The sequence below is a fragment of the Pteronotus mesoamericanus genome, unplaced genomic scaffold, assembly GCF_021234165.1.
Source record: "Pteronotus mesoamericanus isolate MK-2021 breed Mesoamerican mustached bat unplaced genomic scaffold, CSHL_Meso_final scaffold_167, whole genome shotgun sequence".
Classification (NCBI taxonomy): Eukaryota; Metazoa; Chordata; class Mammalia; order Chiroptera; family Mormoopidae; genus Pteronotus; species Pteronotus mesoamericanus.
Window position 1 is genome coordinate 1,024,234 of NW_026555308.1, and position 110,419 is coordinate 1,134,652.

Below are 110,419 nucleotides of genomic sequence, written 5' to 3' on the forward strand. Positions count from 1 at the left end.
GAAATCAGAACCCTCATACACTGTTGGTAGGGACGTAAAATGGTGCAGCCTCTATAACCAAAAGTCTGGCAGTTCCTCAAACAATTAAATATAGAGTTACTGTATGACCCAGTACTTCCACTCCTAGGTATCTCTCCAAGAGAATTGAAAATATATGTTGGGGCGTCCAGTCAAGTTGGTGGTATAGACAGATATGACTCACATCATCGCCAAACCACATCAAAATTACAACTAAAAATAGAGAACAACCATCACTCAGGAACATCAGATACTGAGTTGAATAGAAGTCTGACAACTATGGAATTAAAGGGACCACATCCATCCAGAATGGTAGGAGGAGCTCAGAGGCAGAATGGGCTGGTCCCACACCCACGTGGATAAAAATTCAGGAGGGCTATTAGGAAAAAGGAGTCCCAGACCCACACCAGATCCCCCAGCCCAGGATTCCAGTGCCAGGAAGGTAAGTCCCCACAACTTCTGGCTGCAAAAACCAGAGGAGACTGACTCAGGGGCAGAAAATTCTGGAGCTCCAAGCAGTTCCTCTTAAAGAACCCACACACAGACTCACCTTCTCAGACTCACTCCCTCTGAACTCCAGCACCAGGGTAGCAGCTTGAAAGGCACCAGTGGTATAGAGGGAGAAACTGAATTGTCTGGCATTAAGGTGAGCAGAGGCTACTGTCCCTTTGCTAAACCCTCCCCCCACAGAGCCGGTAAGTTGGTGCCATATCCGAGGCTCCAACAACACTGCTAACACTGTCTGACCCACCTTGGAGATCCCCAGAGGCTCTGTCCCACTCAACTTATGGGCCCACCCAAGCTGCTTTTCCATAAGAATGGCTGATCTGGGCTCCTACATCCTATCAAAGAAACAACAGCTGGCTTCAATGAGCCCTAGTGGCAGCCAGATTAGACTCACAGCTTGGCTTCACTTGGGAATCTCCAAGCCCAGCATCAGTAGCAGCCAGCCATCTCAGATTGCTTTATAGCTCAGGCAGGGGGCCCCGGGCAAAACACAGGTTGGGGCTAACCTCGGCCTACACCACCTGGGAAACCCTAGGGCCAGTGCACCCAGTGGACGGCTACAGACCACATCAGAGCACCACCACCCTGCCCCTGCACAGCTGATCCTCCACAGGATCCTCCACAGGCAGTGGAGGTTGGTGGTAGTGGTCACAGCCAGTCCATGCAGCTGACTGACCTGGGTAAATCCTTCCCATTGACCTGCCAACAGCAACCAAGGCTCAACTATAAGAGGAGGGTGTAGTCAGCCCACGTGAAGGGCGCACCTCGAGTACCCAGCTCGGGAGACTGTGCCGTTGGACCCTACAGGACACCGACTACACTAGGCAATGCTACCAAGACATGGAATCAAAGCAGCTCTACCTAATAGATAGAAATAAACACAGGGAAGCTGCCAAAACAAGGAGACAAAGAAAAATGGCCCAAATGAAAAAACAGATCAAAACTGTGGAAAAAGAGCTAAATGAAATGGAGATAAGCAATCAATCAGATGCAGAGTTCAAAACACCAGTTAAAAGGATGCTCAAGGAACTTAGTGAGGACCTCAGCAGCATAAAAAAGACCCAGTCAGAAACAAAGGATACACTAATTGAAAATAAAGAACAGCTTACAGAGAAACAACAGTAGTGGATGAAGCTGAGAATCAAATCAACGATTTGGACCATAAAGAAGCAAAAAAACAACCATGCAGAACAAGAAGAAGAAAAAAAGAATCCAAAAAAATGAGGATAGTAGAAACAGTCCCTGGGACAACTTCAAGAGGTCCAACATTCACATCATAGAGGTGCCAGAAGAAGAGAAAGAGCAAGAAATTGGAGGTCTATCTGGAAAAAATAGTGAAAGAAAACTTCCCTAATTTGGTGAAGGAAATAGATATGCAAGTCCAGGACGCACAGAGAGTCCCAGTTATGATGGATGCAAAGAGGCCCTCTCCAAGACACAGCATAATTAAAAGGCCAAAGGTTAAGGATAAAGAGAGACTCTTAAAAAGCACAAAAGAAAAGTAGTTAGTTACCAGATGGTTGCCAGATGGGCGGAGGGAGGTGGAGAATGGCGAGGGGATTAAGAAGTAGAAATAGGCTCTGGCTGGTGTTGCTCAGTAGATTGAGTACCAGCTTGCAAACCAAAAGGTTGCAGGTTTAATTCCTGGTCAGGGTACATGCCTGGGTTGTGGGCCAGATCCCCATTAAGGGTGTGGGAGAGGCTACCAATCAATGTATCTCTCACACATCAATGTTTCTTTCTCTCTCTTTCTCCCTGTCTTCCCTTCTCTCTAGAAATAAAAGTAAATAATATCTTTTAAAAACAAAGCACAAATAGGTAGTTACAGAATAGCCATGGGGATGTAAAGTACAGTATAGAAAATGGAGCAGCCAAAGAACTTACACATATGACCCATGGACATGAACATAGTGGGGAATTACCTGAGGGATAGGGGGTGCTGGGCAGTGGGGGACAAAGGGGAAAAATCAGGACAACTGTAATAGCATAATCAGTAAAATATAACTTTTTTAAAAAGGCACAGAAAAGGCAGACAAAATGATTGTTGAATTAACTATGGTTTATCTCCATAATGCAGTAGGCTGCAGCTGCAAAAAAGACAAAGAAGCTCTCTAGGAACAGATATGGAGTCATTTCCAAGATATATGATTAAACGATGAAAGCAAAGTGCAGAAGAGTACATAGAGTTTGCTACCATTTGCCTAAGGAAGAAGCGAAATGAAAAAGTGTGTATGTGTGTGTGCGCGCGCGCGGGCGTGCTCACGGGAGCTTATATTTACAAACAGATAAATCAGACATTATGAGGCTGGTTACAGATAAGCAATGGAGGGCAACGGGAGGAAAGGGTTGTGGGAAGCGGTGATATTCCTCAAAGTATACTTGTTTGTATGGTTTCGAATTTTTGAAGCATCTTCTACATATTTAAAATAAAAGCAAATTAAACAGGATGGGAAGATTAAAAACCCTAAAACTAAAGAAAACTGAAACAAATGGACCCAAGTGTAGTACAAATGGATATCATTACCCCCACCGAAGAGATGGAGAAGTACCCTCAGGCATTTAGAAACACAGAATTTCACTATGTGCTCTTGGTTTTGGTGGGAAGGAGCGGTGAAGTCAGCAGAGCAGGGAAGCTGCAAACAGATCCTGACCTCTTTACTATATGTGTTGTTCATAGTAAAACAATTCTGAAGCTGTTTTAGATCTATTATAGAATTCAACAAATGAGCAAAAGTGTTAGTGATATGATACAGGAGAAGGAAAATACAAGTACGGACTAGGGGATTGGTTGGAAAAGGAGCCATCGGTATGGACACATGATCTCTAAAACAGGCACATGCACGAATATAAGCATGTGTATGTGTACATATGTATATCTGCATGGATATGATATGTATATGTTTTATGTACAGATATGTGTCTTTATTTTCTGGCTCTATCTACTGGAAGAGTCTCAAAACAAGACACCCCAGTAAAAATGAGCACAGCGAGCCCCCGGATCTTGTTCTCCGACACCATTCCTCACTAACAGGAACCAGGACCCCATGGAAAAATGGCTGATTCCAGGACTAGGGCAGGAAAAACAAAGATGAGCCTGAAATACCATATATACAGAAAGTAAGGAAGGATTAAAAAAAATAATCAGGACATGTCTAAAGGACCCAGGAGCCAGCCTGATGGGGTTCCCACTGACCACAACTGGGACAGTGTGAGCACCAAGATAATTAAGCAATTGTAACAAATTTGCTTTTAAAAATCATGAGTCTGCACCAAAAATAAGCACATAAATAAGTAAATGGGCGAGAAAGCAGAGCCTTTGCTTGCAGTAAAATGCCAACTACGAACCGGAAGGTGTGGAGGGATGCTCAACTCGAAAATTGTCATTTTACAATCATCCCATAAAGTTTGGTATAGGCAAGAACATTAATGGATGTCAAATCTACAGGGGCAATTTCCTTGTGAAACGTGATATTTGCATGGCATCTTCTCACAGGTTGCTCATTGGTTGCCAGGGAAAAATAGTAACTAGAGAGCTTCTCTCTCAGACAACATCTTGACATGAGTGATCAAAACTCACATCCCCAGCAAGGGGCAGCTAAAACTGTGGTCCAACACATGTGATCCCCTTGAAGTCCACAGCATCACTTATGTGGAATTCCAACTGTAGATTCCCTAGGAATCTAATCATGAGGAAATATCAGGAACCTCCAAATGAAAAACATTCTATTTCTTTTTCATGGGGGTGGGGTTGTAGTCTAAGAGAAGGTCAACATCACTAAAAGACAAGAAAAGCAGTTGAACTGCTTTAGATTAAACAACATTAAAGAGCTCAGGCTGGTGTGGCTCAGTGGATGGAGAGCCGGCCTGTGAACCAAAGGGTTGCTGGTTCGATTCCCAGCCTGGGCACATGCCTGGGTTGTGGGCCAGATCCCCAGTAAGGGGTATGCAAGAGACAACCACACATTAATGTTTCTCCCCTCTCTTTCTCCCTTCCTTCCCCTCTGTCAAAAAATAAATAAATTAAATCATTTTTAAAAATTCTATTTCCACTTGGATTAAATAGGTAACCAAGGATTAAATTGGAAACCACTCTTGATCCCATTTTAATCAAGTGTCTGAATCTCCACTGAGAACTTTTTGATTTTTACTTTCCCAAATTGGCTGCCAAATGCAGAAAAAAACAAAACAAAATTAAACTCTCAGAATATTTCAAAATGTCTTTTTCACCTTTTAAAAACGTATTTATTATTTCCCAGTGGGCTCCCTGTAAAGTCACAAAGGCTGGTTCTTTCATCTCATAAAAATAGGTGCTAGAAATAGTTAAGGTTTTTTCTTGTGTTGCTAGTGCAAGAGTTGCATGGGAAGAGACACTCAGCTCACCTGAGTTAAGTTTGCAGAGGCAATACCTAACATAAGTATTTCAGAAATGGGGTGCTGTGGGGAAGTCTCCCCTGGATCCTTGTTAATGCCTTTGCTTTCTATAACACTTGCTTACAGCAGTGAAAATACTGATCAGAAGTCTTAGGAAATAATTCTGCCATGTTGCCTGTATTTATCAAGGTCCTGGGCGTACTTTGCTTGTGTTCAAGGGAATCAGGCTATCAATCGCAGTTTCATTTACTATTTAGAATGTTTACTTGTTCTCAACCTAACTTCTTTCATTTGAATGTAGCATCTTCGAAGCCAGAGATTTCAATGGGAGATGCATATTGGCAGTCCCATAAAGTTTGGTAAGAAGATAGATGTCTACTCCAGACTTACTTGATGTTGTTGGTTAAAAATATTATGTCTCAGGATAATGATATTTTCTATACTGAGATTTTTTCCTTTATAAAAATTACACCCATTTACTTTTATAAATCAGATCTACTATTCAGTGACTTCTTTGGAAATAAGCTTAATCATTAGCCTTAGAGACATTTTGTCTAAATCTTTTTTGGACTGGTTTTCGCATCCTGTTTTACATGCTCTTGAAACAACCAGATTTCCTCAGCAATTACATTACTCTTATTGTGAACTCTCGTCAAAACTTTCAGAGTTGAAGATCATCAATAATAAATTAACCAGAGCCTCTAAGTCTCAGTGTCTACAGATAGTTTTTTGTTTGTTTTTGTTTTTTACTCTGATGTATGTGAGGCTGCCTTGCTATAAGCTACAGGTCAGAGCTTATATATTCAACATGACTCAGCCTCCTGGAAAAGAACTATAGAGATTCTTCTAAATTGTTGGCAAATCACAGAATAAACTCTTAAGAACAGGCTTCGGAGCTGAGACCACTCCAACAGCTTTCAGATGATGATGGTAGTCCTCTGAGTCAGAATTTCCAGAACTCTCTTAGTTGAGAAGCAGAAGGCTTCATGAGACCTTCAGTCCAGTGGAACAAGAACTAATCACATAGGTTGAACAGCACTTATAGGGAAATGTTATTGTAGTTATTTGTTTGGAATATGGTAGATATTTTTCCTAATGGTCTATTTTCTGGATATATAAGGAAGCCCTTTTTTTTTGTAAGGAACCTGTAATCCACAGCAATCTAGTAAAACTCTGTTTTTGTAAGCTAGAGTAAAATATTTTAAATGACACATAATTTTCACTGATCCCCCAGAATTTAGGAACTCTTAGGTTTTTTGGCAAAATATTTAATTGCACAGGTTCAATAAGAATCTGTCTTACTTTTTTGCCAGGATATAATTGACACATTAACTGTGCATCCAATGCTGTGCTAGAGGCTCATATTGGAGACACTGTTTGTTTTACTTATAAATCATGTCCACAAAGCCCTCCCAGGAAAATGGCCCTGGTACCAGGCCTATAGAGGCGCTGAAACAGGCCAGGGAATCGGGAAATTTGGGGGACGTTGGGAAGAGAGGAGGTCACCCAAATTTAAAGGTTCTACAGATGAAAATTGGTGGAGAGATCTTCTTCAGCTTGGTTTTTCACAGCTCAGGAAATAGAGGCTTTTGAAAAACCAACCTGAGATTCCTTATGGAGACTTTCAGCCAAGCAAATTCAAGAAGGTCTATAAGTTAAATTAACACTCTGGCAACTCCTGTGCAAATACCCAGGCTAAATCCAACAATACCACCCTAGTTTGTGGTAAAGAATAATCTTTCTTTGAGATTATTAGGATCCAAAAGAAAGGAGGAGACTGTGGATAAAAACTGTGAGAGACCAAAATACACAAAATGGTCACTAAAAGTGCTGGCTGAGGCCTCGCTGGGATATCTCAGTTTTTCTTTGTCCTTGAGCTACAGTATTTTAAAACTCTTTAAGTTGTAGAAACTGATAATAATACAAATTAGTTATGTCTGATGGGCAATTGGTTACTGCCTAGTAGACAGACACATCTGCATCTATTTGTAAATCCCTTCCAACATTAATTTTCCCAGGACTTGGGAGATTTGGGCACTTCTGCCAGGAGTTCTTCCCTTTGTGAAGAGCCTGAGATATTTGGGAGTCTGAGCGACATAGTCTCTGTTGACTCCCCAGCGCACAGAACTCTCCAAATTTTCCTGTGTTGTTCAGACACCAAGACCTGTAGAGAAGTGTCTGCCTTGTTTTCCATGCATCATATAGCCTCACAGAGGTAACCCCAAATCCAGAACAATTTCTGATTCACTTTCATTTATCTCACAGAAAACCAGAGATACGTTTGCATCATTATACGACATTAGAATTTTATTTTCCATAATGTGTCCCTTTCAATCCCTTAATGAGCATCTATGTTACAGAAAGCACTAAATAAGAAAGAATGACAAAGAACGGGATCTCTCCTCTTATTAACTTGAGAAAAGCTAAACAACCCTTCCAGGACTAAATCACTCTGAATTGTAAGAACCCCGTGAACCAGCAGGTATGTACGAAAACCCTGAAGTCCAGCATTCTTGTGCCATCTGACTGGTCTAGAGCATCAGATTGTCAAGGCCAAAGACATCATGGCCACGTGCCAGGATGTTCTGTTCATCCTTGCAACCTGCTGACCAACCTGGAAAGTCTTTCCTATGATCCAATTGCTCCTGGAGAGCAGGCCAGGCCTCCTGGACACACAGGGACTCAACAAGGAATTAAACTACTTTACTTCAGTGTGACAGCTGAGGAGAACCAGCAGTGCCCCAGTGACAGGACAGATGTCTGAGCAGGCATTTTGTCCAGCTTTTAGGCACAGAGTCCCAGAGAGAAGGAGATGTTACAATGGAAGTAGCCCACTGTTTGCACGACCTTGAACTTGGCCCATGAGCTCCAGCCAGCACTGTGGTTTGGGGTGGGCCCCTGACAAAACAAACAGGATTCAGACACTGTGTAGACTCTAGCTTGGAGCCCACCTGGCCGCCTGTCTCCTGCTCACCAAACTTGTTTGGATGGATCACAAAACTCACCCTTCATTAAGCTCTGCCAGCCCATGGAAACAAGGGGTACAAGCTGCTCCCCATCCCCATCCCAGCAAGGACAGCTAATTCAAAACACATTCCAGCCCCTCACCTGGAAGCCCTCTAGAAGAGGGTTTGCAATTTTCTCTAATGACATACAAGTATTCTCATCCCTAAACTAACTGTAGGGCTCTCCTTTGAAGTTTGCAGGGGAGACTCATCCTGCTACCTGCTGCTTCCCCCGCCCCTGGGCCTTGCCTTTTGGCCGCCCTGACCACTAGCATGTCACTTCTCCCCGACCCTCCCAGGGCCAGTGCTGAGCCAAAAACCTAATCAACACAGGACACAATTAAGCAGTGCTGAACCCCCCACACGCAATATCAGGTGCTGAGCACATACGATGTTCTGCTGGAGAACCTTCCGGAGGTTCCAGAGGTCATTATGGTCTTGGTTCTTGAGCCTGTTCTCTGCCAAAAACTGTCCCCAAAGCCTCTGTCATGACTGAACCTCATAAGGCTTTACTGAGCAGAGACTCCTAGTCAGGCCCTACCAGGTTCTGGGGATGAAAGAAGTGCTACCCCTGCCCTCAGGTCACTGCTTTGGAAACTTGTTCTCTCACAACTCAAGGAGATGGAACCCTGGCAGCCGGGAAGGAGGGATTTCAGGAAACGGGCTCTCAGTCCAGCAGGTAACGGGCCGTCTTGGAAAGCTCTGGTGTGAGGGCCCCATCACGGAAGGTGTGCTGGCAGCCAGCAGGCCTTTGCCCACTCAGCCAGGGAGGCAGCAAACACATCCCCATCAGAAGACCAGCAGCTGAGACAGGGGGAGCCTTTTCTCCTGTGAGTGCAAACCGGCCTCCAAACCCCTGAGTTCCATCTCCCCAGCCCCATGGAGCACAGGTGATTGGCGAATGCCATTACTTAATCTCCTGGTTCTGTCTTTTGGGTTTTACTCCTTTATATGCTTTTCTTTTAAGCCTTACATTACGTCAGAAAAGAGTCAGAAGGAAGCAATATTAGCAGCAAGAAATACCCTCACTCTGATGGGATTGCTCGATTGTTTGGAGCATCATCCTGTACACCAAAAAGGCTGCAGTTTCAATATCCTTGCAGGGCTCATACCTAGGTTGCGGGTTCAATCCCCAGTTGGGGCACACATAGGAGGCAACCAATCAATGTTTCTCTCTCACATCGATGTTTCTCTCTCTCCTCCTCCCCTCTAAAATCAATAAACATAACCTTGGGCGAGGATTTAAAAAGAGAGAGAGAGAAAGAAAAAAAGAGGAAAAAAAAGAAATACCCTCGTAGTTTTCTGCATACATAACCCAGGTATTTCGCAAAACAGGCACCAAAGAACATGTTCAGAAAGGTCTGAAAACTGACATTTTATGACAGTCCCAAAAGGTATGAAAAACAGGGGCTGAGGGCCATTGGTGCCAAAGATGATTGGCGTCAATCAATGGGAAGCTGTGCTTGTGTTGGGCTATTGATACCTGATGTGTTTGTTATAATTGGATTTCCAGCTGGCTCTGCTGCCTTTATTAATTGCAAACATTCCTCTTGACAAGAGTGACACACTGGTGGCAGCGATGTGGGTTTGAGCTAATCCTAAAGTCACATTCCTGCCAGAAGCCAAGACAGGGGCAGAGCCCATGGGTCATTTCTCTCACAGGACTATGGACAGCGTGACTTGCAAGAATCACGCATAATTGTGTCGCCTCAATGTGCCCAGTTAGTGACAGTTTTCCTGGATCTACTAACTCATGACGTTCTTTAGAAAGACTTTGTCTGAAGATCCTCATCTACTTGATTTTGATTCTGCAGAGCAGGGAAAAAAGCTGCTCAGAAAACTTCAGGAATTCAAACTAAATGCTCAGTGCACCAAAGAATGCTAAAATTAGTGGGTGAAAATTTAAGGATATATAGAATACATGCAAAATACCAATGTATTGGCCTCCAAATATTTATTAATAATAAAGGGAAAAATAGATCTTGGGTGCTCTGGGTTGCAGAGGTCAGGCCAAAAGGAGGTTGGTATGCCACTGTTGACTCCCCGAGTCACAGACCTCGAACTAAAGCAGCCTAGATGAACTCTTGAGAAGAAAACACATTCTGAAATAAATAAGCCCAGACCCTTTTATCATACGGATGGCATTGCCCAGAAGCCGTACCCAAGTTTCTGATACCAGAATTCTGCCTATAGTCCACTCTCTGTTCCTGGGGCAGAATTCAGAAACCGAAATCTGTATTCCCCATGTTCAGTGGTGCCCAATGAGAATCGGGGCTTCCTCGTACCCCAATCCCCTTTGCCCACGACACCGAGCTGAAGACCTAAATTCCCCGTGTGTTGTAATCCAGCACAATTCCAGCACTACGGTGGCTATGGGGAAAAGATGAAAAACAAGAAACTCAGACTGAACTTCAGCAGGTGCAGCACAATGGGATTTCACGGAGTTCCTGAGAAAGTACAGATGTGCTCGATAACCCTCATGAAGCTGAAAGTCCCTCCTTGGATAAAACATATAAAGAGGAAGTGGGAGAATGGGACAGCTATCCGCAGGGGGCTGTTCCCTCTGCTGCCTGGTTGGCCCAGTTTAATAAAGTCCATGAAGCCATCCAGTGTGATGTGAGTTGTTGGATGACACAGAGCTGGAGACGTCCCCTGAGCAAATGCCCTTGATAAATGAAGAGTTATCACCAGGCTGCACAACAAAGGGATAGAAGAAAAAATCCAGGGATAGGAAATTAAATCAGGCCAGGAGCATATTTTTAAATCCAAAGACAATGTATTTGAACAAAAATGCTACCTTGAACATTGTGCTTCCTGATGATTCAGATGACTGTGAGTTGGGAGACAAAGCATGTAAGATAGAATGGCTCTTTGAAGAAATTAGTAGACCACGTTCTAAAGAAAGTTTTACCATGAGGCATGCAGGGCAACTAGGTTGTCAGAGAGCTCTTTCTCTCCGCAAGTTGTCTGGCCCAGCAGCAATAAGATAAACAACAATAATAGGTATGCTGGATATGAGAACATCCCTCTGATTAACATGTTGACAAGAAAGCAGGACTTTGAAATTATTTATAGCAAGTTTCTAACAGAGCACATGACTACCCAGGAAGGATTGCTGTCCATGACATGGCCTCAGGAATCACTGGAGTGGAATGAAACAAATTGCTGAATTCCAGCTACAAAGAGGAGCTAAATGTTTCATCATCATGATGGGCTAGAACATGAGATGTCTTGATTTGAACTAATAAAGCTGTTATGCCAACAAACAAAGAAGAAGAAGGAGAAAACAAAGGGAAAAATAAGTAACTTTAGGTAGCAGACACCCCCTTAACCAGGTAATAAAGATTAACATCACCAGGGACGAAACACCTCTGTGGGATTCTTCCCCAAAATCTATAACCTCGATCTACTCATAAAGTTGTGCACCTTAAATCTATACACTGTTATTAACCAATGTCAGTTACTCCAATAAATATAATTTTTAAAAAGTGCATCAGACAAATCCAATTTGAGGAGTAGTCTACAAAACCCATAAACATGCTATTCTTCAAAAGGTTCAAATTCATGAAAGAAAAGGAAAGACTGAAAAACTGTCACAGACCGGAGACTAAGGAGACATGATAACTAATTGCAATGTGAGGTCTTAGGACAGGAAAAGGACATTAGAGGAAAAGCTAATGACATCCAAATGAGGTCTGCAGTGAGTTATTAGTATGGTGCCAGTGATGATTTGTTTGGTTTTGGTCATTGCATTGCGGCCACTAGGAGGAAAAAGCTGGGTAAAATATTGCATGGGAACTCTCTCTAAACTCTCTCTGCAACTTTTCTGTAAATCTACAATTGTTTCAGAATACAAAGTTTTTCATGGAAAAACAAAAGTTGAGCTCTCCACCCACCTAAGCTGCCACACTTCAGGGGGGCTACCTCTGGAGAAAGCAGGCTACCCCCAGCGGACATTCGTCTTCCTGCATTTCATTCCTGTTATTGTTAGATCAGTAGCTATATCTTCAAAGTAAATAATTGTGTTGTGGTATTTTAATGGTCTCTTGCATTCAAGTTGTCAGGAACATTTTTGTCAGCAGAACAAAACGGTTGATTTTCCGCCCATCCATCCAAGGCACAAATGGATGAGTCACATGCAGCATAGAATGAAAGGTACAGGGACAAAACCCAAGTCCCAGACTTGGCACCTACAAGCGGTGGATGAAATGTTTTCTCTCTGCTGAATCATTTTTTATTACAGGTTAACTTCTAGGGGAGAAAGGGTTAAGTACCTCAGGTCCTAAGAGGAACGTGGGGAATCCCAGAAAGCTATGCTTTGCCATTTCTCTTCGGTCTGAGCCCTGGAAGCAGGTGAGCATCATCACAGAGAGAGCACAGAGTCAGCCAGCAGGTGACAGAGCTGCTGGGCGGATGGCCCAGCCAGCACTGCATCCTGGACGTTTATCCACAAACTCTTGCCTGACGAATGCACACATTTTCATGACTGACTATGAATTATAGCTTCCAATCATGATATTGCCATGATTGCACAGTGATAGTATTCTTAATCACTTTTAAAGTAGGATCTGTGTGTGCAGTCTTGTGTGAGTGAAAATAAATGGTGCACATCCCTAGGGAGAGGAAAAGAATTAACAAGCAGTGTTTGTGAGACATTGACTTTCCTCTGAGATGCAGCTTGATACCAGCAGCAACCACAGGCAGTTAGGAGGGACCAGGAAGCAGGCTGAGCTGACCACAAATATTTTTACAATTTAGGAAAGGAAGTCAATTGAAGCATTTAGGGGAGAGGGGAGTAAAGAAGTGGTCCACGGAACTCCACATCCCAGGCAGCTGAAAGGAAGCAACTGCAGCCGGTGTTCATGCATCAGTCCAGCAGTGACGCCGGTCCTGCCCCCATAAACCCTCTTATCAAATGGCACACAGCTCTGCAGATCCCTCTGAGCAGTGGGCTTCAGCTGCCTGCCAGTCCATGGATTATTCAAACAAGCATATCACATCCTCCCGAAGAAAGCTGCGGGCACCCTGCCCTCTTATTGCTACAAAGTCTGTGCCCAACAGCCCCTGCTGGTTCGCTGTACAACCCTTCCCAAGTACAACCCTTCTGTGGCCCTGCATGGCCTGCTAGCATCCTCCTCCTTCCTGGCTTGTGAGTATATGGGGCTAACGAACTGCTGTTGATCTCATCTCTCCAGTGTCAGGTGTTCTGCCACCCCAGTAAGCCCAGGGCAGGCTTCTCTCTCTCGCCAACAGGTGTTTAAGATAGGCCTCCATGTTCCTAAATCCATCTGACTCTGGGGTTCTCAACTAAAGTGATATGCACCCCCAACCTCCTGGAGGCTTTGCAAAGTCTGGAGGCATTTTTGGTTGTCACAGTTTGGGAATGTTATTGGCATCTAGTGAGTAGAGGCCAGGGATGCTGCTCGACATCCTACAATACACAGGACAACCCCCCACAACAAAGGTCCAGCCCCAAATGTCAGCAGTACTGAACTTGATACAACTGCCCTGACACCCTGTTGCTGGCTGATCAGCAACACTTGGGACAACTGATTACTCCTTAAAAGACTTTCTTCGCTTAGATTCCAGCACAGCACACTCCCCAGCTCCTCCTGTGTCAGTAGCTGCTGCTTTTTCATCCTATGGCTGAATCCCCCTTATCCCAGGCTCTAAATGTTGGGGCGTGGAGCCCAGGGCTCAGTCCTCTTCTCTTTTCCACCCTCTACTTCCATTACTGCCTGGGTCAGTGAAAATAGTCTCATGGCTTAACCTACCATCCACACACTGGCACTCCCAAATGAACATCTTCAGCTGGAAGTTCAGTTGGACACTTCCACTTGGATGTCTAAGCAGGATCTCAAACTTAACATATCAAAAATTTAATTGATCCCTCCCCCCAGAAAGTCCCCAAATCCACTTCCTCCAGTCCCTCTATGTTAGCAAATGGCACCCCACCCTCCCAGGTGCTCAGGCCTAAACCATAGAGTCCTCCCTGACATCTCTTTCACACAACTAAATGCAGTATATTGACCAACCTCATATGTCCTGCCTTCCCCCACTTTTCCCCACCTCTACCTCCTCCTCCTTGCCAGTCTTGCCATGATTATTGCAGCAGCCTCCTGCCAAGTCTCCCTCTTCCACACCTGCCACCTTCTGGTCTCTTCTTCACACAACAGTCAGGTGCATCAAACCCTCCAGCACCTCCTCATCTCACTGGAAGTGAAAGTCTAAGTCACACTTCCCTCTTCCCCATGTGACCTCCTCTTCCTGTCTCCGTCTTGATGACCCCATCTTCACAGCATGCTCCTCCTGCCTTAGGACATTTGCACTTGATACTCTCCCTATCTGGAATGCTCTTTCCCCAGATACCAACATGGCTTGATTCCTTTAAGTTTTTGTTCAATGAAAACTTACTTGATCACACCTTCTAAAAACGCAGCTCTTACTCTGGCCAGTGTGACTTGGTTGGTTGGGGCATCACCCCAGAACCGAAAAGTAGCGGGTTCAGTTTCTGGTCAGAGCACATACCTAGGCTGCAGGTTCAATCCTGGTCTGGGTGACTATGAGAGGCAACCAATCAATGCTTCTCTCTTGCATCGATGTTTTTCTCTCACCCTTCCTCTCTCCCTCTCTCTCTAAAAACAATGAAAAAAATGTCCTCAGGCAAAAACATTTTTTATCATTAAGAAATAAATTAATTAAATTAAATAAAAATGCTGCTCCTTTCAATTCATTCTGTAAGGCCAGTATTACCCTGATATCAAAACCAAACAAAGACATCACAAAAAAGTAAAAAACAAAACCTTACAATTCAGTATCTCTTATGAATATAGAACAAAAGTTCTCAACAAATTACTAACAAACATAATTCTGCAATATATTAAAAGAACTATACAACATGACCAAGTGTAACTTATTCCAGCAACGTAAGGCTGGTTTATCATTCAAAAATCAATTCATGTGTCCTGGCTGGGTGGCTCAGTTGGTTGGAGCATCATCGTATGCACCAAGAGGTTGAAGGTTCAATTTCCAGTCAGGACACATATGCATGTTGTAGGTTCAATCTCCGGTCAAGGTGTGCCTGGGAAAAAATTAATTCATGTAATACACCATATCAATACAATAAAAGAAAAAAAAACACATTATCTCAATAGACACAGAAAAAGTGTTCAATGAAATCTAACGATCCTCCTAATAAAACACTTGCAAACAATAATATAAACAGAGCCACTTTAAAATAAAGCTGAAGCCTCCCTGGCTGGTGTGTCTCTGTTGATTGGAGTGTCATCTCATAGACCAAAAGGTTGTGGGTTCAATTCCTGGTCAGGGCACATACCCAGGTTGTGAATTTTGGTCCCCAGTAGGGGCATATATGAGAAAGCAACCAACTGTCATGTGACTGTAATGTGATGTTTCTCTTTCACATTAAAGTTTCTCTCTTTCCCTACCCCAACCCTTGACCTTCTTCTCTCTCTAAAAAAAAAAGGTAATGAAAAATTGTCCTTGGGTGAGGATAAAATAAAGCTGTCATGCCAGAAGAGCTAACTGCCTTATACCTCAAAACTTGGAATGTTAAAAACAGGGTAAAAATCACCCTGGCTGGTGTAGTTCAGTGGACTGAGTGCTGGCCTGCAAACCAAAGGGTCACTGATTCAATTCCCAGTCAGGGTACATGCCTGGGTTGCAGGCCAGGTCCCCAGCTGGAGGTGCATGAGAGACAACCACACATTGATATTTCTCACCCTCTCTTTCTGCATCCCTTTCTCTAAAAATAAATAAATAAAATCTTTTAAAAAAACAAGATGAAATAACCTTTGGACTTGGCATAAACAACCCTGTAAATATAACAAGAAAACAATTACTGTAATTACAGGACTGATGCCTACTGGACTGAAAATTTAAAACATTATTTAAAACTAACATCACTACGTTATATTACCTGTAATAATAGAAATGCCTTCCTTCTACTGATATCATTGTTCCCCTTCCCTTTCCCATAAATACTTAGTCTCTTAATTGTAACATGATTTTGGCTTCTGCCTGAATTAAGGATTCCTGAATAGCTATTCTAATTGGTCTCAAATAAATGCTTCTTTGCCTCTCACTTTGAAAGTCCTTTTTAATTTTTAGGTTAACACGTTCAATAACCATGAATAGAAGAGAACTTTCTCTACATAGTAAAGAGCATCTATTAAAAACCAATAGCAAACATCATAGTCAATGGTGAAATGGTGAGCTTTTCCCCTAAGATTCAGAAAGAGACAAAAATGTCCCCCCTTGCCATTCAGCATTTTATTCAGCATTTCACTGGAGTTTCTAGACTGTGCAAATAGGTAAGAAAATGAAATAAAAAGTGTCCAAACTGGAAAGAAAGGACTAAGACTGTCTTATTTGTAAATGACATCATCTTGTATATAGAAAATCCTAAGGAATCTACTAAAAACTAAGAATTAACAAGTGAATTCAGCAAGGTTAAAAATATTACATTAATAAACAAAAATCTATTGTATTTCTTTATACTTGCAATGAGCAATCCAAAACTGAAATTAAGAAAACAATTCCGTTTACAATAACATGAAAAAGAATAAAATACTTTTTATAAACTTTTAGCACAGAAGTGCAAAACTTATACTCTGAAAGCTATAAAATGTTGAAAGAAATTTTAAACATAGAAAGACATTGCATGTTCATAGGTTGAAAAAGTAAATATTACTAAGATGGCAATACTCCTCAAGTTGATCTGCAGATTCAGTGAAATTCCTTTCAAAATCCCATCTGGCTTCTTTGCAGGAAGTGACAAACTGATCCTAAATTTCATGTGGAAATATAAGGGACCCAGAATAGCCAAAGCAACCTTGAAAAAGAGCAAAGTTAGAGGAGTCACAGTTCCTGATTTTAAAATTTTACTACAAAGCTACAGTAATCAAGACAATGTGGTATTGGCATAAAGATATACATAGAGCCCTAGCTGCTGTGGCTCAGTGGATTGAACGTTGGCCTGCAAACCAAAAGGTTGCTGGTTTGATTCCTGGTCAGGGCACATGCCTGGGTTGCGGGCCAGGTCCCCAGTAGTGGGTGTGCAAGAAGCAACCAATCGATGTTTCTCTCATATATTGATGTTTCTCTCCCTCTTTTTCTCCCTCCCCTCTCTAAAAATAAATAAATAAAATCTTTTTTTTTTTAAATATACATAGAGATCAATGGAATAGAATTAAGAGTCCGAAAATAAACTCATACATCTATGTTAATTGTCAATTGATTTTGACACTTGTACCAAGACAATTCAATAGGGAAAGAACAGTCTTTTCAAAAAATGGTGCTGGAGCCCTGGCTGGTGTGGCTCAGTGAATTGAATATGGGTCTGCAAAACGAAAGATTGCCAGTTCAATTCCAGTCAGGGCACATGCCTAGGTTGCAGGCCAGGTCGCCAGTTGGGGGCATGTACGAGGCAACCAATAGATGTATCTCACACACTGACATTTCTCTTCCTCTTTTTTTCCCTCCCTTCCCCTCTCTCTAAAAAGTAAATAAATAAAATATTTTTAAAAACATTATAAAAAGAAATGGTGCTGGGGAAACTGGATATCCAGATGAAAATGAATAAAGTTGGACCCCTACCTCATACGATATGCAAAATTGAATTCAAAATAGAATCTAAATGTCAATGCAAGACCCAAATGTGAGATCTAAACCTATAAAACTCAAAGAAGAGAATTTTGGTGTAAATCTTTGTGACCTTAGATTAACCAATAATTATTTTAGATATGACACCAAAAGCACAAGCAAAGAAAAAACATAAATTAGACTTTAATCAAAATTAGAAAACCTTGTGCTTCAATAGGTACCATCAAGAAAATGAGGGCTCTCTAATGCTGGAGGAGAAAAATACTCTGAATCCTTTTGGAAATCTTGGTATTTTGGGCAGGACACAAATCAAGTGAGGGAAGGAGAAAAATTTCCCCGATCACTGCAGGATTAATTTATTTAAAAAGGCAGTAATAGAAAAATACTCACCATGTAAAAGTCTTGTGAAGAAAATGAAGGAAAACCACAGAACATGCCAAAAGCTGAAGAAGACCACCCTCAGAAAATGTACCACAAGAGGCAGAAGGAAATCCTCAACCTTCTAAAAAGGTACAAACCAAGAAGCAGAAGGAATCCTTAGAAGCAGCCCAACTCAACCTGTCCAAGGATTTAAAGAGGACACTCCCATTAGGTATTTGGATCCTGAAGAAATGCTAAGAGGATTAGGTGAGTTGGAAAGGTTTAGGGAAAAAATAAGAAGAGTAAGAAACAAGTTTGTGATGATGCATTGGAAGCAAAGGCATTCACGCAGCTATTCTTAAAAAAAAAAAAAAAAAAAGATTTTTTAAAATTTATTTTTAGAGAGGGGAAGGGAGGAGGAGAGGAAAACATCAATGTGTTGTTGCCTCTTGAGTGCCCCCTACTGAGGACCTGACCTGCAACCCTGGCATGTCCAAACAATGGATTTTATTTAGCCATAAAAAGGAATGAGAAGCTGACCAGGAATCAAACCAGCAACCTACTAGTTTGCAGGTCAGCACTGGGCCACACCAGCCCGGGCCACACAGCCATTCTTATCCTGTGTGCTTTAGGCCTTGATTTTTTTTTTTTTTTTTTTTTTGAGGGAGGGTCCTATAGTAAAATCTGGCCTCTGCTTTCCTTCTGTGAGCATTTTTCTGATGTAGCTTTTACCTTCATTTTACTTTTAATCCTCTTGTGGAATTTTGTTTTAGGTAGTTTCCTTGTTACCAGCATCTTACTGGATTTTGTATTTTGACCCATTCTCCAGGTCTATTTTTCAACTGGGAAGTTTCACACATATGCATAAAAATATGTTCATTCCATATTGTAAAGTAAAAAATAACAAGTTACAAAGCAGCACATTCAGTATCGGCTCACATACGTAGGATAAAAATCCCAAATTGTGTGTGTGCATGTGTGTGGATACATACATACATTTGCTTATATGTATTTTTAATTAACACATCCCACAGACAATTAAAATATTATTAATAAGTAAGGGAATCAATTAATTTGCTACCAGCTTATAAAGGCAATGGGGGTACCCAAATTCTTGATGAAATAATTATTTAAATGTAAACCTCAAATCACCACTGGCTCTCTTAGCCAGAGGAATAAAACTGGCAACTATTATTTTTAAAAAATAAAAAGACAATCCAGAGACTGGGAGAAGATATTTGTAAATCAGGTATCTGGTAAGAGACTCATATCTAGACTTTATTTAAAAATCATTACAATTCTTTAAAAACAGAAAAATAAGTCATTTTAAAAATAAGCAAAATATCTAAACAGACATTTCTCAAAAGAAGACACACAAATGACTAATGAGCACATGAAAAGATCAAGGAAACGCAGATTAAAACCCCAGTACGATACCACCTCACACCCACTATCATGGTTATAATCAAAATGTTGATAAAACAAGTGTTGGTGGGAATGTGAAGAAAGTGGAACCCTCATACACTGCCAGTGGGAATGTGAAATGGTGCAGCCACTTTGGAAAACAGTCTGACAGTTTCTCTCATGACTTAACATAATTACCATGTGATTCAGCATCCCCACTTCCGAAAAGTGAAAATGATTATGTACACCAAAACTTGTACACAAATGTTCAGAGCAGCACAATAGCCAAAAACTAAAAGCAATCTCAATTCCTTCACCTGATGAACGGATATAAAAAAATGCAGACTGTCCACACAATGGATGTTATTTAGCCATAAAAAGGAATGAAACACTGATACATGCTATAACATGGATAAATCATTAAAACATCATGCCAAGTGAAAGAAGCCACACACATCCACCCTGGGGAGGGCAGGGACTCTGCCAGGCGAGGGTATGTACACATGCATGAATGAGTCACCTGGCCCCTAGGCGCCTGTTTGGGTCCTCAATCACCCTGCAAGCGTCCTTAGCCCAAGGAGCTCTGCCTCGGAGCCGGGTCTGCACCCCTCTTCCTTCTTCCAGCGTCCTGACTCTGACTGGCACTTGTAGTCTGGCCTGCTCAAGGGATCTTCTGGAAACAACCAAAAAAATGCAAATTATGTAATTTCAGTGGTTCTGCATAGCAGTAAAATGCTCTCACATAGGCATTTGAACTATCAACACACAATATAAAGATGGATGGTAAAATTCATGCTGATATTTTAATTTTTCCTTCCTTAGAATGACATTGAATAGCAGATAAAACTACCACTGCAAATCAAGAGAGAAAAAGAGACGAAGAGAGATTGTGAGGAAAAGGAAAAAACTTTCTACTTTAGTAACTTTATCAGCAATTTTTTTCTGCTTTTTGAAAAGGAGGTCCTGGACTTTCATCTAACACTGGGCCCTGAAAATTATGTAGCTGCCCTGGATTTAATCCACATGAACACAAGCTCTTTGAGGCCTTCAAGAATTCTTGAGAGTATAGAAGTGATCCTGAAACCAAAAATTTTGAGAACTGCAGTTCTAAGAGCACAAGAGCCGTGTTAGCTCAGGACCTTTGCACATGCTATTCCCTCTGCCAGGAAAACATTGTCTGCCCACATTCCTTGGCTCGTGGCTCCTACTTTGCATCACTCAGATCATTGCTTCCATTCTCACAGCTCTTCTGACCCTGACAGTCCTGCCTCCCTTTCATGAGGATTCTGTGATTACATTGGAAAAATCCAGGATAATCTCCTCTTAAGATCACAATCTCCCCATCTTCTTAACCGAATTCTACTTGCAAAGCCCCCTTTACCCTGTAAAGTACATATTCACAGGTTCTGGGAATTAGGATATGGATATCTTTGGGCACCATTATTCAGCCTACCCCAGGTCCTCTTCTGAAGTCTTCCCTCTTCCTGGTACTTACTAAATTGTGTGTGCATGGGATGACTATTTGTTTATTGTCTGCCTGCCCCGCAAAGAGATGCAATGCGCTACCAGGCAGGGACCATTTCTGCTTTGTTCACAAGGCACCTCCAAAACCTGGCACAATGCTGAGTACGTTGGTACATGCTGGGAGCATACTTGTGGAATGATTAAGATAAAAGTTTCCTGTGAAAACAGCCAACAAGCCCCCCTCAGTCCACGCGACAGATGAAGAAGCTTGCGTGGGGGTGTTTCCAGGGTCACATGTACATGTCCTGCCTGATGGGCCAGTGGACCTGTCAGGGCAAGCACCTTCCCTTTGTTTCCCACAGCCGAAATTCGCAGTCCCCACCCTTTGTTCTTTCCTGCAGGTTGGATGACAAAGGGAAGCAACTGTGGCTATGCAACCCATTTGAGAACCAAATGAAACCCACTGTCTGCACAGAGCTGCGGAAATGCAGAGGGTCACGGCCCGGTACCCGTGGGAGCCCTGCCCTGGCCTGTCAGCTGGCTTTCTCCAAGAGCTCTCCCACCAGGCACGGCAGGAGGAGAAGTCCCTCGACTAAGGAGATGCCAGTGTCCAGAGGCCTTGAGAGCAAAACCACACCAGAAAGGAGACCTCAGCAGGCAGACACAGCATCTCGGTACCGTTTGTGCACGTTGGGGAAGACAGGCACTCGATCTCCCGGCCAGCATTAGCACCCTTACATACAGAAAATGTGGTCAACCTGTGCACTTTGCACTTCCTCCAGGAGAAGGAGGTACACTGGAGAGAGAACCAGAGGAAGTGGAGTTGTTGCAGAGAGGCTCTGGGCTGCACTATAAATACCTGCATCTGGTCCCTGACAAGACTTGCTGCTTTTTATAAAATTATGTTTCTCATTCTCTCTCAGAAGTAGGATGTGGCTTTGATTTTTCTTTTTCTGGTATGGGAAGAAGGAGTGCTGGAGCCACTTGGATTTTCCTGGCATCTCTTAGCTGTGGCAGGGGACAGACACACAAATCGTTCCATAATGTGAAGACAGGAGGGGACATAGGTGAATTCTGGCCGAGGGCCAGTCAGCCATGCCCAGAGCCACCCCGTCCCCCACCCTCACGGTGGCCGGCCTCCCAACACCGAAGGACCCTCTCTGGAGACCACGCACTGCCAGTCTTACTTCCAAAAAGCCTAGGTCCCACCTTCCCCTGAAAACCTTTGTCATCATGATCCTTGCCTTCACCCTCTGCCTCCCTGGCCCTCACACACACCATTAGCATCCTCACAGGGTGCGGATTTGGGCTCTAGGGGAGGCAGACCTGGGCTGATGTTCTGGCTGGGGCTTTTCTCAGCGACATGACCTCCATCTAGTCACTTAACCCCTTGGAGCCTCGGTTTTCTCATCTGTAAAATGGAAATATGGTTACACCTACATCATGAAGTCATTTAAGGTTGCAAAGACAATTCATGCGTCCTGCAGGAGTGATGGGATGTGGTGGGAAGCGTTCAGTAAACCTGCATCATGGTCAGTACCGTGGGGACGTTATCAGACCATAGGCTGCGCCAGCTTTCTCGCCCGAGTTCAGAATGGAGGAAGACTAACCAGCCTGGCCCTGGGGGCTGGAGTGAGGCTTTCCCTGAAGGAGAGGGAGAGCAGAGGAAGCTCAGGGAAGGTGTGAATGGCATTAGGCCAGTTACACCAAGACAGAGGGCCAGGCTCCCAACATCCCCATGTGGGTCTCGATTTTGTTTTTGTTTTGTTTTTTTGTTTTTTTTTGAGGGACCACTCAAATCAGCAGCACTTGTGGGGAAGTCCAGCCCAGGGAAGCTCCTCTTGAGGGTCCTCTGCCATGGAGCCCGCAGAGAGGGGGCTTCGTATAGCAACTGCATGACCAACCTGTAGCTGTTCCCCTGGGGCCTTATTCTCCAGGGGCTGGTTCATGCCTATCAGCTTTTTCTTCCCTCTTTAAAGGAGGGAAATGCAGTTGAGAGGTCCACAAGGTATCTACTGTGCCTGCATCTATGGAGCCATATCCAGGGGACAGGGCACACATGGAGGCAGAATGAGATGCCACATCTCCCTTGAGGTCTCAGCTTCCACTGAGAAAAAGACGCACACAGCACATGGGCTGCAGGTGAGGGGCCGTGAATGAGGAGCCTGACCTGGCAGTAAGGAAAAGGCCAAGTTCAATTCTTTGTGCCTGCCAGAGGGGCACAAGAGTGGACAAGGTAGCAGCCCTCAGCCCAACATCAGGGCCACCTAACAGCTTGCTAGGTAGAAACCCATGGCCCCATGGACATGCTGAATCTCAATGCCTGGAGAGGGCCTAAGATCCCTAGGTATGATGTAGCCAGGCTTGGAAAACCTGGGACACCTCTCCAGACAGTAGCTGGGGACCAGGCCCCAAATGGAGAAAGCCCAGTAGGTGGAAACAGGGCCAGTCAAGGATGCTGAGGCATTGCTTCCCCCAGACACTAGCCTGGGCCTCAGAGCCCAGAAGCAAAGGCAGGTCCTGGGTCATTGCTTTGGGGTCTGTAATTGGCAAAATCATGCTTCCCCACAAGGTGTCTACATCCTGATCGCTAGAACCTGTAACTATGTACCTAATATGGCAAAAGGGACTCCACAGATGGGATTAAGTTAAGGGTTTTGAGTTGGGAGATTATCCAGGATTATCTAGGTGGGCCCAAGGTCATCACAAGCATCTTTACAAGTGGAGAGCTTTTCCCAGCTGCAGTCAAAAGAAATGTGACAATGTAAGAAAGGTCAGTGAGATTTGAAGCACAATAAAACTCTGCTCATTGTTTCCAGCTTTGCTAATGGAGGAAGGGACCAGGAGCCAAGGAATGCAGGCAGCCTCCAGAAGGAATGGCCCTCAGCCAACAGCCATCAGGGAAATGGGGACCTTGGTCCTACAACCACAAGGAACTGAATTTTGCAAACATTCTGAGCAGGAAACAAGATTCTCCCCTGGATCCTCCAGAAGGAATGCAGCCCTGCCAGAGCTGTGATTTTATCCTGATGAGACCCAGGCTGGACTCTGCCTTTCAACACTATAAGATAACATATTTGTGTTGCTTTAAGACGGTAGGTTTGCAGTGATTTGTTAAGGCAGGGATAGAAAATGAAGACAAGGCTCCTTCTTGCAATGCTGACAAGCCACTTCATGTTGTCAGCTGCCCCCAGAGGGAACCCCATGCCTCTCTCCCCCATTGAGGACACTTGGGGTTACGGAGGCCCTGCCGTGTCCCACGCACACACACGCAGCCCCGACCCAGTGCTGACCTGCTAGCAGGAGCCACACAGAGGAAGGCAAGCAGTAATTCTTTTTCTCCAACCCTGTGTTAGTTTCCTGGAGCTGCTATAACAAAGAACCACAAACTGAGTGGCTTAAAAAAGAAAAGATTTAGCCCTGACCGGTGTGACTCAGTTGAGCATAGTCCTGAAAAGCAAAAGGTCACTGCTTCGGTTCCCAGTCAGGGCACATGCTGGGGCTGCAGGTTTGGTGGGTACAAGAGGCAACTGATCAATATTTCTCTCTCATGTTGATGTTTCTCTCCCTCTCTTTCTCCTTTCCTTCCGCTCTCTTTAAAAATAAATTTAAAAAAAATTAAACTGTACCACTGAATGCAAAAATAAAGGTGCACTTTTTAAAAAAAGAAAAAGATTTTTTTTTTCTCTCACAGTTCTGGAGGCCAGAAACATGAAATCAAGGCATCACAGGCTAGGCTCGCTCTGAAAACTGTTGGGGTCTTCCTGCCTCTTCCTGCTTCCGGTGTTGCCAGCAGTCCTTGGAGTTTGTTGGCATCACTCCAATTCCTGTCTCCATCATCACATGGCCTCTTCTCTGCATGCCTGTGTCCTCACTTCTTCTTAGAAGGACACCAATCATTGGAGTTAGGACTCACCCTGATCCAGGATGCTCTTATCTCAAAATCCTTAACTAATTGCATCTGCAAAGACCCTATTTCCAAACAAGGTCGGTCACAGGTTCTTGGTTGACATAAATTTGAGGGGACACTATTCAACCCACCACAGACCTCTTTGGAAGGTAAGCTGCTGTGGCCTCACTTCCTGTCTGCCGGGACAAGAGCCTCCTGTAGAAGGTCCAAGTCCAGCCTGGGTTTCCACTTCTGCTCTCAGACGGGGCTGTGAGGGGGTTCCTCACAGAGGGAAGTTCTGCCTCAATTATGCCAGAACTATAAAATTCCTCAGAAAAGTTCCTGGTGACAGCATGTACCCTTACAGAGCCCCTCTTAACTGGTGTCTGGATGAGGACACAGACCCTTCTCACCACAGTTTGCCAGCTCTGACTGGATGTTACCACAGAAGGGAACTGTGGACATGGTCATCAGATTTGGCATTCCTCCCCTCCCCCACGCTGTCCTGCAGACCACAGGCTCTACCGTACGGACAGGGGATTTCTGAAAGACCATGCACATCTCCCCCATGGCCCCAGGACTTGTTTCTAAAAGCATTTGTGTTTACAACAGGATAAGGACTAAACATTTTTTTCTGGCAAGAATTAATTCTGAGCTTATGATACTTAATGAAAACCTGGCTGCACCCACAGGGTCTTCTCCAGACCGGCGCCATCCTTCCCAGTGCTTCTGAGGAAGAGTGGCAGGGTAGGTGACCTGGGAGAGCTGCCCATCCACATGGACCCAAGGGTGGAAACCCCTGGTATAAACCAAGTCACCATTTTGTAGCTTCCGGGTTCTTCTCCACATCTTACCATCTACAAAGTGAAGGTGGCATAAACCTTGTCTGAGCTCTGCTCCACGTTTCCAGATGTTCTGCCTGGTTGGCACACCCTGTTGTATCAGTTTTCTGTGCTGCATAACAAATGGCCACCAATTGCCAGCTTAAAACAGCACCCATTTATTTCTTCACACTTTCTGTGAGTCAGGAGGGGGATGCAGCTTAGCTCAGGGTCTCACACCATCTGAGGTCCAGGGACCTCTCCCAAGCTCACGTAGTTGTTGGCAGAATTCATTTTCTTGCATTTGTAAGACTGAGATCCCTGTTTTCTTGCTAGCTGGACCCCTCTCAGCTCTTAGAGGCAGCCTCCAGTTCCTCTCCGCAGGGCCTGGCAGGTTCTTCCAGACCTGCCAGGGCAGTCTCTGACTTCTGTTTCTTCCTTGTAGACTCCCTGTTATGAACTAAATGTTTGTGTTCTCTGCAAAACCCTATGTTGAAATCCTCGCCACCCCCAGGTGATGGTATTAGGGAGCAGGGCCTTTGGGAAGCAACTAGGTCATGAGAGTGGAGCCTCATGAATGAGATCAGTGGCCGTGTCAGGAGAGAGCGAAAGCTTGCTTCCTGTGTCTGCTCTCCGCCCATGTGAGAACTCAATGAGAAAACAGCGATCGCAAGCCAGGAAGCAGACGCCATCAGCCACCAGATGTGTCAGCACCTTGATCTTGGACTTTCAGCCTCCAGAACTATGAGAAACCAATGCTTGTTGTTTAAGTCGCCCAATCTATAGTATTTGTCGTAGCAGTCTCTGCTAAGACACCCCCTTTTTATTTGTTTTTATTGAGGTGAAATTCACATACCTTAATATTAACCATTTTAAAGTGACCAGTTCAGTGGCATTCACAATATTGTGCCAACACTCTAGTTCCACAACATTTCATCACTCCTGTACTCAGTAAACTAGACCCCCTTTGAAGAGCCCACCTGATCAGATCAGGCCCACCCAGGATGCTCTCTCTCCCTTATCGCGAACTCAAAGTCAATTGGTTAGCAACTGAATCACAAGAGTGACATCCTTCAAATTCACACTCACGGGGAGGGAATTTTATAGGACATGTACACCAAGAACCAGAAATCTTGAGGGCCTTCTCGGAATTCTGCCTACCATACCCATCCACCCAAGGGCCAACCCCAAAGAACCACTTCCTCCTTCTGCTCTAAGCTGGCATCCATTTCAATAAGCTCACATCATAGCACAGGCATTGAGGGTCTGAACGATGGGCAGACAAACCTGGGTATGTGTATTCTGCCAGGTCCTGGTAACATGGGGCCCTTCTCAGGCTCGATTTACTCATCTGTTGAATGGGAATGATAACACAGCTACCTGAAAAATAAAATAACATTGATTGAGCATTTGCCCGAAGCCAGCACTGTGTTCATACTTTAAATGCATTCTTCTGTGCCCAGGAAATGCTAGCTGTTACTATAAGTGGCACCTGCCTCCTTTCCTTCTTTCCCATTCTTTCTAACTCCACAAGCTTCTGGGCCCTTTCCGGGCATGCCATGAGGTGGTGAACTCCCTAGGCACAAAGGAAGCCTGGGTTTGTTTCTTCTCTTGCTTCTGGGCCATGCCTGCAATTCTGCACCCCCAGCAAAGCTCTCCCTAGCCTGTGTGCACTTCTCTTTTTGCACCCCAATAAAACCAGCCAATGATGGAAGCACTAGACCCCCTGCACAAACCCTTTTATGAGGAAGCTTCCCAGCCAGAGCCCTGACAGTGAAATCAGAAGCCAGACAGTTTCTGGATGATTCTCCAAAAATATTGGTGTAGTTGGCAGAGGAGTTCCCCTGCTGTGTAGCCCCTCGATCTTCCATCCATTATCATGGGAGACAGGCTTTCCCAGTGGCAGTCAAAGTGTTTGTCTCTGGACTGGCTTTCCATCAGATAGCCCGTCCTCCCTCGAGGAAGAGGAAGGGAGTGATAAGATCTGACCTGTGGGCAGCTGTCAGGCAGGGCCAGCTCTTCTCCCAGCACTTGTGACCGTCAGGGAGGGCTAGGATCGAAGACACAGGGAGAACAAGATTTCCGATTATTCTCTGATGCCCAGTGCGGTTCCCATTTTCCCCTTAATCAGAATCCTCTTGTATGAAATCCTCCTGGCAACAGTTTTGCATTAACTCTCTTGGTTGACTGACTTTTCATATGGCTCTTCCAGGGGAAAAGTGCATGCAATGTGGCTCAGATTAAGCAGAATGAAAGGAATTCCTTGGCCTCAAAGCTGGAGATTTGGCTCTGAGCCAGAGAAGGGTCCCTGGCCTCTTGTCTGATATCCCTGAAGCCTGGGCAGTGCCCGCGCTGGGAGTCTCATTATTTCTGAAAGATAGGACACTAACATCCAGGGCAGCAGGGCTCAGGGTCAGAGACATCGCCTAAAGCTGCCGTGCATGCTCACCTGGAGGGTCTGCTCGGCACCAGTGGCCTGCTATCCACAGAGTCACTGTGGTGGCCACCATAGACAGAATCTCCAGCCAGCCAGGCCTTCGGAGCGTTCCCAACCAGGCTCTGCCCTCAGCCTATCTGGAAATGCAGCCCTGGTAACCTTATCCAGAGTGTGGGCCCTGCCTCTGGACCCCAGCAGATTGACCAGCTTCCAGGAGCCACCGCAAGCCCACCTTCTCTGCCACCTGAGGTTTGATCAAACCTCTTTTCCCCAGGCCAGTTTGCCTAGCACAGGCTGTCCCTAACTTGTCCCATAGACCCCAGACTCACCACCCCTGCCCTGGGAGCAGATCAGAGAGGCTCCCCAAGCCTATGAGCCATGGAAGGGCTGCTGCACCCGGCCACTGGGCCCTGTGCCGCGGCCAGATGCTCCGTCCAGGGCTCCAGCAGCCTGGAACCCGGAATGTCCCAGAGTGCAGTTCCTGTCTGAGACAAATCCCCAGGGCGGGGGCTGTGGTTCACAGCTTGGCAAGGGGCCAAGGCTCCAAAGGGAACAGCTCCTGCCACAGAAGGACCTGAAACTCATGTTGTAACTCTTGTTTTTTTTAGATTCAGTAACTGTCTATTTTGATACCCATTAATCACAGAGCCAAACTACTGTTTGTTTACATCTCCCAGAGCCCATCCTCCTCGTTTACCACCTCGTTTACCTAACTCTTCCACACCACACCAACATTTCCCTGCCCTGAACCACCCAGGGCCAAGTAACAGACAACTACAGACAGCGTCGGCCCCTCTCGGTCACTGGAATTTTTCAAACCAGCCAACCCTAAGCTGTCTGCACTGCCCTGTCCTGTTTTTCATTTCTTTCTCTCTGATGTAAAACTCTCCACTTCAGGCCCAGACAAAGTAACAGGGACTGGATTTTCCCATTTGCCTGCAACAAGTGAAAAATGAGGCAAACCCTACAAAACAAAAACAGTGGTTTTCAGACACTGGACAGCAGGCAGCATAGGACAGTGTCACTGAGAGATAGGAAATAAGAAGGGGAGTCCTACAGTCACCCTGACTTGCTGCCTAGGGATGGCTTCTAGGTTCAGGGAGCAGAACTTCCCTCCCTGACTTTCATGATGAAGAGCCAGAGCATCCAGGGGAGCAAGGTGTCTAGAATCTGCCCTGGACAGAGTCCAGGAGCCACTCACAGACTGAGCTCAGGTATCTGCGGAGGGTGCCCCTCAAATCTTCAGCTGAGGACTGAGGGGTGCAAGTATGGGAGGAAACTGAGCCTGCCGGGAAGGAACAGAAGGACCAACCTCTGGTGTCACCTGGGGCTGGGAACAGCGCAGCTTCCAGCAGGGAAGCCGACTCCATGTACAGCTTCCCTTCACCCCTCTCATTTCTATGTCCCCAAGCCGTCCCTCCCTGTAACCTCATCCTGCTACACTGTGGTCCGTGCATCCCTTAATGAGTCCTTCATGTCCACAGCGAATGCATAAAGATCTCCCAGAACCTTGCCTCTCTGACCTATCCCTTTACTTGAAGGCTGGCTGGACTTCCACTTGTCACTTAGGCCCCTCTCTCATCCGTGGCCTGGCCCCCTCCTGGAAGGGACCATCTAAAGCTTGGAAGGGCTTCTGGACCTAGCTGGTGGGACAGGTCCCACATGGAACCATAGGGAGGATGGCCCAGCCCTGGACAGAGGGGCCACCTCAAAGGAGGATAGGAAGCGATGCGCACAGGATGGTAAGGAGGACATGCAAGCCGGCGCTTTCTGGGTCTCCTCTAGAATGAAGACTCAGGCTAGAAAATTATTTTGGGGCCAGTGACGTGGGTGGGTCCAGGTCCCAATGCCTCCCCCATCTCCAGCTTGTTACAAGGGTCCTAGGGCCGGGGTCTGCTGCGGCTTCCAGGCCAGTAGGGTGCACAGCTCTGAGTAGAGAACACTGTGCTCACCCAGATGCACGTGCCAGTCCAGGTGGCAGGGAGGAAGGGACCCATGGACCCAGCACATACCAAGCACAGCCAAAAGGTCTAGGAACCCCCAAAAGGGCTGGGGACCCCCCAAGGTAGAAGCAGTCACCTCCCAGGTTTCTCCAAGCCCCTTCCTGGATGCCCAAGGCTGTGAGGATCCCCACCCTCACTCACTCCGTTCCAGTCTGACTGGAGTCGGAGGGGTGGAGAAGGGGTCCTTGCTCTTCTCCACTGGGCGGAACAGGAAGAGGGTGATTGAATCAGAACTTCTCACCCCTTCTGGAACATCCCAACATGGAAAACCCACTAAGCAGCTGGGAGAGCAATTTAGAGACTTTAATTAAAGGCTGGTGACTCTCCCACAGAGCCCCACCCCCACACACAGCTGGGAGGACCCACCACATCTGCCCTCAACGTGTTCTGAGGCCCAGGCACCGGAGTTGGCGGTTAGGCCCAGTTTCCATTGAGAGGGGCGTGAGCAAAATAAACCCGGTTACTCTTTCTCCTCTTGGTTTCCAGAGTCTGCCTTCTGAGCTCTGCCTGGGCCCAAAGCCAGACAAACTAGTGGCCCCCACAGCTCTGCACCCAAGAAGCTTCAGGAAGGGAAAAGTGGGTTGTGTCGACAGACTCAGAAAAGGAACTCTTAATGTGGAGAGGAAATAAGCCCAGAGTGGGACCACAGAGGCCCTGTACTAAGGCTGTCCCCATCTCAGTGCGCACCCTCTGCAGCAAAGGCATTCCAGGTAGAGGGAACAGCATGTGCAAAGGCTATGAGGTCAGAAAGACCACAGAAGGTGGAAAGAGCTGACAGGGGCAGAAACTTAGGGGTGAGAAGAGCGCAGAGGCGGGCACGGGGGCACACCTCAGAGGGCGTGATAGCTGCCATCAGGAATCTGGTTTTCATTCTAGAAGCAATGGGGGGTGGGAGAGGAGACTAGAGTCTTTTAAAATAATGGTATCTGGTTTACTCTGAACACCTCTGGACTCCACGCACGCAGACTGCTCATTGCAGGAGAATAAAAGAGGTGGCAGGACAAGAGTGAGAGGCCCTGAAGCCATCCAGTCATGAGATGTCAGATGTTTGCACAAGCATGTGTCCAGGGAGAAGAAACACACATGGATCAGGCTGGGAACTTGGACAGGGACCAGGGGCTGTTCTGCCTTCCCTCCTGGCCCTGCAAACCAGGGCAGGCTTCCGTGCATTCCCTAAACGGGGCCCCAGCACAGGAAATAAGAACAAAGCTGCCTGGGACAAGTGCTCGCCCAGCAGGGATTCCAAAACAGAGTGCCCTCATTATTGTAAATTAAGCCAGCCCTCCCCTCCACCCACATCAGGGGTCTAAGTTGGTCTAAGTTGGGGAGGAGGCTATGGATACATCTCACCCACATCTGCCCACGTCTCTACCACATTTCCACCAAGGTCCCTTGGGACCAGCCCCCAGCCCTGCTCCTGGCTTGCCCCAGATGGTGGTCCTGGAATACAGTGCTGGCCCCTGGGGGCAGCTCCTGGCTGGAATGTCCTCGGGGACCCTAACTAGGAGGGCAAGGGGCCGGCCTCCTGGCTGCTAGAGACAAATGTCCCCATCTCTCTCTCCACCACCTTCTGGGCCTCTTCTCATACACCAACATCAGCTGACCCCAAATCTATTCCATAGGTGAGTCAGGTGACAAAGACAGTGGCCTGGGTGATTGGTGGGGCCACTGGCTCCCAGTCAGCCAAAGAGGAGAGTGGTGACTAACAAACTGCTACTCCCCTGAAAATCCTCCCTTATTCTGACCCTGGGGCCCAAGATAGGGTGCGGTCCCAAGTAGCCCAGAGTGCAAAGGCCACATCAAGGTCAAGGACCCGAGACCTGGGATATAGAGGCCACCACCGCCAGATGCTTCGAGGTCCCAGAGCAGCCTGGGCTTGCCAGGCCTGGGCATAAGGGGCCCTGGAGGTCATTGTCAGTGCAACTGGTGGGCACGTGGAAGACAGCACCATGACCAGGAGCAGGTAACAGTCATTACTGAGGGGCCTGGCATTCCCAGAGGTAAAGAGATGGACACGTACTCCAGCCTGCCTCAGTCTGGCCTCACTAGGTTAGGAGCTGAGCAGGCAGCTGGGCTGCAGATGGGCCTTCATTTCTGCCCATCCCCACCCATCCAGGGAGCCAGGTAGACACAGTAGAACTGGAACAGTGAGGGCCTTGGGCATGCTTTGTGGTATGGGCGTGCCTCGTGCCTTGTGGTGGGACCTGTGGGCTTGGCCTGTGGTGGGCAGTGAAGTGCTGTGTGGGGAGCTGATTGAAGACTGTTAGAGGCACCATCCCCTGCACCCAGGAGTCACTTCACACTCACTGGGCAGCAATTCCACCAGGTTTTCAGGAGGGAGTGTCCACTGGGCAGAAGGACGCCAAATTAGCTAAAGTCGTGGGTAAAGCCCAAAGAGGTGAGCAGATGCAGCTTTGATCCTGCCTCTCCATTCAAGTGGGTAACCTGGGACCTCAGCTTCCTCATCAAGATCATGGGACAACCCAGCTCAGTGTCTCAGGGCTGGGAAAAGAGCTCTACGATGGCCTCCAGAGTCACCAAAACTATGCTGTGTGTCCCTGGGCAGGCCTTAAACCTCTCTGAGCCTCAGTTACTCATCTGTGACACATGGCCAAGCTCATTAAACACCTCAACGGTGGTCTAAAGGATCAAGTTTGGATCTCTCCTGACACTCCAACAGTGCCCTTTAGAGTTAGCTAGTATGTGACTTCCATTCAAGGTGGAGGCGTAAGTAAACACATCTTGCCTCCACGCACAACCATAGCAAAAAATACAGCTGGAGTACAAAACAAATTTCACCCAGAATTGTTAGAGTTAGCTGGTATGATTGTCATTTCCCCGGGCAGTGGCACCCCCAACCCCCACCCTACAACCCTCAAGGTTATGTAAAAGAACACAGATCCAAACTTTATTTCTTAAATAGTTCTCTCTACCCAGAATGTGCACACAGCCTGCTCTGACTGGGTGACGGGCTTAAATTAAGGTTACTGAATATCCCCAGGCAGGGCCTGCACTGGCGAGGCCTCTCAGTCCCAGCCAAAGTCCTGACCAGTCATCTGGTAGAACTTTCGGTTGAAGGGCTGGTAGAAGTCCCGCAGACGCTGGACCACTGCCTCAGGCACTCGGGGGTGGGGCCGGCCCTTGGACTTGCCCAGGCAGCGAGGGCGGCTGCTCCCCTGGGCCTTCTGGAGGCAGGGGAAGCCCTTGGTGGCATTGAAGTAGAAGTGCTTGTGTGTGACAACCCTTCTGAGGCCCAGAAAGTCTTGTACGCGGCCAACTTCTCCAGCTGGGTCACTGACCAGGCGCTCACCACTGACAAACAGGAAGTGGGACAGGGGAAAGTATCGCAGCCAGTTGTCCAGGTGCTGGGCATAGAGGCCAATGCGCACAGCACTCCAGGCTGTGTCCACGGGGCCCAGGCCATGGCGGAAGGCCAGGGCTCGGAAGCTGGGCAGGCTCGGGGTCTTGGAGAGCATCTGGGCATAGTCAGAGATGGCCCGAGTCACAGGGTTCCGAACCACCACAATCAGCTTCATGGCTGGGGACATGTTGTGGATGCGGTGAGGGGCCTCAAGAGTCACAAAGTAGCTGGGAGTCTTCTCCATGGTGATCTGCCCATCCAAGGTGGGTGGCATCAGGCTCCTGCAGGTCGTGTGGAAGGAGAGGTGGACATGAGAGGGTGCTGGTTCCCCTCAAGCTTTCCCATTATCGACCAGTCCCAGATACCCAAGACTTAAACCTCTCTTTCCCCCAGGGAAGTCCCAAACCTTCAAGGTAGGTGAGGCTTCCCCCTCACCTAGACCAACCCATCCTAAAGTGCCAGGGTGGGCTGCATGGGATGTGTGTGGAGAGGATCCAGACCCGGAGAGGCTGCCAGGCGGCCCACCCTAGCTAGAATGGGCCCCCACCCTGACGCTACTGTGCCTCTCACTCCACACCAAGCACCAGAAAGGCCGGTGTCCTGGACTTGCCACCCACAGGGCTTTGCCCATTCTCCCCACACTGAAGACCCCTACACTGTAATTACCCCAGGTCACACTTTCATTAAGTGGCTGAAAGTATCACCTAAGTTAGGGCATTAATGATTTACAAGGGTCCTAATAAAGGACAGTCGCTTCTTTTTCTCACTCCCTTCCCTGAATAGCCTCCCCATCCCCACCCTTTAATTACAGCCCTGCTAATGCTCGCTGACCTGGACCCAGTTCAAATGCCAAAAGCCTCCAGCACAGCCCAGCACAGCACAGCACAGCTCGGCACATTGGGGACCAGTGACTGAGGTGGCCTGAGGACCCATCCCAAGACCTCAACAGCCAGGACCTCTCAGACCTGGCTCAGACCCCAGGGTGCAAGGCTGTGACTGCAACACTTCTGATTATTCCTCTCATTCTGATCAGGGGAGAGGGGCGCTGACCCCATACCAAGGTTCTCGGAGAGTTGTCTGATGACAGCCTCCTGACGGCCCCAAATTTGGGGGAGCCCGTCCTGAACTCCTCCCTGGGCAGGCCAGGTACCCTGAGCCATTTCCCAAAGTCAAGCCTCACCTGCCAGCCAGGTAGTGCAGGGAGAGGCGGGGCAGGGCGCTGCAGGGCCAGCTGAGCAAACAGCTCCAAGGGAGGACTGGAGAGAGGGCTGGAAACTAGGTCAATGGAGGCAGAGGCTGTGGGACCTGTGTCTTCAGAGGGGACCGTTTCTGCCCAAGGCCCTGCCCTGCCTCCAGTCCTTTGGGGGGACTTGCCCTGGTCCCCACGGGCAGCCTCCAGGTCTGGCCCCAGCCAGGAGATGATACACAGGACAAAGTTCAGTTTTCATCCAGCCTGAGGGACCCCCAGACTCAAGCTTCTGTGTGGCAGGACCCCAGTTTCCTCTTCATGCTCAGCCCCCCAATGAAACTCAAGCTGGGTGAACACACAGATAGAAACCCACACGCTGGGGTGCTTGGCTTAGAGGGCGCTTGCGATATGAGTCCCAGGTGTACCAGTGGCTCCCCAGAGACCACCCCATGGACTCAAGGGAGATGGGTGAGCTGCAGGATCTTCTGGCTCTGGGAGCTTCCCCATCCCCTCAAAACAAGGCCCTGGGCAGAGCTGATCTACAGAAGTCACGAGGAAGGGGTGATGACAATCATTTCCCCATTACAGTGACAAAGTGAGCTGGAAATCTCCCTCCAGCTCGCTCACTGCCCCATTTGATAGGCAGGCACACTGAGGCTAAGAGAGGGAATGAGCCGTTCGTGGATGGGGCGGGCACTACCCACAGCACTCCCATCCCTGGGCTGCAGCTGCTGGAAGGCGGGGTGTCAGAGAGGCTCCTGCTCTCAGAGCCCCTGCACTCATGCCCTGCCTTGTGACCGGGGAATGCAGGTGGGAAAAGCACCCAGCCCTCCTGGGATATTTTCAGTGAGACCTCAGGTGTTCACAAGGACTGAGACCAGGACTGCAGCCTGGGGTGGCCAGCTCAGGGGATCCCCCTTTCCACAAAAGGAAGTCAAAAGAAGGGGAGTCTCCCACACTGGACCTCACTGCTGAGACCCACTAGGAGAGGCCTGCGGTAGGACAGACAGACTGCCAGGTGGATCAGCAGTCACTGTCCCTCCTTTCATTGCCCTCCTCAGGAAAGGAACCAGCCCTAATTACTCCAGGAGCCACCACTCCCATTTTTGACGCCCCTTTCTTGTCCCTTTCTACCCTCAGGCATCAAGTGGCCCCAGAAGCACACCCTCTTCTCCCTCCCAGACTGGGCACTTTGCGTTCTGAACATCCCCTGACCCAGCACTCTTGGCTGAGTGGAGAGCCGGCCCGGAGGCACCCCAAAGACTAGCAGAGGGGACGGGAATGGGGAGGGGCTGCATGCAGACTTTCTAGACCTACTCTTGCTACAAACCAACTTTGAGATCTAAGAACTTTGGGATCAATTTCTTGTCTTCACCTGCCCTCAGAAGCCTGTCCTGGCCAGGGCATGGAGGAGGGTGGGGGTGGGAATTTGGGTGGGGGGTGGAGGGGAGAGACTGGGGAGCAGACGAACGTAAGGAACTGCACTCTGACTCTCACGCAGCAAACATCTGACAAGATGTTCCCCAGACTCTCCCTCCCAGTTCATCTGGTCTGCATTTCCCTGCAGCTTCCACCCAGCCCCAGGCCACTCTCCCTCCTAGGTCTCATCCCCCTTGATGGCCCACACCTTCCCTGGGCCTCATCCAGCCGTGCAGATGGGACCGAGCAGAAACCACTTAGGGTTCCCGTGTGAATCGATAGGGTGCTGGGGGTGGGGCATTGGTCCCCAGTCACAGGAGCCTCTCCCCAGGTTAACACAGGGAGAAAAGTCCCACAGAAACAGGATCCCTTCCCCAACATATTCAACCTGCCCACTCCCTGCATTAGTCCCAGGAGCCAAGGGGGCTCCCCCACCTGCACCCCTGCTGTCTCCTCTAGTTTTTCCCAAATGCTAAGGTCAAAGTATAGCCCCACCTGCCCCCAGACAGGATAGCCCTCCTGAAGAGACCTCGGGGTGCTGTCAACCAGAAGATGCTCAGTGAGTGAATGGACAGATGAGCAAATGCTGACTGAGTTTGGGGTCCACAGTCCCCATGACAGAGGACCTTCAAGAGTCTGAGAGTTAGGCTAACTGAGGCCAAGGGAGAAAGGTTTGGCCAAGGTCAACTTGGGACAGCCCCAGGACCCACCTGCCAAGGCCCATGAGAAGGCCTAGGGTCACTGCTCAGAATGAGGTCAGTCACAGCCCAGTGGGAATGGGTGTCCCAGACTCAGCTGAGGGCACTGGCTGCTCCTCCTCTATTTACGGCCCTAACCCTCCACCCAAAACAGGGCTCTGCACTCCTAAAGGCTCAGCCCAGGGTCCTGAGAGCAAACAACACCAGCAGACCATGCCCAAGGGCAGGCAGCCCCCTTTGCAGCTGGGGAAGGTGTAGGCATTTTCAGAGGCTCATTGCACACTCAGAGCAGGTTGAAAGAAAAGAAGGGCCAGAGGCACAGGACACCCATGAGCACACAGAGTTCACAGTTGTGCATGTCAGCACATGGTCACATGTGCTAGGCACCCTGCTTCCAGAGCCCTTGCACACACGCCCTATCTCATGCCCTGAGAATTCAGGTGGGAACAGCACCCAGCCCTCGTGGGATAAGTTCAGTGAGACAGACCCCTTTGTGGGCACTCCAGAAGCTCAGCAAGCCCAGCTCCTGCTCACTGTGCACCAACCAATGAGGGGCCAGTGCTAGCCAGCCCAGACAGACAGCTCTGGATTAATGGGGCAAGGCCACCGTGACCTGACCCTCTGCATCCCCTGCATCCACCCCTTTCCCCAGTGGAGGTGGCTCTAAAATTGAGAAGGGAGAAAATCTCATCTCTACCACAGCTAAACTCACTCCTGAATCCCCTGGCTCTGATCCTGGGCACCCCAGCGTCCCAAGAAACCCTCCCCAGAGCTGAGGGTCTGACCTACAGTCCGGGCGTAGTGCCTGCAGCCTTTCAGGCCCTCATCCTCCCCGGACCTGTCCCTCAGAGCTGGAGCAGGCACCCAGGGAAGCCTGAAACGGGTCTCAGGATCCTTGGTTCTTTGAGAACTCTTTTAAGGTTCAACCCATTCTGGCCTCCCCATTAGCTCCCCATTAGCCCGGCTCAGGGTCTCCCCTCAGCTCCGTATAGTCCAAGTTTTGGGGATCAGTCTGGTCTCTGAAGTTTGCACTACTGTTAACAGTGTGTCCTCTACTTACCTTCCCACAGCCTTCTCTCCCTCTGCCCCCCCGACCTCCCCTTCCTTCTCCTCTCCACAGCAGTGAGGCATCAGAGGTGCTTTGGGATGCCAGTGGCATTGCCGGAGTGGGTAGCAGTCTCTCTAGGCTCTGAGGATGCAGCCAGTTGGACCGAAGGATGGACTCACCTCCCTCCCATCACCACTCAACTTCCCTAGGATCCCCCAACAACTGCAGTCCTTCAGAGCTCAGGAGCCAGAACCCCTGTTTTCACTGGGGCCTCTCCAAACCTATGAGTGGTTTTAAGGCAAAAGGCAAAGAAAGCAAATGAGGGTGGGGGTGAGGAATCTGGGAACAGAGAAATTGGTGTACCTGGAGGTGAAGAGTCTAGGTCCTGCCACCCCACCCCACCCCCGCCCCCGCTCCCCACTAATTCACCAGGTGACCTTGGGCAGGGCCCTCTCTGCCCCACAAGGGCTGGTCCCAAGCTAGGGGCTGAGGTGCGAGCTTTCAGGGAGTGGGGTGACTCACTCTCCATCTATAAGCCTTAATTTCCCCCACAAGAAGGGACAGCGCAGGTGACAGGCTTGCATGCAACTGACAGAGGCGGCAGGCAGGGTGTCACACTCCGGCCTTCAGTGCCAACCTCAGCAGGGAGGGGCTGGCGTTCCACCAGCCCCCAGGACAGGCTGTTTCATGTGGGGGTAGGTGTTCCCTCCCCGACATTCCACACCGCACCCCAAGGCCATCCCCGGTAGGGGCAAGGCAGCTATAGAGCCCTGTGACATGAAACTGGGGTCCCCATTCTCACCCTTGGGAGGCAGACACTTCTAAGAGACTGCGCGGATCCTGGAGGCCACTTCCTGGGGAAACTGGCCAGCAGGGGAGGATGACTGAGCCTGATGAATTTCTAAAGAGCCTCAAACCCCACTAGTTTAAAACTACTGCACTTGTAAGCTGGGATCGCACCCCCTCGACCCAGTCTTGCTGAGACTCCTCAGCAGCCCGAACCAGGGCTTTCCCCGGAGTTTTCAAAGTTTCTCGGAGCCCCCAGCACGTGACCAAGCCTCGGGCCCCGCTCCCACCCAGGCTGGTCTCAGCCCGCGATGCCCGAGACCTTTCCTTGCCGCGCACCCACGCTGTTGCCCGGAAGGCTCCGGCCTGGGAGCGCACAGAAGCCGATGGGGAGGAAAGGCCCGAGGCACTTACCGGTACCAGGCGAGGCCGCGCTCGTACCACCTGTCGAAGAAGTGAGGCTCGGAGCCGAGGGCGCGGACGTCGGGGTGCAGGCGCAGGAACTCCAGGAGGGCGCGCGTGCCGCCCTTCTTCACGCCCACGATGAGTGCCTGCGGGAATCGCTGGCGGCCGGCGCCTCTGGCCACCGGCAGATCCGGCGCCCCCGGGCAACAGGCGGTGCTGGGCGGCACCGCGGGTGCTGGGGCTGGCACGGGGACGCGGGCGGCCGGAGGGCAGCAGCCCGGGAAGGTGCAGAGGCAGTACACTCCCAGCACCAGCGCAGCGAGCAGCAGAGGCGCGCGGGGCGCACGCAGCGCGGCCCCGGGCCCTGCCCCGGCGCCCCGGCTACACCCGGCCCCGCCGCCCAGGCCGGCGCTACCTGCCATCCGGCCGCACCGAGCCCAGACCCGGGAGCGTGGGCTGCAAGAGGGCGCTCATCCCGGTCCGCGACGCCTTCAGCCGGAGGCTCCGGGATTATGCTCTGTGCCCAGCTTCCCCACGGCCCTGGAGTGGGCGCGGGGCGGAGCCGGGGTCGGTATGCCCCGCCCCTACTGGGCCACTGCTCCTCCGGGTTACGGAGCACCCACCGTTGCCCCGGCTCAACGCCGAGCTTCCGAGAATACCTGGACGCGCCCTCTGGGGAATTCTGGGCTCCAGACCTCTCGGCTCCAGGTCTTCATCCTCGCGCTCTGGGATGGGGCAGCGGCGGGTCAGGATGCAGGGCAGTGACAGGGCTGCGACGCGGGCCCCAGCACTAGCTCTTAGAAGGCCGATCCCGCCCCTCGCGGACCAGGTGCGCTGGCTGAGCAAGTACACCAAGGACGCTCGTAGACCTGGGCCCTACCTGCTCCACAGAGGGGCTCCCCGGAAAATCTGCAGCAGGAATGGGGCGCGCCTCGCTGACAGTCGTCTTGTCGTTCATCAAATTCACAACCCTGATAGTTGGAGAGGGCTAGGCAAGTATGATTAGCATTACAGAGTCAGGGAGACAGGTTCAGGGAAGACAGGTGTCTTGCCCAAAAGCCCAGTGTGAAATTCAGACTTCAGTTTCCTGACCCTTCTACAGAGTCACATCGTCTGTTTGTACAGCATAGTCCACCTGGAATCACCATGAGGTGTCAGTGACCCATCTCTGACGCTGGCAAAGTGGCTTCTATTGGAGACCTGAAAGATTCAGGAGACCTGTGCTGGGGGAACTAAAAGGAGGAGCCCAAGTGCTGTCCTAGGAGCTTGCTTCCTCTAGGAGCAGTGAGGTTCAGGGGTTACTCACAGTTATGGGACCAACTGGGTGCTGGATACTCTGCAGAAGTTTTATACACCCCTAAGTTCATTGAACCCCCCAGGACAACTCAGAGAAAGAAGGCAGAGAGGAGAGCCAGGTTCTGAGAGACTTGGCAACAGTCCCAGGTAGAGATGGACTTGGACCCATGTCCTCTCTCCACCTCTGCCTGAGCTCAGCCTTCCTGGCAACATGGTCCGCCCGTCTCTCCAGCTGATACCCAGAGGCCTCTCTCCTGGGTTTTTCTCAATAATGGTATCTGAGCCTAATGGCACCTGAGCAAGCCCCAGCAGCCTGCGGTGCCTCTGACATTTCCAGAGCTCCCACACAGAGGCAGCCCTGTCCCGAGAGGGCTATGCAGAGCCAGTGGGGTAAAGACAATTGACGGGGGCCCCAGCCCAGGTCCCAGATGCCAGGCTTGCACCTGCTTGTCAAGGCAAGACACAGCCAGAAGCCCTGTAGGCGGGTTGTTGGCACAGCAGTGCCTGGGGTGCATGCTGGCACACGCAGGGTCAAAGGACATTCTTCCTCTGGTCTAGCTTAAAACGGGATTTGTTCTAGACAGGCTGATTCTTCTTAGAGCTCTCTTGGTAGCACCCCACTCCACCTGCAGCACCCACCCACGGTCCCAGCAGCTACCACTTGGGGTTCCAAATTCTCGCATTAAACCCTCCATCGCCCTGCCCCAGCACAAGCATAGTTGTTTGCACTTTCCAACCTTTGCTCATACTGTTCCCCTTCTTGAGAGTGTCTTTTCCTTAGGCCCCCACACATGCTTGAAACCTTTCTAGAGGAATTTACCAAGAAAAACAGGACACCAAATGCACTGGGGACAAGGGAGTGACATACAGGGACAAGGAGTATTGTCTTGGACAGTTTGGCAACTAATCCCTTCCCTCCAGGTGAGGAGGGGGTAGGTGCAAATATGGTGACACCCAGGATGACAGCCTTGGGACGCTTGTTCACCTGTGTTGCCCCAGCAACTAACAGAACCTGGCACCCAATAGGCACTCTAATAATGGCCCCTGGTGGAAGGATGTGAATGGAGAGACCAAGAAAGGATTTCTTGAGGAGGGGATGGTCATGCAAGGAGCAGGAGGACAGCATCCCAGGTGTCGTGGGAAAAGCTCGGCAGTGGGGGGAGATGAATAGGCCTGGGGTAGAGTCGGAGGCCCATCCCGGTGCAAGAGGGAACAGCCCTCAGAGTCCAGCCTGAGGCTGGTCCCAGCCCCACCTTCACCCAGCACTTGGCCTCAGGCTCTTACCGTCCGGAGACTCCAGTTCCTTCTTTGTAAGATGGGGACACCTCAGTCCTGACTCAGAAGTAACAAGCTTCATTGAAATTTAATTCCCACGCCACACAATTCAGCCACTTAATGAGTAGAATTTGGAGGTTTTTAGTATACTCACAAGGTTGTGCAACCATCACCACAATCTGTTTTAGAACATATGCCCTGGCTGGTGTGGCTCAGTGGATTGAGCATTGGCCTGTGAACCAAAGAGTCACCAGTTCGATTACCAGTCAGGGCACATGCCTGGGTTGCAGGCCAGGTCCCCAGTTGGTGGGGCAGGAGGGTGGCACTTGGGAAGCAACCACACATTGATGTTTCTCCCCCTCTCTTTCTCCCTCCCTTCCCCTCTGCCTAATAAATAAATAATCTTTTTTTAAAAGAAAGAAAATATAAAAACTTCCTTTAGAGAAAAAAGAACATATTCATGACTCTAAAAAGAAGTTTCGTACCCATTAGCAGTCACTTTCCTTTCTCCTCTCCCCCATCGCCCAGCAATCACTAATCTATTTTCTGTTTCTATGGATTTGCTGTTCTCCACATTTCATATCAGTGGAATCATTCAACATGAGGCCTTTTGTGCCTGGCTTCTTTCATTTAGCATGGTATTCTTGAGGTTTATCCACATCGAGCATGTGTCAGGGCTTTGTTCCTTTTTATGGCTAACATTCCACTACATGGATGAACCACATTCTGTCAGTTGACACACAGTTGGGTTGTTAACACCTTTTGGTTATGGCGAATAATGCTGCTATGAACATTCATTTACAAGTCCTTGTGGAAACATATATTTACTTCATTTTTCTTGGGTATATACCTAGGAGTGGAAATGATGGGACACACAAGAGTTGGAAAATTTTAGTTTAGGTAATAGCAAATAAGCTGAGTAATCAATGCATGCAAAAAGCTGTTGTTCTAGAAACTGAAGGTATGACCCACCTTGACTCCAGGAGACCATAAGCAGTTCCACCTTTGTGCCCCAGGAAGACAGAAAGCAGTCAAGATGGCATGTGAGCCATTGTCCTCCAGGGTGAGACATCCACCAGCCAGGACACATATAAAGACCACTGCTCAGGACACAGATGAAAGAATGCTGCAGCTTTTATGTGATTACCTTTTTCCCTGAATTCCAAACACCTTACCTACACTTTTCTTCTTATAAAAAAGGTTGGTTTACAATGGAATTTAAGATGGTCTGTTACAAACCCACCGTCTTCTCAGATCGCGGATCATCTGAAGAAAGTGCCCATAAAGATTCAACCCCTGTCTCTGCTTATTGGTTCTGATAATGACGGGCAGCACAAACGTCAGCTTTTCCGGTTTCAGAATTCCTTGGTCAGACGGTTAACTCTCTGTTTAGCCTTCTGTGAAGTCTTTTTGAAGGTTAAACTTGGGAAATTCAGAAACTGCCTCTCCAAGCTCCGCACACACAGGGCTGCTCTTCCCCCTCCCCAGGATGCCCGAGGGGCTCCCTCACTCTGCCTCTGCCCGGCCTTGCCATCAGGGTCCAGCCTTAGTTCCCCACTGGGTGCCCCCTGTGTGACCTAGGGACAGCGGATTCTTCTCTCTAAGTCACAGGATGAAAAGTGATTCTCAAGGCCCCAAAAGAGACCAGGCCGTGGGGGCATCCTAAGAAGGTCACGCACATCCTGTCCTGTCTGGTCAGGGGAGGAAATGGGTCAGCAAGTCCCTTCTGCCCTACTGGATGTCCCCAGGGGCCCTCTGCTTTGAGGGTCTAGGGTGGCCCTCATACCTTATTTGGACCTCCTTTCCACCTTATTGGGACCCCCTGCCCACACAGGATGGCCAGGGAGGGGTCCATCTGTTCCTCCTCTGTAGGCCAGCCATCAGACGTGCAGATAGGCAGGTTTGATGTAGCAGCCCACTGGCCAGGAGGAGGGAAAACTTGGGAGGCGGTGAGCTGAGCTGCTCAGCTCATGGGGGCCAAGTAGACAGCATCCCTGAGGGAGATGACAAGGAGGGTCAGAGCAGAAGGGGACAGAGAGGGCAAGTCTAGGGAGGGAGTCCTGGGGAGCATGGTCATGGTAGGAGGAAGGCTCAGCCTGGTCTCACAAATTCATGACCCTGCTGCCCCGCCCACCTATGTATTCTCTTCACAGACTATAATTATTTCTTTGTGGGTGATTTTGATCCCCGTCTGTCTCCTCCATCTACCCATGAGTTCTGCAAGGGCAGTGACAAGGTCAGTCTTGATCCCCTCTCTCTGCCTAACGATGATGAGTGCTCATGGGTGTTTGCTGAGTGATTGAGCAACTGTGTGTGTGTGTGTGTGTGTGTGTGTGTGTGTAAAAGAGTCTATGTGTAAGCTCCTCTCCCAGGTCCTCTCTACCTTTTTACTATCCTGTCCCCAAGATGAGCACCCCAAGCCTGGGCTGGATGTGCAAGAAACTGCCCCCCTCCAGAATGTAACTAATAACCCCCTCCATGGGGGACAGCTGGGGGAAACTTCACACTTGAGGGGCTTCTGGACCTCCCTCCACTAGAACCACACCCTCACCTCCCAGACCCACTCCCGGAGCCTGCTGGAATTCCAAGGGAAGGGGGCTGCAGCCAAGGGCGGGCCCAGCTGTCCTTGATTTATGTGGGGTTTTTCCACTTCGGATGCCTGATTTGCCTGAGCGTATAGAGGATGTGGTTTCCTCCCAGGGAGGGGCCCCTAAGAGACGTCTAACCCACCTACCCCACCCACCCTCAGAGCCCACTGTTCCTAGTTATGTAGGAGGCAAAGTAAGGGGTCAGGAGCCCATTGCTGGGGGTGGGAGCAGCAGCATAGTACGATACTCACTGACCCAAGCAGATGACCTTGGCAGGTATCCAGTCTCTGACCCTCACCTTCCTACTTTATAAAACAAAAGTAATATGGCCTCCACCTCCCTGGGTGCCCTGTTCCTAAGCTCTTCATGAGAAGAGACATGGACATGCGACAGCGACCCTGGCACAAGAAGAGGTGCCCGGAATCTGCTCACACCCTGAGTACTTCATAATCTCCATGGAGACAAGACTAAAAAATGAGAGGTTTCCCTGGTCTCAAGGTGGCCAGCCGGCCTGGCTTGCCAGAACCCAGGTCTTATTCCTCGTGACCAGCTAGACCTGGGGACACTGTGGCATAGAAGGGTTTGCCATGGAAGACAATATTCTCAGTATGAGGAAGTACACGTGAAAAAGTTCCCTTGGCCAGGAGTTGGGAGAAGGGAAGCCTCCCCCAGCTCAGTAGCCACCTAGAGAGGCCACACACCTTCAGGAAGCCTGCCTAGGGCTGCAGGATTTGCCAGAAAAAGCCAGACCTCTCTCCTGTGCAGGGCTGGGCCCTAACCTACATCCGTACTCTTTTCCCTTGAATCTTCCTGGGGGATCAGCACAAACAGAGGGTCATTTGCCACTGGCCTCTGCTTCTCCAGGAGAAGGCAGAGATCCAGTTTCCCAGGATGCATAGCTGGGCCTTGCAAATTGCTTCTTGACCACCAGCGTTCCCCAACTCGATTTATTACCATGTAGAAATCCTTCTAGGCTGACAGTCCCCACTCTGCAAGAGGGGAGGGCTGGTAAGAGCATTTATCCCCAAGGTGAGTCTAAAGGGGCAAGAGAAAGTCCCACAGAAATAGGACTCTCTCAAATCCTACCCCAATTCCCCTCCCCTAGCTCCACAGCCCCAAGCCAGGCCTCTGAAAGTGGAAGCCCCGACCATCATGGGAAAGGCTGGGTATCATCCAAGTGACCCCACATCAGGCCACTGAGGCTCTGTGGCCAAGTCTGTTTGTCTGTGCCCTGGTGAGGAACCCCACGGACTGGAAGGAGACAGTGAGCACATTCATCAGGAGCAAAGGACCTGATGCAGGCTCAGGAACCCCATGCTCCACAGAGGACACAGGACCACATGTATTGTGTGTGTGTGTGTGTGTGTGTGTGTGTGTGTGTGTGTGTACAGGCAGGAAAAGGGAGGTTCAGAGGCCTGCTACCCAGCCCCAACCACTGCCCCCTCAGTGTGGAAAGCCCTAAGTCTGAATCTCCCCATACACCAGTGACCTACTGCCAGGAGTAAGTCCAGCCTGGACAGCAGACGGGACACCTGGGGAAAGCTGCACTCCATCCCCCACTTCCAGGGAAGCACCCCACCCCCACAGTTGGTCAGACAGACATACAGACAGGCATAGCTCCGTGCCCTGGAAGACCCAGAACCCAGAGCCCAGAGCCCAGCATCTTGGGGCACGTACCTCAAACTCCTCACCCCTCCCCAGCTGGGCACTCCCAAAGCTGAAGCTTCCCGCTCTGACGATGGGACCTTCAAAATTGGCCTCCACTCTCACCCCAGAAAACAGTGATCCCCTGTGTTCCCTGTACAAGTCATTGTTGTCCTCCCTGACTGTAGCTTCCCCACCCTCCCCCACCACATCCAGACACATACCAGGGGCTCCTGGGCTCAGGGATGGGGACCCAGTGGGGGAAAAACCCTACACTTTGAGGCTAAGGAAGAAAAAAGACACTGTAGTTAGAGGTGGAAGAGAACTGCCAAGGCAACAGGAATCCTGCACTTTAGGGTACGGACCCCACAAGACCCTATCTCTTCCCTGCACTGTCTCGCTTCCCTCTGGCAATGCTGCTGCCTAGCTCTTTGAAGCCGAAAGTAGCTTATAACTGTCCTGGTTGGAGGTGAAACATGATAAGACATGAAGCCAGGGGCTGAACCATGAATAGTCTCTGAAGTTTTACAAGGACCAAATCATGCCTGGAGACAGGCGCTAGGGGTGGTGGGTGAGGGGTTGGGGAGAAAGGAGCTTATCTGCAGGTAACCCTCAGGCCCCTCCCCAGCAGCCCCCCTCCTGTCTGCCACAGGAGGCCCACCAACTGTCTTCCCCGTGAGTCTTGCCTCTACACTCATTAAGCAGAGTACTAGTAACCCAGGGCCAGGGTAGGGTGATAGGTGGTCCTAGGGTCCCTTCATTCCCCAAACCAGGGGCACACTCATGCAGATGGGATGCAGTGGGAGTGGACAAAAGGCAGTACAATTTGATATACCTACATTCATCTGGTGTTACTACGTGCGGCCTCCCAAGGGCTTGGCAATTGGGAAAGGAAACGAAATAAATACACCCTAGTCACTGGTATTGAGGAGCTGTTGACCTGGGCTGGGGTAGGGTGGAACCTGCAAGGGGATAGCAAGAACCCAGTCTGTGCACACATGTGGGAGACCTCCCCAGGACCCCTGCGGTGAGGGGGAAAGAGGGAATGGGCTGGGGTGGGGTGGCCCACTGGGGAAGGGCCACCAGGAAAGGCTTCTAGGAGGATTCTGGCACATAAGGGGTAGGGGATGAGAAAGAAGAAAAAGCAAATTCTAGAAGACAGGAACACAGGGGCATGTTTCCAGAATGGACTCTATCTTGTCAAGAGGCTCAGCTGCTGAAGATGCAGGGGGCGTGGGTCATAAAAACAACATAGTTACAATAAATAATGCTGCTGTCATTCATGGAGTGGAAAACCAAACTGGAGAGTTGGGGTCTGCGGACCCAAGCAAGCAGAGTCCGTGGTTACCACTGAGGGAAGTTCCCTGGTCTGATGACTCCTTTGCAAAGGCCACACTGATTGGAAGAAGCTACCTAAGAGCTGTCGCTATTGGGGGGAAGACAAATGGGCACAGATGCGATGGGAGGAGGAACCTCGGAGCCGGTCCCCGCAGTGGCATTTGAGAGCAATTTGAGTGCAATTTGAGAGCATGGGAGGGCCGCTAGGAGAGGAAGCCAGAGCTTCAGTGCAGGTGAGCCTCACACAGCTGCCCTGGAGAATGGGCTGGGGCCGGGAACCTTCTACCTCCACCCGTGCCCCCCACATTCCATTCCCATTCCCACCACCTGTTCTGTTTCCACCGCCTGTTCCTTTCCCCCACCACCCATCTCTGTTCCTCTTCAGCTGACTCTGGGCCACCCGGCACTTCCGTGAAGCCCGCCAAATGGGGCCCCGACTCTACCGGCCCCCGCACCTTCGGACGTCAAGAGGCCTCAACCTGTCTCCCCGCCACCGATTGTTTGACAACGCCGCGGGGGGCCTGTCGCCCCTGAACCCCAAGCCCCCTGGAGCCTGAGGGAACTGCAGTGGGGCGGAGCGAGCGCGCCCCCTGCTGGTCAGTCCTGCTCACGGTCCCTGAGCCCACTCCCTCGAAGGGTCCTCGAGAACCCGAGGACCCGGAGGAAAGTCATCTCGCTGGGCTCCTACCAGGACCTCATTCGGGGGTGGGCGCACAATGGCCCTCATCTAGTTTGGCAACTCCCCCGGGCGCACGCTCCAACTTGCCTCCCTTACCCTCAGGCATAGGCAGGGGCTTCCCACTGGACCTTCCCCGAGCCACACCTCAACCAGGGTCAAGGCTCACCCTGGCATTTGTCATTCAGAAAAGAAAGCTGTGGATGAGCAAAAGTCCCAAGCATTGTCAATTCACTCTTCCATTCTGTACTGAAGGAAGCATACCAGGGTTCTTCCTTAAGGCATCCTGGTCTCCCCTCTACTCCAGGCGTTCTGGGTCTGTAAACTGGCTCTAGTCTGGGGATTGATTGAGGAGTCATGACTCTGTTTTATGGTTCAAGTTAGACTTTTGTTCACTTGACCTAGAATGATTCTGTTTATACAGATGAAGTAAAAATTCAGTAGGCTTCCCATCTATTTCACTTTTAGGGACATCATGATCAGCTAGCCCATGCCATTACTGCTTTGACTCTGCTGTCTGTTCAGGTAAACACACCCACCTTGTCTTTGGCCATTAAGTGCACCTCCACTTGGACACCGACATCTCAGGATCCAATGACAACATTGAGTTAAGGTTTCCCAATTCCACAGCAGCAGCTCTCGTGTAAGTTCTGGCCTACACTGAAGAGTGATCACAGAGCTCTTCTGGGATGCTGGGGCTCCCCTCACAGCCACGGTAAAAGGTGTGTCCCCCAAACACTCCCAGGGTGGGTCTTAAATGACAAATCCACTATAACATTCCTATCTGCCCAAGCCTTTGGATATCCTTCTCTGGAGTGGACCAAGACAGATCTGGCATTTCAGCTCGATTTAGTGTGGGCCTCCTTCGGGCCAGGTTTCAACCAACTAAGCAAACTGTTAGAACCCTTTCTAACCTCAACATTAAAGTCTCTGCTCAGTGAGCCACTATCAATAAATTCAGCCTGCTCCAACGTTATGTTCTTCCCACCATTATCCCACCCCCTTAATATTTATTCCCACACACGTTCCCCAGATTTGTCAATACAAATTGCAAAAATCATGTGGTTCTTTGGGAGTATAGCACACCTGTCTGTGGGTCACGTTTCGCACCTCCCCCCACGGGGCCTGGGGCATGCCGAGTTTGCCCTTGCATGTGCTGTGCCTCTGCCTGGGAAGCTCTTCTCCTTGCTTCTCTCACCCATCACTGCTGGGTTGTGATGACCGTTCCTCAGCATCCCCCTCCCTGACTACTGGAGGCAAAGCACCAGCCCTCTAATCATCCCGTCCTCAAACCCTAGCATCATTACTCTGCCATCGTTGCTCACAGCCCTTCTCGTCATCTGACATGAATTTACTCTTAACTATGCCATGAGACCTTGAGGGCCCCATCTCTCACGCACATGGCTGCATCCCCAGCACTGACGCTAGAACCTGGCATGGAGCAAATGTTCAATAAATATTTGTGGAAAAAACAGAATGTGCAAAGCCTGACCCTTGTATCCTGGCATCTCTGCTGCTATTAATAAACAGAGCAGGACTGGATTTCATTTGTTTATTCACATCCTCCTAATTACTCCCGATAGGATTCACAATGGGAAGGAGGGCTTCAGCATCACCCACCTCCCAGATTGCAAGAGATTTAGCACATGTGCAGGTAAGAGTGGTCACTGTGCCCTGGGAAGCTGTGGACTGTAGGCTGTGAGCTCCAGAGCCCCCAACCTTGTGTAGTCAAGGTAATGAAGCAATAGAGGCTTTCTTAAGCCCATGTGAGGCAAGCAGCAGGCACACAGATTGTGAAACAGTGTTCAGGGTTTCTATTCTCCTAACTAAGAGACCAAAGGTCTGTCCCCTCTACCCACTCTGACCATAGGTCACAGATCATCAACACTCTGGCTGCCTAGAAGGGTTTAACCAGAATGAATCATGCAGTGACTGAGGCTGGAGCAGCCAGCTAGGAACTCCTCCATTTGCATTCTGGCCCCCAGCACAGCTTGAGGGAGATGGGCACCAGCTTTGCTGAGAGCCAGCTTTGGTGAGGGCTTAAAATTGGACCCCATAGGGGCGAGTCCCAACAGGCAAGGAGGGGGTACTGGACTGAGGAGAAGTAAAGGTGGGGCACGTCGCCACTCACAGATGAGCCAGGCCTAGAGCCCACCTCCTTGAAGCCAAGATGAGCTAAAAGCTGGGCACTCCAGGCCCATCCTGGCAGCAGGATATGAGCCATAAGTGGCCAACTAGTACTCTTCCCAAGGAGACCCAGTGCAGAGCCAAGGCCTCGTGAGCCTTCCTGATGTTTCAGCCACCCCCCATTCCCTGTTTGAATGTCTGGGGTTCAAATTCCAAATTAGGGTGGCCAGAGCGTGGTCACCACGCAGTACCCATCTGAGGAGGCTGAGAGCTGCCCACCTACTTCCCCTGGGAGGCAGCATTTTCTTTGTCTGAAAGAAAAAGAGAAGAGAGAAAAATCAATCCTTGCTCAATTATGTTTCAGACACCATTCTCTGGGTTAACCCCCGCCACTCCAGCCTGCAAGCTGACAGAACTAGGAGGACCCAGACATCCAGCTTAGGGGAGTCTGTGTGCCCCATCATAACCCAGAGCCGCTTCTTCCTGCATATGGACAGAAGACGAATAACTACAAAAGGACAAAAGCATCATCGCACCTTATCATGCATGAGCCCCTAGTTTAACCCTCAGTGACAGCAGCAAGCAGGTGCTGTCAGCAGCCCCATTTTACAGAGGATGAAACAAACTAGGGACTGGCCACAGTTTTGCAGGTGGCAAAAGTGGTGCTGGGATTTGAGCTACAAGGGTTTGGGAGGAGTCCTGAGGGTGGCTGATTGTGCAAACAGACGTGCAGTAATGTGTGAGCATGTGTGTGAGCAGGAGAACAAAGGCCAGAGAGGAGGCTGAGCTCAGATAAAATGCAGGAAAAAGAACTACAGCTCCCGAAAACAAGCTACAAATAATAATACTGCCAACAGGAGTGCATATTTGAGCTATTACTATGTGCCAGGCCCCAGGTGCAGGCCCCTGGTCCTCAGCTTCCACCCAGCCCTGCCTCCCATTCCAGTAGAGGGAAGAGCCAGGCTTCTGGAGAAAACCCTTTGCCACACCCATCTTCATATGTCCCTTTTGGGGACACATGCAATCAACTGGGCACAGGAGGCCAGACATCTGCTGCCCTGTCCCTGTCCTGCAGCTGTCTTTTGGGGTGGTTGTGGGCAGTCCTGAGCAGTATGCTTTGGTGCCCCCATGCTTTGTCACTGTAAGTGGATGAAAACAGTGTGCCACCTGCCAGGGGCCTCTAAAAAGTATGACAGACCTGTGTCCAGCTGCCTGATGACAAGCTCACCTTTAGGGACAAACTTCAGCGAGCTGCTGAATATTCAGAAGCGTGACTGCCCCTGCTTGGGGCCATCATTCAGGAACTCGTGGCCCAACCCATTGCCACACTTGCCACAGAAGACCTTGGAAGAGCACAAAACAGCCACATGAGCTTCCAGCCAAAAAAACAGCTGTCGCAATGCCCTCTCCTGCCACCAGCACACGACATCCTCCCCAAGCCCATTTCCCAAGGTAGCTGCTGGCAGGCGAGGGCCGATCTCCATTCTGGAGCCTGGAAAAGAAAGTCGTCCTATTTCCCTGTTCTCACCAGGACCTCGAGCTCTCCCAACAATTTGAGGTGGCAACTTCCCTGGCTGAGGCCAGATGCCTGGGATAGACAGATTCTAAGCCCTTAGAGCTGTGGGGGGAGCAGAGGAAAAACGGGGTGGCCTACATCCCCCTTCCCACCCCCTGCTGTTACAACTCACCTTTAAGGCTTCAGGCCGACCGTGCTCTGGATGCTTGACCACACTGTCAGCATGGATAGTCTCGGTGAAGGCTGGCCATGGAGACGAGTGAGCATACTTTGCATGGCTAGAGAAGAGCTCGTAGCCACACTTGGCGCACACGTACATACCTGGAGGCAGAAACAGAGATGCTGCTTCTTTGGTGTGAATCCTTGGACCTCATATAACACAGCACTCTCCCCCCTCACAGAGTGGGCTGTACACCCTCCCCACACCCCCACCTGGGTAATGGCTTTGGGAGGCAGACACCACTGAGCTCACATTTGGTGGTTCTTGGTATGTGTCAGAGATCAGGAGAGTCACTTTTTACCATTATCTCATTGACTCTTCTCAACAGTCCTGTGATGCAGACCCATTCACTGAACAGGTGAGGAAGCTGAAGCTCGGTGATACGAGAGACTCAGGTAGGTGTGCAACCAAGAAGGAACCCAGGGGTCTGAAGAGGACATAGTATTCCCATTCCTCACAGGACCCACACAGTGGGGGCTCTGACATAGCCAGCACCACCACCTAGCCCCTCTCCCTTCCAAAGTGGCTGTCCTGCTGCCCAGCGAAGCCTTGAGCTAGATTCCCATCCACAGTCCTGCTCCCCCTGGCTGAAGAGAGTGGTCTCAAAGAAAAGGCCTCCAGGCCAGACGGGACACAGGAAGACAGGACCAGGGAGAACAGATTTTAACCTATCCTGAAAAGATCATTTTGAGAGCTGAAAACAGGGTTGTGCAGAACCGGAAGCAGGTACCCCTTACCCACCGCCTGGCCTGAGGAGAACCTTCCTTGGAGTTCGTGAACTACTCGGTCTTTACCAGTAACTGGAGGAGGAAGCAAAGAGGAACCAGGAGCTGCTGTAGGAGTGGAGTTACCACTGCTGTCTTGGCAGATCAGCCTTAAGTTCCCACAGCCAGAGGGTCTCAGAGGAGGGCTTTGCCCAAAGTGTCCTATGTCACAGCTGATATCCATGGATGCTCAGTGTCAGAGCCTAGCCCCCTAGAAAGGTGATACCCAACAGACCCCACCCTAGGTAAGTCATTGCTCTAGACTTGCCTGTGGCATGTTTTTACCAAATTAGTCCATCACCAGGCAGCACAGACGAGAAGGAGACTCATCAGGACTTCTTAAAGCCTGGGACCAGGATTGAGGGCTGCCAAGTCACAAGCCACTCCCAACCCCACTACTCCCACCCTGCCCAGGCTGTCGGGTCAAATTTCACTACACTGGTCACTAGTGGTCTAGCGGAACTCCTGTTTCCCAACCCCAGGGCCCTGAGCGGGGTGGGAAAAGGTGGGAAAATCACCTAGACCAGCACAATCTAACTCAAACAGGATGTTCAGCGCTTGCTGGCTTACTCCACAGGTGCCGGAAAGAGGGGAGGGGAGGTGAAAGGGCAGGGGTCACAAAAGAGAGAGGTAGCAGCTGCGAGGAGGGGCAGCCCTATCACAGGAGTTGCCCCGGAGCAAGACCTTCCACTGGGTTCCTCTTAAGTACAGATCCTAAACCGGATCTCCCACCACCCCCATGTACACTGACCCCACAGATTTTTCCCGGAAATAGCCACGCTCACACTCAGTCTTTCCTCCTCGAGAGAGTCTCTAATGTCCTCCTCCCCTCAGGTACCTCTACTCTCCGAGGCCCCTAGACTCCTCCCTCCTCCGTGATCCCCTTTATATGCGCTCCTTTCCACGCGGCCCCACTTGCCTCTGCCCCACTCCCGGAGCTCCAAGTCTCCATCACCACCCAAGGGCAGTGACGCCCCGTCGAATGTGCGCCCCCTCCCAGCTGCTCTCCCGGAAGATCACAGGTTGTACCCGGATCAAAGTGGTTCTGGAAAACCTCGCCCCCGAAGAAGCTGCAGAACGCCATGGCGCCAACGGGACCGCTGCACGGTCGTGGTTGCTTCAGCTCTGAGACCACCGACCTCTCGTTCACCGCCAGACCCCGAACCACGAGGCACCGCCCCCTCCAGGGGACCAATCACTTCCAGGAACGCCGAGACAACCCCCCCCACGGGGCCCGCCTCCAGAGGGCCCGCCCCTTCCCGCGTACCAATCCGGGCCAGAGTTCCGGTTTCTTCCTACCAGAAGCCCAGCACCCTCCCGACGACCTGCCGGCGCACTTCAACGCTTGTAGGCCCTGCCCACCGACAACTCCTAAGAACCACTCCTGTGCTGCGTCCCCGAGACCCAGCGCCAGGGGGCGCCACTGAGCGGCGCTGGGTTTTGGGACGGCGGCCGAACAGCTTGTGCTCTCTCCCCGCCCCGGCGCCAAGTCCCGTGCCACAGGCCTTCCACCGGCTTTTCCAGGCCCTCAACTCAGACTCCGCGGGAAGAGTTGCCTCCAGCCTTTATTAGACAAAGGGGACAGGCGAGGGTCGCCCGCGCTCCTTCCAGGTTCCCTCCATCCCAAGCCGCCTACAAGTCTCCTGAGGTCTCCGGCTTTTCTTTCTCAAGATGCTTCTTCTGGGGACCCTGTGCGGGGGCGGAAGGTGGGGAGCAGGAGGAGCCTTAGTCACAGGGGTCTGGCTCAGAATACTCTCTCTGGCCAGCCTCCCGAGTCACCCAGAGGCGGCCCTGCTGACCCGTCCCACCGTCGTCCCTCCCCTCTACCTTCTTTCAAAGCAAGAATCAATGCCCAGGGCTGGGCTCCGAAAAGCCCCCTCCTGTGGATGAGTGTGGGAGCATCCCACCACCCCAATTTGAGCTTCCCACTCTGGAGCAAGGAGATGTGAGGTCTGAGCTCCAGAGAACGGAGAGGGACTCACCATGAAGGCCCTCTTCTCTTGGGCTGTCTGGAAGCGGCCATGTCCAAACTTTGAGGTGGTATCAATGAACTTGAGTTCAATATTCTCCAGGGCCCGGCGGCTGTGGTGCACCAGTAGGGACTGGGGATCCATGGGAGAGGGGAGCCTCAAGATGGAAGTCCCCACCCCCTCCAGTAACCTCCAATTCACCTGTCCATCTTCTGCCAGAACCCCTCTGTTCTTGCTGTCCTCATCCCCATCCCCCTTCAGAGTAGGCTGAGGAAAAGACAGGATAGCCACCCACTCCTCCCAAAGCCCATGAGGCTCCTGCTCCCCAGCTCCCCAACCCACTGCCTGCCCTGACCTTCCTCAGTGTGATGACCCGCTTCTTGGTTCCCGCGATGCAACCCTTCAGCATGACGAAGTCGTTGTTGACCTCCCCATAGTGAGGGAAGCCACCCTGTGGGGAGGTGGGTCAAGGTCCAGACTGAGTTAGAAGGCAGCTGTGAACCCTGGGAGAACTCCCATGCTGGGCTATAACTGGAAGGAGCCAGTGCTGACTGCTGGCCAGGGGGTGACACCTCCTATCACTGATCAAAGCAGCATCCAAGCCCACCCAAAGTCTTCTGCTGCAGTATTTAACTTAACAATCTGCATTTTACACAGGGGAAACTGAGGCTCAGAACGGGGGAGTCACCTGCTCCAGCACATACTACAGCTGGAGTTCAAACCCAGGTAGCCTGCCTCCAAGGGCACAATCAGAGCTGCTTCATTCTGCACCTCACAACAGCAGCTGGAGCGTAAGCTACCTGCAAAGGAGGCTCAGAAAGTGGAAGAAAGGATTCTTTCCACCAGGCAGCTGCGTGGTGGGGTCTGAGCCCTTGTGGCATCGCAGCACCCCACACACCTGCCCCACACATGCTCATCAGGCCCCCTCAGCCAAGCTGCTCGCCCACCCTCACCAGCGGTGTGATGGACTTGTCCGTGATGTCGTAGCTGGTGGACGCGTTATTCTTAACCAGCTTCCCATCCTCTGTGTGCACCCCCCGGCCAATGCGGTAGATCTGCCAGGAGAACAAGGCACATTGAGGGCAGCAGGTGGCCTCTGGGGCCAGCAGTATGTCCACACCCATCAGCTGTGGCCTTAGAACCAGAAACTGGTGGGTGCATTTCAGAGCCTTTGGGGGGCCAGGCAGTGTCTGGGTCATTTACTCCACCACCTGGGGTCTGGTCACAACATCCCCCCTCACCAGGCCTTTGGACACACCTTCTTATTGAGCTCTGTGCGGTGGTGGTAGCCCTTCTGTCCGGCCCGGGCGATGGAGCAGCCCACACGTGCAGGGTGCCAGGCACCAATGCAGGCTACCTTTCGAAGCCCCTTGTGGGTCTTCCGAGGCAGTTTCTTGGTGTGCCAGCGGCTCGTGACCCCTGCAGGTGGGAGGGACTGTGGTTGAGAAGGCAGTCTGGCCTCCATCCCCTCCAGGCAGCCTTCCAGGAGCTGCCTTCTCCACCAGGTCCTACCTTTGATACCGCGGCCCTTGGTGACAGCGATGACATCAATGACCTCGCTCTGACTGAACACGCTGTGTACCGGCACCTGCTTCTCCAGCCGGGCCTGGGCCCAGGCCACCTTCTCAGCCACTGTGCCACCATTCAGCTGGATCTCCATGATGTGAGCCTTCTTCTGCCGGAAGGGCAGCAGCTTCATCTGCAGGACCCAGCATATCCAGTCAATTCCCAGAGGGTCAAATGCCCATTTGAAGACATGGCATGACCAGCCAGTGATCCTTAGCAGGCTTGCATGCCTACATTCATTCAGCAGATATTCCCGTGCCTGGTCTCGTTATGCGCCATGTCCTGTGTTAGGCACCGGGGTACAGCATAGAATGAAGTAGACAGGGTCTCGGTCCTTATGGGGCCACCATCTAGCTGGGGGAAGAAGCCAAGTGAACTCTTGGAGAGGACGAAGTGTTCTGATTGGGGGTGGAGGCAACAGTGATTGCACGTAGGGTGGTCAGGGAGGGCCTCTCTGAGGAGTGACATCGGTAACGAAAAGGAGCCCCTAGGTTAAGATCTGAGAGCTTTGGGGACAGAGGAAACTGCATGTGTAATGGCCCTGAGACAGGGAAGGTCCTAGGGAGCAGGGGAGACAGAAGGAAGACCAGTGTGTCTAGACCATGGGGAGCAAGGAGGAGGGAGTGCAGGATGGAGTTAGACCTGAGCAGGGGCCTGGCCGAGCAGGTCTTATAAGGAGAAACGGGTTTTATTCCAAGTGTGGAGTCTAATGTAATCTGATTCATATTTTTAAACATCTCTAGCTGCTGCTCCGTGGGGCGCAGGCTAGAAGCAGGGGGAATGCACAGGTGGAAGCAGGAATACAGTTAGGTGATAGCATAGTGTTCAACAATGAGTACTTATGGAGCACCTCCTGCACACAAAGCTTTTGGTGAGTTCTATGGACATGGCGCTGAACAGGCAGCCACGGTCCTTTCCTCAGTGGAGCTCAAGGGAGATGGACATTAACCAATGACACAGGTAACCATGAAATGCAAGTGTGAGAGTAACAGGGTGGGAGATGGGGAGTGTCCCTGCACAAGGCCTATGAAAGGCTTCCTGAGGACTAGGTGCCAAGGAATGTTCCAGAAAAAGCCAGAGAGTAATGTTAGCTCACGTCAAACCAGACCCTAAGTACAAATGTGGATTCACACACACACACTTGTGCCAGAACCCACAGGGAGGCAGCCAGCCGGCCTTCCACACTGGACATTTGGTAGGAAAGCCAAGCCCTTTGGGGCACTTCAGGGCCTTGGTTGACCACTGGGCATGGCTGATGCCCCACAGCCCTCAGAGTGCACTGACCCTCATCCCATTCCTGGATCTGCCAGCAGCCAACGCTTTGGTTCTGTGCCCAGGGCTCATGGTATTTTTAGGCTGACATTTGCCAGGGCTCCTGGAGGCTGGGGTGAAGGAGGGTGAGCCCAGGGGTAAACCAGCTGACTGTGCGTGAACTGGAGCTAGGGGGCTGACCTGGGTGTGGACGATGACCCGAATGACCTTGCAGTACTTCTTCATGGCAGTGAAGTCTTTCTGAAGCTGCTTTTTGCCATCAGCATCGCGCCACCTCTTACAGGCCTTGGTAAAGGCTTTCTTCTTGCTCTTGTGCCTGAGCCACACACAGAGGGTGTTCAGAGAGGCCAGTTGGGGTGGCTCCCCGGGGCCCTGCCCACCTGTCACCCACCAAACATGGATCTTGGAACAGTAAATGTTCCCTCCCTTCCTCCTTTCCTTCCCAGGGGGAAGCCACCTCCAGGCGCTCCCTAGAGTTCTTGGGCTGGCTCCAGTCACCACCTCTAAGCACAGACTGTCCCTCCCTCTTTATTTCCTCAGTTTCTCCCTCTGTAAACTGGGCACTCTCCCTGACTCCTGGGGCCTGAGGTGAGTGGCAGATGTGCAGGAGCTCAGGGAAGGGGCATGTTGGCCACCTGCCCACACTGATACATTCCTGCTGACCTCCCTTCTGAAGCAAACAGCTGGTACACATTCACTGGAACTCCGGGTGGTGGACAGTATTATCCACATTCTACAGATGAAGAAGCCATGGTTCACAGAGGTCAAAGCCCCTGGATGAGGGGCAAGTTGGTAACAACAAAAATAGAGAAAACAAGATCAGCTAGCATTTGCTGATCACTTGCTCTGTGCTGAGCCCTTGATCCACTTTGCTCATCTAATCCTCACAGTAGCCCCAAGATGCAGGGACCACTTGCCCTTTCCCTATGATAGTGTCTGTGGCATGCCTAAAGGTGGCAGGTGACACAAAACTCTAAGACGTCAGCCAGCTTGCCTGTGGTCACACAGCCCACTCTGACTCTAGGGCCCATAAAGGGCCAGAGCTGAGCCATGTCTCTGCCTGAATAAGGAGGGGTGTGTCTGTGAGGTTACTCAGGTGGGGGAAGAGGGGGGTCTTCCCTCTCAGGACTTGTGCCAGGGAAGATTTGAAGCCTGAGAATGCCTTTCTTTCTGGTGAGACCAGCTCATCAGTTGGCTGTTTCCCTTTTCACCTTAGATGCTAGGAAGCTCAAAACCAACTGACATTTCATCACATTAGTTCCTTAATGAACCCTGAGGATTAGAAAACCTGCTTCGCCTTTTCTAGTCCAATTTCCTCTCCGATCTGCTAATACACTTTTACTGATTGAAGGCATCCCTTCACACACACTCATACACTTTCCTGACTTCCACACACTCTTGACACTTCTACACACCCCCATCATTCCAGCACAGGCATGGGGAGTAAAGGGCCCATCCTCCCCAGGGTTCCACCAGCCCACACAGGGTCCGCCCGCAGGGCCCTCACCAGTCTTTGTAGAAGCGCCGGCGGCACTCGTCACTGAGGTGCTCTGCAAAGATGGTCTTGAAGCTCCGCAGGCCTCGAGGGGTGGCCACGTAGCCCACAACACCCACCACCACCAGGGGTGGCGTCTCCACAATCGTCACCGCCTCCACCTCCTCCCGCTTGGAAATTTCTGGATGAGACCCAGAGACAGGCATGGAGGGGAGCCTCCAGAGCCCAAGGGTAAGGGGGACTGAGTAGAAGAGCCAACCGCAGCCCCTCCGGCCTGAAGGAGGATGAAGCACCACAGCCCCCGGGCTGCTGAGGACAGAGGGCCTCTCAACCAGAGCCCTCGCTAACCTCCAGCTCTCAAACTGCCCACTCCCTGCTTTTTCTCCCCTTGCCCTGTCGTGACATGCAGCAGCTGCCGGTCAGAGCCCCACAGGCGGTCCATGCTAGCTCTGACACCGAGATCTCAGGCAAAGCCTGACCTTTTCCCTGCCTCAGTTTCCCCACCAGATCATCCGGGAATGGGCTAGGAGAGCAACAGCCAGGGTAGCATTCCCCAAAGGGTGCGGTTGGGCTTCCTTTAGTGAGGCACAAATGATCATTTTTTAATTTTAATACTTAAACATGTATTTTGATGAATTCTAGGGAAAAAACCTATAATTTGTTCAAATGCACAATTTTATAGATGTTATTACTGAGGCTGATACAAAGTAAAAAGAAGTATATGTTTAAAAATATATTAGGATAAATAAAAAACAGGGGAGTAGTTGCCAAAAGGTTGGGGGAGGGGTGACTGTAGCTATAAAAGGGCAGCAGGGGAACTCACTTGGGGATGGAATATTCCAAGGTGATGGGTACATACATGTCCACATGACAGAGCCATGTAGAGCTAGATACACATGGGTGCACACAGACACAACTGGGGAAACATGGGTAAACAAACATCCTGTTGTGACATATAGCTTTACAAGAGGTTTCCATCAGGGGGAACCAGGTGAAGGGTACATGGAATCTCTCTCTACATTGTTTCTTACAACCACATGTGAATTCACATAATCTCAAAACAAGGAGTATAATTAGGTGCCTGCCTTTGACTCCTAGCTCCTCCATTTACTAACTAGGCCACTGGCAAGTTTTATAACTGCTCCATTTCCTCATCTGGAAACTAAAGGCAATGACAGAACCCACCTGAAGGGGTGGCCAGTGGCCAGTGGTCACAGAGGGTCATCGTTCTGACTGCCATTCCCACAGGCAGGGCCTTGCCCTTTCTGGGGCCATTTCCCTTCTTGAAGTCCAATTCTGATTCCTAGCACTTGAAAGTTTCTCTAAATCTTCTGACAGTAAGGGATTCTCTTGCAAATTTTCCCCTGCCCCCCACCATGTGTCCCTCGTGGCCACTCACTGAGCCCCGGCCGGTGCACCTCTCGCAGAGTGTGTGTCATGCCAGCCTTGTAACCCAGGAAAGCTGTGAGGTGCACAGGCTGGCTGGGGTCATCCCGAGGCCATGTCTTCACCTTGCCCCGGTGCCGGTGGCTCCTCTTGTGGGGCAGGAAGCCCAGATGTCCATGCCGAGGGGCAGAGAACTTTCGGTGGGACTGGGGACAGGAGAAGATGGAGGTCAGAGGTGGGGTCACCCTAGTGAAAATGGCTGGATGTTCCCAGGGCCCAAAACGGAGAAAGGAGCTGGACACCCCAGATTGAGGCTCAGTGGTCTTCGGTGCCTCTATCTGTCTGCAGGAAAGGAGGTTTGCCCAGGGGCAGTGTCTTATGAATGGAACCAGCACCAAGCCCTCCTCACCCACAGGCTTCCTGCCTTAGCAGGCTCAGCCCAGCTCGGCCCAGATGAGGTAGGCCCACATTGTGGCTAGGGCTATAGAGACAGGGAGCTGCTGCCATCTGTCCGTCTCCCTGCCTGTTCTAGGCCTGGCAGGCCAAGCTCTGGTCCCTGCAGTCCCCTCCAATCCCTTACTCCTTCACAGGCCCAAGGACTATCCCTGCTGGATGAGACTCCAGAAGCCCACCTGCCCCTCCCAGGAAGCTGGCTTGCTCCAGCTCCAGCCCCCCAGCCCACTGACCATGGCGGCTGGTCCCTGCAGGTCAGGAAAGAAAGGGGCCTTCCTGCCAGGTGCTGGAGGTCGAGTGGCAGGGCCAGCACGCACACAACAGCCAGATCCCAGATTTAGCCCCTGGCAGGGAAGTTTGGTCATCTCCCTTGGCAGGCATGGGCTCTGGTGTCAAGGGAAGGCTTGGCCTGGGCGGGGCAGTGGGGGGACATCAAATGAACAGCCTGGGGTGGGGACACTTGGTGCCAGGGCTGGCACTCCTTTCCTCAAGGGCCCTGGGAATGGGTCGCTCCCACTTTATTTTCTTCCTTGTGAAACCTGTCCCCAGGACAAGAACAACTTGGCGTGGTGGGAGGCCAAGAATTCTGGCTGAGGGGCTTCCTTCATGCAGCTGCCAAAAAGAGGGTTTGAATCCAGTTTGCTGGCGTCGAGACAGAGGAGATTCCTGTCCTGTCTTGTCCTGAGTGTTGTGAGCCTGAGCTGGGGAGAGATAGGGAGGGTTGACTCTGTGCCCGGAGAATCACCAGGGCCCTGATTCAATACCAGGATCCCTTGACTGTAATAACTGTGATCCAAGAACATTTAGACACTCTTATGAACTGAAGTTTTGAATGAAAATGGGATTGAAATCTCTTATTTTTTGATTCAAAGATTCTATCGTCACAATGTTCTGTAGCTGTAGAAACAGAGTTTTATAGGCCTGAGATGCCACTGAGGGTCTGTGAATTTTGCATGATTCATTCCTAAGATCCTGTGCTATTAAAATGCCATGATCCTTTCTTTTTGTTGTTTTTGAATTACAAATCTACTTTTAATACTTCAGGGTAACCTCTTCCACCACAGGAGTGGCCCCAGGGAGAGAAGTTGCCTGAGGAAGGGAGCACAGAAGAGATCAATGTAGATTCAGGACACAGGAAATGCCATTGGTGCTAGAGTGCTACAGGACACGCAGGGGCATGGTGGGACTGGGTCCAGACTCACAGACCAAGGGCAGGAGGTTTGGACACAGAGCCACAGAACTACTCAGGTAGTTCTTTGCTCTCATTTGCCTTTTTTGCGCTTCTGCTGCATGATCTTTGAGTCCCTCTGCTCCCAGGCAGCAGCAGAAAGCCATCACCTCAGCACTGTCAGGGTATCATGGCCATGGCAGCAGCTCAGCCTTGCCTCCATTGGGTCCTTTCTTTCAGTCCCATGTTGCAGACCAATCTTATAATTCTTTGGGTCTGACAGTGTGTGTTTCTAAGAGTTCATGATTTAAAGAATTCGCATTTCTGTGACTCCAAATTCTGTGTGTCCGAAGAATACATGGCTGTATCTCTGGTCCCAGCCTTTAGGCAGAAAGTGACCAGCATTTTCCCTGGTGCCTACTAGAGGCTATGCCAGGAGTGGAGATCACAGAGGACAGCCATCAGGGCTCTAGGCAGTGGAGGTCCTTCGGGGCCACAACAGTGCTCAGGACGAGGATGAAACCATCAGAACTGGACCAGGGCACCCTGAGCCCAGGATAGAAGCCACTTCTCCCTATAAGTGGGAGCTCCGAGGGGCAAGCTCTGCTTCCTGCTCCCCTCCAGGCAGGTCCCCCAAGCCCACTGGCAGGCACAATGGAGTCCAGAGAAGGGCTGTAGGGAATGAGCAATCCAAGAAGGCATCCTGTTTGCTCTACCGTCCTGAATTCTCCAGGAGAGTACAGCTGTGTTCATCTTGTTTCTTGCTGCACTTGGCACAGGCCTACACGCCGTTGGAACTTAATAGTTTCCTTATTCCTCCATCAGTCTCCTTATGAACGCAAGCAAGCACGCGCCGGACTGAGGCTGCAAGTGCAACGCCGTTTCATTTCCACGAGGGGGAGCCCACGCGTGGGCGTGTCGGAAGAACCAGTCCCGTGGTGCCTTGCGGGCGCCTGCCGCTCTGCGCAGGCGCAGCTGCCTTGGGGCGTCCTCTGCTGCGGGCGAACTAGGCCTGGACCAGAGGGGAAGGCCGCGGCTTGCCGTCCGAGAGGGATCCCGCCGTGAGCCGCGCCATGCCGGATAGCTGGGACAAGGACGTATACCCCGAGCCCCCGCGCCGGACGCCGGCGCCCTCCCCGCAGACGTCGCTGCCCAACCCCATCACCTACTTGACGAAGGCATTCGACCTCCTTGTGGACCGGCCTGTGACCCTCGTGAGAGGTACGGGCTCCACTCGGTCTTCGCCGCTGCCCGGTACCCCGGACCCCTTGGCCCTGTCCGGACACCCCGCCGCACCCCGGGCTTCGCCCTCCTATCCCCGGCTGCAACCCGGGGCTCCCACTTGGAGATCTGCGGGCCCTGTCGCGTTCTTAGACCACCCCACTGCACCCCAGGCCTTGCCTCCGGGGTCGCCCCCTCCTCACCAGGACCCCTCAATGCTCTCCCGGCCCCCGCCGCTTGGGGTACTCTCAACGCACTCCCGGTTTCCAACCTCGCTCAAGGATTAGGGGTTATTAGCCTATCGTATTCATGTGTCCTGGGACTTGTTAGACCCCAGTCTCCCAGCACGTTTTGCATCCTGCTTAGTGCACAGTAGCCGTCAGCCAATGGGTGTTGAAATTAAGGGGTTCTCCGCTGATCCTCTACATGCCTCCAAAATGACTGGGGTGGTCAGGCGATGGCTGAGGTCCCCCCAGCCTAGACGTGCTGTGACTTGTCCTTCGTGTGTGCCCAAGTTCCCCCATCTCTGGTTCAAACCAGATGAGTGTTTAAAACTGTTGCCCAGTTTGTGGTTCAGCCAGCCTCATGGGGTGGCAGCAAGAGTATACTCTGCTCTCAGTCAGTAGTGTGCCTGGCCACCCATCCATGTTTTTAACTAACGTCATTCATTCAGCAAAACCTTTGGGATGCATAGTGTTCTGGTGGCTCTTTTGTTAGGGAGGATAAAAAGTCAGTAAACCAGACTCCCAAGGTCTGGAAAAGATGCTGCAATGGGCCCATCCCCTCTTTTTTGTTACAATTTTTTTTAACACTTTTTTTTATTGTTGTTCAAGTACAGTTGTCTCCATTTACCTGCCTCCACTTTCCCCTGCCCCACCCACCCCCATTGTTGCAATGTTTTAGAAAGTGTTTTACACGTCTGTGTTTCACTAGGTCCAACTTAATTTTCCTGTGGGGAAGTTTAGGCCAGGTCAGCAACTGGGACTAGAATCCCTGCTGGTGGCCTCTGCCTAAAAGGAGGGGTATCCGTGGTGGGAGTTGGCTGGCAGGTAGAGTGTAGCAGACTGGGCTTGCAGAGCCTGGATTCTAATGAATGCTGCCTTCCCTCTGTACCTCTGTAAACAAGAACCTGCCCCGTAGGTTCTTGTGGGGACACAGTAAACCTTGACATTGCTATTTGTAGCTGTCTTTCCCAGGGCTCCAGCCCACCGGAGTCCACTTGCCAGTCTTCATGCAAGTTCAGAACATATGGGAAATCTGCCCCTCCCATGGCTTATGAAAAATAAAGCTAAGAGTCCATCTAAACTATGACCTTTCCAAACCAATGGGCCTTTGAATCTGGGGTTTTCTCTCTGCAGAGTTTATAGAACGGCAGCATGCGAAGAACAAGTATTACTACTACCACCGGGAGTTCCGCCGAGTGCCAGACATCACCGAGTGCCAGGAACATGATATCCTGTGCATGTTTGAAGCAGAAATGCAATGGAGAAGAGACTAGTATGTTTTGCCCTTGGTTGGGGAATACTGAGCCCTGCACAGTGGCTGTATCATGTTGAGCCATCATTCCCTGGGGATGCCATAGGATGATCAGCCACGATCTTGGGAGTGGAGGGGCCAGGCTACTCCTGCTTTCCTTCTACTCCTTGGGTACAGGAAAAGAATTCCTTGTAGACCACCTTTTTTGTTCCTTTTTCTTTCAGCAAAGTTGACCAAGAAATTGTCAACATTATTCAGGAAAGGCTGAAGGCGTGTCAGCAGAGGGAAGGTGAGAGCTACAGGCAGAACTGTGCCAAGGAGGTAGAACAGTTCTCCCAGGTGACCAAGGCTTATCAGGACCGCTGTAAGTGAGCCTCCCCCAAGCCTGACCCCTCCTGCTTTCTTGCTAGCCACCTCCCCCACCCTCTCTATATTCCAGTCTCCACAGCTGTGTAAAGTTGCTTAGAGTGGTTTTCAAATGTACCTGTGATAGTTTCTACAAATACTGCCCAACCTTAATTAGGTCAGCCTTGCAAGGTATAAGAAAATGAACACTGCCTCAGGTTCCCTTTCTGCTCAATTCCTATCTTGGCTGCTTGACTTTCCTTTCTGTAATGATCTCTTTTCTCATCATGGGAGAAATGGTCCATGACTCCCCTCCCCCGCTTCTTTCCCCAGATCATGACTTGGGGGCCCACTATTCTGCCAGAAAGTGCCTGGCGAAACAGAAGCAAAGGATGCTTGCAGAGAGAAAAGCTGCTAAAGAGGCTGCTGCTGCTACTGCCTGAGTCCCTCTCACATAACTCACTGTTAAATAAAGAGTACTGAAACTTGTTTCTGGTGTCACCTTCAACACTCAACTTTGACAAACCAATAGAAGACGACTTATTATCAACAGGCTTAATTTACTTTATTTTCCTTGTATAAAATTATGTAGTGGCCACAGCTGGAGCCTGGGTCCTCTGCACAGAAACTCTGGTGTGGGTCTTCACAAGATGGTCAGTAAATTCCTAGAAAAACAAACAAGGCTTTAGCTGTAGTCACACACTTCACTTTCCCAGGTTAATGATGTGATGGGCAAGCAATACCTGATAGGGAGACTTGGTGAACACAGTCTCTTTCCAGAGGTCTGGGGTGAGATAGCTGTAGGTCTTAGAGATGGCATCAAAGGTGGCTTTGGCTAGAAAAGGAAAGAGGGTTAGTGAATTCACCTAAAATAAGACCACAGGTGTAGGCAAAAGCTGCCTGGCTCCTAGGAAGCTAAGACCACTTTGGGCCTGTCTCCTGTGTATTTAGGGCCTTCCTCTGAAAACACACCACGTCCCACCCAGATTGATTCAATAGTGCTGAGGCGCCATATCCCATGTGTATGCCACCTACCAAAGTTGCCCAGGGTAGCAGTGCAGCCCCTGGCTGAAGTGTAGCAGTCATCAATACCAGCCATCATCAGCAGCTTTTTGGGTACAGGGGCTGAGACGATGCCAGTGCCCCTGGGTGCAGGGATGAGGCGCACCAGCACAGAGCCACAGCGGCCGGTCACCTGGAAGGGTTGAGGAGTCAAAAACAGGGCAGGAGGAAGCCTACCACTGAAGACCCTATCAGTCACCACCACCCAACCTACCTTACAAGGGACGGTGTGGGGCTTGCCAATCTTGTTCCCCCAGTAGCCTCGCCGCACAGGAACAATAGAGAGCTTGGCCAGGATGATAGCCCCACGGATGGCAGTGGCTACTTCCTTTGAGCACTTAACACCCAGACCAACGTGTCCATTGTAGTCCCCAATGGCGACAAATGCCTATGAAGAGACTAAAGTGGCTGGTGGTCCACTGCCCTGCACAGCATCACTACCCACACTCTTTGGGTCTGTTGCGCCCCTCCAGGAAAGAATGACCACTGATAGGCCAACCTGAGGTCCTGAGGAGATCCTTTCTCTCTCTCCCCATTACGAAAGTCACACATGTACAACAAAGTGTAACTATGCAGAGCTGAGAGAGTTTCACAAAGCCCCTTGGCAAATACAGCCAGGAAAACACAAGATAGCTGGCATACCTTGAACCGGGTCCTCTGACCTGCCCGTGTCTGCTTTTGCACGGGCATAATCTTCAAAACTTCATCCTTGAGGGATGCCCCCAAGAAAAAATCAATGATCTCAGATTCCTGCAAAAAACAGGATGTGACAAATGTTTAAAATACAAATAGTCGTCAGAGACAATCTGGCTTCCTAGCAGAACCGGTATTCCAGTTCATTCTTTTCTCTCCAGGTTGATAATCCACACACTCACAACCTCAAAGAATGCCCTGAACCTCTTAACAGATCTCATTCCCGCACCCCAGGCCAAATGAGACTCCATAGGGCTGCACCTGCCCCACGCCCCAACAAAGGAAAAATGAACCCAACACGCTACCTTGATGGGCAGAGAAAAGAGATAAATCTCTTCCAGGGACTTGATTTTCATGTCCTTGACCAGACGGCCCAACTTGGTGACGGGGATCCACTAGGAGGAAAAAGCGTCGATGAGGGCAGACTGCCCGGAGCCATCCAGGCGCCCATCTCGCGCACATGCCCGAGACCTACCTCCTTGTCCTCGGCCTTGCCTCCGCGAGCTCCACGGCCTCGGCCTCGACCCCGACCCCTGCCGCGACCTCGGCCCCGGATGCCGCTACCAAATCCTCCACGGAAGCCGCCGCGGCCTCCCATTCCAGGGCCCCCGGGGCCCCCGGGGCCTCCCGCAGCACCGGCGTCATCCGCCATTTGCTGAAGAGGATGACAAAAAAAAAAGAACCCAGTCAGTGAGACCCCGGCACTCGCGTTCACCTGGACTGGGGCTCCTGCCCGCGACTGAGACTACGCCAGCGCGATGTCCGCGGATTCCCGCCGGGGAGACCCTCAGGGTACACAAACACAAAGAGACACCTACGTGTTTCCTGGGCAATAAAAGAGCAAAGAGCCTGCGACCAGAGTTTTTATACGGCGCCAAGTGCCGCGAGACCTAGACTGCACCGCCCTGATCGCGAGTGGGCCAAGGGCCTATAAGACTCCCTGTGATTGGCTTCGTGGGACCCCGCCCCCGCCCTATGCGGCGTGCGCCTGCGCGGGTCCGCGGCCCCGGAATCTGTGTGATCGCAGAGTGCTATAAATGGTGGCGCCGTCGAGACCGCGTGTTTTGGTGCTGCAGGTAGGTCAGTTTGTCTGTTACTTTACGTGTTGGCGGGTGGTGCTCGGGAGATCGGCGTTGGTTGAAAATCACCTGCGGTTTTGTTCGTGACCGTGGGTGAGATTCGGCGCCCAGAGTCACCGGGGGCCTCAGCTCACCGCCCACTGTGTGTGGGGAGGTGAAACCCAGGCCCCGACATGCGTCGCGGCTCTGGCTCGCGGTGCTGCTGCTCCCGTGCTCTCGTGTGAGATCCCTGACCCCATTTTCTCTCCGCAGGACGCCTGGATGCCCCAAGCCTGAAGCTGACTGCGAGGATCGTGGGGGTAGGGGGAGCTCGGTTTTTCTCATCTTTCAATAAAGCTGTTGGTCTAACTCGTGCGTATGGGTCTTTGTTCCCCTGCCCGTCAGCTGGGAAGATGTATCTGTTGACGCTGGGATCAGTGTGCGCTATGAGAGGGAGAGCAGCGTAGGACACCTTTTTCTCCTGGGTAGGCCTATTATGCTTTGGGTGCCACACAGGGCGTGTCCAAGTTTGACTGTTGATTCCTAAGGTCTCACACCCTGTACCTTCCTCATCAGCAGATACAGTAATTTGAGCTTGATGGGAGTCAGCCTGAGCCTGCTAATTAATAGAAAGGTAGGAAAGTAAAATTCACAGTTCCAGCACTGGCTCTCTGATGCACGCAGGGCATGGTTAGGGTCTTTAGAATTTGAGGGGCTCACCACTCAGCAGCACAGAAATGCACTTCTTTGTTCTTTACATGTGGGAACTTGTTGGTTTCTCAGGTTGGAATTGATTTCCCCAAGCTCTTCTAATAGGTCTGCCTGCATGACCGGAGCCTACCTATTCTGGGAGGCTTTCCCACAGACTAGCTCTTAGAGTATAGCAGGTTGCGTGGGCATTTGTCCTCATTTCCCTGGTCTGTACCCTGGAGCACTATGGGTCTTAGATCCTAAAGCCCCTGAGGTCTTGGAAATCTAGCCACCTGAGCAATGCTATTTTGTTAAAGGAAAGGTGAACAATCCCTGCGTTCTTACTGAAGCCTCAGTCTTGGGGAAACTGCCCCCAGAAGCTTGGTTCCTGGCCTGGTGCTGCTTGGGGATCAGCTGTCAGCCACCATCAAGGCAGGGACTTCAGGGATCTGTCCCAGGTCTGGGCTACCCTGTCCCTCATCTGTGAGCCTTCAGAGAAGGGAGCAAGAACCAGGTGGTGCAGGGTCCCAGCAGGCCCTAGACCAGGCTGTGATTGGCCTGAGTTGGACAATGCCACTGTGATGTCGGCCCACACCCCCTGTGAAATAGAGGCTCCTTGGCCCCAAGGGTCAGGAGCTGCTGTCCAGACACAGATCATGGTAAGCCCCAAATACTCTTGCCTCCGGCCCTTAAATTGGTGCCTACCTCCAGAGACTTGCCCAGAGCTGGACCCCAATTCTCACAACTAAGGGTGGGCAGTGGGTTACAAACTCCCAAATAGTACAAGGAAAACTTTCAGAAGGTTCTGACAAAAAGTAGCTCCAGGCCAAGGCCAACTTCTCCAGCTGGGGATTAATAATCAAGGGTTTCAACGTTCACAGTTGCCCCCTCAAAATGGGTGCTGACCCACACCCCCACTTGGGGCTCTCATGTGGCCCACCTCTCCAAAGCTTGCTGGGGTCTCCTGGGCATATGGAATGGATGGGTGACCAGATTCTGGTCCCAGCCAGGCCTTGACACTTGGCATGGCCTTTGCAGAGTGGCGGGTATGATCTCAACCTCTTCACCAGCCCTCCCGATAGCAACTTTCTGTGTTCTGTCTGCCATGGGGTTCTCAAGAGGCCAGTGAGATTGCCATGCAGCCACATCTTCTGCAAGAAGTGCATCCTCCGGTGGCTAGCCAGGTGCCATTAGGTTCCCAAGAGGCTGGGAAGGCAGGGTGGGGACGAGGGCCATTTCTGTAACCCAGGACAGTGAGGAAGGTCTGCAAAGCACTAAATCATCATGGCCATAAGATTCAGCTGCTAATTCTTTGGGACACTGAAATAATGTGGGTCCCCTAACCCTGTGGTATATGAAGCCCCTGGTCCAGACCTCAGAGCTGAGATCTCCCTATAAAGCCCTCTCATGCTTCTTCCAGCTAGAGAAGAGGGACAAACATGTTTCTGCCACTAGCTCCCTTCCCAATCTTAACTCACCCACTCATGCCTCCTAGGGAAAAGACCTGTCCGTGCTGCAGAAAGGAGGTGAAACGTAAAAAGATGGTCCATGTGAATAAACTCCGAAAGACCATTGGTCGCCTGGAAGTTAAGGTAGCTCAAAGTACCACTGTCACTAACCTCCTTACCCCACTTGGGGGGTGGAGCAGAGCCAGGAGAGGGGCAAAGAGAATCCTATCCTCAGAGAGAGCTGAGGGTTTCTGTTTCAGCAACACAGACTGCAGACTTGGGGTCATCACACCTGGCTGAGTAGTCTCATCTCTACCACTTACTTGCTGTGTGACTTTGGGCAAGTTACATAACCTCTCTGAACCCCCGGGACCTCAAATGTAAAATGGGGATCATAGAATAGAAAATGTTTAGAGAATGATGTGCCTTCCATGCTGGCCATTAGTTCTCCAGCCCCCTAATTTTATACATGGGAAAACAGGTTTAAAAAAAAAAAGGGCCTGGCATACATACAACTCCCACTAGAGCAACCCAGCCATGTACCTCCCTGTTTTCCAAGCCTCAGGCCCTGGCCCCTCCTCTCAGAGATCTAGATTCTTCCTACCTCCAAGCATTTGTCCAATTGTTTCCCCTCTCTCTACTTCTTTGGTGTCATAAGAGCTTGGGAAGCTTCCAGTTACCTCCCTGGCTCCTAGTCAGTGGAATGTCATGGATGGGCGATTTTTGGGGGGTGGGCAGCTCATAGGCTACCAATGCCCGACCTGGTTTGGCTCACACAATGCTCTCCCCCACCCCCAGTGCAAGAACGCCGAAGCTGGCTGCTTGGTGACATGCCCCCTGGCGCATCGCAAGGGGCACCAGAACTCATGCCCTTTTGAGCTAATGGCTTGCCCCAACGAGGGATGCATGGCGCGGATGCCGCATGAGGCCTTGGCCGAGCACCAGCAGCACTGCCAGCATGGTACCCAGCAGCATTGCCCCCTAGGCTGCGGGGCCACCCTGGACCCGGCAGAGCATGTACGCCGTAACTGCCACGGTGAGCTGCGCGAGGCCTGGGGTCAGTACCAGGAGCGCAGCCGGACCCTGGTGCTATGCCTGCTACGGCGCGTGCGCAAGGTGCACCACACTACCAACCTCCTCTGCCAGCAGTTGGCCCAGCTAGGAGACTTCCTGGAAGACGACACACTGCTTGTCAGCGTACAGCAGGAGGATGCGGAGGCAACCCCAGAAGGCAGCACTGGGGCTGAGATGTGGAGGGTCTAGGACCAAAGTACCTTGTAAATTGAGGGGTAAATAAACGCGAGCCCTAAGCTGGCTCGCTCTGCTCCGCAGTCTCTTTACTTGCTGTCCCCTACCTCTCCAGGCACCCCACAGGGACACGTTGGCCTCTCTTCCTGGACCTCTCCAGAGTTCTGTATTCCCTGCCCAAAGGCTCTTCCCTTGCTCTCATTTGTCTGGCTTCTTTCCACTCAAATGAATGTCTCCTTGCAAAGGTTCTTTTCTTTTCCCCCAGGTTTCTTCCAAGTTACTTTCTACTAATCTGCTTACCAGCTTCATAGCCAGTAGCACAAATAGCTCAAAATCCAGAACTCGGAGTAAAAGCCAACTCATCACAAGGACTCAAAAGGAGCCCCATTACCCTTGACCTCCTCCCTTATATTCTCCTTCCTACTCACTCCCTGAGGCTACAGGGAGTTTTGTTGCTCCTCCTAGCTCCAGGCCTGTGTATTGGCTGTTCCTTATCATGAAGCAGTTTTCCCTAGATAACCACAGGGCTCCCTTCTTCACCTACTCCAGGTTTTTGCTCAAGTTTCACCTTATCCATGAAGCCTCCTCCACCATCCCATTTATAATTGCACTCCCTAAGTTCCACTCCAACCCTGGCCAATTCTTTCCCCAGCACTAATCATTTAAATATCACGATTATTCCTTGCCCTGCTGCCCAGTCCCCACCCTACTGGCACATGAACTACCCAAAAGCACGGTTTTTTGTTTTCTTCTCTAGTGTTTTCCAACTGCCTAGAACAGTGCTTTGCTCACATAATATGCTCAAACATTTAAACAACTCTGACATTACCTGATTTACTCATTTACCTGTGTTCTCATACCAGGCCGTAAACCCCTAAGGCACGGCTTATTTCAAGACTTCATGTACTGCCCTGGCTGGTGTGGCTCAGTGGATTGAGTGCCAGCCTGTGAACCAAAGGCTCTCCAGTTCGATTCCCAGTCAGGGCACATGCCTGGGTTGTGGGCCAGGTCCTTGGTGGGGGGCACATGAGAGGCAACCACATACTGATGTTTCTCCTTTCTCCTTCCCTTACCCTCTCTCTAAAAATGAATCCATAAAATCTTAAAAACAACAACAACAACAACAAAAAAAACTCTATCTACTCTCCCACGCATTCACTTCAAATTCCAGAATGCTAAGGGGACACGATCCTTGGGATTACTTTAGTACACATTTCCTACCCATGCCTTTTTAAATTTCCATTAAAAAGCCAAATATACAGATGACGTATTCTAGAATTGCACACCTGAAGCCTATATAACTTCATTAACCAATGTCACCTCAATAAATTCAATTTAAAAAAATTTTTAAAAAAAACTCCAGATAGCTTCGAACCAGTCCCCTGCCATTCCAACCCATAGTACACCCCAACCTCCAGGCCAGAAATGTCTCCTCCAGCTTCCGCGTTCTGACGCCGCGGCCACTGCCCAAAGCAAAGATGGCGCCACTGGCAGGGTGTTAATGACGTTACAGTAGAGGAGAGCAGTGACGCCATCGAAGCGCGCGGGCAGTGCAGAGTGGCACACAGGTCTCCCTCACGCGGCGGCGACAGCAGCGGCAACAGCATGGAAGATGCCGCGGCCGGAGTGGGCCGCTTCAAGGCCAAGTGAGCTGGGGTGCTGGGGCTGTGAGCGGGAACCGGGTTCGCAGCAGGAGGTAGCGAAGGCGCCTGCCATGGACCGCATGTTCTTTCGGGTTTGGAGAGGCGGTAGGGATTGTGTACGGACCGGCCTGGGGTCGTGGAGGCTACAGCATTATAAGGTGGGCGAGCCAGCAATGACTGCCCTTGAGGGGGCGTTCACTGGAGCCCAGTTGGGCGTAGTCACCGTAAGTTACTTAAACTAGTAAGAGCCGGTTTGGGGAGTGGGGACTAGAGATCCCAGAGAAGGAAGAAGGGACGGATTGAGCACAAGTGGAGGCTGGTCCTGGACGAAAGCGGGAGGTAACGAAGAACGACCCCTCGGGCAGGCGGCCGGGAATTTTCACCTGCTGTCCCTCTTCCCCAGGAAGCAGGGAAAGAGGTCAGGGGATGGGCCGAAAGCCCTGAATCCTCTGGTTAGTCCCCAAACCTGTGCTGAGCATCTAAATGCTTAATGTCCTGAAAGGAACAGACTCAGCCCCACTGTGTGGAGTGCAGTCTTACGGGATGATTGTATTAAACAAGTCCTTTTCATCAGTGGCTGTGACAAGCACTAGCAAAAAGAAGCCCTGGTGGGTAGTCGACTGGGTTCAGGAGTCAGAGGTTTTGTTTCATCTTGGCAATAACCCCTAGTGGGGTTAGTCAGGTGCCACTGAAAACTGGAAAGAGAGATCCAGGCCACGTATGGGGAACAGCGTGTTTGAAATAGGAGAGGTCAGCAGTGGCCCCTTCTGGCAGTATCTTGGAAACAAGGAGAGGAGAGGATTTTAAGGCATGGTGGTGACATAAAAAATAGAGTTAATTATGACTGAACTTAAAAGTGATGTCATCTTAATACTGAGAGGTAAAAAAAAAATAGAGTTAAGTTCTAACTGGCCTTTTTGGCATCACGGTTTGAAGAGAGTAGGTAGGGGCCTGGTGAAGAGGCTGGAGCAGCTCTCCAGATGGAACGGTGCAATGAACAAGACCAGCGTGAAGGCGGCGGAGAAGAGAATAGGGCTGCTTGGGGTCTGAGATGCAGGCCAGGCTGGTGATGGGGGAAGGAGTAAGGGTTGGGAAGGGGTTAATACTTGGACCTCAGAGATGAAGATGTTGAGCATGTTTCTGGGGGCTGGTACCCTGACCCAGCCTCCCATGGCCAGCAGGGGGCCCCAAGCCCTAGCCTGATCTGCACTGGGGAATCTCTGGAATGACTAGGCTGTGGGACTGCATGTGCTGTTGTGGTACCCTCTGGGGATCACCGACCAGCTCTGGGTCTCAGGTATTCCCTGACAAGGGGATACCAACACCCACCTCGCAACAGTAAAAAGAACTCAACCACCACTACCACCCCATCCCTACTACTGTCTAGGGACTTAAGGGCACCCAGCACAGAGCTTAGCACTGGGGACCAAGGGGCGGGTGACTCACTCTTTCCCTCTGTCCTCTCTCCAGCTATGCTGTGGAGCGCAAGATCGAACCTTTCTACAAGGGCGGGAAGGTGCAGGTACCAGCCCAGGGAGGGGCAGAGTGGTGGGGGGCAGGCAGGGACTGCAGTGTTACCTTGGCTGAGACCCCTCTGTCACCAGCTGGACCAGACGGGGCAGCACCTTTTCTGTGTGTGTGGTACCAAAGTCAACATCCTGGATGTGGCCTCAGGGACCATTCTGCAGAGCCTGGAGCAGGTGAGGACGGGGAGAGCCAGGGTTAGGGACTAGTGTAGAAAGGTAGCCTAGTCTCATGGTACTCTTTGTGCCCACTCTCACCCCTAGGAGGACCAGGAGGACATTACTGCCTTTGATCTCAGCCCTGACGATGAGGTATGTGGGGCAGGAACAGGAGGTGGGCTCCAGTACTTCCCAGCCAAACTTTGAGTCTGAGGATGGGTGGCCATGTCTCTATCCCCGACTCAAGCTGAACTGCACCCTCCCCCAGGTGCTAGTAACAGCCAGCCGGGCACTGCTGCTGACTCACTGGGCCTGGAGAGAAGGTAGTGTCATCCGCCTGTGGAAAGCAATACACACAGCTCCTGTGGTCACCATGGCCTTTGACCCCACCTCCACACTACTAGCCACAGGTAGGGCCCCAGGTGGGTGGGTGGGCCAGCTGGCGGGCACATGGGCAGGGAGCTGTGGGCACACCAGTCCCCTGACCTCAAACACATTTCCACAGGCGGCTGCGATGGGGCTGTGCGTGTTTGGGACATCGTGCGGCACTACGGGACACACCACTTTCGGGGTTCTCCAGGTGTTGTGCAGTGAGTAGGGGCAGCAGAAACTGGCTGAGTAGGGCATCACACTGGGGTGGCACAGCTCACCTGCCCACCCCCCCTGACTCGCCTGCAGTTTGGTGGCCTTCCACCCGGACCCAGCGCGCCTGCTGCTCTTCTCCTCAGCCACAGACGCCGCCATCCGCATATGGTCACTGCAAGACCAGTCATGTCTGGCTGTACTGACTGCCCACTACAGTGCTGTCACCTCACTGACCTTTAGTGTTGATGGCCACACCATGCTCAGGTCAGCAGCCAGCTACCCAGGCCTTAGCAGGCAGGGCAGGGCCCTGGCTGAGACTTGGGAACTGAGGTGGCTGTTTCCCCCAGCTCGGGCCGGGACAAGATCTGCATTGTCTGGGACCTGCGGAGCCACCAGGCCCTGAGGACTGTCCCAGTGTTTGAGGTAGGGGCACCAGGGGAATCAGGGCCAGTGAGTGGGACAGGGGTGGGGGTGGGGGTGGGGTTGCCACCTCTGAACCTGTTCCTCCTCAGAGTGTGGAGGCCGCAGTGCTGTTGCCAGAGGAACTGGCACCCGAGCTGGGTGTGAAGTCCACAGGAGGCCTGTACTTCCTGACAGCTGGCAACCAAGGTGTGTGGGCCAGGGCAGGCAGCAGGGGCTGGGGATGGCCCAGGGACTGTGAGTCCCAGCAGCCTCTGTCCCTGCACAGGCACTCTGCGTGTGTGGGAGGCAGCCTCTGGGCAATGTGTACACACACAACAGCAGATGTCAGGCCCTGGGCGGGAGCTGACTCACTGCACCTTGGTACGAGCTGCTGGTCTGCTGCTTAGTGTCACTGCCGACCACAACCTTCTGCTCTACGAAGCACACTCCCTGCAGCTGAAGAAACAGGTGAGCACTGTCCCACCTCTCAACCCATAGCCTGGAAACGCTGGCCCTTTTTTCACTCAGGCCCTGGCTTGTGTCTTTCTACCTTGCAGTTTGCTGGCTACAGTGAGGAGGTGTTGGATGTTCGGTTCCTTGGGCCCAAGGACTCCCACATTGTTGTGGCCTCCAATAGCCCCTGTCTAAAAGTATTTGAGCTACAGACGTCAGCCTGCCAGATTCTTCATGGCCACACAGGTGAGGGTACCAGGCTGATGCCCCCAGCAGCCTTTTCTCTTAATTGATATCTGACCATTTTCCCTCGCCTTTCTCCCAGACATTGTCCTGGCCTTGGATGTGTTTCGGAAGGGGTGGCTCTTTGCCAGCTGTGCCAAGGTGAGGTGCCCCAAGAGGTGTGGAGTTATGGGTCCCCAGTGGGAAAGCCTGGCCCAGCCTCTGTCTTCACACCTCTTGTCCCCAGGACCAAAGCATTCGTGTCTGGAGGATGAACAAGGCTGGTGAGGTGACCTGTGTGGCTCAGGGCTCTGGGCACACACACAGCGTGGGCACCATCTGCTGCTCTAGGTAATGGACCAGGGCTGAGGTCCAAAGTGTCACAGAGGTGGAGGAGTTCCAGCTCAGGCAGATGGAGAGGAGAGGATGGTGTCTTTGACCTTGCTCTTTGAAGCTTCAGCATAGAGATCTAGAATAAGGAACAGGGACCAGGGGTACCCCAGGTGCCAGTGTTGGAGGAGGGTTCCTCTGTAGTGGCCTTGGGGTTGGGTGGATAAAAGGAGCAGAGTGTTGCGGAAGAGGGAATGGCACTGAACAAGGTCCAGGTGAAGTTGCTCCCTGCATTTAGGGCTAGGAGTCCTATTATTGGGACTAAGTCGCCTGGTGTAGTGGTACCAAGAGTGGGCATTGTGGGCTTAAATCCAGGCAAGTGGTCCCAGAGGTGTGTTTGGGTGACTCGAGGCCATCTCCCTTCTGGGACAGCCCCTCTAGTCTGGACCATGGTCCTGCATGCCTGAATTGTGGTGCATTGGTGGACAGGGCTACTAAGGGCTCAACAGGTGTCTCCCCCTTTCCCCCAATTGGGTCTTAGGCTGAAGGAGAACTTCCTGGTGACGGGTAGCCAGGACTGCACTGTGAAGCTGTGGCCCTTCCCCAAAGCCCTGCTGTCTAAGAGCACAGCTCCAGACAGTGGCCCTGTCCTCCTACAGGCCCAGACCACACAACGCTGCCATGACAAGGTGACCACACATTCAGTACACCAGGGTGGCAGGGTGGCAGTGTGGCAGGGCCCTTACTGGGATAGGGGTAGTTGAGCTGCCTCCTGTTCTCATCACCAGGACATCAATAGTGTAGCTGTTGCCCCCAATGACAAGCTGCTGGCCACAGGCTCGCAGGACCGCACGGCCAAGCTCTGGGCCCTGCCTCAGTGCCACCTGCTGGGCGTCTTCTCAGGCCACCGGCGTGGGCTCTGGTGTGTCCAGTTCTCACCCATGGACCAGGTGCTGGCCACTGCCTCAGCTGATGGCACCATCAAGCTCTGGGCATTGCACGACTTCAGCTGCCTTAAGGTAAGCTGCCCCCACCCCAGGCCGGGCCCGCGCCTGCTGCCATCTCATGCCTTCCCTGTCTCAACCCTGCAGACGTTCGAGGGGCACGATGCTTCTGTGTTGAAGGTGGCCTTTGTGAGCCGTGGTACACAGCTGCTGTCCAGGTGAGTGGACTGGGGACAGGGCAGGGGTTGCTGTGGTGAGTTGGGGGATGGGCCCCAGTGCTGAGCCCCATCCCCATCCCAAACCCAGTGGCTCTGATGGGCTTGTGAAGCTCTGGACCATCAAGAACAATGAGTGTGTGAGAACACTGGACGCCCATCAGGACAAGGTCTGGGGGCTGCACTGCAGCCAGCTGGATGACCGTGCTCTTACTGGTGCCAGCGACTCCTGTGTCATCCTCTGGAAGGTGTGTGGGTTTAGGTGGGGTGGGCACGGAACGCAGTGGGCAGGGCAGTGTGGCGTCCCTTTCTTACCTAGTCTGACCCCAGGATGTTACCGAGGAGGAGCAGGCAGAGGAGCGGGCCAAGCAGGAGGAGCAGATGATTAAGTAAGTCTGAAGGGTCCCCACCCAGCTTCTTTTGAGTGCCACAATGTGTCTGGCACTTGCCATGCATCAGCATCATCCCGTCCCATCTGGGTGGGGTATGTTAGCATCACCCCTGCCTAATGGAATGGGGTGTCTGAAGCTCGGGGTAGTGACACAGCTCTCACTGTCAGTGGGAGCTCAGGTCTGGTTTGCTGACTCCTTAGCCAGCCCCCTGATGGCTCTGCCTTCAGGCTCAGTCCTGTGGCCCTGTCCTCCTCTTTTCTTCCCCTGCCAGGCAGCAAGAACTGGACAACTTGCTCCAGGAGAAGCGGTACCTTCGGGCGCTGGGCCTGGCCATCTCCCTAGACCGGCCCCATACTGTGCTGACTGTTATCCAGGGTCAGTGCTGTGGACCTGACAGGTGGCAGTGGCAGTTGGGTGGGGGTGGGGGGGTCCTCTCAGGTCTGACCTCTTTCCTAGTCTTACCTTCCCTCCTCCTCCTGCAGCCATCCGGAGGGACCCCGAGGCCAGTGAGAAGCTGGAAGCCACAGTGCTCCGACTACGGCGAGACCAGAAAGGTTCGGGGTGGGCGGATAGAGGCCGGTATGGCTGGCTTGGCCAGGAGGTAGATCTGACCATCCCCATCACTCGCAGAGGCCTTGCTGCACTTCTGCGTCACATGGAACACCAACTCACGGCATTGCCATGAAGCCCAGGCTGTGCTGGGTGTGCTCCTGAAACACGAAGCCCCGGAAGAGCTGCTGGCCTACGAGGGTGTGCGAGCCTCACTTGAGGCCCTGCTGCCCTACACTGGTACATGGACATGGCCCCGGGTTGCGGGGGGGGCGGGGGCAGGAGTGGCCCAGCCAGACTTTGTGGACCCCCTGACAGCCTCTGTCATCCACCCCTAGAGCGGCACTTTCAGCGGCTCAACCGGACCCTGCAAGCAGCCACCTTTCTAGACTTCCTGTGGCACAACATGAAGCTGCCCACCCTCCCTGCAGCCTCCTCTGCCCTCTAAAACATATTTTTCTATCCCACCTTCCTGTGTCTGTCTGGGTTTTGTCTCATCCCAGGTCCCAGGCCACAACCTTGGCTAAGCACCATCCCTGTGCCTTGGCCTGGCTGAAATCCAACAAGCCCTGCCCCTCAAAATGGACACTGGGTGTAGGTTAATTAGAACTTTACTCAAATGAAATGGGAAGGTATAGCCTCCTGGCCTTGCGAGCCAGGGAGTCCCAACCTCAAAGGTGCCTCCCCCTGCCCTGAGGTTGGTATGGCTGCCATCAGTCATCCCTGGGGTCTGGAACCCCTGGCCTGCTGCTCCATCTGTGAGATGTAGAGCATAGCCCTCCACACAGTTCCACATACCTTCAAGGAGGTCCCTGACTCCATGGGTCCCTCCCCAGTGCCCTACGGGTGATGGTGCAGCAGCACCTCTGAATGGCACTTGGCAGAGGGTGGGTGGGCACAGCAGGGGGAAGGGTCATGACCTGAGGGCACTCAGGGAAGCTTTGGGCTTCCCCTGCCCTGTCTTGCCTACCCTCTGCCCCAGAGTGGAGCCCTGGTCTGCTCAGGAACGTGCCTAGCCCATCTGGCTGCAGTAGTACAGAGGGGAGAAGACCGGTGCGGCCACTGAACCTGCAAGGAGAGTAGGGCTCAGTCAGCATTTGGCCTGTCCACCCCCCTAGAGTCCCTCCTCTCCCCACTAAAGTCCCACACCTGCACAGCCACCAGCCTCGGTCTGACATTTCCAGCACTTGCACTCTTGCCCCCGCGGGCACTGAAAGTTCATCCACTTGACTGCCCTCATAGGCTCGGGAAACGCAGAACTGTGAACCTAAGAGTGGGCACTTTGGGGTTAACCACAGGGCTCCCATCTCAGCCCCCTCATTGGACTCTCACTGAATCCCTGTTTCTGAGCTCTCTGGATCTCTGCTGATACCAGGGACCACTCTAAAACCCACTTGGGCTCCCACCTGCAATGGGGACCAAGCACACTAGGGGACTGCCGCCACCTAGTCCTTCCATGGCATCCCTCCCCTCGGTCAAGTGCTTCCTGTACCCTCGCCTTGCTGCACACTGCTTGGTGGTGGTGGTAGGCACAGGGAGGAGGGTTAGTCTCATACCCCTACTCCCTAGGGGTTGTCTCCCATCTTGTCCCTGGCCCAGGGCCACCTCCTCCAAGTAGGGAGCAGGAAACCATGCCATCTGCTGGTCTTCATTAGCCACCAGCCACCAGCCTGTGTACAAGAGGTGGGTGGGGGTTCAGAACCCCAGGCATGCTGAGATCCTGGGGGCAGCAGGTTAGGATTAGCCCCCAGGCACCTGCCCAACCCCACCTGAGGGGTGTTGCAGCAGCACTTGTAGTTCCTCCTGAACTTGTACATCAAAGGGCTGGCCCCTGATATCCTGGGTGCTGAAGGGCTGCAGGGAGTGCAGTCTCTGAGCCACCAGGCTGCCTATGGCGATGCTTCTCACAGGGCCGGGTACAGGCTCTTCCTGGACAGGCAAGATCACCAGGCTGGAAGGGCAGTGGTAGCAGGAAGGAGGTGTGTGGTGATAGATTGCCACCACTCACAAGTCCAACCAGCCTTGTACCTCCTAGGCCCTTCCTCCGCCATGCTGTCCCCATCCTCCAAATGCTTCCCATAGGGAGTTAAGAATGACTCAGGCACCTGCCAGGTGGCAGTGAGGGCTCCAGGTCCTGGGGCTGTGGTTCAAAAAAGCCAGTGAGCACCAGGTCCCTGGACACGCGCGCTGTCACCAGCAGTGTCTGCAAATAGGTCTCCAGCAACCGCAGGTGTGCCAGGCCGCGGCCTGTGCGACCCCCTCGCACCAGCAGCAATGTGGATACACCTGTAGGCACCGCAGGGACAGACTGGAACCCTGCCCCAAGGCTCCCGCCACCAGGCTCCTGCTGCTGCCCCTACCCCTCCCAGGATCCCAGCGGCCTGACCTGGAAGCTTGGGGAGAACTCGGTCGGATCTGCGCAGTAGGCCTGCCTCCACTGGGAAGGTCTCCTTGAGGGTCTTCTAAGGGCAAGAACCAGTGTATCTGTCTTTGAGAGCCCACTGGGTTATCTTGGGAGGGCAGGAGTCCCTTGCTGGGATCTGGGATCTTAGGGGCTAGAAGCCAGCAAGGGCATTGGGGCAGCACTATCAGGGTGGGGGGAAGGTAGGTATGTGGTGGGAGGAAGTCAGGGTCACCCCAGATTCACTCACATGGAGCCTCCTGAACTCGTCACAGGTCCTTCGCACAAAGGTGTTGCTGTTGTCTGACCAGCGCACAGAGAAGGCGAAAGTCTGCTAGAGGAAAGGGTGGGGGCTCCTGGGAGGGACTGGGCCATGAATTCCCTTTTTTCCTCCTCCCCTCCCTCCCTCCCTCCCTCCCTCTCTCCCTCTCTCCTTCTGAAGTTGGCAGTGACCAGACCATACTTGAAACCTGTCTGTCTGCACCAGAGCTGTTGCTTGTACAGACACTGGGTGCCGAGAGCCCGCCATAGCTGTGGCCTATGGGTCGAGAGTCCTCCTGGAAGACTGGTCGCAACTCCCGTGTACACTTCAGACCTGCCAGGTCCTTACAGCACTGCCCTACCCCTGTGTCCTTTTTCCTCACTGGCCCCAACCTAAAGATCTAGGGGGAGAAACAGGAGCAGAGGGCTTGGAGGGTAGGAGGGAAGAGCACAGAGGCAGTGACGGGAAGTCCGGGGTGGGAGGGTGGGGAGGCTGGGACTGCTGCCTGAGGCCCTCCTGCCCAAATCTGGCCATGGGAGGAGGAGAAGGAAGAGCCATCAAAGTGCTCCGCCAGGCCTGGCCCTCCCTCCAGGCTGTCCAGTAGTGCTGTGCAGTGCTGGGATTGGTGAGAGCCTCCAGCTAGGGTGTGCCCCGCTGTGTGAGCTCTTTTTTTTTTAACCCAAGGGAACTTTATTTTTTAAATATTTATTTTTAGTAAGGGGAAGGGAGAGAGAAAAAGAGGGAGAGAAACATTAATGTGTGGTTGCCTTTCACTTGCCCCTTGAATGTGGGCCTGGCCGCAACCCAGGCATGTGCCCTGACTGGGAATCTAACCAGCAACCCTTTGGTTCCCAGGCCAGCACTCAGTCCACTGAGCCACACTGGCCAGGGCTCACTACACTTTTTTTAAACTTGCCTGAAGAGCTGACACAGTTGTCATCAGTAATAGCTTTATCCTTCCATTGGAGGGAAAATCTCTTAAATGTCTCCAAGTCACAAAGGAGGAAATTTGTGTTAAGTGAGTAATGTCAGTTTTTCTGTGTGTGTTTGGGAGAGTTGGACCTCAGACCCACCTGAGGTTTCCCTCTGTGGTGGTCCATCTCTAGTCACCAGTACTTGGGGGTGGGGGTGACTAGGACTGTTTTGAGATGCCTCCGAATTTACACTTTATTACAAGTTACTGCACACACTGCTTCTGGGATCAGGAGTGACCATTCTCCCACTGGAGTGGTGAGAAGACTCTGGAATATCCAGAGGGTGTGTGCCCTGGTGCTCCACAATTCTGGGCTGCTGCTTTGTAGGGGAGATGTCTGGAGCCCCATCTAACCTTGACCCATAGTGGTTCCTCCTCCTGATGGGGGCCAACCAGCTCTGTGTTGGGACCCCCTCCCTACCCCAAGCCCTTCAGGGAGGAGTCAGAGTCTAGAGCATTCCTCCAAGGAACCACCCTGGCTTGGACAAAGAGCTTTTGTGTGTCCCTCCAACAGCTCTTTCTGAAGCTTTCAAACCTTTCCTGGTTTTGGCCTAGACAGTGAATGCCTGCTGGCATAGACGTGATGTGCAGAATGCCTTTAGTCCAGCTGTCCAAACTCTCCTCAGCCGTGCTGAGGGTGCTTGGCCTGGCAGGGTCCAGGTTGGAATAGACCCTGCTCCACTCTAAGACAAAGGATAGAAACTAGGGAAGGGCCCATTTACAAACAGCTAGGGACCTAGGAGGGTGCTGAGCCACACACCCCACCCCCCTAACTGCCCCAACTGCCAACCCTGCTCCACATTCCCTGCAACCCTGGATCCTTTCCATTCTCTCCCTCTCTATGGGCCCTACCATTTTCTGATTTGGACAACTGCAACAGTTCCCTCCACCCAATGTCCATGCTCCTTACTTGCTCCCATGAAGTTTACTTTCCAGAGGAATCTTGGCAAAACAGAAATGGGACCAGGTAGAAACTGTCCAAAACTGCACAAAACTGTCCAGTAACTTCTGACAGTCCTTGGAATTAATTTCCAGTTCCCATGACAGCTGACAAGGTCCTTGATGGGCCCTTGCCCACCTCTGCGTCTCTGGTCCCCAGGTCCTGTCTCACTGACATTTCTGCCCATGCAAGAGGCCAAGATCCCCCACCTTAAAGCCTTGTCCTTGATTGCCCTCCTTCGCTGATTCCTCTTCCTAAGGTCTCTGCCTAAAGGTCACTTTCTCAAAGAGGCCACCTGAATTCTGAATTTACCACCCCATTATGGTTATGGCTCCCGCCACAGTTTGTAAGCGAACATTTATTAAAGTATAACTCTTTTGTTTGTTTGTTTGTTTGTTTGTTTTTGTCTTGACCACTGGACTATGAGCAGAGGAGGTCCAGTTTTATCTTGTTCCCCGCCTTGCCCAGCTCCTAGAACAGTGCTTGGAACAAATTAGGCACTAAACAATTATCTGAGGACTGAATGAATGTACCTGTGGAAACAGGTATTCCCTGAGGCCACTCCTGACATGGATTTAACTCCATGCAAGCTAGAGGATCCGGGGCCGCTTGGTTCATGCAGAAGCCGAGACGCACGCCACCTCCTCTGCAGGCACAGTCCCACCCTACCTTGCCTTGTGCTCGTTGCCACGGCGCCGACCCCCCGGGGGCTGATCCCCGCGACCCCGGCCCTAGAGCTCACCGCCCTCTGTGCGCTCAATGCCCCGCTTACGTTGCCATAGCGCCCCGCAGCCGGCTGGGGGCCGTGCCCCCAAGCTGAAGGCACAGAGCCTGGCCACTGGCACACGGAACGGTCACAGCGGGAGGGATGGGGTCGTCGAGGGCCGCAACACGGACTTCGTCTCGGCCGCAGACCAAGTCCACGGCGCGGCCGCGGCGCACCTTCCACAACACTCTGCTCTTCTGCTGGAGGAAGCGAGAGCCTCGCCATGAAGGACAAAAGCCGGGCTCGGGTAAAGGAACTAGGTCCAGGCGTGTGGCCAGGACCCGGGCCTCTGGCCCCGCCTCCGCCCCGGCCCGGACCTCCGGCGCGTCCTTGGCCAGAACCCGGACCTCGAACTCTGCCTCCTCCCGAGTGCGGGCCCCGGCTCCCAGTTCCACCTCCACGCTGGACCCCGCCTCCACGCGGGACTCCGACCCCAGTCCTATCCCCAACCCGGCCTCCCCGCCCGAGCCTGCGGCATGCGCGCCCGGCTCCTGTGGCCGCGCCCTGGCGGCTGCGCGCGCGCTGGCCTGGAGGCCGACGTGGAGATCCTTCTGGAGGCCGAGCTGGCCCGGCAGCCACTGCGCGGGCAACATGGCGGCGCCCAGTGAACGGGGGAGCTTCCGCGGTGGGAATCTCTTCTCCTTTTTGCCCGGCGGCGCGCGCTCCGAAGCAATGGAGGATGTGGTGACGGACGCGCGCGGCCGGGGCGCGGGACGGAGAGATACTGCCGCCGCCTCGGCCCCGACTCCAACCCCAGCGCCGACCCCCGACTCTCAGGTCCCCGAGGACATCTCCCGGAGACGGCCCTGCCGTGCCTGCGTGGATTTCAAGTCTTGGATGCGGACGCAGCAGAAGGTGCAGATGCCTGGGGGCGCTACCTCTCCGCAGAAGCTCGCGAGCCCTGCCCACCTCTAGCCCCGGCCCGCACATGACTCCCTTCCCTGCCCCTGGCCCCGACACCTTGTTCTCAGGCTCCCCAGGCAGACCTCCCAACGCCCAGACTGAGCGGTCCCACAGGTCCTATGTCTGAAAGACTTATGCCCCCCCTGGGTTGGCTGTTCCTGAACCTTGCTCCCAAGGTAGCCCCGGCCTTTCGGCTTTCACACTCAACGTGGGCCGGATCTGCTGCAGGACTAAAGTCTGGAGTCAGCGGGCCTCCAGCTGGGGAGGGGAAAAGGGGACCTTTGTAGGCTTCTGGTCGGGGGAGACTGAACTGACCCTTGGTCGGCCCTCCTTCTGCAGCGGGACAGCAAGTTTAGGGAAGATTGTCCTCAGGATCGTGAGGAACTGGGCCGCCACAGCTGGTCTGTCCTTCACACTCTGGCTGCCTACTACCCTGACCTGCCCACCCCAGAACAGCAGCAAGACATGGCTCAGTTCATACATTTATTTTCCAAGTTTTACCCCTGTGAGGAGTGTGCCGAAGATATAAGGAAGAGGTAAGTTATTCTCTATCGTCTCCAGTCAGCAGAGCATCCTACCAGGAGGTCGGCCTGGGGCCCCTGACTGATATAAAGGAGATCTCAGAGAAATAGGTGCAGAGATGGCAGAGATTGGCAGAGGGTTGCCAAGAGCAGGGAACACCAACAGAGTTGGGACTGGATCATCTGAGCCATCAAAAGCCAAGCAGCCTGGGGCTGCTCCTGGGCTCTACTGCTTTCTGCAGCCACTGGCCTGGAGGGAGGGCTTCCCTCAAGAGGTCTCTTGCTTAGGAACCAATGGAGGATCCAAGAGTTTTAAGGAGGACTCCACTTTGCCTTACTTCCAGAGTAGGATGGCTTGTTTCAAGACCTTGAAAAATCACTGCTTTTGCTTACAAGACCCTGTGGCTTGTTAGCCCAAGAACCATTGTTTGACACCCATAGGTGTTTCTGAGCTAGATTGGGGGGGGCGGGGCGGGGCAGAGCAGCTCTTGATGTTGGAAGTGTGGTCAGTTACAAGAGCTCTTGCTGAGTTGAGGCACCAAGGCCCCATGTGCTAAGAAACAGGCCTGGTTTTTAGTTACGCTTTTGTGCAGGCCCTATACTTTCCCTTTCCATACATTGCTTGGGGCTGGGGAAGCTGGGATGAAACATCCTGATTGTTATGAGGTTGTAAAGTTATCTGGTCTATGTTAATGTCTTACCCTGGGCTCTTATCAGGGTTTAACAAGCTCCCCAAGTGGGGTTTTAAGCAAGCCTAGGAGTCCACCACTCCTGGATGCTACAGAGCTATCCTGTTTTGGGAATTACTGTCTCTCAGAACTTGAGGGCACAACTTGGTGTAGCTCATAGCCCATCCCATCTCTTCCCTGGATTGAGTATGCAAGGAGCTAGCTGGCAGGGCAGGGGCAGTGGGACCACTGTTTGCCCTCATTCTCTGTGTGCTTCTGACCATGCAGGATATGTAGGAACCAGCCAGACACGCGTACACGGGCCTGTTTAACCCAGTGGCTGTGCCGCCTGCACAACGAGGTGAACCACAAGCTAGGCAAGCCAGACTTCGACTGCTCTAAAGTGGATGAGCGCTGGCGTGACGGCTGGAAGGATGGCTCCTGCGACTAGAGGGCGGCTAGCCGAAGACCATGGGGCTCCCTGGCTAGAGAGGGGCAGGGCACTTATTAAAGTGCAGCAGAGCCAGGGGCTGCTGTGTGTGTGTGTTGGGTGGTCCCCAGACACTGCCCATAGGGCACTTTGCTTCTTAGGTCTCAGATTGAAGTGGAGGTGCCTGCTGCAGGCACCCTGATGGCCCCCTCCTCAGCCGATGCCCTGTGGGACTGCAGGTTAAGGAATAGGAACAGCCCAGGCTATCCCTTCTGTTCTGGATGCAGCCTCCTGCCCACCTCACACCCTGGTGCCCACTTCCCCACACAGGAAGGTGATGGGGTTGGCTGGGCTCCCCTGTCCCACAAAACCTCAATGACCTCAAGACCAGGTCATTGTCTCCCAGGTGTGTAGCTAGGGACAACAGTGGTGACTGTAGACCCAGAGGCTGTGTGCTGTTTGTAATTCAGGAAAGAGGCCTGGGGACTAAGCTTTCCACCCTCAGTCCCTATAGGGAGAGAAAGCGCAGGCAGGGTTCTTCTCTGAGGGTCTGAACCTGCAGCCCATTTTCTGTCTAGTACATTGCCTTCTAGGCTTGTCAGAGGCTTCCTGGAGCCAGCTTCCTTGGAGCGTGAGACAAAAATAAAATGCTGAAGAAGTGACAGAGAACCTGACTTCAGTGTGTTTTGTGCTGGGACTTGCAGTGAGGGACAGGGCCTGCCTTCACCCCTCTGTGGTCAGCTCCTTCCTCGTGTCTGGGTTCTGGCTCCTAAGGAGAAAGGAAATGTTTCAAGGCAAGAGTGAGCCAGGATGCTCCAGAACAGCAAGGAGGTGTGAGTTCCTCAAGCTGAAGGAGGTTTGTCAGAGAGGTAAGGGGGAGTCAGCATGAAGTTTTCAAGGCCTCAGCAAGGATGTGGAGTTTTTAATTTTTTTTATTATTGATTTTTTTTTTAAGAGAAAAAGGAAGGGGGAAAAAAACATTGATTTGATGATTCACTTATTTATGCATTCATTTGTTGATTCTTGTGTGTGCCCTGACCAGAGGTCAAATCTGCAACCTTGGCATATCGGGATAATGTTCTAACCGAGTTACTCGGCCAGAGCCAAGGACATGGTTTTAACACCTAGCTTTAAAATAATTTTATTTATTTATTTTTAGAGAGAAGGGAAAGGAGGGAGGGAGGGAGGGAAACATTGATTGGTTGCTTCTTGCACACCCCAAATTGGGGACCTGGCCCACATCCCAGGCATGTGTCTGACCAGGAATCAAACCAGCAGCCTCTCAGTCCACAGGCTAACACTCGAACCATTGAGCCACACCAGCCAGGGCATAACACCTGGCTTTTGTGACAGGAAGGTCTTGGAGGAATTGGAGCCAAGGAATGGGGAGATGGGACTTTTTTTCTAGAGAGAAACATTGATTTGTTCCACATATTTATGCAGTCGTTGGTTGATTCTTGCATGTGCCCTGACTGGGGGGTCAGACCCACCTTGGTGTATTGGGACAGTGCTCTAACTGAGCTACCTGGCCAGGGCCTTTTTGTTTTTTTTGTTTTTTTTTTAAATAGGAACTTCACTTTTTTTTTTTTTTTTGAAAGAGGAAGGGAGAGAGAGAAACATTGATTTGTTCTTCCACTTATTTATGCATTCATTGGTTGCTGCTTGTGTGTATCTGGGGATTAAACCCACAACCTTGGCATATCAGACCTACTGAGAGCTACCCAGCCAGGGCTGAGCTGTGACTTTTGAAAGGTTTTTCTGATCTGGGATGAGGCAGACATGGATGGAAGCAGGGAGGGCAGGCACCCACGTGGCAGCTGAGTGGGAAGCTGGCCCCAGGGTGGATGGGAGAGGATGCCACCAGATTCGAAGGTACAGCCAAGAGGGAGAGCCAAAGGTTACACGGTTTCTGGCCCAAGAAACTAAGGCTGGAGTTGCTGTGTGTTTCAGTGAGATGGAGATGGCTCTTTGAGTGGAGCAGGTTTGGGGGTGCCCTGGACTCCACTTTTGATCCTTTCTGATCTGCTCAGCTACGCCTGTTCCAAGGGCCTTGGCTCCCAGCTGGAATTGCTCAGCAGCAGTGTGTCCCATCCCTGTAGTCAGAAAGCTCCAGTCGCCTCCATCCCCATCGTGCTTCAGCGTCTCCCTGGGCAAAGGGCACGATGTGCCACAGCTTCCTCAGCACCTTCATCTGACTGTTCTCACAGTGGTTCTGGCTTCCACAAGGTGGTACTCTGAGGGGCCAAGTGACACAAAGAAACAGGGAACAGCCAGGAGAAAGTTGCTCTTCCTTCCCCAGATGAACTGTCCCCAGCACAGTTCTCTCTGGCCTTTCCTGAGTAGTCTGAGTCACTGTGGTCAGGTCAGGAACAGACCTCCTCTATTTCTCTTCTTCCCTGCTTCACTTCCCTTGTTTCCTAACTCTGGCTTCCCTGAGGTTTCGCCCCCCGCCGCCCCTACAAATCAGACTGTTAAACTCTGCCACAGACTGTTTTTCAGGGCAACCAGGCTAAGTGGGACTCTAGTTCAAGGAAGGTTCTGGCTGGAGCTGTCAGCACTTAGTCCAATAGAGTGAGCATAGAGAGACAAGAGCCATGATCATGTCCTGGGGTCCCTAAAGCTTGATGGTCACAGGTTGGACAAGAGGAGGGAACCTGAAAGGGGTAACAAGAAAGGGCATATGAAGTGAGAGGAACATGAGGAGAGGGAGACATCTAAGAAGCCTTTCCAGGAGGGTGGAGACCTCAGCATCTGAATTGCCCCAGGACTAAAAGGAGCAAGCAGTGACATGGGACAGCTGGAGGGGAATTGGGAGTCAAGAATGGATGTTTGTTAACATAGAAAAAAGTGTACCATTGTTTGGGTGCTGATGCAAATGATTAAGTAAAAGGGGCAAATGGATGGTACCGGAGACAGAACAGTTACTGGCAGGTGAGAGGTGGTAGGACTCGATGCACAGTGTAAGGCACTTGACTGGTCGGCAGCACCTCTGACCACACCTGCCCTAGTATGGGTTCCCCAAGGGGCTGGGCCAGGCACCACCCTCTGTCTGCAGAAACCATGACACGGACCTGGACTTAAGTCCAAGCTCTTCACTTCTATGATCCAGGAACTTAACCAGCCTGCCTATTTACCACCTGAGAAATGGGAGTGATAATAGTCCCTACCCACTGCCCCCCGTCACAGGTCATTGTGAAGTACTTTGCACTGTAAATGCTCAACAAATGCAGACTTGTCTTATCAACGCCCTAGATAGAAACATAAGGGTCATTGGGGGTCCTGGGGCTGGGCTGGAAGGAAACTGAAGAAAGGGACATGGTCTAACTGGGGGCCAAGGATCTGTGGCACAGGGCTGGTAAGTCCCATTTCAGCTGAACTATCTCTGGTGTTTCTCCACACTCCTTGGTCTCAAACTAAACACTCAGCCATGAGTTAGTCCAGGAAACCCAGGGTGTTGAAGACTCAGAACATCCTTGAAATGACATCTGGCCACACAGAGGAAAGGAGCAGAGACAGCCCAGCTCCCACCGGTACTGGCCTGTGGGCTCTGCCCACCTGGACAAGTGCCCCTAGGGTGAGAGGCCATTCTCCCTGTCCGGAAGGCTAGAACCGTTTGAAGAAGCTAGGGTACAGTAGGGGGTCATGGGGGAAAAGCCCCAGAGTGCCCTGTTCCCCTTTCCTGAGGGCTTGGGGGAAGACACTGGAGCCCACCGGCCTCAGTTACACATTCATAAAAAGGTCCTGCTCAGAAGAGTGAGGTCAGGTCCCCTCAGTACACCCGCTCCGCTACAGCAAAGGCGGAGCCCAATGTCAGCCTGTACTGCTTGACTCCTTGTGAGGGGCAGTGGGCGCCCCAGCCCCTTGCCCCTGCTCCATGATTGTGATGGGCGAGTCCTGCCGCTAAGCGTTGGAGGGGTAGAAGGAGGGCGGGGTTGAGGGGCGGGAGGGCTCTAGCTGGGTGCGTGGACCAGAGCTGGTGGTGGGGGGTGCGGGCTCGGCCCCGCCCTGCGCGCCCCCGCTATAGCCAGTGCGCGCTCCCAGGAGGCGTTAGAGGTAGAGGCAGCACCAGCAGCTTCCGCAGCAGCCCCGGGTGGTCTCGGGGCCTGACGGCCTAACGGACTGAGGGACTGAAGGCACCCGGGGTGCTCCCGCCTGCTGGGGCTGGCCATGGAAGGAGCTTCGTTCGGTGCGGGCCGTGCGGGTACTGCCCTGGATCCCGTGAGCTTCGCGAAGCGGCCCCAGACTCTGCTGAGGGTCGTGTCCTGGGTGAGTGGCCCCTACACCGGTACCTGATCCTACCTCGCCTTGCATTCCTTGTCCCACCGCCCTGCCCCTCACCCCCATCCTCTTCCTCGCCGGCCCCCTCCCCCTCCCACCCGCAGGTTGGGGTGACGTCACCCGGCTGGGCGCGCCCACCTGCGGGTGGGGGAGGGGTCGGCAACAACAACCTGGGACCTTGAGAGGTCACCGCTCGCTGCCCCCTCCCCCGCAATTCCTCTTTAGGTTTAACTGTCCCTTTTTTCAGTCCTCGCTCCGTTTTTTCCTGTTCTCATGACCTGGAAGCGGGCACAGGGGTGGGACGGGATTCGCGGAGGGAATCCGGCCATCGTCTCAGCCCCAGGAGGGGGCTACAGGTGCGGAGAGGATCAGGCAGAGCCTTTCCCCTGCTTCTCCTGCACACATATCCTCCACGCTCTTTTGAAGGGAGCTGGCCCTTCCCAGGTCCCCCAGTTGCATCTGTGAGTTGGGAGGTGCTCCGGTACCCTGGGTGGGGCAGCCAGATGGGGTTCTGCTTTGGGAAGGCTGACTGGAGGTGGTGTGGGAGGGGCAGATTTTGGGGACAGTCTAGCTACTGAGGCATCCCTAGACTGGTGGCCTGCTCCTCCTTTCCACTCCTCCAAGTAGGAGAGATGGGAGGTAGGGTGCTGAGTTCTGGTGGTAGCAGTTGGTGGTAGCTGCACCTACTGGCTGGTTTTAGAGTAGGGCGGTGCCCAGGGTGTTGCAGGGGGCCACTGCCTTTTGGGGGGAGTTACTCTGGCCAGACCAGGATGTAGGAACCCTACCTTCCAGTCTCCGCTCTGGTTCAACTTGTGGACCACTCCTGGGGTACAAATCCATGTCCGGCACCTCAGTTTCCCTCTTGACCAAGTCTCTAGGTTCCCGGGTTGGCAAGGAGAGAAATGAAATTAAACGAGAGGTTTGTTTTTTTGTTTTTTGTTGGTTTTTTTTTTTTTTTTTTTTGAGACATAGGCCTGCCCAGAGCTAAAAGAACAGCACCTGGTTTAAACTGACCACGGTCCACCTCCTACCTGCCTTCCAGCCCTTGTGGCAACAAGGGTGCTGGTGCTTAACTGAAATGCAGAGGTCAATCCTGTCGCCTTTTAAGCCCAAACACTTTTATGTGTGGTATTAATAATTAATCATAGTAATGTGGGGTCATCATCCCTTGAGTGTCCACAAGTATAGGATGCTGTGTGGGCATTATTTCTCTCCCCAACATCCCATGAACTGAACCTGTGATTACATATAATGTGCTAGGAAACAGGGCTGCACAGCTCATAAATGCTGAGGGTGGGTCCCACACAGGGCCTGGCCCACAGTTGTGTGCAGCTGCCCCTCTGGTGCACCCCCTACACTCTGGCCTCTCTCTCCCAGCTCCATACCTACCTCCCCTCCACCACCGGCTCAAGCCTGGAATCACTGGTCCAGGTGAAGGCTCCTGTTCCCACACTCTTGAGTGAGCTGTGAGGAGACACTACCAGCCCCATGCAGTGTGGAAGACCCAGCTCGAATGTCAGCCCTGGCTCTTATCAGCAATGGGACCTCAGACAAATCACTTCACCTGTTGGAGCCCTAATTTCCTCCTCTGTAAAGAGAATAAGAACAATGAATGGCACCTTTGCGACTTTCTGGGAGGATTCTGAGTGAACGCATGTAAAGTAGCAGTTTTAAGCACAGTGCCTGGACATAGGAGTTGCTTGCTAAATGGTACATGTTGTCCATAACTACTAAATAACTGAGGGAGGTATTAAGGGAAGAGTACCCAAAGACCCTCCCCCAGAGACAGGGGCCCTGGGCTGGCAGGGAATGCAGAGACAATCCCAAAGCCGTGGCCATTTGCGGTGGCCCACGGAGAGCTCAGTCCTCGGCAGGGAGGGGCGCCACCGCCAGGGCCTGAGCGCCACCCGCTGCCCGCAGGTGTTCTCCATCGCAGTCTTCGGGCCCATTGTCAACGAGGGTTACGTGAATTCCGAGAGTGGTCCGGAGCTGCGCTGCGTCTTTAACGGGAACGCAGGTGCCTGTCGTTTTGGCGTCACTCTCGGCCTCGGGGCTTTCCTCGCCTGCGCCGCCTTCCTCCTGCTGGACATGCGCTTCCAGCAGATCAGCAGCGTCCGTGACCGCCGTCGCGCGGTGCTGCTGGACCTGGGCTTCTCAGGTGGGTGTGGCCGGGTGGAGAGAGGCAGGCCGGGAAGGGGAGAGCCTGGGGGCTTCTAGGGTGCAGGGCCGCTGGAGGGCCCCGTGATTTTGCAGTGGGTGGGATAGGGACAGGTCTGGGCTGGGCCTCCATGTTTCCGGAAGCCTGTTCCCAGCAATTAAGGACAGTCTAACAGTGGAGCGCCCCTAACCCAGTCGCTCGCCCGCAGCACTCTGGTCCTTCTTGTGGTTTGTGGGCTTCTGCTTCCTTACCAACCAGTGGCAGCGCACAGCGCCCGGGCCAGGCACCACGCAGGCTGGAGACGCAGCGCGGGCCGCCATCACCTTCAGCTTCTTCTCCATCCTCAGTTGGGTGAGTGCGGCCTGCGGGTGGTGAGCGCCAGGCCAGGCTGAGTCTTCTCTGGCTGACCCCAGGCTCCTCCTCAGGTGGCACTCACCGTGAAGGCCCTGCAGCGGTTCCGCCTAGGCACCGACATGTCACTCTTTGCCACCGAACAGCTGGGCACTGGGGCGGGCCAGGCCTACCCCGGCTACCCAGTGGGCAGTGGTGTGGAGGGTACCGAGACCTACCAGAGCCCGCCCTTCACCGAGACCCTGGATACCAGCGCCAAAGGATACCAGGTGCCCGCCTACTAGTGGCTGGCGGGCTCAAACCAGAGCTGGATGGCTGCCCCACCAATGCAGGGCCCAAGGCCTCCTGTGACCTCCCTCAGGTCCTGGTCCAGCTCCAGGGATGGAGGTGTAGCCACTGTGGGACGTCTTGGACCAAGAGAGGATAGCCTCCAGGATGCCAGGGCTGTACCCCCCAAATCCCCCATACCTTTAATCTCCAGCCCCAGGCCTGAGATCTTGAGGAGGGGACAGTACAGCCCTGGACATGTGTGCTCCAGCCTCCAGTGGATCAGCCTGGGCAGGGGGCCATTCCCCTCATGGGGCAGCCAGCCTAGGGCTCACCTGTCCACTCTGGAGGCAGGGATCCAGCTGTCCTCCATAGCCAGGTGCAGGGCTTGCCCCAGGCCGGGGGCAGTGATACTGCCTCCACCCCCATGCCATGACCCAGGGAGCATGGCCAATGGCCACTGTTCCCCATCCCATGTCACCATGGGTAGTGACAGTTTCTTGTTCTTGTCACGGTGGTTCACCCCGTGGGGCCATTTGCGCTCTCTGGAGCCTCCTTCCATTTCCTCTCACCTGCTCATAGAGTAGCCTGGCCTTGATGTTGTGATTGTGGTCTTCAAGTTTCACCTGGTAGTTTCCATGCCATGCCCCAGGCCTCTGACTGAGTGAGTGGCTCTGGCCAGGAAGGCACAGCATGGCTATAGGCCTGGGCACCAGCCTTCTCTCAGCCCTTTAGTAAGACCTTACCCAAGGGAGGCTTGGGACACCTGCGTGCCTGGCAAGACAAGCCCCTGGAGAGGAGAGAAGCTACATCTGCCCAGGGTGCCCTGGAGACACTGTTCTGTGCAAACCTCTTTACTTTGGCTTCCTGGACCAGTCCTGCAACTCCCCACCCTGCACCCCATTTTAAGGCCCAGTTGAAGGTTGAGGTCATTCTGTATAGCTGACTACTCATGCATTGCTCAAAGCTGGCTTTTCACATTATACCAGATGCGGTTGCCACATTTCATTCTTACAGACAGACACCTCCCTCTGGAGTTGCAGTTGAGTGACAACCCTGTTCATTGTAGCATAGATCAATTATGTGTGGATATTTAAGTGAACATGTTTACAACTTTTGTATATATGGATCTCTCCTCCTGTCCTCTGAAAGAACAATCTGTGATTGTGTATTTTCAGTGCCCCATGTTCCAACTGCAAGTTCTTTACAATAAAGACTGTAGCCCTGGCTGGTATAGCTCAGTGGATTGAGTGCTGGCCTGCAAACCAAAGGGTCGCTGGTTTGACGCCCAGTCAGGGCACATGCCTGGGTTGTGGGCCCCATAGGGGACATGCAAGAGGCAACCACACCTTGATGTTTCTCTCCCTCTCTTTTTCTGTCCCTCCCCCCCTAAAAATAAATAAATAAAATATTAAAAAAACAACCCCAAACCACTGTAAATGAGTTTATTGTGGCCTAGATGCTGTTGGGCTCATTTCTACCCCTACCCCTCTCAGTGGCAGCAGCTAGGATCTAAAGGGCCCCAGGGCCAAGAATCTAGGAGGTGGAGGCCAGGCTGACCTCCATGTTCACGGAGTCCTCCAGGTCCACCAGCCCCTCACCACACATCACACTGGGTTGGAACTGAATTGCTCAGAGCTGGCTCTCTGAAATGCTGGTCTCCATCTCTTTTATCCCTCTTATAATAGCAGGATAACTAAATATTTCTTGTGGGAGTATATCTTTAGTAGCTCTTCATCAGTCAATGGATGTAAACTTTGAGTCTATATTACTCCCATGTTCTTGAAGGATAGTTTTACTGGGTATATGAACATTAAGTCATTTTCCTTAGAAATTTTGGATCTTACACTGCTAATGAGAGCAGTGATAACAGTACAATTTGCATTCCTTTGTAGCTTATCTGTCATGTTGGTAATAATTTTTTTCCTAAGTTGTGTGTCTAGATGTGGCTTAAAAAAATTTATCCTGCCTTCACTGGTGTGGCTCAGTGGATTGAGTGCCGGCCTGTGAACCAAAGGGTTGCTGGTTCAATTCCCAGTCAGGGTACATGCCTGGGTTACAGGCCAGGCCCCAGTAGGGGGTGTGCATAGAAGCAACCACACATCGATGTTTCTCTCCTTCTCTTTCTCCTTCCCTTCCCCTCTCTAAAAATAAATTTTTAAAAAAGTTTATCCTTAGTGCTTTTTTTTAAAAATAGTTCTTCACTGCTGGGGAAAAGCACTCATGATTTCTCCGAATGTCCCCTTCTCACCACCTACTACTGGTGGTGGGACCACCACCAGGTGTACCATGCAGCTTCCAGAGTCACATTCTATGACCAGCTTGCCCTTTGGAGATTTTCCCAGCTTGGTCTTCTTTTCTTTTCAACTGAACTGTTTTTGTCAGTTTTTTATTTCTAAGATTTCTAATTGGTTAATAAAGTCCTGGTTAAGTGAAAAGTTAAGAACTGTCTCTGGAGCTGGAATGCTGCCTTTGCCACATTGGTCATCTTGGGCAAGTCTCTTGTCTGTGCCTCAGGTTCCTCTTCTGTAAAAGGATAATAGTTCCTATCATATAGGGTGGGACAGATAACATGTGTAAGCCACATGTTAACATGTGAAGAGCTCAAAGCAGTGCTCTTCACACAGCCAGAACTAAAGTGTCACCTAGTTTTGTGGATAGGATAGTCTTAATAGGTTAAGTATCATTTCAGTATCATTAACGCAATATCCCAGTTTCCAGATCACTCTTCTGTGGTTGTGCTCAGGTCTGCAAAGAGGGTATTGGCTACGAGGTGCTCCTAGTGTGTGGCGGGAAGTGCTCCTCGTGCGGCCTCTGCGGCCTCCAACGCACTGCCCCGTGGAGGGTGAAGGAGGTGGAGGCTCTTCTCTCCTAGGGGTCACTGAGTATGGTCATCACCCAGGGACATCACTCTGGTGCCAGCACAGGTAGGCAAGCTGTACCCTGCAAGTCCTCAGCTTCAGGCAGGCAGTGACAGTGCAGCCATATGGCTCTGGCCTCGTCCCTCTTTAGGCCACTGACTTTGGCCTTCACCACCATGGGTGTCCCCTTCTGCTTTAGAAAGACATCTCCATTTTTTCAAAGTATGTTTCCTTTGCCTTATTTGGATGTGGTTATGTATTTAGAACTTTTTCCTAATTATATGTTTGGGGCAGAAAGGGATTTCAGTGTCTGGTTCTCTTTCAAAACATTAAGTCACTAATTTTCTTAGATATTTAGATGTGCCCCCCAACCCCCTGCCCACTGTTTCTAAATTGTTCTTGTTGAAGTTCATCTTTAGTGGCTCTTTCACCCATCTATGGAGTAAACCTTGTTTGTATACCTCTCACATTCTGGAAGTATAGTTTCACTGGGTACAAAATGTTGGTCAAGCATGGCTATTCCTGGAAGGTTTGGGCAGTTCCAGACCTCCAGGATTGGGACCTTAGGTTGGCTTCTGCTTACTGTGAGCAAACCCCAGCTGCCCAACTCCCCCACAGGCCGCCTTCTACTGGGTGACCACCCAAGCTGTAATGTGTAAAGACTCAAGTTCCCCTTGCTACTGAGTAACCTCAAAAGGCAGAGAAGCTCAGACGCCAGCTATGTGCATTATTGCAAAATAAATTTATTTGAAGATAAACTTTTATAAAAGGTCAGAAGCAATTTGAGATCTCAGATTCAGCTTATCTCTTAGAAAGATTTAACTTCAAGTAGCACAATTTTGTGTCTGCTTTTAATCCTGAACATTCTTGAATCATGAAACAGCAAACTGTTTACACAACACACTCAACATCTTACTCCTGCCAGGGTGTTGCAGCCCTCAGTCTCAGGAGGTCCCAGATTGAGGCGCTGTGGCCACTGGCTCGGACAGCAGGGACAAATCCTGGCATCCCAGCCCTTCCCTCTAGGGGCACTTCCCAAAATCATGAGATACAAACCAAGACTGGCCCACCACCAAGGAAGGGGTATCTACCCAGTTCCCAAGAGGAAACCAGATGGACTCCTGCCTGACAGTGTGCTGATACAGTGGGGTGGGCTGTCGTGACCTCTGGCGGCTGGCCAACCAAGGAGCCTGAACAGGTGGCCTCACCAGGGCCTTACCTGGCTGCCTGGCAGCCCAGGAAGAGGAAGAGACACAAAGGAGGCTCATGGGTGTGGCTGCTCTTGCCCATAAAACAGGAGCTATGTGAGGGTCCTGGCAACAGCTTGCAGGGAGGGGAAGTCATCATCCCGGGCAGTGTGCAGAGCCTGGTGGCTGCTGACATCACCATTTGCAAGCACCTGCTGGCAGGTGGGGCACACACAGCAGTCCAGGCCCACTTGCCGGGTGCTGGCCTGCCACGCACTCTTCTTGTTCTTCTTGGCCTTGGTGCTGGGAAGCCTCTCTTGGCCTCGGAAGTCTGTGTGTGCAGACAGCAGCTCCTGCTGCTTGGCTGTGTCGGGCAGAAGCACTAGCAGTTCATTGAAGATCTTCTGGAAGTTCTCCCCAAGCAGGTCCCGGCAGCTCTTATAATACTGGGCTGCAGAGATCACGCCCTGCCACCCAAAGCCAGACTCAGTCACCCCTGGCCCAGGCCTGGGCCCCAGGTGGCAGGCTGCACCCCCGCTCCCACCGCTGTCTCCCCTTGCTGGCCTGACCTGTCTAAACTCCCCCGAGTGACTTTTGAACTCGCTGAAGCGGGCTTCGTCACTCTGCAGGAAGTCCTTGATGGACTGGATGAGCTGGAGATTCCTTTCCCTGAAGTTCTCGGGAACCAGGTAGGCCCGGGGTGCTGGTGTCAGCCTGGGTCTGAGGGTCGGTAGATGGGACACTTCAGTCTTTGGGGTGGCTCAAGGTGAAAGCATTCTTCCCTGGCCCCACGGGGCACAAGGCTGGACAGCCCACCACACTTACGCTTTTGTGGTGGTGGTAGTGCTGGGGACACAGGTCGGGCTGGGGCTGGGCAGGCTGGAGAAGCCAGGGGGTGGTTTGCTGACTGGGGGCACCAGACCCGGTGGAGGTGGGAGTGGAGTGCCCTTCGGGAGCACCACAGTGCTGAAGCCTGTAGGGGTGGCACACCAAGACCCAGATAATGACCCTCACTGGCTAGGGAGAGCCAGACCTCATCCCTCACTTTCCACAGGCTGCCCAGACCACCCAGGTCAGGCTTCCATCCGCAGACCGCAACTCCCCTGAAGGGCAGGCCCAGAGCCAGCACACACGCTGTGCTCCTCTGTGGCAAATCCTGGCTTAAGTTAACTCATTTGCCTTCATCTTGAGAGGGGGTGCTAGGACTGCCTGGTTTTACGTGGAGAAAAGGAACACAGAGAGGTTAAGCGGTGGACCAAGGTCATGCTGTTAACAGATGGTGGCATCTGTACCTGGACTTCCATTATGCTTCTGAGGCAGCTGGAAACCACTGCACAGGCTCACCTCTCCCCACCTACAGTCCTGTCTGCTTGTACAACATAACCCTGGGACCTGGGGGAATCCAGCTTGACCCTACTACCCCAGCCCTTTCCCAGATGTTCAGAAGCAGACCCGATGAGCCAGGTGCACCTACCTGGGGGAGGGGGCTTCCTGGGTGGGCAGGGGCCACTGCCAAGCGCTGGGAAATCTTCCTGTGGTGTGGGGCAGGGGAGGGGTCCCAGGGGCCGTGGGAGCCCAGGGGGTTCCTTGGGGATACTCCGAGCGGGGCCTGGCCCCTCTGTGTGTCCATTGACGATGACAGCAACTGGCCCCTCAGCTCTGCCCATGGTGGCGTGCTCAGCACCAGGGGGCCCAACATTTTCAGCGGGAAGTGGCAGGGGTGGTGCAGCACCCAGCTTCTCAGAGCCCACCTTCTTCTTCTTGCCAACTTTGGTGAAGGTCTGGGTAGTGGCTAGTGCTAGCAGGGAGGAGACAGCAACTGTAGTGGGCACGCTCCGTAGCTCCTGGGTAGTGAGGCCAGTGCGACTATCCTCCTCTTCTTCCTCCTCCATGGCGGGAGGTCCACCCTTCTTGCTTCCCTTAACCCCTTTCCCAGCCTTCCTGGGGGGTTGACTGCCCCCGCTGGCAGCCTGGGACCCTGGGGTGGGCTGTACCACCTTCTTGCTGCTGCTGCTATTCCAGGCAGAGATGAGGCTGGTGGGGGCTGTGCTGGGCTTGGAGGTGGAGGACACCAGGGCAGGGAAGTCATCCTCCTGGAAGGTGTTCCTGCCCCTGGCAGGAACAGGGTACACCAGTGGCAGCCCCATGGGACCCGGGGCTGCTGCTGTGGAGCAGGAGGAAGTGGAGGTGCAGAGACTGGGGAAATCTTCGTCCTTGAGCTTCGAAGTGGGGGGCAAGAGGGTGCTGAGCCCAGGGAGGGGAGAGGGGTCAGCGGCCTGCCAGGCCCTGGACTGCCCCACATCCGCCCTCCGTAGGAGCTCCATACTCTCACCCCAGTTCATGTGTATGTATACCTCAGAAGTGTGGCCCCTGCAGCTGGGCTGGTTGTTGGGAAGGCCTCTTGGCTTAAAGGACCATCTGTAGAGCCTTCCTTGGGGCCTACAAGACACAGTGGGACCCTATGTCAGGGCTGACCAACGTTGAGGGGGCCGAAGCAGGCCCTTTGGGGTGACCAAGGAGCTTTCCCGGAGGCTCCTAGGCCCAGGCAGAGCTGTCTGCAGGCAGGGCCAGCTCACCTTGGCCTTCGCCCTGAGTCCGGAGCAGGCGCCGGGGCCCCCGGGGCTCCTCGGGTCCCCATACCCCTGCCTCCTCCTTCTTGAGCCTGCCGCCTTCCTCTCGGTCCTCGCTCCTGTGCGTCTCCTGCTTTTGCTGCATGGCCACTGAAGCCCGGATGGCAGCTGCCACTTCTCGGTCCTCTTCTTCTCTGAAATGGAGAGGCCTTCAGATTGAGCAAGGCCTTGGACTACAGCAGTGTGCTGGGGAGGAGCTTCGTCCCTAGAAAGCCCGGACACCAGGAGGCTTCCAGGAGCTGGGCTTAGTCCACCCTCACTGGTCACAAGGGAGAGCTGTGGAGCAGCAGGAGTCCTCCCGCCAACCTTAGGCTGTGGCTAAAGGCAGCACCTATACTCAGTGCTCCGGGGTAGCATCTGGGGTCTGCAGACACCTGGATCCTTCTTGGCATTGGAGGCGGCCTCCGGCCTGAGCATCTGCCTGCAGCACTGGTATTTCATGGCACAGCTGCACCAACTTCCAAGTGATGCAGGCCCCTCTCACCCACCCCTACCTGCAGGTCCTGGTTTGTATGGCTGAAACTAGAGGAAAAAGGAGGAAACGTCTGCTCACTGAGGACACTCGGCAGACCTTACTGTCATGCCCACGACACCGGATGCTGGAAGTCCAGAGTTCCTTGACCCCCGTGCCTGTTCCTAGCCCAGCTCTGGGCTGCTGCCACCGTAGCAGTGGTGCCAGGAGAATGTCAGCAGCATGCAAATCCTCCCACCTCTTATACCTCCAGCTTCCTCGGCGGCTCTGCTGGGATCCACGGCCACTGGTCCGGCCTGCTCGGCCCTGGCGGTTGTACCTGTCCACCTCCTCATAGTCCTCGCCACTGACAATTCCTGTGGCCAGTACACAGCCTGTCACGAGCCCAGGCCAGACTAATACTTGTAGAGCAGAGGCTTCCCTGTCCCCACAGCACGTAAGCCCAAGGGACAGGCTCAGAAACCACAAGGGGTGCACACCAGCCCCAGGCTTTTATTGCTTAAGCATCAGGTCAGAACAAGAAGGGGGCTTGGCGAGGGGGTCTGGGCCTGCTAATGGCACAGCCTCAGGACAGGACCCACACACAGCAAGTGCTCAACAATCCTGCACCCTGGGGAACAGTCCCAGGGATCCCAGAATAGCTGACCCAAGATGTTATGGAAACTGGCCAGGAAAAAGAGCTCCTGTCATCACAGTGTGCTCAGGAAAAGTAGGCTCAACAGGTGTCCCTTGTCCCCACTTGATGCATGAAGGGTCTAATCAGGACCTGAGTCTCAGGCCTCTAGAGCAGGAAAATGTGAACTCTGTCTAAGGAGCACCAGGCTGGAGTTCTTGAGAGCCCTGCTCACCTTCATTCCGACGCGAATGCCGTGGTACGTAGCTGAATTGCAGGTCGATCTGGCGGTTCTGGCGGGCCTCAGCACGACTCCGGCTGTGGCAGGCTGTCTTGTGGGCTTTGAGGTCAATCTCGGTGCGGAAGGCATGGGTGAACTGCTCGGTACTGCAGCGGCCCTCCTCACACAGGAAGTGCTTCTCCCGGAAGTGCTCACGCAGATAAGCATAGTCGCTGACCGGGTGTCAGCAGGAGCCCTGTCAGCCCCACCACCCTAGCCAGTGGCCTCTGCCCAGCCTGCTCCGGGTGTCCAAGGGACCACCCCATGCTGCCCCACACCCACCTGTAGTAGTCCTGGGCCCCATCTGAGTCACAGAAGTGGCAGAAGTAGTGATCTCGGCGCAGATGCTTTAGCAACTCATCATTGTCCAGGTAGCGCTCATCACAGAACTTGCAGAGCGGGTGCCCACGATGTGACGTGTCATCAGGGTCTCCCTGCATGCGGTGCCGCGCCAGGTCCTTGCGCGAGTACCACTTGCGCTCATATGTGAAGATCTGAAAGGAACATGGGGCTGGGCACAGGGTACCAGCTCTCAGGCCTCCCACCCCTTCCCACAGCCCGACTATGAAGAGGGACCCATGCCGTGAAGCAGGCTGGCAGACAACAGGAGCCTACACTGTCACTGGGAGCCCCTCCCTAACTGGACTGTGTGCAGCTGAATGCCCCCCATTCCACCTGGGGATCTATGAGGCAAGAGAGCTGGAGAGGATGCTGAGAGGCTCCAGGGGTCTGGCCTGTCCGGAGTCAGAGGCAGTAACCAGCCTCTCAAAGCTGTTTGGCTAAACCCCACCATACCACTCCTCATAGGGCCTGGCTACCATCTACCTTTGCTTGGGGGTTTCCCGGGCCCCGAGAGCCCCGGGCAGGTACTGTGAGGTTGGGGGCGCACCTTGAGGTGTTTGAGACACAGCTTGCAGCAGAAGAGCTCATGCTGCTTCCTCATATGCTGCTCCAAGTCCCCGAAGAGGCTGAAAGGTGGCAGCTCAGGGCACCTTGGGCACTCATGCTGCAGCAGCTGCCTGGGAGACACCGAGAGCCATCCGCCCCCACAGACACTCAGTGTCGCCATCTGGAGCAAGCACTGATACCTCCTCATGGCCCCTCACGCCATGTCTCTGTAGATGTCCGGGGAGCAGGAGGCAGGACAGGCACTCCCACCTGTGCCATCCATGGCTCTGACCTTTGAGTCAGATGCTGCCGGGCCTGGGGTCAGGAGCTGTTTCCCGCCAAAGCCCACATCAAGCAAGGCCACAAGATGGGACTGGGTCTATGATCCAGGACCCCTGCTTCAGGTGGGCATGATAAGCCCGCACAGGGGTGTTGGGGTCAAAAGCCCAGGTTCCAGCCAAGCCAGGGGTCGCCCCTCACCTGAAAGACTAGGACCACCCCATGACAACCATACCCCTTTATGGGATTTTTCCACCATGGGCCATAAGAGTCTGATTTGCAGGAGCTCTTGTGCACCTCAAAAGGCTCCAGAAAGCCGGCACTAGGTGCTATACCAGGAGCGCTTTCCCTGAATTCACTCCCTACCCCCGTCTCTACCCACCTCAGGAGGGGCACTGTAAGTGTCCCCAGTTACAGGAGAGGAAACGGAGTAGAGGAACCAAGCCACCTAGCCCTGATGTCCATGCTGCACCAAGGGCCCCTACCCTCCTGAGGGTTCTGAGGAGCACAGGAGGTGACGGGGATGTGCCCACCCCTGCCACAAAGTGCCCCATGGATACAGGCTGAGCAAAGACTGGAGGAGCCTAAACTGATCCTTCCTTTCTCACCTGTACAAGGCAAACACTTTCCCATCAGCAAAGTAGATATCATACTTCTTCTCATGTTGCAGCTGGTGGATGGCAATTGTGGCGAAGGCAGGAAGTTTCTTCCCGAAGACTACCTGGAACCAGAAGTGAGAAAGCCTGGTGAGCAAGGCAGTGGACAGCCACTGGACGACACAATCAGGAGAAGAAAGGGCCCTCAGGGCTCCTTCTGGGAGGCCAGAGGCACGCCCCAGCAGACCTCTCTGAACCATTGGAGGCCCCTCTCCACATGAGCAGTCCATGAACTTGAGGCTGCTGGGATAGAGATGCAACACCCAGCCTCGCCACTAGGGGGAGACCGGCTCACCACTCATTCACAGCCAAGTATACCCTGGACAAAGCCTGCTCCAGGGACAGTGATCCCAAGAGGCAGTGACAGAGATGAGGTCTAGGCAAACCAGGGTTTAATCACTTGGGGGATGAATAAAGGACAGTTTTCATAGTGAGAGACAGAATCAAAGAGCAGCTACGGAAATAACAAATGTGGCCAGGCCAGGATGCGTTAAGGGCACCGTCTGTCAGGGCCTGGCCACTCTGCATCCACCCACGTTTCCCTGATGCCACAGGAGAAGGGCTCCTCCACAGGACTCAGTCATGGCCCCAGTGGTTCCTGGCCAGCTTCCTGTTAACTGGGCTGTCTGTAGGTGCCAAAGGGACACACTGGAGTGCACGTGACAGGGCTGGACGCGGAAACCTCCACAACTCAGCAGCTTCTCAGGGGTCTCCAGCACTCTTGGGTAAAGCCTGCTGAGCCTTCTCTGCCCTTCCACAGACCCCTGCACTGGACGATAACCAGGCCCCTGTCCAAGTGCCTAGGCCTCCCCTCAGAGCCAACAAAGGCACTGCTCTCTCCAGGACTCCCTCATCCTCGAGTCCCCCTTTGTCTCTGGCCTCCCACTCCCCTCCCTGGGATAAGACACCAGCCTGTCTTCTCTTCACACCCCTTCTTGCTCCACCACTGCCCCTCTGCCTGGAGTTGGTTGCTTGCCTTGGATCAGAGTCCTTAGCAACAGATGCAGGGGTGGAAGGGGGGGGATTTTCACAAAAAGAAAGGTCATGACGAAGTCATCCTTTTATGTTTAGGGATGTCTGGGACCAGGGAGGCCATGAATCTGAGAAAGCACAGAACTGGCTGGGGAGAGCAGGTGGTCACACTGTCCCCCAGCAGCAGGGTAGTTAAAACTAGTTCCCTGGGTAAGGAGCCAGGGAGCTCAGCCTCCTCTTCTGAGGACACGCTAGGGGAGATGGGGAGGCTGACACTCAAGCCTGCCCCCTACCCTGCCCCCACAGGAGCCCAAGGGGAGGCATCATGGTCCAGCCACACCCATTCTGAGGAGGCAGGGGTTGAGCAGGGCCCAAACAGGCCTTTCTTCCCCTGGTCTTCATGTGTGGCAAGGCCAGGCACTGCCCTCTGTCACACACCAAGCTCAAGTGAGAGCCTCATCCCAGCTGAGCTCCTATGTCCTCAGTGGAGAGTTTCAGCTCCACCACCAAAGTGTTTCCCTCCACACCCCTCCCCAACTTATCCTCTGGCTTAAGCCTCGAGATGGCCTCTTCTCATAGGATCTGCCCATGCCCAGCCCTGCCTTCTGAGTCCTCCCGAGGGTACCTTCCCAGCCCAAAGCCCAGTTCCTCCTGCATCCTGCCCAGGGAAAGGTGCCTGAGTCCCAGGGCCACAAGGCTGGGAGCTACCCACTGGAAGATGTACCTTAGCTGGGCTGGGGCAACACAGGCTGCAGATTTAGGAGTTTCGGCACCTGCCTCAAAGGTGGCCAAGCAAGCAGCCCACAGAGAACCCTTGAGGCTGCCAAGGAGCATCCAAGCACGACAGACCCAGCAGAGGAAAGACTTCATTCCTCAGAGAAAATCTGTGCTGGGATGTCCTGTCACACCACCCCCCTTGCTCCAGTGCCCTCTTTTCAGAAATAAGCTCCTATCTACTGTGGGTGGTGTCTCCTTGGGCTGCAGGCACCCTTGCCATCGACAGAGATAGGGTGCAGGTCTCAAGATCAATCACCAGGCTGCTTGGTGGGTGCTTGTCCCTCCTAAGAAGTCTGGTGGGGCAGCCCAGGCTGGGCATACCTGAGCCAGGCCAGGAAAAGGGGAACATGAGCTTGGCTCAGGAAGGGGCTGGAAGCATAGGAATAGGCTTGGGAAAGGAAAATGACTATGGGTATGCAGGCATATGGCTGGGGTTTTATAAGAATGAGGGTGAGCAGGTTTGGAGCCGGGGGTGTGGAGTGGGGATATGCTAACTGCCCCTCCCAGACAGGACTGGGGCCTCTCCCAGGCGGGCACCAGAGGTCGAGCTCAGCAACGAGCAAACGAGTGGACAGCAGCGCAGCCTAGTATGGCTAGCATCCCTGTCTCCCAGCAAAGGGTGAGGTGAGTGGGAAGACTGAGTGACTGGAAAAGGACAAGGGCATGGTAGCCTGACCCAGGATGGACAGGAATATACCAGAGAGCCAACCAGACACACCCATCCTGGTGATCACCTGATGGAAGGGATTTGTTATGTCCAAGGACAGAGGCCAGATCAGGCCTAGATACTTGAGGATGGACCATCTTGGGCACCTCTGGGTAAGCCAGGCAATAAATGACCAAAGGGGGAAATGCACCCCTGAGTAGGCCCAGCATGTCGAGGGTAGTCTCTGAGGAGAGAAAGGGAAAGGTGGGAGTGAGAGAGGTGGGGAGAAGTCTGAGGCCTTGCTGCTCCCTACTCTCAGTATGCAGTGGGCACTCACTAAGGCTGAGTGCATGAGGACAGGTGGTGCCAGCAGTGACTGCTGGCAAGAGTGAGCCAGATGGTGAGGGGTGGGCAGTAAGAATGGCCCCAGGGCACGGGAGGGAATGTAGTATGGGCCCCTGGGGATCGTCTCACCTAGAGTACAGCCACCAGAAGAACTGAGATGATAATCTTAGAGGAGGAGATCCACAACCAAGGTGGTAAGGAGGAGGAAGCAATAAGAGAAAAGCATGACCTGAGTCAGCAGGTCCTACCTCAGAACCTGCCTTTAGCCTTTCCTCCCACTTCCTGCCTGTGTACTGGGGCTTAAGGCTGTATTAGGTGGTCTGCAGGCTTCCTCCTAGCTCAGACACATCACACTTTGTACAGCAGCCCCATCAAGCCTCTTTGACATCACTGGGGATCAGAGCAAGGTGGAGAACAAGATGAGAATCATCTTTCGGAAGAAAGTGCCTATAGGAAAGATGTGACAAGGAAGGAAAAACAGGAACTTGGGGACTTGACATCAGTCTCAACCCGCTGGGACTCAGCCTCCACCCTGAGCACCTGCCAGCAATCTAGATTGATCTGGCTCCTTGCCTGACCAAAAGCTGCAGAGCTATGCTGCATCTGCTCTTCCCAGTGCCTGCTCCCATTGGCTGGCACAGGGAAGCACTTGGTCAAGGTGCAGGAATTCACCAGCTGGCCTGTTCCACACAGCATCTTGGAACACTTTCCTCCCAGTTTTTCTCAAAGACTTAGTCCCATAAGGACGGCCAGAGCAGAGGCAGGTTCCAGGGCTTGGGGTCACTGTGGTATTCCTGAGTGGGTATAAGGTAACAGGAGTTCAGAGAACAGTGTAGAACTCAACGAAAGATCAGGAAAGGTCAGGGTGGAACTACAAGTTCGAGTGAGAGTGAAGCAGAATGGAGAGGAGCATTATCTCCCCAAATTTCCCAGACACCTTCCTGCTGCCTAGCAATATGGGGCAGGCCAGAGAAAACAAGTGTCAGCCAGGGTCACCATGTGCCAAACCATACCCCAGCTGAACCCTGCTGACAGCTCATATCAACATCGTCTTGCCACAAAGCACTTGAAGGGTATGGGACCCAGATGGAGTGAGAGAGGCCAGATGCCGGCTACAGTAGCCATATACATAGGTGTTGGCTCACTTCTGAGTGACACCAGCAGTGTCCAGGACGAGGGCCTCCTTGGCACCTTCTTTTCTGGAAGGAAGCTACAGGTATGCTGGGAAACCTGGCCATCCAAGAGTTGCATAATGCTATGTAAGACTGGCTGGCAAGGAGGCAGGCTCTGGCAAAACTGGGACGTGCCCTCTTGAGTAAGCCCAAGTTTTCCCCGACTGTTTCCGCACCCCAGATCTCTCCCACAGCCATATCCGTCTCTGTCCACCCCATTACAGACTGACAGCATCCCCAAGTGTCTTTCTGATGGGGCACAAAGTAGGTGCCCACAGAACGCTCATGGGCCACAGAATCCACTTGGCTCCTTTCACATCAATGTCTACTTTAAAAAAGAAAAAAAAAGAAACCTATTCCTCAACATCTTCTAGGAAGAGAAAAGTCACATTCCCTGGCAGATGTCACCAGTCCAAGCTTTCCATGAACCAACCAGGGAAATTTCACAACGCTGGAAGCAAACATCTCAAAGCGCAGCAAATCAGGGGAGCCCAGCTAGGTGCTCCCAGCCAGCAGCTGGCATTGTAGCTACGGAGCTGGCAAAGCTCACTGGTGCCCTCTGACCCCTCCAGGGCTTCCAGGTCTGGACAGAGTCAGAATTTCCCCCTTTCACTAGGGAGCTGAGTGAACCCCCCAGTTGGAACTGGTAAGGAGGGCCTTTTTATCCCCACCCACCATGCACTCTGAGGAGACCTCAGTGGTTCTGCCTTCCCCTCTCATGAGCAGGTGTGAGTACTAGCTCCACTCGGTAGATGAAAAATAACAGTTTCAGTAACGGGTGTGTGTGGGTGGGTGGGTAGGGGGTAGGAGAGTGAGCCAGGAACACAGCTGGGCTTGAAACGCCCAGTTTGACCCTGTACTCCCAAAACACATTACCGCTGGAGGTGCCCATTTGCACTGTCTCCTCCACTAGAATGAAGATTCCTGAGGTATAAACACCAAAAGACAAGCAGGTCGAGTTCTTTCTTTGATCATACTCATTCCTATGACCTGACAGGAATTCCCGGAGCGCAGAAGGAAAGAGCCCCCTAGTCCCACAGAAATCACTCCCACTTCGACCCATTTCGTCCACCTCCTGCCTCCTGCTTCTAGACGCCCCACAGTAGGCCTCACGGTCAGGACACTGCCCCGGGTGGCCCGCCAGGCCTCTCTTCTGGAAGCCGGCGCCATCAGGGCTGCGGGCGGACCTCAGGAAGGCAAAGTCCCCTTCCGGTGCCGGGTGCCCGCCGCCCAGGGCCGCTCCGCCCGGCCGCGCCCCCGTGACCACCCGGAACATGCGGCCCGGCCGCCGCGACGCACCTGGCGCAGGTCCTCGCGGCACACGGCGCAGTATCGCTGCTCGCAAAGCACCCGCATCTTGGTGGAGCAGCGGTAGCACACCGGATGGTCGCAGCGGCCCAGCGCCGTGGCCTCCAGGTCCCCGCAACACAGCACGCAGCTCCCACCGCCCCTCTCGGGCGCTGCAGTCGCCGCCTCCAGGGCCGCGCGCCGACTATCGGCGCCTGCAGCCGCCGCCATGGTAAGGGTTCCAGCCCCCTCCCGACCGGCCTGGCGCGGCCAGTCTCCTAGCTGTCCCGCCCCTTCCGGGGCGACGTCACCACCCCGCCCAACAACGGCCCCGCCCGAAGGAAGTTCACGCGAGATTTTCGCTCCGGAGAGGGGCCGGGTAGAGTAGCACTTCCGGTTCTGGGCGCTCTACCCTCTGCAAGCATTACGGAGGTCTCCGGCGCGTCTCTCCCCAGACCCTCTTCTTGGGATACCCTCTTTCCTGCAGCTCCATCAAGGAGCACCAGTCAGTAGGATTGCCAGCGTCAAAATTTGTGAGACCTCAACCTAGACAGGAATTGAGAGGGCCTGTATGAGGAGCTCTCACACACTACTGTCAGGAAAGTCCTACAGGAGGAACTCTAGGGTAACAACAGAGCTCTATGGTCGTATCAGCCCTCCTCTTAACTTCCTGTGCCCATTTATAAAGTACTTTCTCCATCTTTTTTTTCTGACTCATCTTTCTTGTGGCTCACCGAGTCTCTAGGTCCTGAATTGCAATCCTTTCTTTTTTCTGAATAAATCCTTTGTGGTGATAAATACGTAGTCGACTTTTTTACCCACGGTATTTGGGCGCTCGCTCGGAATCCAGAAAAGAAACCCCGATAGCTCCGGGCTTGGGGGTGGGAGAGGGGAGGCAAACAGGTGCTAGTGCCCAGAGAGCTGCCTTAAGCTCACTATCTCCTTCTCAACTCAGGAGCTGGAAAGGGTAAGTCTTCTCTTGTAATTGAGCTTCGGCTTCTTGTTCCGAAGTTCTCCATGCTTAATTCGGGGACTGTTTTGAGTGTTTTGTTTAAAGGCCTTGTTTGTTCGAGAGCTAGTTTGGCATTTTGGTCAGACTCCCTAGGGAGATCAGGCCGCTTATAGAGACTGCACTGTTAGTCAGCCTGTGGCTTGTTTCTTCCTAGAGCAGGCTCTCTCCACTAAAGAACTGGCTCTTAGTTTATGGAAGCTCTCTGATCAGGCTGTTCTGAAGTGATATTGGCTGGTATTTAACCTGCAGTTTACTCGAGCTGTTTTAGACTATTTTGAGCCTTTGCTCTAGAAAAAAACTTCTGGAAATGGGATCTCAGTTATCTAAATATTTTCAGAACGTCCCTCCTAACGGCACTTCGCCTAAAATTATGTTTAAAAGCCGTAGTCAGTCTTTATGTGCATGTTTAACTAAATGGACTTGTCTGACCAAAAGTAATTTAGAGTATCAGTGGCCATTGTGGAGAACCTTTGAATTGGAAAATCCTAGCGCTAAAACTGGCAAAGATAAATGCAATGCCTATTTTGAGTGGTATCTTGCGACTTAAAACGTTACCAAGAATCTGAAGTTGCCTCATTGCGTAAAAAAAATCTTAGAACAGGGGTGTCCAACCCGCCGCCCCTTGGCCACATGTGGCCCAGGATGGCTATGAATGCAGCCCAACACAAAATTGTGAATGTACTTAAAACATTATGAGATTTTTTGGTGTGTGTGATTATGTGTTGCAATGTACGTACACTCTTGTTATCTGTACACATGCGTGGCTTCAGTTTTAGGGCAATGTGCAGCTTCCAGTGTATTATTTTCCAGGCTCAGACAGTAGAATTGACAGCATCAGATATTACATGTGCTCATGGTGACTTAGCAATGCAGCAATTATCAATAATATCTCAACCTACCATTGCAATGTTAGGCGTTTAGTGTTATTTTAAAGTCAGGTAAACATTCTTATTTGATTATTAAAGGTGCTGCCACACCTTGGTGCCTCACACATAGCCCGCCACGCCCTGCATCCACAGCTGAGAGCGCTGTGGAAGGGCCCACACCTTGCTTTCTATTTTCCTGTTAATTAATTTTCATAATAAAGGTAAAGAAAGTCCCTTATCTATTTTTTTTTAAATCCCAGCATGGTTTCTGCAATGTTCCAAAAGAGAAAAAGAACCCCCAAAAAGAAAAATTACAGATGAAGGAAGGTTGTTCAGG

The 110,419-nt window shown here is 52.4% G+C and overlaps 11 protein-coding genes, 2 non-coding genes and 1 pseudogene across 18 annotated transcripts; 7 read left to right on the forward strand and 7 right to left on the reverse strand.

The window, feature by feature from the left end:
• The first annotated feature begins 17,916 nt into the window (after positions 1 to 17,916).
• Positions 17,917 to 18,524, forward strand: LOC129083588 (transcription elongation factor A protein-like 8; annotated as a pseudogene).
• A 14,318-nt stretch (positions 18,525 to 32,842) lies between these two features.
• HS3ST6 (heparan sulfate-glucosamine 3-sulfotransferase 6) lies at positions 32,843 to 39,231 on the reverse strand. The gene is made up of 2 exons (XM_054589381.1): positions 38,819 to 39,231; positions 32,843 to 33,545 (listed from the first exon to the last, which is right to left on the reverse strand). Exons 1-2 carry the CDS (start codon positions 39,229 to 39,231, stop codon positions 32,930 to 32,932), a joined length of 1,029 nt encoding a protein of 342 aa, XP_054445356.1. The 3' UTR covers positions 32,843 to 32,929.
• A 9,933-nt stretch (positions 39,232 to 49,164) lies between these two features.
• Positions 49,165 to 53,439, reverse strand: MSRB1 (methionine sulfoxide reductase B1). Of its 2 annotated transcripts, XM_054589391.1 has the most exons (4): positions 53,283 to 53,439; positions 51,442 to 51,590; positions 50,982 to 51,096; positions 49,890 to 50,064 (listed from the first exon to the last, which is right to left on the reverse strand). In XM_054589391.1, exons 1-4 carry the CDS (start codon positions 53,335 to 53,337, stop codon positions 50,033 to 50,035), a joined length of 351 nt encoding a protein of 116 aa, XP_054445366.1. In that variant the 5' UTR covers positions 53,338 to 53,439; the 3' UTR covers positions 49,890 to 50,032. The 2 variants fall into 2 exon arrangements, with proteins under 2 accessions (XP_054445365.1, XP_054445366.1); XM_054589390.1 differs by lacking the exon at positions 50,982 to 51,096 and having other exon boundaries at positions 49,165 to 50,064.
• Positions 53,440 to 53,800: 361 nt separating this feature from the next.
• Positions 53,801 to 60,760, reverse strand: RPL3L (ribosomal protein L3 like). The gene is made up of 10 exons (XM_054589371.1): positions 60,629 to 60,760; positions 59,956 to 60,148; positions 58,569 to 58,737; positions 57,242 to 57,377; positions 55,736 to 55,922; positions 55,482 to 55,642; positions 55,177 to 55,278; positions 54,579 to 54,674; positions 54,236 to 54,355; positions 53,801 to 53,942 (listed from the first exon to the last, which is right to left on the reverse strand). The coding sequence occupies exons 1-10, from the start codon at positions 60,758 to 60,760 to the stop codon at positions 53,886 to 53,888; spliced, it is 1,353 nt and encodes a 450-aa protein (XP_054445346.1). The 3' UTR covers positions 53,801 to 53,885.
• Positions 60,761 to 62,505: 1,745 nt separating this feature from the next.
• Positions 62,506 to 65,093, forward strand: NDUFB10 (NADH:ubiquinone oxidoreductase subunit B10). Its single transcript, XM_054589396.1, has 4 exons — positions 62,506 to 62,784; positions 64,143 to 64,281; positions 64,485 to 64,624; positions 64,939 to 65,093. Exons 1-4 carry the CDS (start codon positions 62,637 to 62,639, stop codon positions 65,046 to 65,048), a joined length of 537 nt encoding a protein of 178 aa, XP_054445371.1. The 5' UTR covers positions 62,506 to 62,636; the 3' UTR covers positions 65,049 to 65,093.
• A 52-nt stretch (positions 65,094 to 65,145) lies between these two features.
• RPS2 (ribosomal protein S2) lies at positions 65,146 to 67,246 on the reverse strand. Its single transcript, XM_054589395.1, has 8 exons — positions 67,179 to 67,246; positions 66,836 to 67,015; positions 66,666 to 66,755; positions 66,310 to 66,417; positions 65,882 to 66,055; positions 65,641 to 65,800; positions 65,349 to 65,440; positions 65,146 to 65,270 (listed from the first exon to the last, which is right to left on the reverse strand). Exons 2-8 carry the CDS (start codon positions 67,010 to 67,012, stop codon positions 65,190 to 65,192), a joined length of 882 nt encoding a protein of 293 aa, XP_054445370.1. The 5' UTR covers positions 67,013 to 67,015; positions 67,179 to 67,246; the 3' UTR covers positions 65,146 to 65,189.
• LOC129083939 (small nucleolar RNA SNORA64/SNORA10 family) lies at positions 66,122 to 66,255 on the reverse strand. Its single transcript, XR_008530512.1, has one exon. It is a non-coding gene; the product is annotated as a small nucleolar RNA SNORA64/SNORA10 family (small nucleolar RNA).
• On the forward strand, positions 67,119 to 70,819 carry RNF151 (ring finger protein 151). Its single transcript, XM_054589128.1, is given in 6 exon segments — positions 67,119 to 67,152; positions 67,692 to 67,738; positions 69,059 to 69,127; positions 69,129 to 69,292; positions 69,604 to 69,700; positions 70,355 to 70,819. Coding segments are annotated over 6 exon segments (876 nt in total).
• On the forward strand, positions 67,493 to 67,616 carry LOC129083953 (small nucleolar RNA ACA64). The gene has a single exon (XR_008530524.1). It is a non-coding gene; the product is annotated as a small nucleolar RNA ACA64 (small nucleolar RNA).
• Positions 70,820 to 72,355: 1,536 nt separating the features above from the next.
• Positions 72,356 to 78,706, forward strand: TBL3 (transducin beta like 3). 2 transcript variants are annotated; one of them, XM_054589192.1, is made up of 22 exons: positions 72,356 to 72,450; positions 73,918 to 73,969; positions 74,052 to 74,147; positions 74,235 to 74,282; positions 74,398 to 74,539; positions 74,635 to 74,719; positions 74,808 to 74,978; positions 75,062 to 75,137; positions 75,227 to 75,323; positions 75,403 to 75,584; positions 75,674 to 75,815; positions 75,895 to 75,953; positions 76,039 to 76,142; positions 76,663 to 76,810; positions 76,910 to 77,140; positions 77,213 to 77,283; positions 77,372 to 77,528; positions 77,611 to 77,669; positions 77,944 to 78,047; positions 78,155 to 78,226; positions 78,303 to 78,461; positions 78,560 to 78,706. In XM_054589192.1, exons 1-22 carry the CDS (start codon positions 72,410 to 72,412, stop codon positions 78,667 to 78,669), a joined length of 2,406 nt encoding a protein of 801 aa, XP_054445167.1. In that variant the 5' UTR covers positions 72,356 to 72,409; the 3' UTR covers positions 78,670 to 78,706. The 2 variants fall into 2 exon arrangements, with proteins under 2 accessions (XP_054445167.1, XP_054445166.1); XM_054589191.1 differs by having other exon boundaries at positions 73,918 to 74,147.
• Positions 78,707 to 78,833: 127 nt separating this feature from the next.
• Positions 78,834 to 84,013, reverse strand: NOXO1 (NADPH oxidase organizer 1). The gene is given in 8 exon segments (XM_054589397.1): positions 78,834 to 79,289; positions 79,371 to 79,488; positions 79,778 to 79,891; positions 79,991 to 80,172; positions 80,327 to 80,596; positions 80,598 to 80,683; positions 80,873 to 80,953; positions 83,570 to 84,013. Coding segments are annotated over 8 exon segments (1,338 nt in total). The 5' UTR covers positions 83,789 to 84,013; the 3' UTR covers positions 78,834 to 79,021.
• On the forward strand, positions 83,916 to 86,754 carry GFER (growth factor, augmenter of liver regeneration). The gene is made up of 3 exons (XM_054589398.1): positions 83,916 to 84,418; positions 84,806 to 85,002; positions 85,944 to 86,754. The coding sequence occupies exons 1-3, from the start codon at positions 84,155 to 84,157 to the stop codon at positions 86,104 to 86,106; spliced, it is 624 nt and encodes a 207-aa protein (XP_054445373.1). The 5' UTR covers positions 83,916 to 84,154; the 3' UTR covers positions 86,107 to 86,754.
• A 3,376-nt stretch (positions 86,755 to 90,130) lies between these two features.
• On the forward strand, positions 90,131 to 94,519 carry SYNGR3 (synaptogyrin 3). Of its 2 annotated transcripts, none has more exons than XM_054589193.1 (4): positions 90,131 to 90,351; positions 92,284 to 92,521; positions 92,730 to 92,872; positions 92,947 to 94,519. In XM_054589193.1, exons 1-4 carry the CDS (start codon positions 90,253 to 90,255, stop codon positions 93,154 to 93,156), a joined length of 690 nt encoding a protein of 229 aa, XP_054445168.1. In that variant the 5' UTR covers positions 90,131 to 90,252; the 3' UTR covers positions 93,157 to 94,519. The 2 variants fall into 2 exon arrangements, with proteins under 2 accessions (XP_054445168.1, XP_054445169.1); XM_054589194.1 differs by lacking the exon at positions 90,131 to 90,351 and adding an exon at positions 91,942 to 92,073.
• Positions 94,520 to 96,729: 2,210 nt separating this feature from the next.
• Positions 96,730 to 108,494, reverse strand: ZNF598 (zinc finger protein 598, E3 ubiquitin ligase). Of its 3 annotated transcripts, none has more exons than XM_054589400.1 (12): positions 108,217 to 108,494; positions 102,958 to 103,070; positions 102,072 to 102,201; positions 101,465 to 101,676; positions 101,138 to 101,355; positions 100,537 to 100,645; positions 99,764 to 99,951; positions 99,542 to 99,626; positions 98,662 to 99,431; positions 98,013 to 98,160; positions 97,757 to 97,907; positions 96,730 to 97,654 (listed from the first exon to the last, which is right to left on the reverse strand). In XM_054589400.1, the coding sequence occupies exons 1-12, from the start codon at positions 108,433 to 108,435 to the stop codon at positions 97,301 to 97,303; spliced, it is 2,697 nt and encodes an 898-aa protein (XP_054445375.1). In that variant the 5' UTR covers positions 108,436 to 108,494; the 3' UTR covers positions 96,730 to 97,300. The 3 variants fall into 3 exon arrangements, with proteins under 3 accessions (XP_054445375.1, XP_054445374.1, XP_054445376.1); XM_054589399.1 differs by having other exon boundaries at positions 100,528 to 100,645; positions 108,217 to 108,493; XM_054589401.1 differs by lacking the exon at positions 108,217 to 108,494 and having other exon boundaries at positions 100,528 to 100,645; positions 102,072 to 102,197; positions 102,958 to 103,052.
• Positions 108,495 to 110,419: the final 1,925 nt, after the last annotated feature.

Bases quoted from the DNA above. Each gene is read 5' to 3' on its own strand.
- HS3ST6 (XM_054589381.1), bottom strand. From the start codon at position 39,231: ATGGCAGGTAGCGCCGGCCTGGGCGGCGGGGCCGGGTGTAGCCGGGGC. The intron at 33,546-38,818 runs GTAAGTGCCTCG...CACGACCTGCAG, and splicing joins CGCGGCCTCGCCTGGTACCG to GAGCCTGATGCCACCCACCT.
- MSRB1 (XM_054589390.1), bottom strand. From the start codon at position 53,337: ATGGCGTTCTGCAGCTTCTTCGGGGGCGAGGTTTTCCAGAACCACTTT. The intron at 51,591-53,282 runs GTACAACCTGTG...TTCTGCCTCCAG, and splicing joins CCAGAACCACTTTGATCCGG to GTATGTACGTGTGCGCCAAG. The intron at 50,065-51,441 runs GTGAGTTGTAAC...TTTTTCTTTCAG, and splicing joins GTCGGCCTGAAGCCTTAAAG to ACAAAGAAAATGCTGCCTCC.
- RPL3L (XM_054589371.1), bottom strand. From the start codon at position 60,760: ATGACCAAACTTCCCTGCCAGGGGCTAAATCTGGGATCTGGCTGTTGT. The intron at 55,643-55,735 runs GTAGGACCTGGT...TCCCACCTGCAG, and splicing joins CAAGGGCCGCGGTATCAAAG to GGGTCACGAGCCGCTGGCAC. The intron at 54,356-54,578 runs GTCAGGGCAGGC...ATGGATCCCCAG, and splicing joins GGGTCATCACACTGAGGAAG to TCCCTACTGGTGCACCACAG.
- NDUFB10 (XM_054589396.1), top strand. From the start codon at position 62,637: ATGCCGGATAGCTGGGACAAGGACGTATACCCCGAGCCCCCGCGCCGG. The intron at 64,282-64,484 runs GTATGTTTTGCC...TTTTTCTTTCAG, and splicing joins ATGCAATGGAGAAGAGACTA to CAAAGTTGACCAAGAAATTG. The intron at 64,625-64,938 runs GTAAGTGAGCCT...TTCTTTCCCCAG, and splicing joins CAAGGCTTATCAGGACCGCT to ATCATGACTTGGGGGCCCAC.
- RPS2 (XM_054589395.1), bottom strand. From the start codon at position 67,012: ATGGCGGATGACGCCGGTGCTGCGGGAGGCCCCGGGGGCCCCGGGGGC. The intron at 66,756-66,835 runs GTAGGTCTCGGG...TTTTCCTCCTAG, and splicing joins GCAAGGCCGAGGACAAGGAG to TGGATCCCCGTCACCAAGTT. The intron at 65,801-65,881 runs GTAGGTTGGGTG...CAACCCTTCCAG, and splicing joins CCCACACCGTCCCTTGTAAG to GTGACCGGCCGCTGTGGCTC.
- TBL3 (XM_054589191.1), top strand. From the start codon at position 72,417: ATGCCGCGGCCGGAGTGGGCCGCTTCAAGGCCAA. The intron at 78,048-78,154 runs GTCAGTGCTGTG...CTCCTCCTGCAG, and splicing joins TGTGCTGACTGTTATCCAGG to CCATCCGGAGGGACCCCGAG. The intron at 78,227-78,302 runs GTTCGGGGTGGG...CATCACTCGCAG, and splicing joins ACTACGGCGAGACCAGAAAG to AGGCCTTGCTGCACTTCTGC.
- GFER (XM_054589398.1), top strand. From the start codon at position 84,155: ATGGCGGCGCCCAGTGAACGGGGGAGCTTCCGCGGTGGGAATCTCTTC. The intron at 84,419-84,805 runs GTGCAGATGCCT...CTCCTTCTGCAG, and splicing joins GGATGCGGACGCAGCAGAAG to CGGGACAGCAAGTTTAGGGA. The intron at 85,003-85,943 runs GTAAGTTATTCT...CTGACCATGCAG, and splicing joins GCCGAAGATATAAGGAAGAG to GATATGTAGGAACCAGCCAG.
- SYNGR3 (XM_054589193.1), top strand. From the start codon at position 90,253: ATGGAAGGAGCTTCGTTCGGTGCGGGCCGTGCGGGTACTGCCCTGGAT. The intron at 92,522-92,729 runs GTGGGTGTGGCC...GCTCGCCCGCAG, and splicing joins GCTGGACCTGGGCTTCTCAG to CACTCTGGTCCTTCTTGTGG. The intron at 92,873-92,946 runs GTGAGTGCGGCC...GCTCCTCCTCAG, and splicing joins TCTTCTCCATCCTCAGTTGG to GTGGCACTCACCGTGAAGGC.
- ZNF598 (XM_054589399.1), bottom strand. From the start codon at position 108,435: ATGGCGGCGGCTGCAGGCGCCGATAGTCGGCGCGCGGCCCTGGAGGCG. The intron at 102,202-102,957 runs GTGAGAAAGGAA...GGTGTCTCCCAG, and splicing joins AAAGTGTTTGCCTTGTACAG to GCAGCTGCTGCAGCATGAGT. The intron at 99,432-99,541 runs GTATACATACAC...CCCTGGGCTCAG, and splicing joins GCAGGGGCCACACTTCTGAG to CACCCTCTTGCCCCCCACTT.